This window comes from Anthonomus grandis, chromosome 5 (assembly GCF_022605725.1).
Source record: "Anthonomus grandis grandis chromosome 5, icAntGran1.3, whole genome shotgun sequence".
Classification (NCBI taxonomy): domain Eukaryota; kingdom Metazoa; phylum Arthropoda; class Insecta; order Coleoptera; family Curculionidae; genus Anthonomus; species Anthonomus grandis.
The window spans coordinates 17,874,505-18,018,683 of NC_065550.1; the positions used below are offsets into that span (position 1 = coordinate 17,874,505).

The following is a 144,179-nucleotide window of genomic DNA, read 5'->3' on the forward strand; positions in this document are numbered from 1 at the left end:
ATATTAAGTGAAACTTCGGTCCATATGTGCCTGATTCAATCTTGTCGATAATCACTCATTTACTTGTCAAAAATCTCATCATATAACAAAAGCCAATAATCTAGAATGATTTCGACATCAAATTAATGTATAAAAAAGGGAAAGTAAAACAAGATCAATGGCAGGACCACTTCAAGAACTCGCGTACTGTAACAATCCGTTATACGTGCCTTATAAGCGCTTTTCAAAGCTTCGGCCAAATATATGATAAGCAGTGTACGTTAAACTTTTACTTAAAACCAGGTTTTTTAAATGCCCAGAGCCGTAAATGCAGCATCGCGCGCAGGTTCCCATAAAGTATCACTGGTGAACGTAAATGTGACTACGGTAGAATTTGGGGTTTAGTATATTCAAACACGCGCTGTCATTTAGAATAACCGTATTGTGGATTAGATGAAACTCCTTGAAATGTAAATGCAATTGTTTTTGAAAAGAGCATATAGTGTTAGTTAAATAAAAAAATAGAGAAGATGGATCAAACTCACGACTTGGATACCCTTATGGGTTATATGGGTAAGTATCTTGAATCAATATAAATTAAAGTAAATTAAAATAAAAAAAAGAAATTAATTTATTATTAATTATTTTTTATGAGCATTAAAATGTAACACAAAGATTCATTATTCACATATGGTAAAAATATTTTGCCAATTATATATTATTAGTGATAGAACATACGAGCGTTTTTTTAGCTGGCCATCAATATTAACCCATAGTAGATTAGAAAAGTACCGTTATTTTGCAGGTTAGAAAAGTGCAGTGTGATTACTTTAAATAAAAAAAAAGAACCTAACAGTCAAGAGTTTTTGGAGCAAATTGTTAGACATAGGTTATAAATTATTTTTTGTTAAATTTTATTGTACGGAATCTCACCTAATTTATTAATCAAAATATTGTAAAAAAGAAAACGCGTGCTGAAATGTTCATATTTTTAAGAGACCTCATATGCTGGGAAAAATTGTTTAAAAAAGGGTTTGTCTGAAGATATAAAAAACTAAAAACTCTTGGTATGATTGTTTAAAATATCCTTGTCATAATTTACGCTATGAGCTTATTACCTGATATGCTGATTTTACGAGTTACTTATATATACAGGGTAGGGGTTCTCACTGGAATAAATTTGCCAGCGTTCTTGAAATAAATGTAGTAATATACTATATTATTACTAATACTTTTTGCGGCCTTAAATGTATTATCATAAAAAAAATTTCAATTCTTTCGAAAGGGTGAAACTTTGATAAAACCTTGGAAATGCTTTTCTTTTTAAAATAAATAAGCCCTTGACTTTAAATTTAAAAAATATTATTTTATTATTATCCACATATTTTTTTAAGGGTAATGATACCTCTTGTGCTACCTTGTACGAATGCTAGTTTAAAATGGAGGTTCTTATAACACATTTTGTTTGTTAAATTTAAACATTTCTGGTACTGTTACTGATTAGGTTTTAAAAGATGATGAAATATAATAATTAAAAAAGAAAATACTTAAGCAACTATTCAAAATGAAAACTATTTACTTCTTGACAAAGCCCTAAGCGGTGATAAAATTCGGTTTATCAACTACTTAATGTTCGACATAGTTTATTGAATTTCGTTTCTGATTCTATGTTTAGTTGTTAAATATTTCTGGGCTTGAAGCGGACCTTCATCTTTAAAGTAAACCCAGAGTTAAAAATCTCATGGAGTAAGGTCAGGTGTGTTTGCTGGATATTCGATTGTCCCTCTCCGTCCATATATTGCCTATTGCAAAAAAAAAGATTAGGAAATTGTCGTACATAAGCAGCATAATGGAGGAGGTTCACCATCTTTCTGAAAGTAGACTCTTTCGTCAAAATTTCCATTTTCACTAGAAAATAGTCGTGTTAATTCTGGTATTGATGGATCTTGTAAAATTCAATATGAATTGTTATCAAAAAATTTTGGGCCAATAATTCGATCTTCAATGATTCCAGCCCACATATTAGTTTTTGCTTGATATTGTGTATGCCACTCAACCACCCACTTCGAAATTGTTTCGACATAGTAACAACAATTTTTCCGGTATACTTAAAAAGAAAAGTTTACTTAAACTTTAAAATGGCACCAGCAATTACCTACGTACATACCTGTCAAATATAAATGGCAAATTCATCATGGTTTCTTAAAATTTTAATCTATGATCAGGTCATCCTAGCAGCTCCTAGACTGGTTTCAATTTAAAGACTCTTTTTCCTGTTGACTTTAGAATGTTTAAAATGGTTTTATGGTATATATCGTAATCCCGAGCTACTTTCTTCATAACTCAGTAAAATATCTAGGTTTGTATCTAGTATTGTAGGGATACTTCATACATGTCCATGAATTCTGAATTACTCGTCAATTTTACTTATAGTATCTACGTTGACTCAGTGGAGGTAAATCAGGATGAATTTCTCGAAATTGCGCCACAACCTTATTTTGAGTTCACATCCGGTTTTTATATCCAAGCGTCATTAGGATTTCGATTTTTAAATTTTCTGTAGGGTCGGCATTTTGGGGTAAATAAGTACTCACGACTAAAAAAATCTTAGAAGGCTTGTTTTTGCGATTGTCTTATATATTTTTTTTTAAGAGCGCTAGCTAATTTATTAGTCCCCACCCTGTATAGTATAGTTCAAGAACTTCATGGAAGTGAGAAACAAGAGCAAAAATTGAATTTTTACAATTACCCAGATAAGTTCTACTTGAAATATTTAAGAATTAAATTTTATTTTAAATCTTTAAAATAGTGTTAAGAAAGAAAAAGCTTTAGAAAAAAGAGATGTAAGTTTGATTTTATTGGGAAAAATAAAATAAATATATTCGTAAATATAAGAATTCATCCAAAACGCAATACACTTTTAAAATTGGTCTGAGGACTAAAAAATTGAATAGATAAGACATTTGACATTTTATTTGGAATGAAGGAAGTGTTAACTATTATTTATAATTAATACAAATAATATATAAATTATGTAAATAGTTAATATGTAAATTAACACAAAATATCTAAGAAACACCTTCAGGGTTGTAGTATACATATGTTAACTGGATATATGACGGACGGGAGTTCGTTGTGACGCGAAATAAAAAATATCTGTTAGAACATAGAACAATGTGTTCGCTCCCAATGTAGTCAACTGATATATTCAACTAGAATATATCAGTTGTTAGTTGAATATATCAGTTGTTATATATTATATTAGAATATATCTATAAAATCAAATATATAATTTTTTAATCATAATAATATTACGATTTACAAAATGTTTTTTTTTATTTTTTCAGTAAAAGTTAAAAAAATTATAGTTCACGTTTGTGAAAAATATAATTGATTTCAAAAATAAAGGATTTAAAAGTTGCCGTATGTTTTTAGGGAATTCTTTATGAAATATTGAAGGCATTTACATTTTTTCGCACCCTGTGAAAAATTTAATTAACATTTTTTAAATGTAAATATTCTTATAATACTTATAAGTACATTGGCAAAAACTCAATCCTACACTTCTATTTTCATAGAGAGCTATAGCTTTTCCTACATCTCTCTTTTTTTAAAATCGGATTTAATTTTTAAGTATTGCGAGCAGAACTTGTCTGGGCGACTGTAAAAATTACTATATTTTTAGAGCGTGAAGTGAATGATTTCTTTTGATTATAATAATTATTTAACATAATTATTTATTTGGTAGTATCATACTATGGATAATAAAATCATTTTGAATTGTGTCTTAAACCATATTGGTCCGCTGAATATCCACTAATTAATTAGTCAAAATACTTTACGAGAAAATGCGTGCTGTATGATGCAAAATTCGTATAGAAAATTACAATTCATTAAAATAATAAAGCCCAAAAATCGAATCTCTATTGAAAAAAAAATATATATTTTTTTATTTATTAATTCATACTTTAAGAATAACACTTTCTTAATACCTTCCAAAACAAAAATTAAAGGAACGAACAACAATTTAGACATTAGTAAAATTTCTTCTATTTTGATGATTTCCTGTAAAAGTCTTCGCAAATTTGTTCTTGGAATAAAATAAATAGACAAAAAAGTTCAGTTATGTCTAAATAAAATAATTTATTATTAAAAATGTAAAAGAGATTTAATATTTCCTATACATTTTCGTCCACTGCATAGAAAATTATATGAAAGTTTTATAATCTTAATATAATATATATTTTGGTTTTATTTTAAATATATCAATCAATTAATCAATCATATGCTTTATTTAAAAAAAAAATTAAATTTTAAAAAAAACTAATATATTCTCTATTTTAAGATATAAAAAGAGCCAGTGTGTGTGTGATACCCAAAAAGGTTATCCTAGAAAAAAATCCTTCACTGCGCACAAGGCTTTTTCCAGAAAGTACGCCTTCAAAGCATTGTGAAATTGAGGAAAAGAAGTAATTGATTTAATTTCCAAGGGCAAATGATTATGCATCTTTTTGGCTCTGTATAGAATAGAGCTTTTTACTAACTCGGACCGAGGGGTTTGCAGATAAAGATCATGCACTGCGTTGCGAAGTGAATAATTGTAAGACGGCCTACTTGGCATTTCTGACTTATGTTTGCGTACTAAGCAAATAGATTCCAATATGAATAAAGAGGGAAGAGTAAATATCTTATATTTTTTAAAGATTTCTTGACAGTGAGCTCTGCTATTAAGTCCAAGCAGATACCGAACTGCTCTCTTTTGGAGTTTAAAGATGCGCTCAAATTGAGTCACACCGCATGTGCCCCAGAATGGAAGGGCGTAACGTAGATGTGACTCAAAAAGGGCATAATAAACTGTTCTTGATGTTTGAAAACTTAATTCCCTGGAAACTGATCTTAAGGCAAAACATGCTGAACTTAATTTTTTATATAAGGCATCAATATGCAAGTCCCATTTTAGGGAGTAGTCAACATTAAGTCCCAAGAACTTCACAGATTCAACGACGTCAAAACTGGTTGTTAAGTACAAAGCGTTGAATAGTAGTTTTATATAATAAGACTTTAGTTTTTGAGACATTTAGGCACAGAAGATTAGAATCGCACCACGATTTAATGGTAATTAAGTCATTAGAAATAGTAGCATGTAGTGCCCTAGCATCCAGATTGCTCCATGTAAAGCTAGTATCGTCAGCAAAAAGACAGATTTTGCCACTGATGTTAAGATTGGCCATGTCATTTATAAAGATCAGAAACAATATAGGGCCCAGGACTGAACCTGACCACATTCTATTGGTTTGCAAGAAGACTTCGTCGTATCAACCTTTACAAGCTGATTTCTGTAACTGAGATATGATTTAAACCACTCAAGGGGCGTTCCTCTGAACCCATAGTGGTTCAATTTGTCAATTAAGATGTTATGGTTTACACAATCAAAAGCCTTGGAGAAATCACAAAAAATTGTTGCTGTTAAATGATTATTATTTATACTGGTGTAAACACTATTAAAGAGAGAAAACATAGCATCAATTGTGCACTTGTTACTCAAGAATCCAAATTGGTGAGGAGTAAGAATTTTATATTTAAACAGAAACGATATGAGCCTTTTTTTATCCAATCATTCAATGATCTTTATAGTTTGATAGTTTGATAGTTTGAAGCTTGTTGTTTGTCTCCTCCCTTATACAAAGGAATAATTAAAAAATTGCAGTCTTAAGGCAGGTAGGAAAGACTCCATTTTGGAATGACTTGTTAATTAAGTTTGTTAGATGGATTAAGGTGCAATTTGGCAGATTGGAAAACATTTTGAGAGTGACCCCATCTGTACCAGATGATGATTTATTTTTTATTTCATTTATTGTAGTTTGAAGCTCTGTTGATACAATGGGGGTAAAAAAGAAGCTGTGTAAATTTTCATTTGGGAGATATGAACGAGGATCGTGAGAAGGTGTTACGGTAGCCATTAGATTTTTAGCTACATTAACAAAGTAGTGATTAAGGTCCTCAGGTAAAGTAGGGATAGTGCTAGATGAAGAAGTCTTATTTCTTAATTCATTTACAATAGACCATGTTTCTTTAGCAACATTACTTGATTCGATCATCCTTTTATTATAATAAATATTTTTTGCAACTTTTATAGCCTTATGGTACATTTTTCTATAAAGCTTGACATTTATGAAAACACACAAGTTATGAAAAAATACGCTGTCAGTAAATTTTTCAGGTGTGATAATGAGCGCATGTTTTTTGCAGAAACACGTAAGCCTTTAGTGGTCCATGGCTTATGATGTTTAATTTTGATAGGTCTAAGAGGAAACGACTTATCTGCAATACTTGATAAAGACTTTATAAAACTAGAAAATTCACTATCTATATCGTCAGAAAGAAAATCGCAATCAGCCGTTTGGCATAAGTTCTTGAATTGTAAGAAATTATTTTTGCCAAAAACACGGCCTAATTTACGTAACAAGTTTTTGCCTTTAGAATTTATGGAAAATTTAGTTAATGCAGCTTCATGATCAGAAAATCCGGAATTAAAAGCCGTACAATCTACGAATTCAGGAGCAAAAGATGACACGACATAGTCGATGGTACTAGAACTATTTCTAGTTATTCTGGTAGGAAAGTTAATATGCATTACTATACCCATTGAGACGAAAATAGAGTGAAGAGATTCTTGAGCAGCACACACACTGGAAAAATCAATATTAAAGTCGCCACACAAAATTAATTTACCTTTTAAGGGCAAGGATTCTAGCAAGCTTAGTAGTTTTTGAAGGAAAGTCTGTAAGTCAGCATCAGGTCTTCTATATAAACAAATAATATAGAGGTCGTACGTATTATGGTAAACTATGGAAAATTCACATACTTTTTCTGATAAAAAGTTATCAAACTTATTTACCGGTGAAAAATCGTTGTTTATAGACATAATCATAGTGCCCCCATGAGATAAATTAGTTAGAATTATTTTAAAATTGCTGTGATAAAAAAAATCTAGACTTTTCCCTATTTTATTTTTTTTAGTATAAAAAATAAAATAAACACCTCCAAATTCCCATTGTTTTTTCTTTTGCTTGTTAGTTCAAATATTTTTTAAAACTTTGCTGGCTAAAATTTAAAAAATTAAATGCACATTTATTTTTACATAAAATGTATAAAGTTTGTATTCTATTGTACATAGGAAATATATTGATTCCAAAAATGTAGGTTTAACATCTGATAAGGCTAACAGGACAGGATGCTTTTCTAGATTTTTCCTCAGAATTTTTACAATAACATTAGAATCATACATATTTTTTCTTCAATCGGTGAAATGAATTACCTTGATCTTGTGATAAACTTAATCAATCTTTTATTTAAAAGGCAATTTAATATGTATAATTATTAAAATTTTACTTATGTCACTTGTTACATAAGTAAATTTGTGTTGGTAACCTTGATATTTCCAGCTTTAAGGTTTCCAAGGTTTCAATTAAATTTTCAGTGTTTATATGGAAATTAATTTTTTATTCTACGGTAATTTCCCTATTTTCTGCTGACCTCTGACTTCTATGATCGTACGATGGTCATTTATTTTCCCAAGTACCTGGAATAGATCCCAATGGATAACTAACTAGTTATAGATCCCAATGGAGAACTAACTAGTTAACTAACTAACTAGATAGTTATCCTATCTTAATATAAAAATTTATTTAATTCGAATTCGGCAATACAAAATTCACAATGAGTCTTTTTTAATGTCTGTAGATTTTTTTATTCGATAAATGATTGGTCCGTTAATAAATGTTTGTTTATTTGTTTATTTTAAGATGCTTCTTCTCGTTTCTCCTTCTTTCGATAGATTTTTTCTATATTTGTCTCTATTTAAATTAATAATGTCAAAGAAAAAAGTTTGCCATATTCCTGGTAAATAAGGTTTCACAGAGTCATGAAACACAATTTTTTAGAATTATTAAGCAAAAATAGTTTCAGGAATGGCCAATAAAATTCAATGAAGAAATATTTAGTAATTTGAATTTAAAACCAATAATAATGAATACGATTCAGTGATATGTTTAAAATCGGATCAAATGAATTGTTAAAGTTTTAAAATAAAAAAGGTTAATAATATTAAATATTTTAAGAGTTTAGAGCTCCATGGAATTATCTGAAGTAAGATGAGCACATACTTAAATAATAAAATCAGATTAACATTTTACAGACCTTCTAAATTCAATGATATTCTTAATAAAAAATAAGTATTTTTTTTTTCGTAATGACTGTACTACTTATAATTTTTGAATAAATTGAATTGAAAGGTGATAAGATCAGAATCCTTGAAATAACTAGGTCACTTACACCGATATATAGTAACCACGTGTAAATGAAACTATACTAGTTTGAAATTATTTTTTATAGAAAAATCAAGGAAGGGGAAAGATAATTTATCTTTTAAAACGATTAACAACACTTTTTCATATGTAAAACAATAATACCGATGAGTCCAATAATAAGCTTATTAACATCCGCATCTCTTTTTGTGATAAGCATGTAAGTAGAAAATATTCAATTAATATACAAAGAAGATTATATGTAAGAAGCAACATTATTTTTTAGCCGCTTTATTCTATTTAACGTCGGCAATATTTGTTCAAGACAGATTCGTATAATCACATAACTCTTATCAATTATGGTGGCGTGCTGTTTAGATTAAAATTATCACTTGGGACTTTACGGATGACGGATTTATAAACAAAGTAAACAACAGTGGTATTGGATTTAATATTGATAATATTTTATCTGGCAAAGTATATAATCTATTACAGTCCGCTTTTTTGTGATATATAAATGTAAATTTGAATCCAATATATCGTGTGTCCAAGTCTCGGAACTTGCCCTTTTATTAAAAAGTGTCCCAAATGATAATTACAGATCTGTTTCAGATCTACATAAGGAAGATCACTTTGCATATACAAGCAGCATAACAAGAGTAGTAGAGATTTTTCCGTTTCTACGCAAAATTTAACCCTAACTTTATGTAACATATGCTATACCTAACTTCAACAGATTAAAAGATATAATAGTTTAAAAAATTATTATGTAAGATTTATTATAAATAAGACATGCAAATACTAACTTCTGTGACATTATCACTCATTTTCAGGATACTAAAACTCTTAATAGTCGAGCATTATCCGTCCTCGCTTAAAATTTTAAAGCAATAATGTTTGATAAAAACAGCAATATACATGAATATACAATTCACATGAACAGCCGGTATTGAATAAGGTATTGTATGATGCGTATTGACTAAATGATTTTTTATTATTTAAAAAAGTTTATATCAAATTCGCAAAAAGAGCTCTTAATAATTCATTTCGCATTTTTAGCAGCATTCTTTTGTATCTGATTTTAAGCATACACAGAATCCTGTTTTGCAATTAAAATATTCTTTCAGTACGAGTCCATATCCACAGGGGAAAGACAATCGGTTAGATTTTGATATGCTGCTGAGAATTTCATTTCTTGCTTATTTTTTAATAAAGTATCTCACTGTACCTCTCTTACAAGAATCGTAGTACCAGCAAAAGTATTACGTTAGAACTGAGATTTATACTTTATGAAATTGTTTTCTAAAAAAACTAATATAAAATTGGGAACTAACGAGATAAAGGATACACGTATAGTTCAGTTCAGAGATCTATTAGAATCTTTGATGTGCCGCGAATAGTACGTGTGCCGGTGTTGCTTGAATTGTCACATGACATGCATGTTTAAATCGCAAACCTTTATGTAGGAAGAGTCATAAAGTAATATTCTAAGCGATATTTAATCATTCCATAAAATAAATAAATGTTTTAAGAATTTTTTAAAGAATTTATACATTTAATTCCTAAAATTTGACTACATGCGCCCACGTACTATTTTGTTAGACGTCTGACCTCAATCACAGTCACTCAAGCGTGAAAAGTTGCACAGGTCCGGCCTTAAAATTTATTTGTATTTAAAACTTTATTATTGGGGATTTTTCGGTTTAGTTTTATTAAGTTAGAAATTCAGGATAGTTGATAGCAAGATAATATTTTATTTAAATATAAGATTTGAGCACGTAAAATGAGTCTAACCAAAAATTTTAATTTAATAAGTTTAGTTTTTAGCGCCATCAGTGGGATGTTTATAACAAGTGATGAGAGAATAGGTGGTACGAATTACTTAGACCCATTTATTCTGTGGATTAAGGCATTAAAGATTTAATTTTTAACACAAAAGGGTAAAATGTTTTAGTTTATCTTCAAATTTTATAATTTCCTTTTTTTGGGTATTGAGGAAAAAAATATGTTAACTGGTTTAATTAGTAAAAAAGGGGTTTTCTTACTATGGCAAAAAAGGGACTTTTTCCCAGAGAATGCAGGAAGAAGCATTTTTTATTGTATTGCTAAAGGATAAACAGAGGCAGTAAACTGTAAAAAAAAAATTGTAACTTGTTAATTTAATAAAAAAAGGTCTTCTTACTATGGCAGAAAAAGGGCCTTTTTTCCAGAGAATTCAAGAAGAAGCAGTCTTTATTGTATCGCTGAAGGACAAACAGAGGCAGTAAACTGTAAAAAAAAATGTTAACTGGTTTAATTAGTAAAAAAAGGGTTTTCTTAGTATGGCCAAAAAGGGACTTTTTCCCAGAGAATGCAGGAAGAAGCAGTCTTTATTGTATCGCTGAAGGACAAACAGAGGCAGTAAACTGTAAAAAAAAAATGTTAACTGGTTTAATTAGTAAAAAAAGGGTTTTCTTAGTATGGCCGAAAATGGACTTTTTCCCAGAGAATGCAGGAAGAAGCAGTCTTTATTGTATCGCTGAAGGACAAACAGAGGCAGAAAGCTGTAAAAAAAATGTTAACTTGTTTAATTAATAAAGAAAGGGTTTTCTTACCATATGCAACAATAACTAGTTTAGCCACAGATCTTCAATTTCTGCATCAGATTCATCATTATCCCAATTTATAATGAAACGGTCGCCTCCATTCAAAATAATCTGATGCAAATTACGATATTCCTCTTCATATCTTATAATTTTTTCCTCAGACTTTCTCCACTCTTCCTCTCCTAAATTCATAACTTCCTCCTTAATCAAATTTATAACTTTTTTATCAAATTTTGGATACTTATTTTTCCTGCGAATTCTCCTTTTTAGTTGTCCCCAAATCAACTCGATAGGATTAAATACACAATAATATGGAGGAAGTCTGAGGACAGTATGACCATACTTTTTAGCTATGTTATCTACTACATACTGCTTTTCCATCATTTGGTATTTACAACTTCCAATAATTGTTTCTTTGTATAAGATCCATGAAAATAGAGATCATGTTTTAATAAAAATGTCTCAATTTCCAATTTATGTGAAGATGTGTTTTCTCAGAAAGCCTTGAATGGTATGATGCATTATCCATAACAATGACACTGTTTTCCTTTAAATTTGGAATTAATGTTTTCTGAAACCAGGTTTCAAATATATCTGCATGCATGTTTCTATGATAGTCCACATTGCACTCTTCTATTTTTTTGCCACACAATTCCAGTCCATCTTTCACCCAACCTTCTTTTGAACCACAATGAATAATGATCATTCGAGATCCTCTGTTCGGTGGAACATCTTTTAGTACACATTTGTTAGAACTATCAGTCCAACCCTTTTTTGCCATATCATGTGTATCATACCAGGTTTCATCTAAATAATATATGGATCTTTCTTCCTCCCGAAATGTTTTAATATTTTCCAAAAATTCTATACGCCACCTGACAATTCGAGTACTTTCCATTACAGCAGCCCTTTTGTTAACCATTTTAAATTTAAATCCAAGTTTTATTAGGTATCTCCGCAAGGTTGAGACTGTAAAATGTTTGTCCCTTGCCGATAAGGTGTCCTTAACCATCTCTATAGTTGGAACCTCGTTTTTGTATTTAGCATACACAACTTCCCTTATCAATTTGGCAATGTCCATGCCAAGTCCCTTTGATTGTCCTGCATCTTTCCTTTTTTTCTGTCTTTAATCCCTTTTTTTACAAAATAGCATATTTTACTATATGGAACCCCTGTTAAAAACGCTGTTTTTTGCAAAGCACTACAATCATTTGTGATCTGAGGATCATTCCTTAGATTGTTATAGACATTTAAACAAATTTGTTTGGCGTCTGTACTTAAACAATTACGTTTTAAAACCCCGTGATTTTCCCCAATAGCTTTTACTTCCCTGGCTTCTTCCTCTGCTTCCTCAACATAACAAAATGAACCATCAGAACTATATGAGTCTAAATCACTGTCCAGATGACTCTTATTGTTTTCACCACAATTATTATTGTCTTTTTTGTGCATCCACGGTCTCCATAAGCCGGCACAAACACTGTTCTCTCCATTTGCCAAATTTTCCTGCCTATTTTCCCAGGGTCGAAACATTTTAAGATCTTTAAGTATAATATTAAAACAAATCCACAAACACAAATAAAAAAAACACGCTTCCTCACATTAAAAACTGCAAAAAATTTAGAGGAATACAGGCCAAATTCTAAGTTCTCCACTTTAATAAACGTGTAAAAAAGCATAATAACCTCACATGACTCTCCCCCCCCCCCCCCCCAACTATTAAAGGCGATAGACCCATCCTTAAAGATCTCTTTAAAAACACGACGAAAATAATACAAAAACAGTCCAAAAATTTATCTGCGTACGGCCCCGTAATCCTCAAAATCAGTGGGATAGAGAGAGATACACAATCACTTGCACAACTTAAAGTAGGAATCGCCAGATCGCAGGTGTTTTATCTTTGTTTAATAGACTAGCTAAAAAAAGGTGACAGTCTGGGAGTGCTGCAAGTGTTTAAAATGATTTGTAAAATGCTTGGATTTTAGTCCGCGGTCAATTTTTTGATATTATTTTCTTGTGATATTATTTTCTTTTTAAAAATGGACATTTTCGAAAGACAAATAAAAAATAGCGTACAACATGGGGTTTTATGTATATTTAAAATGATTTCATAGATAAATTATATAAAATTTTGCCATTTAAACATGTATATCATGCGACAATAAATACGACTTAAATGCACGGACTAGTTAGTGCGGCATCTGCGACACATCAAAGATTCTAATAGATCTCTGAACTGGACTTTATCTCGATATTTCGTAAAATACACTAAATGCCTTAGTGAAGTCACCAAAAAATAATCACAATCTCTCTATTTAGCGTCTCATTAAGGCGTCTCTTGCAACCTACAGTGCTTTCATTTTAAAACAAATCACGCTTAACACCTCCTCACCTCACTTTGATACGTCAAATGCGAACCCCCATCGTGGGACACATTATTGTAAGCAGCATTAAAATGTCTATTCAATAGTGCTAAAAACACAAATTAAATAGGTTGACGTCTTAGAACATTGAAAGGCTAGAATTAGTAAACGATAACTTTGTTTGCGTTCAACAGGTGCACAGGGGCAAGAGGGGAGGGGTGTTTTGTTTACAAACATATTCATCGATTCTCTGTTGTCAAGTTTACATTCATTTTTAAAAGAGAAAATTTTCAGCTATATATCAACACATATAATAATGTAAATTTAACTTATTAATGTTAGATTTTGGATTCAAAATAAAAAGTAGAAATAGATATATGTTATTCTAAGCGCAAAAATAACATCTTCAAAGCAAAAAAAAAATTATTAACATTCTTATTCCTAAAACCGCTTCCAAAAAATTTGAAATGGCAACACCGTAGGCAAAATCATCTTGTGAAAGGTCATCTTGACAAACGGCTTTGTGAAGTTCTGTGTTTTTCTTTAGTTTTTGGTTGAAAAAGAAATAGGTTGAGTCGCTTCAGTGTTTTTGTGAACTGTTACGATAGTAAAAACTTGTGCCGTGTGTGCTGCACTATGGGAAAAAGGCGATTTCAGCAGACTTTTTCACAAGTAAATGCCGATCCTATATCATAACATCATATCAAGGGACAACCGTCGTCATAAACGTAGAATAATAAAAACTTATTAAGAAATCTATATTAATGATACAATATTTAATTTGCATAAAAATGTTTTTTATTAGATAAGTACCTTTACTCAAATGAAGTACGTTAAAAAAACGCATAAAGAGTTCATGAACGGTAATATTGTTTATAATTTAAAGCATAATCTATTAATAATAAATATTTATCATGTAAATATTGTTTGACGACGTCACTGGTAAAGATTGCTTGTGTCGGTGGGATCAACAATACCATCGAGCGGCGTTGCGATGTTGTTGCCTTTTTCTCTAATATAGGGATGTTATCTACATTCATTTAACTTTGAATGTTGATTGCTTTATAGAGTATCTTATCATATTTTATGAAAAAAAATTCTATATATTTTAATAAAGAGGAATAGTATTGTTTTGAGCCTGTCAAAATAAGTGACAATTTTTTCTGATATTTTAAAGTGTGTTTTTTTGCCATTTCTACATAAGCATGTGGCATAATTGCATCAGAGATGTTACAAGCACACAAACTACCCATAATTCCATGTCAATGCTAATTATAGCCCTTTCAATGTTCTAAGGTTGACGTACCCGCGAATAGTGACCAAAAATGTATGTGTTAAAATTGTCATTCTGACGCTCAGTTGAAAATTCAGAAGGGCGAATAATTTAAAATGATATGTACTAGCCGAAAGAATATAAATTATTTTTCTTTATGCCGCTGAAGATCGGTGCGCTCATAGCACTGCCAGGGCATTTAATGACAGACATCAAGACAAGAGCGTAAGCCATAATTATGTACTAGAATTGGTAAGCAAGTTTGAGGAAACGGGATCTGTTTGCTGTACAAAGTGTACTGAGAAAAGGGGTATTACTGAAGCATGTCAAATTGAGGTAGTGGAACAATTCGCAATGGATCCAACATTATCTATCTCCAAAGTCGTAAGGTTAACCAATATTTCAATAGATTCTGTACATAAAATTTTGAAAAAAAAATTAGTTTTCGCTACAAAATTCAAACCACCATTCATTAACTAGGAGAAGACGATTTTGATAGAAGAATTAAATTTTACAAACTGATATGCCAGCGAATTGACGAGGACCTCCATTTAGTAAAGAACATCGTGACGAGTCAACTTTTTTCTAAGTGAACTGATAGACTGTAGATACTGGGATGATGGAAATCCACACCTTTTTCGAGAGGATCATACTCAGTATCCTAAAAAAATTAATGTATGGGCAGGAATTGGTAACGAAATCATCGGGCCAATTTTTTTTGGAAGAAAATTTAACTGGATAAAATTATTTAGACCTCCTCGAAAATCTAATATATCCTTCAATCGACCAATCTGGATGAAATGGTGTCGGAATATTAAGCGAAAATTATTTGTATTTCCAATAAGATTAAGCTTCCCCGCACTACGCTTTGACAGTTCAAGAGTGGCTTGATGAATAGTTTCCAGGAATGTGGATTGGTAGGCGTGAAAAAGTAAAGTTTATAACACCCCACCTGAAAATATTCCTCTTCTTTCTTGTTTGGGTTATTGTCTTCTGTTTCCAATCGGTGCAATTAGCCAGCTCGTTCGGCTGATTCGGGAAAAGCCGTCGGGTATGTAGCCTGTTCCCCAAATCGAAAATTTCACAATAATTAATTAAAACTTTCACAATGGTAAATTTATCACTTGTGCACGTTGTCGCCTCCCCCACGATGCATCCGGCCTGGCTACCGGCGTGGATAGATTTAGCCAGCAACGCCAGGGATACGAGGAATTGGAAAGGACAAAGTACTACCACGTGTTGACTGGGTGAAGAATGACGCGGAAGTAGCCTGAAATCATTAATAATTTAAAGAATCGAATTACTCGCGAATGAACACATATCAGCGGAAAAACACTTGACAATGTTCGTAAGGAATTTCAAAACAGACTTTATTATTGTGCCGTAAGTAAGGGAGCACATTTTGAGCACTCAATATAATAAATTCTGTGAACTGATTAGTTTAATTTTTAAACACCTTTTTTGACCATTACTATTTATAGGTCCATAAACTTACATTTTTTATGAAAGGTTGGGTGGTAGATTTTATGCCCTTAAAAATGATGTATCACACTATAGGATAGCCATTTGACCAAAGTATGATGTCGATAAAATATTCATTAGGTATTACCAGACATTTTAGCTCACTGTGGTGCTTCAATCAATAGCCCAGCGCTAGTAGTTAGGCCCATCACTACTCCTCTAATGACAGCATTGACTTAAACGTTTACTGTTACACTATTGTTAGCCTAAGGACACCCACTCTCTGTTAGGCGTCTATAGGTTTGTTCTCACTGCAAATTTCTTACAAGTTTGAAACTGTTTCCAAACCATTCTTGATGCGCATGCGTAAAATATTACAACTTCTGATCGATTTGAAACCGTCTGTGCGAACATCAAATACGGGTTGAGTGGAGAAGAAAAATAACCTCACTTTTTTATCCCAGTGGGAAATAGGAAAATAAATAAAACACAAACAAAACAAAAATTATACTACAACCTTGAAATAGCTGTATATTATTAATAGAGTTTAAGATTGTGTGATTATTTGCTACTTCAAGACTTACTCTAAAATGCTCAAGAAATTCTATTCTATTAAATTGGGAGACAGTTTCATGAAAATAGTTTTGACTTTTGGGCTTTATCCGTTCTTCAATTAAATCTTCTTTAAAAGTTTGTGTCGGAATCAACATAATTCTGATCAGATTCTTCCGACGATTCAAAAGCACTTGTTTCCTTAATGTTTATGTTTACACTAATCTAAAAATATAAAATACAATTTTCAAAACGAATATCAAGGACTATACAAAACGACAAAATAGAAACAACAATTTAGAGGTTATGTTCATATTCCGAAGATCGGCGTTGACTGGCTACACGAATTCTCTGACACTTTGCTTGAAATAAATCCGAAAACAAGTCTGACTATCAGATGACGATCAGAAATTTGTGTAAGAACATCAAACTTTTGATTTGAAACCGATCAGAAGTTCCCGTGCGAACGCATTTTACTCTATTGCGCATGTGTATTTGTCGAAAACTTGTTTCTTACTGCTGTGAGAACAAACCTTATATTTGTGTTCTGTGCTGTTAGGTTTGACTTCTCCATGACTAAGGAAAAATATATTTTCATTTATTGCCGTTCTAAGGCTTGAATAACTCAATTATAATTATTTAAACCTGAATAAACTATTAAGTTTTATCTGAAATTTAGTGCGATACTTTCATTTCCCTCCCAAACACCTGGGCGATCTCTCACGCAACCCCGCCACTTCACGATTCACTGGTAGATACGTCAAGCGATTTAATTTTTTTTGGCACTGTTGAATAGAGATTTTAATGCTGCTTACAATGTATGCCACATGATGGGGGTTTCCATTTGACATATCAAAGTGAGGTTAGCTGAAGGTGAGGAGGTGATTAACAGAACTTTGTCAAATATGGACCTCCCCCTGAATATGTTTTTTTTTAGAACGTATTAAGGGTGGTGACTTTTGAAATGTAGAATGCTGGTTTGTTTTTTCAATTATTTGTTCAATTTTTATTTGAAAAGATTATTTGAGAAGAAAATATCGTTTTAGCGAAAAGAAGTCTTCATTTTTATGTCCATTAGTAAATTCCAGGCTTTTAAAGGATGATTCTCACTACATATTCCGCTTCCGTTCCATTCGGAACGGAGCAGATATGGCTCCGTTTGCATAAAATAATATTTCGTGTTAATGAATATCTCATTTACATCTGGTTTCCAAACAGTTTCGTTCCAATTGTTTAAGTATTTTGGACGTATAGGCTGGCACTTGGTGAGTGAGCACATCGTTGTTTTCACACAAAAGATACAAAATTCTGATTGGTTTGATTTTTTAATTAATATTAAATATGAATGATGAAAAATTCATTGAGCTGGTGGGGCAAAATACCTCAGTAAAAGATTCAACAGATATATTTTTTTGAAAATGTTGCTGCAAAAGACAAAAGTTTTATGCAGTACTATAATAACCAAGATGAAATATTAACTTAGAACAACTAGAACTGAAACAATTTTTACCAACAAATCTGCCAACCAGTACTTAGGATTCATACCATCGCCGACGCATTCTCCTGCTTCAACTTCAAATTCGACGGCTGTTTCATACATCGCATCATTTTATGATGAATCAAATGGTAAAATTATCAACGGGAATATGTATTACTTGAGTGCTTAAATAAATTCTTATAAATAGTTTGTAATAACTGGTTTAATCAAGGAAAATAATTCGTGAAAAATATTTTAAAAGTTTTTTCATTAGAAAGTATATATATATATATATATAAATCAGTACTAAATAATGTTACATACTATTCCTCAATCTTTCTTTTCTTTAACAAATTGTGCAGCGAAAGTCGTCGTTTCATGGTAGCGTCCTCATCTAATAAAATTACAGCTTTATACTCTTAGAACATTGAAAGGTCTTTCAATGTTCTAAGTATATACTATTAAATTTTCGCCATAATATAGTGTGTAGATGTACCTCACCTTAATGAACGGAAAAATAGAACGGAGACAAAATTTATAGTGATAATCAACTTTAACTCTGCTTTTTTTACTAATGGACGACTTTTTTTGAGCCACTGTGCTTTGTATGTTTTAGGTACTCAGGGTCTTGTGAAAGTACCTTTCAATTACTTTCTCGAACGTTAAATCCAGCGTATTCATCTCATTAAATGATCTTTAACAAGATTTCACAAAAATAATCAGCTTCACTTTGATACCATAAAAAAATAAATTCTATAAGTTAAACACTAATATTTTTAAAAATTCGCTTTAAAAATAACGCTCATGTACGAGTTTAATATTTGCTTATCGAAATAGATTGATCAATGATCTCACATTATTTTTGGAAAGTTTGTGAATTCATAATCATTTTACAGTTCTATTGTTGTGTGCTTTTGCATACGTTACATGTTAATTCATATTTTTAATTCAATAGGTGTATAAATCATGTCATATCAACATCGTAAATGTCAGCTAACAACTTATATAGACTGATAAATGCACCTATACAAAATCGCTATAAATAATGAAAAATTAATCCTAAAATATTATTGTGGAAAGATTTTAAAAAAGGTGGTAATTTAAATGTTTCAGTAATTTGACAGATTCATTCATAGAGTTACCGGATTAGAGTTATAAGAAAAAAAGTATCATTTAATGTTATGCCAAGATTTTTTCCACTTGTCAAAATTTGAACCCAACTCCGATATTGTTTATATAGTTGAGTCATTTATCATAACACCTTGTAGAACTCGTCAAAATACCAACAATCACCTACTTATATAAAAGCTGCATAATAAGAGAGCTACTTCACATTATATTGAAATTTTTTTTAAGTTACCGTTTTTACAAAAATTATTCAAAATTGTCCCAATTTGATCGATTAATACGACTATTTACAAGCTTTTTTTACAGCAAAATACTTCCTGGTGTCTACAAATTAAATCACAAGAATTTTCAATGCGGTTTTAAAGTTCTTTCGGAGTTAATTTCATTTGATACACCAAATTCATTATGATACACCAACTCTTTCAAATAGCTCTCAAGTTATTTAATTAGTTAGTTTAATTAAATCTGGGGAGCGAGGATGCCAAGAAATCAGTTCATTGCGCCCTATTCATCTATTAGAAATACTCATTATTTAGATGTTCATGACCTTCTCGTCGAAAATGTGGTGAAGCCCCATAATGTAGGAACCATATTTTGTCTCACATTTAGGGGAATAAAGAAAATCTAAATAATTTTTATCGGTCAGTTGAGGTGGAAAAAAATAGGGACCACCCCAGCCCAATTTAATGTAAATCTATGTTGAAATCTTTTTAGAGCATGCGGATTTTCTATTACCCGAACATGATTATTTGCCCACGTTTTGCACTCCATCTCTTGTAAACTTGACCTCGTCTGAACTATTTTAAAAGCCATTGGCAAAATACAAATCTTCTAGGATGATCTGTATTATAAAGCTCGTACCCGTTGATAAGGATAAACTATTAGTCTTTCACACTTTCCTATGAGAAACTTTAACTTGAGCTACTATGGTCTTGCACTATTTATACCTCAATTTGTAACCTTTCATGTTGAACAACTCTTCCAGCGTGCCCTCCTTGTTGTTCTTTTAAATACCCTGTGTCACGAAATCTAATAAGTAAATTTACAAATATATATACATATATTTGTATATAGGTTTTCGTAAGCATGGGCCACTTTTCTGCATAAAATAATCAGAAAAATGAAATCCGTATAAAAAGACTAATTCGTAGTGAAAACCATACAACACAAATTTTGATATACGGTAAGAGCAGTAAATAAAACAATGATAAGAATTTACACGGCATTCGCCGAGAATACCAAAAAATTTATTTATTAACATTGTCATTTTTTTAAATTTTTAATGTTTACTATTTAGTATATTAGGTAACTTTTAAGTGTAGTTTTTGGCATATTAACTCCTTTTGACGAGTCCTACAAGCAGTTAAAATAGATGAATCAACATTAAAAATACCCTGTATATAACAAAAACAGGTAATAGGTCTAAACACAGTGAGTAACCTATGAAATACCACATTATATTATTTAGAAAGCAGTTATAATGTATAATTTCTTTCAACTTAAAAAGTCTAATTCGTATTACATGTTCTTCTAGTTCTTCCAATAACGCTATGAAAGTTATCGAAGGCTTTCGACAAATCCATGAAAATAGTAAATGTTTTCTGTGTGTTTTAATGATTTATATTTATGAGATTTTCTAAATGAAAGGTTAAATCTTTTCCGTTTTTCTTTTACTTCGAACTTTATACTTTTTCTTATCTTATTCCCATCTAAATATAACTTTATAACTTTTCATTGATGAGACAGATAAGTTAATTTCCGTGTGATACCTTAAATTTAACACTTCGACTTATAATCATTTTGGTATTTTTTGTGTTGTTCGTTTCAAATTGATCGTTTCTAAGATGCCACGTTATAAACATGCACAATTATCAAATTGACTTACTGAATATACGAGTACGAATCCATGATATAATAATTAATATATTAGATATAAGATGATAAGGTGTGTTTTTTAAATAATAAATTAACTAATTTAGATAATAAACATGCAATTAAGATAACTATTTTGCAATAAGGGAAAAATTTACCATGGCTAACTGAGAATATAAAACATTTGCAGAAATTAAAATATAAAGCACTTAAACAGTTCAAAGCTTCCACACAAATATCCAAATCGGATTACCTCACACAACTACCTGCATCAATTAAAGCAGAAAAAAGGAATTTTACAAAAATAACTTTGAAGACTGTACATAAAAAAGAGCGTGGATTAAAAACATGTTTTATTGAGATCAGTAATATTTCTAGCAAATAGTCCTATGGTGGGAACCTTTGGTGTGATACTCAAATCACAAAATACTATACGTCTTACCACTAACCAAAACTCTTTTTTTTATTCTCCTGTAAAGAGTCTTGGTTAGTGGTAAAACGGTTTTGTGATTTCTATAATCGCTAAGTAAATTCTGAAGAAATAATGAGTTTTTATCACTAATAACCTTTTACCAATATTAAATAAATTTTCCTTTAATGCTAAATAATTGTAAAGTATTACTAATATTAGATCAGAAGAAATAATCTTAATACAACTTTCAGTCTTTAAGTTTCTCTCTGCTGTCCGTTATAATATACTTAAGGTGGATAATCCTACTAGTTTTGGTGAACTTAGATCTATTAACAGCTTGTCAACCTTTTCAACCAGGCTTTTGATTTTGTAAGTCATCAAATGTTAATGTCGATTTTCCAGTTTGTCGAGTTTTCTCTTAATTCGACTTAATTAGCGCCTGTCTAAATAATTGAAAATCGCGTTTTAAAATGGATGCTGGTATTTATTGTCCTTGAGCGATCCAAAGTGGATTTTTCATTCATTATACACATCAAAATTTTATCTGAAGTTAAAACATTGCTTGTATCATTTACAAGCAGGTGACACCCAAATATGTTTCAGAAATAAAATTACGCCTCATGATTAAAAAAAATATATATATAAATACTAAAATAGCGGACAGGATAATATTCCTTGTGGAGAGTTTGGGTCTTTCGATTTATTTTTAGCTTCAGGTTCCAGGAGTCTGCTATGCTTAAAATATATATAAAAAGGTTTTTTTTCTAAATATCTACACTACTCATAGTTGGTGTTTGAATTACACACCTTTGATATTCATAGACGAAATCACGTTACATATAAGCCTGCGGAACTTGAATGAATTAATATGCAAAATCGGCGAATTCTCTATTAACGAACTTTTTATCATAATATTTACGAAAGAATATCTTTCCTGACATACATTTTGTTTTTTGAGATAAAATTATATTTATATACGTAGACACAAAACTGAAATATTTTAGCGTCTTTTTCATACCATATTGCGGTTCTCAAATTATTTCAATAAATTCAAATCTTCCAGTGATCCTTTTCATTAAAAAAATATTTTTATACAATTCTTTTTTCGGTAGTACATCCACAGTCTAACAATTGAAATCTATAAATAACAGTTGAAATCTATATACTTTGGTACATCTTTTCTATTTCTAGTAGTATACCGGTTGTCCGAAAATAACGTTCGAATAATTTACAGGGTGATTCTTCATAAAAAAAAATTATTACATTTTTTATATGAACATGAGCCTGGTAATGCGTTGTTATCAAAATACAGGATGTCAATTAAAAAAAAAAGGGTTTTTAATAAACACTCCTTAATCGATTTTGCTGAAATGAATTAAATAAATTAAAATTATGAAGTGCAGTGGTGTTTCAGGAGACACCCTAATCAATATTTTTAATTTAAAAAAAATGTGCGACTTTCTTAACAATTTTATTATTATTTTTTAAATAAGGAAAAAATTCAACTTTTTTGATTCTTGCATTGTTTTGTTTTCGAAAAAAAAACGAATTATTGCATGTCCCTAATTGGCAAAATATTTTACGTTTTATGAATAGAATTTTTATTGAGACTACAATTTAATGTTCACCTCATAGGTAATAAGTTACATCATTAAATATGCACACCCTCAGGTAAGATCGGTGCAGTTTGGATTAAGAATAAATTAATAAAAATGATCAGAGTTAAGAATAAATTTTTAGAAGTGCTTTTATTTAAACTCCTTGTATATTTTGTATCTCATGCCAACAACATATAACTCGTTGTTCTAATTGCTGCATGTCAACAGAAACCAATTGCTTTAAATAACCCTAAAGGAAATAGTCCGACAGGTTTAAATCAGGCGAACGAGGTGGCCACGAAATGGGTTCACCCCGCTAAATCTCTTGGTTAAAAGCTGTATTTAAAGAATTACGAACTATTACACTAAAATAAAGTGGTATACCATCATGCATAAAAAAATAAGGCCCGTTTAAACGGTGACGCACACGGTCTTATTAGTCTCAATATCTGCCCAAACGTTAATGAAAAACTTATTTTGAAAACGGTTTTGAGAAATTCCATGGGGATTTTCGTTGGCCACATGACTAATATGTAAATTAGTAACACCTTCGCCTGTAAATCCTGCTTCATTTGTAAACAACACTAGCAAAAAACATCGGTCCTGATGATATTTTGTGGTAACTATGTTTAGGTTGTAAGTCTTGATCATTTAATGAACTCTTTGTAGATAATATGCATAAAAAAGTTAACCACTTGAAGAATCCTTTCTTCCACTTCCACTGTCTGTGAGGTTAAGACTTAAGTTGATTAAGGCTTCTTCCTTAATCAATTTTGTTTGGTGAGAAAGTTCAACTTTTTCTGAACCTTGGTATTGTACTAAAAAAATGTTCACAAGGAGTCAACATTTGGAAAGGCTTCGTGATATAATCAACGTGATCCTAGAGCACAACAATTGGCTCTACCATATACTCCACTGTATGTACAGGTATACGTGTATGTATATGTATAGTGTATGTCGGCTATTTCTTCAAATAAATATTGAGGCATCTTTAAAATTCAGGTGCATTAAACGCACACTGAGTAGAATAATATTATCTGACACGATTTTTGGTTGTTATGTTAACAATATAAACCTCTTGTAATGTTTATATTTAAATATCTACATACCGATATAAATACTGATTAGAATCTATTGCCGCGATAAGGGAATAAATTGATTTTTTTCCGAAAACGAAGCTGAATAAAAAAAAAGTTGCATAGTTATTTTATTTAAGATAAAGCTGCTTAATTCAAAAAAAATAAAGTTGGTAAAAAATTTAGTGGGACACATTTATTATATTTATTAAAATTCATATTAAAAAATATGCCTGTAGATCCCTTAAATCATTTAAACGTTATTTCAGAACACCCTCTATATTATGTATCATACTTATAGGAACTTAGGTTCAGCGAATAGATAATTATTTTTATTAAAATTTATTAAAAAAAAATTTAATAGTTCCGATATATCCATTTTATCAGTAAGAAATAATTCTTCCATAGTTTTCAAAAGATAATATCATGTTTTTTTTTATTGGATAGTGGTCAGTGAATAGTTGCTATGGTCTATTTATAAAATTTTTCTTGTAGTAATTTCCATAATAAGATATCTGAACTTTGTATTATTTCACCGATTTTATTACTTGTTTATAAAATTTCTTTATATGTTAAGCTTATTTAAGTTCTCCAGTGAGTTGTTACGCATTTTTTTCATTAATTGATGCAAGAATTTCTTGAGTATTACATTTGATAACCTAATATTTAATAATTCATATTTACTTCTTTTATTGTTATTGGCACTCATAACATACGCATTGTTCAAAACGCATATGAGATTTATTTACAAACTAAACAGATTAGATGTATATAAAAAATTTATGATATGTATATAACATATTCAATATAAACTCTAAAACGCAATAACGTTCAAGTTAAACGATATAATTTTCCAGCATTTGTAATAAAGTAGGATAAATAAATATAGAATATTAAATAAGGTTGATTATACGTAAAGGTCAAATTTAAATGAACGATGCATGTTGTATTACTGGATATTCGTTTATAATGTCTATATTTACAAAATAAATATTTGTATTTTCGTACATATTTACATGAAAAAATTTTTTATAGGTATATAATAAAATATTATATCAGAACGGTAAAAATGTTATAAAGAGGCTATTTCTGGCATAGTGTAAAAAGAAGGAACGTAAAATTAAGGATATAAAATGAAAAAATGTATTTTTAGTTATTTGACAAATAAATATAGGACACCGTTTAATAATTTGACAAACCACATAAAAGCATGAAAATTATTATATTGAATAACAAAAAAGCCTTTATAAGTTACTAACTAGTTAGTTAATAAATAAGTAACCTTTAAATATATTTTTATAATAGTTTTATTAGGTATTATCACCGAATCCGTGAAATTATTAAAAAAAATCCCTATTTTACTCTATGGCTTATACAGAGTTTTAAATTTATATTTAATAATAAGTTAAAAACGTATTAATCTTCTTAAAATATTCGCTTCTGCGTAGAATTAAAAAAAAATTAGGTAAATGACATCAACCCTCTAGGTATTCTAAAAGCATCCCCGAGAGGGGGTTAGGTTGGATTGGTTTTACTATTTATTTTTTCTAAAAATAGACTTAATTTCATTAAACCATGTTTTATTAAACATTATAAGAAATGTGTTGCGAAACTTTTATATAAACACTATGTTTGAAAATTATTTAATAATCATAATTAATGCAGTACATAATATAATTACACTCTTTTGAAACCGAACTAAACTTTTTTGGATATTTTTCTTAAACCTACTGAAAAGAAGATAAATTTATCGTATTGGTAAAAAGGTAATTGGATAACCTTTAAAACAAGGTATCACTCAACCATCTTCTCATTTAGGATTTTCAACATCCCTAAAAGGTTAAGATAATTTAACCGAAAACAACTGCACAAAATATCTCCCTTACAAATAACTTTTACGTGTTTTAGCATTTTTTAAAGACTTTTTCGAAGGAGCTAACGGGTATGTGAGTGAGCTAACACGCTGTACATAAATACTAATCGTCATATCTTAAAAAAAAGAGTATATGCATATGCAATACTAAAAGAGTAATATGCGACTCGTTGGTTTTAAGCCAAATTTAACCACTACGAGACTATCTTGGCTTAAAATCTTGCGCAATAGAAAACATTGAAGAAAACTACGCATAGATACACATAATATTTACTTCAACATTATAAAAATAAAAACGCCAAAATACCGTTTGGGAAAACAAAAATACAAAGAGTTTCAAATGAATGTTCGAAATTGAGATTCATTTTGTTTCATTATTTAGTGATTATCAGATAGAGTGCTGTGCTCAGAACTCTGTGTACAGGGTGTCCCAATTCGAGGGTGACCGTTGGAATCTCGGAAACCGTAAGAGTTACAGGGTCTGTTAAATGAAGGCAAAGTTGCGCAATTTGGAGCCTAATAAAATGACGTTTAAAAAACTTTTAAAATTCTGGATACTTTCAGAGTTATCCAAAAAAATTCGAAAATTGTCAAAATCGTGTTTACCTTCTACTGACTTTATTTAAAGAGACATCGGAAAACTGAAGCTATAAAATTTCATATAGTTTTTTTTAAGCCAATTCAATGAAAATGTATACTTTCCTAACCTTATATTTTGATTTTTTTAAATTTATATAGTAGTCCATGACAAAATGACATTAGCCGGTTAAACTTAATAAAATAAAAGGATAAATTTTCATTAAATTGGAATGGAATATCAAATACAGAGTATTTTATAGCTTCAGTTTATATAAAATCTAATTATTTGTATCCTATTGATATATCTTTCTCTTTTGCACTTATGGAGTTCTTATGGGAACTACTAGAAGGAGTAATCGGACATGAAAGTGCGATACCTCATCATAAAGGCAATTAAAAATACTTTTTAAAAATGAGAAAATCCAATATGACGCCTGTAAGAAAAAATAAAGTTGATAATGATCGAAAAAAAACGAAACGTCGGATTATTTTTTTGCGTCATCTTGTAGAGCATAAAAAGTGGCAATGAAAAACTGTTTTTGGTTTTCCGATATCTCTTTAAATAAAGTCGGTAAGGTAAAAACGATTTTGACAAATTTCGGTTTTATTTGGATATCTCCGGAATTTTTAAATTTTTTAAACGCCATTTTATTAAGCTCCAAATTGCGCAACTTTGCTTCCATTTAACCGACCCCGTAACTCTTACGGTTTCCGAGATCCCAATAGTCACCCTCGAATTTGGGACACCCTGTAAGTACACGTGTTTTCAAAAATAGTTTTGTTTACATATAGAAATACGATTCGTAAAATGTTTTGTTCATGCGCTTTAAATTCGATATAGTTTATAGATTGGTATTAAAATAATTGTCAGGTTTTTTATAAAAGCCAGGAAAGCCAGGAGTATTCCTTTCAGCTGCTCCAATGCTCTGAATTATACTCCTAATCTATTGAGTTTGATAAATTGAACAATTACTATACTTGAAATTGTTAGATACGTAACTCAAATCAGCATCTTTTTTAAAGATACAAAGAATCATGAAAAAAAAATAATAGGAGTTAATATACCGGGTGACACAGGAAAAAGGGAACACTTAACAACTATTTTACTATTCAAGAAAAACAAATGAAATTTGGTATATCGATAGAATTATCATAAGAGCATCTTTTGACATATTCAGTTGTTATGCGTCACTTCCAGTTTAACCGGAAGTGACACTAACTTTCTTATTTTAAATGGGACACTTGGTATATTATGACTTATTTCGATAGAAAATAATATTCTGGGAATAATGATACTGCATTTGTTACTTTTTGTTTTATACTAATAGAAAAAATCATTTTTTAAAATCTTAAAATAGGGTTCCATGAATGCGTTAAAAGTCAATTTTTCATCATGTAATCACGGAAAAAATTGACACACTGCATAATGACATTAACATTTGTTGTAATTGATTGGTTGTCATTTTGCATTCAAATTGTTAATATCTTTTTAACTATGGAAGACTTTTCGACCCGTGAAAAAGTAGATATTCATTTTATGTATGGGTTTTGCAATGGAAACGCACATGCCGCTGCACGAGAGTATCGGCGGAGGTTTCCTGCAAAAAGGCTTTCACATTGGAAAGTTTTTGTTAGAATTCATAGAAATTTACTTAAATATGGATCCTTCGAACGTGCTCGAGGGCAAGGAAGACCAATTGCAAATGATGGTTATGGGGAAGTACTGAATTTAATTGAAGAAAACCCTCAAATATCATTGAGAACTTTAGAAGTGATTACCAATATCCCAAAGTCAAATGTAAGTAAAATCAAATATGATAAATAATTAATTAAGTACCTAATTTGTTATCCAAAAAATTACATTTAAAGTACTTATAACTGAAAATTGAGATTGGTATAAATAGTGTTGTTATTAATTATTATCGTCGGATCGTATTAAATTCATTTCAAAATACTCTAATTACTATTATTATTATTATTTACTTTATTTACTTGGATAAGTCTTATCACAAACATCAAACACCCCAAAACAAATCCTTTTGACGACGAACTGGAATGTTTAGTGGCTTACTAAGGTTTAGGCTTATTTCCTATGCAATTTAAAATATTTAAAAATAATTTCAGATTGGAAGAATGAGTAAGATGTTAGGATACCATCCTTTCCATTATAAAAGGTTCAGGAGTTAGAAGAAGAAGATTTTCCAGCTCGAGTAGACTTTTGTCATTGGATTTTAAATCACCCAAATCTTCGTCAAAAAATTTTGTGGTCAGATGAGGCAACTTTTTCTAGAAGTAAGGGCTTTAACAGCCGTAATACTCATTTTTGGAGCATCGAGAATCCGAGAGTAGTTCGACGAACTAACTTTCAGCATAGATTTTCCTTTAACGTATGGCCTTTAACGTACGGGCTTCCTTTTAACGGGTTTGATAGGAGATAAATTGATAGGCCCAATTATTTTGCCACACAGGTTAACTGGTCGTCATTATTTAAATTTTCTTCAAAACAATCTCAGAGATTTACTGGACGATGTTCCCATAGAAACTCGGCTGGAAATGATTTTTCAGCACGATGGGGCACCAGCTCACTACAGCCGACAGGTGAGAAACTGGCTGGATAATAATTTTACAGGCAGATGGATAGGCCGAGGTGGTCCAATAAAATGGCCTGCACGATTGCCCGACCTTAATCCTCTGGATTATTATCTTTGGGGTAATATGTGCAATATTATTTATGCCACCGAAATTGATACTCAGAAGAGCTTCAGAGGCGAATTCTCGCAGCTGCAGGCCAAATAAGAGAAAACCGATTTGAAATTCTTAGATCGACCCAAAACATTCAAAAAAGATCCAGGTTATGCATTCAGGAAAACGGAAACTTGTTTGAACATTTGCCTCAAATAAATTAGTATTTTTATCTGTTTGCAATTTTATTTGTCAATTTATTTTGAAGCGTGCTATTGAGTTTTAATAAAAATTGTTATTAATAATACTATGCAGCGTTATTTTTAAATGCGTTTTCTCGAAAATGGTAATTCCTAGCGTTATTGACCAAGAGGTACTTTTTTACGTAAAAAGCTTTAAATTTTTAAAACTTAAAGAAAAAAAACAAAAACTTTGCAAACAATTTTTTTTAAGTATTTTTTTAGGCTCACCCCCTAAATGATACGCACCTGACTAAATAATGAAAATTATGAAATGACAACTAAATTCAGCATATCAAAATTGGGAGAATACCAAAATTTAAAATTTTTATATTTACCCGTTTCGAAAATAAGTGGAAAAATCCATCTTCAGGTGCCCCCTTTAAAAGGGGCGTAGCTCCCTTGGGGGGGCGTTTGCCGATATATGTTTAAAGGAAAAAGTGAGGTTATTTTTGACCAAAGAATATAGGGTTCGCGTTTCGTCCACTAATTTTGGGACACCCTGTATATTTTGATACAAACGCCCAACGTTTGTGTTTGCTTAAATCCTCTTTTTAAGCTTTATTTTTATTTATAATTGACTAAAAGTTACAGCTGAAAGAAAATTCTAATGTTTGGTATGCTAAGCTAATTTGGGTTACTAAACATGACAAAACAATATTGGGAAAATTGCTAAAGGGGTTTGGGAAACTCCAACATTGGATGGGTCTGTCCAAGAATAACTAATCTAATAGACAGAAATGGTTCATATGTATGTTCTAAACAATGTTCTAAAGTTCTCTAGATCTCAAAAAACGTGTTTGCGTTGTGCTTTTTTACAACCAAAGACTTTTTTTGAAGTTTTTGCATTGGTCTTATCCTGACTAACATTTTTTTTTACGAATTACTTTAAATAGTTTTTAATGTATTTTATTTATTTTAAAATACAATGTTAATAATGCTACATTTTTTAATTTACAGTATTCTCTAAGGTTACTAAATTCCATACCTTCTATAATTTTCTTATATAGATTTATAAACCTGCTAAAGTTACCTTCTACTTCACCCGGCAATGCATTTGACTCTCCCGTAAGATTATATAGTTGCCATGACGCAGGGACGGTACACAGTTTTAAAATTGCATTTCTAGGTGTAACATGTATATGGGGCGTGCGGCCTGGTAAAAAAATTATCTGTGACGCATGCGTCACGCAATCATGACTGCGTGCATCATGTGAGTTAACCTTGTATCTTCTACATAAAATGTAAAATCTATTCTTGTTATACATTAATTAAAGTGATTCCCAGTATATTAACAAACTTCAAGTTTTAAATATGCGAAAAGTTACGCTATTAATTTTATTGTTTGCTAACAATCCTTACAATTCAGATTTAATACATTTCTATGGAAACACTTTGCATATAAGCACAATAAATGAAATGAAGAATTAAAACCAGTATTTCACTTTCAACTTGAAAAATACGCGTCGCACCTCTGTACCTAACACGTCGTAGAAACCATAAAAAAACCGCAAAAAGGAATTATGTTTTGCATTTAAAATGTTTTTACGTGATTTGAAATAAGAAACAATTTGCAATAATAAGCCTTACATACATAACAGTTTTTTTTATGTAATTGGTCGAAAAAGTGTACTTCCTTATTTAATTTATAATAATGTTTGCCCAATAATATAATCACAAAACAATTTCAACTCATACTAACCAAACTCAAGAAGTTTAATCCCCTGTCGAAGATGGGGATTAAACTAATTGCTACACCGTTAGCAAAACCTGTAGAGATTGAAATAAAGAGTTTTGGTTAGTGGTAACTATTTTATGATTTCAGTGTCACATCAAAAGTTCCAAGCATAGGACCAATATAATATAATATAATATAATAAAATTTATAAAACTATGAGAATTCTAGGGATAGGGCCTATTGATGAAGATAGGAGCACGGTTAACTGCAAAAAATGGTGTCTTTTGAGGCTTATTTACAACCTTGGCAAATGCATGAGATTACTGAGGTTTTTTGAAAACTTTCAAATTCGGGATAACCGTTATTTAAAATAATTAAGATAAACGGAGATATTCACTCCGTTAATAATTAATCCGACTGAGGCTAGATACCAACTCTTTATTTAATCCTTTTATAAATTTAAATTTAATTATTCAACTAAATTTATAAAAAATCTAAGCATAAGCTAACAAGTCAAAATAGAAAAGTAGAACACGAGTTTTTTCAAGTCTGTTCTACTATTAAAAATATATATATATATATATATATATAATGAACATGTACATCCAATTAAAAGAAATTTTGTGTACAATTAAACCTAGAAACAAATTTAAGATTCCGCATATTATTATTAAAAAATAGTTGTTGTTATATCTTCCTCATATCAATCTTAGGTTTAAGTTGAGCTGATGAATTTTTTAAGTTTTTTTGTTATAAAATTCAATTGCCAATATATTAACTTTGTCTGACTCTTCTTTAGCCTCCAGTAAAGAACACATTTATGTCTGTCGTCATGATTATGATGATAAAGAATGTCTTGGTGGGCTTAGAAAATACAAAAAAGAGACATTAAAAACTCCAAAAATCCTGCCCTTCCTCCATTATCCCTATCTCCAAGTTCTACCATCAAAACAACTCTTAGAGCCTTCCGTTGTAAACCGAAGACATCTGCTGAATTTTCAATTGCCGCAGACCAAAATGATACTGTAAGTGAAAAATTGCGTAGCAGGCCGTTTGCAATATCTCATGTGAAACACACTTCCTAAGTAAAAAAAAATATATATAAAATATGTTTTAGGGGTCTATGAAATTTAATAGCAGCCACACTAGCATTGGCCGCCTAAGTCTCCCTAAAAAAAAAACACAACAAGTCACTCGCTTTTCTGAAACCAAACTGGTACGTTGAGAAATAAGTCCATTATTTAAAAAAAAAAACTAGTTAGTTGCAGAGCCTTCGACTTTTCTACTATTTTAGAACTTAAGTAATGTGGAATATACAACTAAAAATAACTAAAAACATTCAGCTTTTGCCCTTTAACAAGTCAAAGGAATTTGTTTTCTGAATATCTCTATATCAATTTGTCTTGCAGGTGACTTTGGCAAATATCAAGCATGGCAGTTCTTCCTCCACATCCTCTCAGCAGCTACTGCTGGTCTGAACATGCTTTCTCTTGTCACCGTTGCAGCCGTACCAGACCATCGGTAGGTTATCTCTTAGATTTTATCTAAATAGATATACTGTTAATTTACTTATAGGCCAAGCAATGAAAGCAAAACTGCCTCCACATGGACAATTGACTGTGCAGGTCAGTAATTTTGCTGCTAAATCACTTGCTCCCCACTTAAAAAAAAACTATATATAGACTTAACGTAGGTTCTATATAATGAATTCTGTTAAAGCATTTATTTTTTTCTGCTCAGCACTTGAAAGCAGCATTTATTTTATTTAACTTCTTAAATTAACGGTTCTGTATTTTTTAAATAGATGCCAAATCCCGGATGAAGATGATACAGTCTTCAACAATACCTTACTATCAGACTATATGCAGTATCTACCCAATGGAGCTCTTGATAGATGTCAGTACTTAAATGTCACTACCAATGAAACAGTGAGGTGCAACAGTTGGGTGTACGATGATACTTATTATAAATCTTCTAGGGCTATTGAATGGAATTTTGTGTGTGATCAAAGGTAAGGGAATTTCATTCAAAAATTCGTCAAGCATTTAAGACTAATTATATTTCTTTTCAACTCGTTAAATTTTTTAGATGGATGGGAGCAGTAGCTCAATCAATGTATATGTTCGGTGTGTTCACAGGAGCCGTAACTTTAGGAAACATGGCGGATAAATATGGCAGAAAACCAGTTTTTTGTTGGTCAGCAGTCTTGCAAGTTGTAATCGGAGTAGGAGTTGCGTTTTCTCCTAACTATTATTCTTTCATCATAACCAAATTTTTACATGGAATATTTGGATCAGCTGGCAGCTATATTCCAGGTTTTGTTCTGACTATGGAACTGGTGGGATCAAGCAAGCGCTCTATGTGTGGCATAGCTTTTCAAGCAGTATTTGCATTTGGAATAATGTTGGTAAGTTAACTCGCATGTCAAACTGTATATGTATAGAAAATTAAGTAATAAATAGGCACACTATACAGGCTGTTACAAGTTCACTATTGGGATCTCTGTTAATATAGGAGATACAAAAAAGTTAAAATTAGGGCATGTTCCAAAGCTACAAAATACCATTTTTAAAAAACCGATTTTATTTTTTCTGTATTCTAATTTTCTTATTCTGAATCCAGTTTTAAAATAAAATTTCAAATCTATTTTTCCACTCTTTCCTAGTTATCTGATAACTAGTTTTTTTTGTATGACAGCTTTATTTAATTATTTGTTGGTCGATATTTGTTGCCGATAAAAGCTTAAATGAAAATTTCAAGATGTATCCTACTTACATTTTCTGTGTGTCTTTAGTAGTTTTCACATAAATATTCTTTAAAACAATTTTTTTTGGCTTTAGTCTGTTTGTAGAAATCTAAAAATCATTATGAAATATCTAAGAAATTGATATCAAGTTCAATTAACTTTTTATAATAGTTATATATAATATCAAATTTAGTGTAGTAGGTTGGGAAAAGCAGAAAATATTCAATTATTTCACGTGTTAAGTAATTAAGAGTATCCACGACTATTGTATAATTTGCTCATCATATATCAGTTTACCAAATCATACTCCAATATTATCCAACATTACATGTTTGTTGAACAATATACTAATTGACAACATTAAGTAATTAGGTGAGTGGTATTATTCGGCTGTATTATATCTGCAATAGAAATTCGGAAATAGCAAATAACTGAGTCTATTAAAATAACTAGGAACACTACAATTGCCGTGTGACTCAGAGAGTAATAGGATAGAGAGATATCTAGCTTATAGCCGTTGGATTTTTATAGGGTACATTAAAAAACAAAATTTACAAACAAAAAATAAATACGCCGGAAGAACTTCTTCGTCGAAGTTCTATTTTTTCCAGTCCAAATTTATTATTGAATCAAGTTATAAATTCCATAAAACTCCGTCTAAAAAAAAACAAAATTACACACACACACAATCGAAGTTAGTGTCCTTTATGGTACGTACATGGTTTTTTGATATTTTTTCTATGGTACTTGTTCGGTGCAGCGAACTGACGAAGCCCGATTGTGTGATGTATGTGTATATTTGGGTTTTATTGAATTACACAATTATTATTACTCTAGCCCTGAAGTTTTTTTAATCTACACCATCCAAAAAAGCAAAGTGTTTTATTTATCTTCCAATGTCTTTTTTTTAGGTAGCAGCTTGGGGTGCCCTAATTAAGGACCGAGTTCTGCTTCAAGTAATCTACGGATGCCATGCTATAATCCTCTTAGGACACTTCTGGTTAATGGACGAGTCACCGAGATGGCTTTGGGCGAACGGTAGAAAAAAAGAAGCAGTAAACATCATAACCAAAGCATTGAAAATGAACAATAGTTCCGTCAGCGTAGACCCTACGTCCTTCTTGGACAAAAATCCTGAAGTCCAAAAGCAAGAACAGCCAGAAGAAGCAGGAATGTTAGACTTATTTAGGCAACCCAGATTAAGAAAGATGGCTTTAAACGTTTGCTTAGCGTGGTTTGCTAACTCACTAGTATATTACGGCTTATCATTAAATACTGGGAGCCTGCAAGGCAATCCTTACTTAATTTTATTTGTTATGGGAATGGTGGAGCTTCCAAGTTATGTTTTAACAGTTTACATCATGGATCGCCTCGGGCGTAGATCAATCACTTCCTTCAATATGATTGTGGGAAGTATTTGTTGTATATTAGCAGCAAACTTGGCAGCTGGCAGCTCACTTTCTAACTGGTTCGTTTTTATAGGAAAATTTTTAATAGCTAGTTCTTTCGCTGTTGTATATAACTATTCTGCGGAACTTTTTCCCACAGTTATACGAAACTCGGCCATGGGGTTGGGATCGATGTGCGCTAGGCTTTCTGGCGCCTTAACTCCGTTGATTATGCTTTTTGACTCATTCGATCCCAAATTACCATCGAATATTTTTGCTGTGATAGCATTAGTTTCGGGCTTTCTAACTTTGTTCTTGCCAGAAACCCTTGACAAGGCAATGCCTCAAACTATAGAGGATGGGGAGAATTTTGGTGTGGGAGATACATGTTTTACTACTTGTTTAGGCAAGAAACAGAAACAGGAATTAGAAGGGGTAACGCCGAATGAACTTGAACCACTCAAAGCTTGAAGGGTTACGCCAATTGTTAGCTATAATCTTGGTAATTTGATAAATATTTATTGCCCTTTTTTACTAGTAATTAAAGCAAATTCGAATAATTTGTAATGCAGAAAGAACAATTTATTATTTACAGTGCATATTAATAAAGTAAATTAATTTTGGTAACAAAGCAGAATTCTAAGATTTGAATTCATGATAAATTATAGACTAAATAATATAATGGATTACTAATAGTAAACAGATTACAAACTGATATAAGAGGCATTTACTAAGAAATTATTTTCAGTCATTCCCCGTTGTTTCCTCAAAACTACCCTCCTTTGCAGATGCCTCTCAAAAACTTTTATTGTATTTTAATAAATCTCTTAGGCTCAATCAAATTTCTCAATCTCTTACGATGCTCCGCTCTGTCCTGGTTAAGACCTCTTTATCTTCTGTGGGCATTTCCTGGTCAAGGCTGTAAAATCTTCTCTTAACCAAAAGAGACTTCATAACTCGCTGCTAAGTCGCTTGTTCAAGGCCAAGTCCTTTATTTGGAATGTTATAAAAAACTCTAGGGGTTTCTTTACAAAATTTGGGAAAAACATTTTATACAAGGAAACAACTTTTGCAAAGCAGAAAATAAGGTTAAACAACGCGAAACGCTAGTGGCCCGTATTTCGATACGTATATGACGTATATTTTTTTATTGTAAAATATTTTTTTTTATTAATATATTTGAAATTCGTATATATGTATATCACTCCACGAACCCCAAATTTATTAGTTAGTAAATGAAAATTGGGAGTTTCAAGAATTCTTTGATGCGCACTATGACATATACGTAGGTTCCTAAATTCATATTTATTTAACAGCAGTTTTGTTAAATTATATTAATTTTGTATCTAATATAAATTATGTGAAAATAGATTTGAAGTTATCAAATAATATAATATTGTAAGTAACATATTATATTATTAACAGATTTATAGATTCAAGATTATACAATTTTTTATGTGAGTGTAAAGTGTAATAAGTAAATTTTACTTACGTTTGTATTTTAATTAAAGCAAATAATTTAAATTAAAAATTATTTACAAATATATTTTTCAATAAAAAATAAAGTTTATTTAATAGTATATTTGATTTATTTACTTCCATTTTAATAGGGTATATGAATGCACAGAGTGTCTCAGAGAGAAGACAATTCACCCTTCCTTTATTATAATGAAATACAATTGAAATGATATAGCCCAGATCATTTAGAGAACATACCACCAAACTTCTGCCAATGTTTAAAATACGTTAAAAATGTTCATGGAAAAGTCAATATTGCTATTATAAGATATTATACATATTCAGAAAACATAAATCAGACAAACGAAAAAAGAGAAAACATTACCCTTATGGCATTAGGTACTTCTTTGTTATTCCTCTTTTGCTTTGCAGATATTAAAGTGACCCATGATTAAAAAGTAACGATCACATTCTTAATTAATCAAATTTATTTCTTAGTTTCATAATTTTTGAAAATCTTGAGCAAAGAAAGAGCGATTCTTACCCAATAATTTCAAATAAGAATATTTCTTTTGCCTCAATGTTACTGTCCTTTCTGAGCTAAAGGCATAATAAAATATTGAGGTAATTTTTGTGAATTTTTTTGGTAATTTTGTGTTATATGCAACATCAAAATGTTTATATACTAGATAACATAATTAGATTTAACTTAGGAATCACTTAAAACATTTCCATTTTTTTTACACCAACGTAAAGGAAATCCTGAGGATTGGTACGAATGTAAAAACGTGGTCGCCACGTAAGGATTTACATTACTTAGGTTTGCACGTTGTTATTTTTCTGCAAATCTTAACTTGCACGGATAAATAAATTTATGTTTTGTATATAAATTCACAAATCCTTTAACAGATAGTAGAATATGCGACAATTGTCAATCACTAATTATTCCTATAAAATGTTCCAGATATATTCAAATTAATGCTGATACAAATGATTCCCTAAACAAAAAAAAATAAATTTCAAAAGTTCACAAAAATTACAAAACATTCAAAGAATATTTGATAAGATCTACTTGAATATTCTTGGAAAAAAGAACTGTGGCAAATAAAGTAATATAAATCGGAGTTCTGAATATAATTTGAATGAAAGTAATACCTAATAGGGGTTTTCATATAAATATTTAAAACGATAAAAAATTGAAACTATAAAAAAACTGCAGTAAAGCAGTTAAATAAAGGGTACTTTAAGAATTTAAAATAAAAGTTTCATATTAAAAACTTGTTTTTTGAATAAACAACTAAATTTATGTATTTCAACTTAACTATATTAACATATTGAGAAAATCTTAGACTATGAACATAATGACTCCCACTCAACACAGGAAGAATATTATATCACATCTAAAACGTCTCTAAATCGAACAAAAACAAACGTTATATTTCAAAATGATTGTATGCATATTTGGACTAGATTCTTTTTCAAATTTTCTTGGAAGATTAAGAAGACTAATATTTATATGATGTAAATTATGTTTCATTCTATATATTATGTGTTCATTGTGTATATTAACTAGAAAGTTAGGTCTCAGTTTCATAAGGCAATTACAGTTTTTTACAGATTACCTAATAAACACAATATTTCTATTTTAAGAATATTTCCTAAAAGTTAATATGATAATTTGTTTATATGAATGCAGCACATAATCTCTTCATCTTTCCAGATATTTTCTTAATTGATATAATATTGGGTTGAATGTTTAAATCAGAGTGAATTAAAAGCTTTTATTTGTAAAAGTTACCTGATATAGCTGCAACTTCGTAATCCAACTAAACCTAACCTAAGACAATAACACGAAACTGCATTGTAAATTTCTATGCAAAGTTTAATTAATTTATTTTCATTCTTGTACATGTATGTTAGTATTTCACATGTATTCTATTGGTTTCAACCCCTCAAAGCATAATTTTAATAATATAGTGTCCTAAGCACATTTATAAAAGCGCCTATGTCTATTTTGAAAATGTCGGCAAATACGTATGATGGCAAAAAAGTACTTTGAATGTCTTTAATTAAATATAAACTGAACAAGCTCATAAAAAACGTCGAGAAATAAATTAAACGGTGCAGCAAAAAAAAACTTTATTTTTTTATTAAATAAACAAAACGGCTACATGCCATTTTATGCATGTATTTCGTATTTAAGGTACATAACATTTATCCATTTATTTACAGTTAACATACACTCATTTCTTTAAATACGATTTGGAAACGCAGTGTGAACAATTTTCGGTTTCGTTCCTGTGTTGTTTACCCCTAAAATAATAAAGTTGGTTTAAAAAATCTTTGAAACGAATTATACTAAGTTACCTAGGGCAGTGTGAACTACAATACTGGGTTGTCCAGGAGATGGGGGATGTAATTCATGAGATCCTCCAGGTGACAAACTAGCAAGAGCTGCTAGTAAATCATTGTTTATTATTGGCTCACCCTCTGGGTGGGGTACCCAATCCAGTGGTGGTGATGCAGGAGGTGAAATAAGGAACTAAATTTAAATAAAATTAGATATTTTCCATCATACAGCAAAAAAATTATAAACAAACTTAAAAAATCCCCAAGGATGTTCAATTTTGGGCTACTCCATTCAATTTTCATACATGCCTCGACCATTTCAGTTATTTGACCAAAAAACTATCTGACTATCAAGATTAAAAATAAATTATATTTATTACACAAATTAGTAAACAGCTTATTATGACTATATATATTATTTACCTGTTTATATGGGGCTGGTGGTTGCAAACTAGAATTTTTCACTGGTGTGACAGGCTGAGCAAAATAACAAGTAATAATCTGGTTTTTGTAGTTGTACTGATGCAACTCAATCCTGGCGGTGGCTGCAGCCAGTGGAGTTGTGAAGTTCACCCTCAATCTTTTAAAACTCTTAAGCCATTGAAATGTTACATTGGGGTCATATATTTTAAATAATTCTTCTAATTCTTGTTTTTTTTCTAAAAATTATTTTTATAAAAACTGAGAGATTTGAGGTTTGGTGTTACAGTTGCCAACTTTCTGAACCAGGATTTTAAGGAAAAAGGCCTCATCAAGACAGGAAGTGCATTGAAATTTCGGCATGATACACAATATTTAATACGATTTTGTTCATGCAATTATAAATCTTATACACGCCATAGTTACAATAAAATATTTAAAATATACTTAATACAGGGTGGGCGGCAATGAATGCGCCAAAAAGCAAATCTATGTTAAACTCGTGAAAATACGGAGGTTGAGCCCAATATACGTTAGTGCAATATCCTAATATAATATTTTTCTCTATAGTTCAAGTTTTCTTTTTGAGTAGTATTGCAGTAGTCGTACGGAACGGTCGTGTTTACGTTCTCCGCGTTTGACGATAATTCGCTCAATTGTTTTGTTTTCTTTGATTTATTTTGGTTTCGTCTGTTTTAGTGTTCCGAGGTTCACTGCACTCGTGTGCTGAATGAAAAGTAAGTATAGTGAAAATTAAGTTTTTGGGGCATTTTGTGATAACTGCTGTAAAACTATCTGTAAGAGATGCTCCAAGTTGACAACAACTGAAGCGCACGCAGTGATTGTCAGGCTCATAAAGTCCCTGTCATATAGTCATACTTAAAGTGGAGACGGTTAAAAAAGACACAAGTATTGAGGTTTTAAATTAGCAACTTAACGACCTTAGAGCGGAGTTACAGGACAGAATACGAAAATTAGAGACGGCTAATCATGAAAAAGATATTTTTATAAAAAGACTACAAAGACGTACACAAAATTTTGAGGATGCAGCTATCAACACTGAACGGAACTGCAAAAAAATAAAAAAAATCTAAATTAGGCCGAATAAGAAAGATACTCTCTCTTATACAACAAAACAAAAAACTACAAGATGAAACGCAGTCCATTCATGAACATTTTTCAAAATTAAATGAAGAACTGACTGATAGATTATTTTTACTGATTTCACTTATTATATCATAATAAGTGAAATGAAAATTACTATTGAAACTTTGACAAAAGAAAACAAAACTTATGTAAATGATTTGAAAAAACGTTATTTTGACCTGTTCAATATGCATGTTTCTCTCAACCACTCAGTCCAATGCAGATCTTCTTCAACAAGTGTACAACCAGTCTCAAATAAAAAGAGAATCATTATTCTTACTGATGATTTAGAAAGAAACATTTACTCTTGCTTATCGAGAGAACTCGGAAACTTTAAAATACAAGTAATAAGTAAACCGTTCTTTAAAGATGTCTTACATAACTTTGTTAGCTAATAAGTGTTTCAACAAAAATCAAATTGTTTGCAATCTTCCTATTCATTCAAAGAATTCCGACGGTCTTGATTCCCACTAAAATAAAATATAAAAAAAATATAATCATTATTATTAACAAATTGTCCTTTGTTGTTAACAGCTCAAAGAGATTCTCAGATAATAATGATTTTTTGGATCTACTAAATATTTTTTTTAATAAAAACTTTTTAAATCAAACCATTTACCTTAATAAAAGAGGATTGGGTAAGTTGGAAAGAATAGTTAAGTATATTGTTGAAAATTTCAGCCCTGTTAAAAATACTAACCTTATATATTTCCAACCTGACACAAATGTTTACTCAAATAATCCAAATCTCTTTACCTCAATTCATGACTCGATTATTAGTCTTACATCAGAAACCAATATAAATGAACATTTTTTATAAATAACGCCAGAGTTCCCAATAGTTAAAAAAATAGTTACTACATGTCATTTTTACTTTTAAATATTAAGTCACTAAGAAATAAATCAAATTAATTTGAAATCTTTATAACTTTGAGTTCGCCGGATATACTACTTTTAACTGAACACTGGCTAAGGCCCGATGAGCCCTGTTTTACAACAAACTATATGGTAGTTGGTTCTTACTGCAGAAAAGAGTTGGGTCATTGTGGTACTATGATAGTAAATAACAATATTTTGACGACATTCAATATAACTACTTTTAAAAGGTTTGATGAATATATTACTAAGGGTAAATTTGAATTTTCTGTAGTTTATGTAGAACTTTTATATAATATGTATTTATCGTCCTCCCAGATGTAATACTGGGGAGTTTCTTACACTCTTTGAAATGTTTTTGACACTATTTCCATTGGGAGCAAAGTTAATCGTCTGTGGCGATCTTATTATTATTGATCATCTATCAAACTCGCATGAATCTGATAATCTAAAAAATCTGCTGGCTTCTTTTAATCTACAAATAGTTATTGAACAACCAACAAGGATCACGTCATGCTCCCAAACATTAACTGATTATATCTGTTTAAATTTGGTCTCTGAGCTAAATTGGGTTATCCAGGTTATTCCTTCTGGGGACTTTTCTATGGGCTTATTTATCAACCGATTTAAAAAATAATTATATCAAATTATTGAAAAAAAAACCTTATTTCAAAAGTGGTTGTTTCCAATCATGTGCTATTTAAAAAAACAAAGTAAATGCCATTTGCCAAAATTAATGGTTTGGACATTTTAAATAGACGTGTAAAAGATTTAAACCATAAAATGTAACAAACACATTTTTCTGTGATTACTTGATCAAAATTGAAACTTTTAACGCATTCATGGCACCCTATTTTAAAATTAAAAAAAATGATTTTTTATATGAGTATAAAACAAAAAGTAGCAAATGCTGTATCATCATTCTCAGAATATTATTTTCTATCGAAACTCGTAATAATATACGAAGTGTCCCATTTAAAATAAGAAAGTTAGTGTCACTTCTGGTTAAGCTGGAAGTGACGGAAAACAAACAAAACAAGTAAATATGTCAAAAGATGCTGTTATAATAATTCTATCTATGTACCAAATTGCATTTGTTTATCTTGAATAGTAAAATAGTTATTAGGTGTTCCCTTTTTACTGTGCCATCCGGTATATAGTTTTTCAGTGTGTAAGTTAGTATTTAATTATAAAGATTAAATATTAGTAATAAAAAAAAATATTAGTATAAGCAGTATTTTTGGCATTTACTTTATTTTTTTAAATAGCATCTTATTATGAACCACTTTTGAAATAATGTAAATGTTTTAGATTTTAGTAAACACTAAAGTTTCACTTAACAAGATGTCATGTATTATGTCAATTGAAGAATGCGTTATAACGCAGCCTTCTATTCAAGAAATCAAAGCTTTTTATGCTATTTTTATTACTAAAATGCGTTTATTATTGTGATTTTGTTTTTTTCTTCTTATGAGATTATTTATCAACCAATGTAAAAAATAATCATATCAAATTATACAAAAAAAAAATCTGCATTTTAAAAGTGGTTGTTTCCAATAACGTGGTATTTAAAAAAATAAAGTAAATGCCAAAATTACTGGTTTGGACATTTTAAATAAGCGTGTAAAAGATTAAGTCATAAAATGCAATGAAACAGATTTTTCCATGATTACTTGATTAAAAATTAAAACTTTCAACACACTCATGGCACCCTATTTTAAAATTTAAAAAACTGAGTATTTTTATGTGTATAAAACAAAAAGTAGCAAATGTAACATTGTTCTCAGAATATAATTTTCTATCAAAATATGTAATAATATACCAAGTGTCTCATTTAAAAAAAGAAAGTGAGCGTCACTTTGTGAACTTCACTTTTTAAGATAAACAAATTTCATTTGTTTATCTTAAAAAGTAAAATAAGAAGTTATTAAGTGTTAACACCCTGTATCTTATTTATGAGTGACATTTTACCAAGGCATATTTGGTTAAACATTAATATTTTCACGAGTTTAACCTATAATTCCTTTTTGACGCATTCATTATAATTTTTTTTTTTTATAAAAAAAATTATCTGCTTTTGTTTTCAGGTGTCAGGTAACTCTTTTATGTGATCAGAACGCAATTTTTAAGTTTATAGCCCAGTACCCAGACCCTGATGTATGACTTCTCCCCAGTCCCCAAAAAGCAAAAACAATGCTATTCCTGCAGCCTTAGCCAACATTAAAGGCTTCGAAATATTTTGTATTTTGAGAAAATATTGAGACAATTTCAATGATAAATTCCTTAATATGTGTTTTTTTACCACATTTGCACTGAAGAACACTAAACTATTACATTTTAAATTCTTACAGTTTTAGAAGGCAATAAGTTGCTTAGTTGAAATTGAACACCCTGTATTTTATGTCACCAATAAATGTAAGAATGAATTCTTTTTGAAATTCAATAAGGTCTTTCTATACTTAAACTTTCACATTTCTATAAAAGTTACATTTTCTATAATACATGTTGATTTTTTGTTATTTATTCAACACTCACTAAGTAGGTAATGACAGGTTGGCAAGTCATGTTGTTTATAATTTAATTGTTAGTTACTTAAGTGCTTTTTTATAGTTCTCGTTTAATAATTAAAACTTTTAACAGTTCTTTTTGCTTAAATTACTTTATTGAAAATAAAAGCTTACCCTAGAGGAGAACGAATTAACATTTTTTCAAAGATCCTCATATAGGACAAAACCGAATTCGAGAAAATCATTAACATTAGTCAAGCGTTTCCAGGGTACTAAATCTTGGATTTGACGCCGGATTTTTTCTTATGGCGACATGTGAAAGATTTTGTTTTTAAGTTACTTCTGACCACATCAGAAAATATGAAAGAGCAGATCAGAAAATCTTTTCAAAGTATTACTCCACAAATGCTGTCAAAAGTTGATGTAAATTTTGAAGAGAGAGTGTTTGGGTAATTGGTGTGAAGGTCAATATTTGCAATTAGATAGCTATTATTTTTAGCATATTTTGTAATTGTAATTTTTTATTTTTTTTAAGTATAATATATTAATAGTCAGTTGAAAGTAGATACATTGTTAATACAGTCTTAAATTTTACCTATTGCTAATCTATTGTGTTGCATGCTGTAGTCAATTATAATTAGGTTTTTAATTTAAACTTAACATGTCATTGTAGCTCAAAAGCTATAACTATTTAAACTTAAACTTGATTACTCGCCATACATTAGTTACTTTTACCTATAAAAAATTAATAAAAGAATAAAAAAATTACAAGAAAATAATAGAGATATCAATTTATTATTGCCTACCAACTTAATTTAATAACAGCTATGCTGAACTTCGCCGAGTTAAAAATAAAGGCCTATTATTATTATTATTATTATTACTATAAATTACGAGGTTTTCCATTTAAATTAGGCAACATATTGCTTTGTAAAAACTGTAATAATTTAAAACTACTTTTTGAAAGTCCTGTATAAAATAGTGACTTTTTTACAAATAAAATGTAAAATTTAATAATTTAGGGCTTCTCAATGCAAAAGAGAAAACACATATTAAGGAATTTCTTATTGAAATTGTCTCAGTATTTTCACAAAACACAAAATATTTTCATTATGTTTAGGCTGGGTAAACCTTAATAAAATCTACCTACCTTTATTTGTGATGTAGAATCCAAAAATCAAATAATATACAGGGTGTTCCATTTAAAAAAACATAACTATGTCATGAAAATAATTTTAAAAGAATCTTCTAGAATGCTTTTGATAATACCAATTTTTCTCCAAAGTTCTATGAATGCATGATAGATGTCGTCATCCCTATAACAAAGACCAGCTAAGACTAGCATTACTTAGCAACGCAAATATCCTATCTGTACTACTTGCATGCCCCCATGCTAAAATAAAGTATGACAAATGCCAGTAAAATACTGGATAGTCATTCTAAGCACTCTCTGGGAAACACAGATGGGGTCTGTGTGCATTTTTAAAGTAGAAATAGATTTTCACTTAATTTGTTAGACAATATTTGTGTGATCACCTCAGAGCAACCTTAAATCCACCTGAACCTGTAAAAACCACCATACAAATTACCCACAATTGTTATTGAAAATATTACCTAATTTGTTTAGTGAATGAGTGCCTGCTACAGATCAATTGCTACTGCAGAGGCAAAACTACATGACTATTAAGAAATGTTTATAATATTAAGAAATTTTATTAAGAAAAGTCTTATAATAAGATATTGACATTAGAGAAGGGACAAGATAGATAATATTAGCAAGAATGTGAAATTCTAATCTAGTTAATCTTCTCAAAATTATAACACTTGTCCTATTTATTGGCTCCAGCATTCCTCAAAATATTTTTTTATCTTTCACATTTTTTGTTATTCCATATTATAATTATTGAATTCATCAACATTCGAGAACAGAAGAACTTATTTTTAAATTTCCACCTTTCACAAAATAAATAAAGAAACCAAATAACAAAATGTGCATGTTATCAGTGCTAATTGCTAAATTTTGAAATATATAATTAGTTGTCAAGATCATTAATTGTCTTTGTTTAATTTCAGTGATTTAATATACAATTTTAATTTATCTAATTCACTAAGTTTGCTATTGAAACATGAATGTCCTTATAACTCCAGGAAGAATTTATAAAGTGTAATAGATAGATAAAGCTTTATTTGTGTAAAACAAAAATAAATATTTGTCAAGGATAAAGTAATAAGACTTTTAACTACACTATATTATAATATTATATTATAAACAAAATACTTATTAAACTTATCACTTATATTTTTATCACCCAGAACCCAGAACTATAATGTCCCAGAATTTTATAGAATAAATCTTTTTTTTATTGCTTAAAAGTGTCTTCAATGTTCTCCATCTAAGGTTTATTATCATATGATTATCGTTTTGAGAAATTGTAAATTTCAAATGAGATTAAAGAATAATTGTATATTGATTGTGATAAGATCAAAAAAATCTGCTTGTGCTACTTAGATGAAAACTAAGAAAAAAAAGGATATTTAAGAATTGCTTAAGGTTATTGATATAGAGATTATTAGAAGTAAAGTTAAGTTTGTTACAGAGAGATACATGTTCAAAAATTCTTCCTGGTAATTTACATTAAGGCATTTTTGTTGTTATTGATTTGTATTTGATCAAATTGTACACAGGGATATATGTATAAATATAGATCCAAGCTTGTCAGTTGTCCTGACAGAGCAGAAAACATTCACAGACATTATGTAGGAAATCCTTTAAAATCAAGAAAGTTGGCAACCTTACTTGCTGTTAATTACCTACCTGAGCTACTGAATACCGCATCATGTATGTTTGTGACTATCAAGGATGAAGGAAGTCCCTCAAAGTCATCTTCTTCACATTCATTTGGGGAATCTCCAATTTCTTGTTCGGGAAGTAGGTTTGGATGGACATTAGGCAAGCCATCTTGAGCATTGATTATGATATCTTCATCGGCGATATCGTCGGTGGTTTCGGCCATTATTCTGAAAACAGATCTTTGTATATGCCTAAAACAATTGTATGATATAAAAGCAAAAATATATATTTAAATTAATAAGAAATACGCTGGTAGTATACGGCAGATTCAAACTGATAATGAATTAAACATACGTGATAAATGGGAACAAAAATTAAGATGTAAAGGTTTGGGATAATTTAAATATTCATCTGAACTTAATGGAACATTTTGGCAAGCTGGCAAATACAATGAAATATTTTTGGAACCTTATATAACTGAAACCGGCACAAAAACTTACCTTTTTCTGTTCAAAACTGGCTATTTATTTTGTTTCTGGGTTATATTGTTTTTTCAACCTATGTAAGTAAATCTCTTTACGACTTTGTTTGTTTATATTTTTATTATCAAATTCAAATGTCAAATGTGAACACCAACCGGAATTTCAGCGATCTACATCAGCTGATTTATTTGAAGGACAAGAAGGGCATATTGTATTTGTGGGGCTGCTATATGATTTCAATTGTTACACCAGCCCAATTTAGAGGTATAAATCTTTGGATGATGAGTAATAAGTTTATACAAATAAATTTTGGACTAAGGCCCAGTTCATATGCATGCGTTTTGCGATACGCTAATACGATTCCGATACGAAACTTCGCTCGCCTTTGTTGGTACCACGGTTTTATGTTTCGTTACCGACTTAAACAAAAATTAAATTTCAAATTTCAAGATTTATTGGCAGCCATAGAGTGTCAATTTAAAAATTTCACACTTTTACTTATTTAATAATAAGTAAATATGCAGGTGCATGGGAAAAAAGGATTGGAAATATTATTTTAATTAACTAATGTACCAACAAAAGCATTTAAGGTAAGTAAAACTATTTAAGTCGTCCTCCAATATTTAATAAATTTAGAAAAATTTATAAATATTCTCTATATATGTTTCGAGAGTGTAAACTCTCATCATTCAGTTTCTATTTTTGGAACCAATAAAACTGGAGAATTCCATTCACTTTGTGCCCTTTCAACTATACCATCTTGGCACATTTTAGTTACTTTTTTATGTATTTCATCTTTTTGTGAAAAAGGTAATCTATATGGTTTAACATAAGAAGGTGTGGCATTATTGCGAAAATGTCAGTGCAAGGGTAGGGTTCTATCATTTTGCGTTTGTGCTTATATTAGTTTAAGACCATTTTTTTTGTAGTTATTCTCCTGAAGATGAGAGTTTACACTCTCGAAACATGTAGAGAATATATATAATTTTTCTAAATTTATTAAATATTGGAAGACGACTTAAAGAGTTTTACTTACCTTAACTTTAAACTCCAATTCAAGCAATGGACTAATTCTTCAACTTAAAAGCATTTAATTTTAAAACAAAGAACATATTCAAATTATTTTAAGAGGAATAAAATATTACTCATCCCTTAATTCATCTGAACTTGCATCAGAATATGAATCAGCATTTTTGTCTTTGGTGGTGGTCAAATTTTTATAAAAATCCGCAAAGGTGTCGCTAATGTATGGCAGCAGATCTATAAGATTACTTTTCTTTTCACTAGATATAGGAACTGGAACAGGTGTTAAATATTTTGCGGTGAAATAAGCCATATGTTTGACTTAAATCCCTTTTCACGCGTGATTGCAAAAAAATAAAATGCATTTGTAGTATGTCTGACATAGAGCATTTTACACGATAAAAGTGTAACTTATCTCGTTAGACACATTAAAAATAATGGACTTACGCGTGTATAATGACTTAGTTCGTTATTCCCATAAGTAAAGGAGGGTTTTTAAATTCGGCTTTTGACATAAACCAGTTTTGACAAAAAAACGACATAACACCTTTTTCACATGCACCCGCGTTATGATAAATGGGATAATAATTAATATAGCCTATCCAAGCGAGGGGTGGTTGAAACCAAAAGTAAATACCGCTTCATACAAGCGACATTAATTTAATACAAACACTACCATAATATTATACTGCCCTGCTTAACGTAAAGGGCGTATCTGACATTTTATCGAAAATTGGGTTAAAGGCTTGTTGGATAGCCCATAATATATATCACCTTATTTATAATGCTAAAAGGCGTATCTGCTGTCCATCTAACTTAAAAATCCTAATAAAATATTAGCTATCTGTAATACATACACATACTACTATGCCAAATGGTCGTATCCAACAATTTTTAGGCTAAAAGAGCATATCTACATGCATTTTGTCACATTCGCCCTTTTAGCGTAGCTTTTAGCAACCCTTTTGTAGTTACGAAAATGCAAATACTTTAGATGTGGCATAAATGCTCCGCCTCTGATACTATAAAGTATTAAATGTGTTAATATTAACGGCTGTCAGTAAGGCTCTTGTATACGTCTGTCACAGTCAAATCATTTTGGTGGCGTTAATTGAGTTGGTTCTTCCAAGATATGAATCCTTGAAGGAAGTAATATTTACGGGGAGAATCATAGCATTCAATGAATCTTTTGTACCAGTGGGGACTAAACAACAGAACAGGAAGCCCATAGCAGTTATTTGGCATGAAGGTGTGGCCGGACGCTCAAAAAGTGATATCATTAGCACATTTTATTCATTTTTTGTACGACATAGGGATGACAAACATAATAATTCTGTAGCTTGATAATTGCTCAGCACAAAATAAAAATTGGGCACTTTTATCATTTTTTGTCAGCATAGTAAATTCAGATGAAATTAACCTTGAAAAACTGGAAATTAAATATTTTGAGCCCGACCACACTTTCATGTCGGCGGATTCATTCCACCACCAGGTTGAGATATCCCTTAAAAAAAAAAGGAAAAGTTTATGATTTTCCTGATTTTGAAGACTGTGTACAAAATGCAAACAGTGGTAAAGTTTTGGTAATAAATATGCAACATAATAATTTCTACAATTGGTTAGACCACAGCTCTCAATATAAAATTAAAAATATTAAACCAAGTCGACCATACCTAAATAAAATGGTGCACATCCAGTTTTCACGAAGGGAGTTTACTTTGACTTACAAATATAGCTTTTGTGACGATTTTGTCGAGTTAAATTTTCTAAACGCCAAAGTGCAAAAAAAAAGGATTTCCAGAGAAATAGGCTTTCGTTTTGGGAAAAATTACCGGTTCTTTCTGAAGAACCTGAAATGGTAGAAGAAGACGAAGAAGACATATGAGTTTTTTTGTTGAATCATTTGGAATCTTGTAAGATTTTTTGAATTTGAGGCAATAAAACTGTATTTTAACGAATGTTTTTTTATTACTTAATCACTTTTTATAAGTTGATAAAAATATTCAAACATTATTCTATATGTATTAAATTTCATAGTTCAGACATCTTTTAATTTAATCAGCAAACGGTAAAACGATACTAAGGAAAATAGGCGTATCTGCCATAACTCAAAATCTAAAAAGAAGTTGCAATTTTTATTAATGCCACTGATTTTTTAAGAAAAAATTACTAGAAACTCCATATCTTTCATTTTAGTGAAGTTTATCGTAATAGGTGGCACGTTAAAAAATACAAAACCTTCATTACCTCAAAACACTGTTTTTGCAGATACGCCCATTAGCTTATGGAGGGCAGTATATATCTATTTTTCAAAATATACAAGGTTTCTTTTTAGGTATATTTTTTAAGAACTGTAAAACCACAAGTGGGTTTTGTTCAAACTCCATCCAAAAGAATAATGAAGTTTTAAGAATAACGTCGATGTATACCGGGTGGTGCGTCGCCGAGCGGAACATAGGAAAACCCATGTAAATTTTAAGGGAGTCAATTATTGGGTTCCCTGTACATTTTATAGAAAAAATGTAACATAACTTTTTGAAGAGACCAATCTGGCAAACCCTTGTGCAAAGTTTCAAAAAAATTTAATAAGCGAATCTTGAATTATTCAATTAAATGTAATTGCAAAATTAGCAAATTTTCGGTTCAGGTAAAACCAAACGGGCACCAGTAAAATGAATATTGTCACTGACGTGGAAAAGTGTCAATAAAGCAGTGACAATCGATATTTGAAAACAAGTATGAATTATTCAATCGACCAAAAAATAGATATAAATATTTAATATAACTTCATCGTTTTTCTTCTTCATCTTTTCGTATTAAATAAAAGTTTAGATAAAAAAGTAATGTTAACGTGTCTTACTTTGAATGTATGGTTGTGAGATTAATAAAACGAAAAAAAAATTTCTTGTATTTGGCTGTACGTCAGATTTGACAAAGCCTTATAACAAATTGTTTGCTGGTGGCTGGTGTCTGGTTTTACCTGAACCGAAAATTTGGTAATTTTGCAATTACATTTAATTGAATAATTCAAGATTCGCTTATTAAAATTTTTTAAAACTTTGCACGAGGGTTTGCCAGATTGGTAACTTCAAGAAGTTATCTTGATTTTTTCTATAAAATGCACAGGGAAGCCAATAATTGACCCCCTTAACATTTACATGGGATTTCCTATGTTCCGCTCAACGACGCACCACCCGGTACAATAGAGCGCCACAGAATATATATGTAAACAAAATATAACCGATGGACCGCAATATTAAAACATCCCATATATCCGATAGCCTCAACCGTGATGTCATTTGAAATTTTTGACAGTAACCATTCGTTCTTACCAGACTAACGCTTGGACAGGCTATATCTCTCTTATGATAAATGGGAATAGGATCTCAAAAGAATTTTATTAACCTACGGAAGGGTTTCCGTAGGTTAATATTTTGTGAATGGGATTCGAGTCACATCCTTTTAAAGCGCGTTCAATTCGCTTTTCAGTGGTATTCTAGTTTGTAGCCTTTTGTCCAGATGTTTCCGAATAATCGCGTTTTGAAGTTGCAGAAACAAGTAAACTTGCCTGCATTTCGATTTTAGCTTTCACACAAGATTTTTTATTTATTGATTATTTTACATCGGGCAGTATAACTTTTTAATTGCGAAAGAGAAATTTTAAAATAAAACACCTCGAAAACGTATCCCTACCATTTGAGAAGACCCCATGGATAATTGACTGGCATTCTACTGCAACTCGTCTTTTAAGATCAGAAATACCAGCAGTTTTGTTTTATAAACAATGGATTTATGTTTATAAAACATGTTCCCAATAGATCCGCCTCTGTCAATCCATTTATCCGGAATTTCTCATTCAACCACTGTCGTACCGTATGAAAATAATGGGGTGAAACACCCTCCTTTTGAAATGTTGACAAATCCTCCTGTGAAACTAAATTACCCTCAAAGGACCAGTAATTATATTTCCAAGAATACCAGCTCAAACGTTAACTTTTTGGGAATATTTTGAATCTCCTCAAAACATTTTCGTTACTCCAATATCGATAATTTTGTTTGTTACCATTTGCATTTAGAAAAAATACACATTCTGCCGAATATCTGTTTTAGGATTGCATGTTTTAGCAGTATAGATCAAAACCAATCGGTTTTAGCTCAGAAAGTCACAGTATCTGTTGACTTTCAGGCTAGCGACTTTTAGGGTGATGCAGCAGTACAACCTCCCCCACAGATCTGATTTTATACTGCAAAGAAAAAAACGTGCAGTTTATCCTGGGATGTGAAGCAAACTCTCATCATACAGCCTGTGGAAGCACAAACATTAATCACAGAGGTAAGTCTCTCTTTAACTAGATTTGAGTATTAGTTCAAACTATATCGGCAGCAAGATCAGAAACTGGGTGGTGTTATCGGAACCGTCATGCTCAGATGACAGACATATACGGTTTGACATTTCTATCGGTAATGGACGAATAGTTGAGTACAGGAACGTGAAAACTGACTGGGCCGGATATAAATTGACCCTACGGAGGTACTTACTATCCTGTGACAATACTATAAAGAATCATGATCAGCTAAACTATATGACTGATAAAGTGTCTGAAGCTATTGTAACAGCATATCATGAAAACTGTCCACTGAAGTTGAAGCGGAAAAATCGCGGCACACCTTGGTGGAACAACAAACTGTGAACTGGGAGCCATATCGTAGAGCGTTAACCAACTACAATAAGGCTATACGTAAAGCTAAGATGGATTCATGGAGAAGGTTCTGCGAGGACGTCAATAAAACGCCTCGCAGTGCAAGGATATTCAAAGTGCTCTCAAGGGAACGTAAAGAGGAGCTGGAGTCGATAAAACGCTTCGATGACACTTTCACATAAACCAGACGAGGGACGCTTGAAGTCCTAGCACAAACACACTTCTCCGGATCCGAATTGCTTCATTACTTTGGAGAATATGCTGGGTCAGACCCCAGCGACCATCCAAAGAAAACTGGCTTTTTACCAGAAACTTAATTTCGCCCAGTGCGCTTAAAGGTGCTATTAAATCATTTCAGCCCTTTAAATTACCAGGTGGAGACATCCAGCACTTCTTCTTGGGCTGACTTAATTTTACCCCACCTGTTAGCATGGGGATACATTCCAACGTGCTGGAAAACCAATAACGTAACATACATATCGAAAGCCGGGCGACCAATTACCAAGGCATCTTCGTTCAGGCCAATAAGCCAGACATCCTTTACTAAGTGACAGAAGAATAACGACCACCTTACAGGGCGAACGTGTGTACTTCAGGGCCGCGCGAGGTTGCCCGCAGGAAGGCATACTATTTCCCCTTATTTCCTGTGGTCTCTGCACATATACCTGCAGGGGAAAGACATAAGAACTACTTACAGGCTGCACCATGTCATAAATGGCATCTCGGCAAACAAACTCTGGATGACATCAACTGCACTGGTTGAGAAGGTATACAATCACAGCACATAGGCATCGGTATGCCTAATATAAGACCTAATGTCAAGAAAAACCCTAAACTCGAGTTCATACTCGGTTAACATACAAGACCGAGCACTGGGATCAGAAACGTATGGTACTAGAGAAAGCGGACGTTGAGTATATTCAGACGGCTCCAATTTTGAAGTAGGAGCTGGAATATACTGCACTAACTCAAGGACAGAAAGATCAATCTGCTTTGAGAAACATCATCAATTTTTCAGGTACATGTACATCATCAAGTACATGCCGTTGAAATATGTACAAGAATGATTAACCAAATGCAACTTGAAAATGGAACCATCAAAATCTACAGTGACAGTCAGGCGGCTCTAAAAGTGATAGAATTCCCTACCTGTACATCTAGAGCAATATAAAGCTGCAAAAACGAGCTTATACTGCTTGAGGAAGGGAACAAAAGTAGAACAGAAAGGAACTCTTAAAGAGGGTGGACTTGAAGTAGTGTAAACTCCTAGGAGTGAGCCACAATAGACGTAGGGTCGCAGTGAAGGGATACAAGGGTACTTAGGGTACTAAGAGGTATATACGAGGGTGCCCCACTCACAACAAACCTAAACCTGCTTCACGATTTCTTTTATTAAAACGAACGCCGTCCTTTATCTATGTTTTCCAACCTCTCCATAAATGAAAATGATTTCAGTGCTTTCTTGAAAAAAAAAAACAAATTATTTTTCAACCCAATGCGATAGTTTTAGTGTAAACACAAACCTGAAAACCAAAATCTCAATGCGGTTAATTTTAAATGTTTTTGCAATAAAGTAGGTGTGAGAAGAGTATTGAACGCCCTTTAAAACGATGAACTTGACCCTCATACCTCTTTAGGCTTTTCAGGGTAACATCGATCCCTCCTAGCGGTTTACAACTAACTAAAAAGTGGGTTGATGGGTTGAAGCCTGAAAATTTTTTATTTACAGTATCTGCCTAAAACAAAATAAAAAGGGTCCAGGAGCAAAAATGATTAAAAGAAATGTAGCAAATGAGCAAGCAAATAGAAATGAAATTTTTTACAAAATATTCTTTCAGATGAATCTTCTTTTCCATTACACGGGAAAATACAACCTTTCTATTGTTTGATATTGATTTTGGAAAAATTAGCACAAAAGTTTTTAATTGCGTACTCAGAATCCTCAAAAATTAAATGTTTGGAATGGTATTTTGGGCAATCGTATTGTTGGTGCTCTAAACAGCCAAAAATACTTTGAGTTGCTACAAAATCAAGTTCTTCCTGCCTGAGATCGGTTTTTTTTCAACAAGACGGTTGTCCTGATCATAATGCGGGAATAGTAAAAAAAAATTAACAAATACTTTTGCTAACCATCTTATTAGTGGGACTGATCTACCAGATCTTCAGATCTGTGCCCAACTTTTATTTTTGGAACAAAAAAATATTTTCAGTCAAAGAAGGAGGTCTTTTTTATCTGTTTGAGCCTTTTATTTAAAGAATTTATTTATGTTAAGTTTATTTTTGTGAGTTGTAATTTTATTTTTGTATAGTGCTTGCCTGTGTCTACTATTATCACAGTTTATATTTTATTTTTTTTAGAATTACACTTTAACTTTCATTATGCATTCTCAAAATAATAATCATTTTGATATGACTATTCCATCGGTACGCTGATGTATGTATATGCAGAAATACCTGAACTCTTGTGTAATATTTTAGCAAATATGATTGCAAGTCACCATCATAGTGAGACCCTTAGCGTCCTACGGAAAAACAATGACGTAAAGGTGAGTATTAGAGCGCTCGAAATGCATGCGTACGAGTTGCCATATTTCGCCTTTAAGCACTTCTCTATGCGTAACGACCCAACTTGTATACAGAAAGTCCTTTGGTGATTTTTTAAAAAGTGGGCCTTAAAAAATTTAAGAGTTTGTAATTATTTTGACATTTCTGGCACTGGTTATACTGGAAGTCGATATTAAGTTAATTTAAAAAGTATTATTATTGTATGTTTATTATTATTGTATTCAGATCCACGTAATATGGACAGTGTCGTAGAATTTTACTTACTTTAAAACTTACTTTTCTTAAACCAAAATATTCTGCAAGTGAAAATTATTTTAATATGTGGCAATAGTTACTCTGCTTAAACAGTTGTCATTAATCTTTTTTGTAAAATAATGGACAAGGTAAAGATAGTGGCAGTAAAGAAAAATATTTTTTCACAAGAGGAGGGTGCCTGTTTTTTTTTCTGTTTTTCCCAGCAGCTATCCTTTACCAAATCAGCTTCAATCTGCGTTATCAATCGTAATAAATGCACTATACTCGCATTTTATATATTTTCCTTAAATAGCAACTTTTGCAAGTAAAAAATATACTGACAAGCGTTAATAATTAAATTGTTACATACTGTAGCGTTTTTACTGTTCGTTTAAGTTTAAATTAAAACACTCGATACACAAAAATTGTCAACTGATAATACAGTTATTGCACACGTTCACATATGTCCCAAGATATGATGAGGTACGTTCGCCGCTCGCTTCATCCTTCTCGCACCTTCGGGTCTTGACGACGGACGACATGATTCCTGAATGCTTAAATGATAAATCGTAAATAAACACATATCAAACTTGGTAAGCACAGACCAGTATTTCATGGATTACTAACCAAAATTTGATTCTTGGCAAACAAGAAAAGAAGACATAAAGTAGCATTCATTTTTAATTCAAATTTTTACACAATCAAATAGACTGTGGTGATTTGTTAAACGAAATAAGCTATATTGTTCCTAGATCTAACACTAGATCTTTGTAAACTATTTATTGCAATCGCCCCAGATCTAATATGCTTACTAAAGCCCCGTCATATTTTTGTTGTAATACCTTTAATGTTTATGTAAACCATTGTGATATTTTTAGGGATTCTTTAAAAGATAAAAATAATAACATTACACCTATGATATTTGTATTGGACTCTGTGTATTGGACCTAACTTGTTAGTTACTATACTTAAAAATGTATTTCTTTTTTGAAATGTTTTTTTCTACATTATTTTATGATTTGGATAGATATTGATTGAGATTGATAGATTTTGGTTGATGTTTTTTTTATAGAAAATTATATTTGTTATTTGCTTTGTTATTTCTTAATTTTTTGTATTTCGTGTAATTGGGTGACTTATCGGTTGGAAATGTATCACTATGTATTTATTTTTGTTTAAGTTTAAATCTATATGTTCGCTTGACCGTGTTGAAAATGTATACGGTGGGCAACTAAATTACGTGCATCGAACTATACCTAGAACTAACCGTTTTTGACATCATATTTCCTTATTAAAAAAATACGTTTGACGTTCGATATATAACAATCAATCTCTTAAGAAAATCGTCTAGCTAATAATGTATTTTAATGACTAATGCCATTCCACATCTTGATATGCCGGGCAAACGTTTACGTTTATAAGGTTTAACGCTTTTAAGGTATTCAAAACTAAATTGGAATGAATTAGGAATATTGTGCCATTCGAGAAAATGCAATATTCTGTTTTTTGGAAGCTCCTCAACTGTTTTAGTAAAAGATGGCAAACAGGGTTTAGCATGTAGTCAGATGGAATTTCTCGAATAGAACATTGAAAGGCTAGAATTACCATGCCCGATAACTATAATATATGAAATTCATAAACGGAAATAATATAATATTTCCGTTTTTGAAGCCTTTATGCGTTTTTTAACGTACTTCATTAGACTAAAGATACCTACCTAACAAAAAGCACTTTTAAGTAAATTATATATTTTATAATTAATATAGATTCCTTAGTAATTCATGTTTTAAAATACACATTTTGCACAATTTTATTGTATTAAACAAAAATCAGTTTTACACCATTTATTTTATGTCACATCATTTTGAATTTACGAGGTGTCGACTTCTTCAAAGAAACTAATTACCGAAATAGAATATGAATATTCTAGTTTTTCACACACACTTTACATATAAGTTTTTATTTAGGTTTATTTCTAAGATCGCATATACTACGTTTATGATCAGAGTTTTGTCTTGATATGATGTTCTAAAGGAGTCCGTATTTACTTCTGAAAAGATCGACTTGAATCGCTTTTTTTCCAAGGTACCGCACAAGTTTTTACCATCGAGCAGTTCACAAAAATATTCACATGAGCTCAGATTCACCTTTTTCCTTTTTCAACCAAAAACGAAAGAAAAAACGTAGAACTCAAAGCTTATAATGCAACGGATTATAAGCAATTAATTTAAAATCCAAGTCAGTTAAATTAAAAATATTATATGTGTTGAAAATAGCTGAAAATTTCCTCTTTTGGAAATGTGTGTAAGCTTAACAACAGAGAATCGGTAAATATGTTTATAAACAAAACAACCCCTTTGTTTGAGTTTAACAAGCCCCTGAGCACATGTACTAATTCTCGTATTTTAGTGTTCTAAGAACCATCCTTGAAAAGTGGAATAACTGATGCCTGTCTTAGTAATCTTAGAAAACTTCCGTCTTCAATGAAATTAGTCTTTAAGAGAAAGTAGCAAAATTTATGGTAGTTTTTCAAATCCCTTAGTATTAAGAACAGATGCTAGTAATACAACTATAGAGAGATAAAATTAATACTAATATTGTATTATATTTTTATTTGGCAATTTTAGGATTCAAATTAGACATATTTGTATTACAAAGTTACAGTGGCTGATAAAATTCACATTATTTCTTTATAAGTTACATTTGATAACTAACGATATAAGTAAAGAATCAAGTTAATTCTTAAATTCCAATATACGCCTATTTTGTAAGGCTTCTTTCAAACTAGTACATTTTAATGACATTTTGACAGCTCAGTTAATGGTTGCCGCATATTTTATTACAACCGGTTTTTATTTGTGTAATATCTAACCACCTGCAAACCTTTTTTTAAACTAAAATTTGGAAATCTACACAATTCAGATAGCCAAAAATTTACCTGTTTAAGTCCTTTTTATGGATAGTCTACATTTATTTTAACTGTTAAGAATATGCTGATACTTTATCTTACTTTGAGGGGTACAACTCGTTCTATAGAGGGCAGTTTTAGAGCCTTACAGGCTTAAAACTTATTCTTACATGTTCATTTTGATCGTGATATACTTACAAGCCAGTGTGTTATCAAATATGCTTGTTTGAATTTAAATTTGCATCGTGCTTCTAAGGGCAATTGCTTAGAACGTTGAAAGGCTAGAATTAGTAAACAACAACTTTGTTTGAGGTCAACATGTGCACAGGGGAAAGGAGGGTGTTTTTTTTAAACATATGAATCGATTCACTGTTATCAAGTTTACACGTATTTTCAAAAGAGAAAATTTTCAGCTATATATCAACACATATAATAATGTTAATTTCATTTATTGGTGTTAGATTTTGAATTAAATAAAAAGTAGAAATAGATATGTGTTATTCTAAGCGTAAAAATAATATCTTCAAAGCAAAAAAAAATTAACATTCTTATTCCTAAAACTGTTTCTAAAAAATTTAAAATGGCAACATCGCAGGCAAAAGCTTGCGAAATGTAATCTTGACAAACGGCTTTGTGTTTATATTCGGCATTGTGAAGTTCTGTGTTTTTTCCTTTAGTTTTTGGATGAAAAAGGAAAAAGGTTGGGTCATTTCAGTGTTTTTGTGATCTGTTACCATAGTAAAAACTTGTATGTTTTTTGCCACACCATGGGAAAAAGGCGATTTAAGCCGATCTTTTTACAAGTAAATACCGATATTGTCATAACATCATATCAAGGGACAACCGTCGTCATAAACGTAGAATAATAAAAACTTATTAAGAAATCGATAATAATTATAAAATATTTAATTTTTATTAGATAAGTACCTTTATTCTAATGAAGTTCGTTAAAAGAACGCATAAAGAGTTCATAAACGCTAATATTGTTAATGATGTAAAGTATAATCTATTAATAATAAATATTTATCATGTAAGTATTTTTTGACGACGTCACTGGTAAAGACTACTTGTGTCGGTTGAATCAAGAATGCGATCGAGCAGTGTTGCGATTATTTTGTTATTACGTTTATACGTGGCCCTAAGTTCTTAAAATCAGAAAAATTCTATGAAGTTAGACATTATTTAATAGAATAGCAAATGACAGGTTATATAGTAGTTTTAACCTCACTTGAAGAAGCAAAAACTTAAAGACCTATAAAAACCATAAAGGATTCTGCCGCCGCGCCGTCAGAGGCGTGCGGTTATTTACAAAAATCTTTTGGACTCTTGGTGAATAATAAAATAAAATAAAAATTTTTAAGTTATAGTTACAGTTTTACTGACTATTATTTCGTTGATCTAGTGATTTTTGAGATGAGAACTTATTTTTATGTTGCCTACTTAGGTACATTTTTATAACGCAGTAAAATCGACCAGGATTATTCACTCAAACACTTATTTCTATTATTGCAAAGTACTCACCAATGCTTAACTAACCTTCTGAAGGACTATCCTCAGAAGTAGAATCATCAAGGCCAGGTTGAATTATTATTTGGGGTATGGGTGGCAAAACGGTATACTCTCTTTCAGTTTTAATTACGTGCTCAACACAATTTTTCCATCTATTAGTTTTGAATTCTGACACAATTTTGCGGATATTTTCAATAACTACCGCACTTAATGTTGGTAAACTGTTGCACTTTCAGAGTTGTTTTTTTTAATGTGCTCCATACTAGTTCAATGGGGTTAAAAATACAATAATATGGACGCAACCTTAAAACGGTGTGTCCATTATTCTTAGCAATGTTATCAATAACATACTCATTTTTAAAGTAATAACCTTTAATGGTATTAAGCAACTGCTTTTTTAAGGGGATTTTGTTAGGGACTTGTTCTTAATTTTCATAAAAGTTATGATATCTTCTTTTTTAGAGCTGTTGTTTGGTATTTTATTTAATATCCTGGAATAGTCCATAACGATTACTGAGTTTGGAGGAATGTTTGGTAGGAGCTGCTCAGAGAACCACTTTTCAAATAATGCCGCAGTCATGTCTTCGTGGTAATCAGCCGACGATTCAGAAATATTTTTAGCAGATAAAAGTAAAGCATTTTTAACAAATCCTTCTGTACTGCCAGCATGAAGTATAATAATTCGCTTTCCTCTTGAACATGGCGTATTCAAAATACAATTTGTTGAACTATCAACCCAACCGTATTTATCTACGTCATGCATATCAAACCAAGTTTCATCTATATAAATAATATGTCTATTTAGGTTCCGATACAACTTAATGCTACGTAAATATTCTTGCCGAAGTTCAACAATGCGCCGCGATTCCATAATAACCATTCTATTATTTAGTTTTTGGTGTTTAAACCCGCACTCTCTTAAGATACACCTAGAGTGTTGCTAAGCACTTATAGTCATAATCAGGGTACTCGACAAATTTTTCTCTAATCATTTCCAATGTTGGAACCAAGTTAGCCTTATAAAAGTTGTATACTATACGCCGGATAACGTCTTTGGTAGCTTCATCAACTCTTCTATGTTTTTGGCTGACTCTTTTTCTTTTCACAGAATGGTCTGTAACATCTTCCACTTTTAAAATGCGATAAATTGTCGACGACAGAATTAAAGTTAATTTATGAATAGGTTTAATTATGGCATTTTCTGACATATCCGGACTTTCTTGTCTAAGGCAATTAAAAATATTTAAGATTACTCTTTGACACTGAACATGTAAGTCTTTATGTCCAAACTCACTGGATTCCTCACTAGCTAGTCGATAGTCGATACTGTATCGGCTACCTCAAAAGGTCTCCAGAAAGCCATATTAATAAACAAAAAAAACAATAACAACACTAAAACAACTATAGGAATTAACAAGGAAATAAAAATTATTTTATTATATCAAAAAAGAAATAAACAACAATGTAACTCCACAAACTTTAACAAATCGCAAATTAAAAAACAAAGAAATATTATAATATTCATACAACACTCTCACATCAGAGCAAGACTTAAAGAGCCGCCTGCCTCGATTCGTCCTGCCACCTGCCACTGTCCTAAAACTTTAAAATAGCCGGCTTGTCAAAGGCGACTTTTTCTTTTAAGGCGTCAGGGGGCTTGGGCGTGGCATCCGCTTTTGATAACCGATTTCTATGAATCGCTGCACGAAGCGGTATGCTTTAACATCGACACCTGCATTAGTACGCTACCCACAGAACACAAATATAGAGAAATGTGTGTTGCCTAATGAACAGACAGAAATTCTGTTGACAGCTTTATTGACGTTGTTGACAAAGACGGGGGCATCCATCTTGGGTGGCATGTGGCGGGAAATTTAAGCTTGATCTATTGCCTGATATTTAAATTTCAAGTAATTTGCAGTTGCATTACAAAGTTGATGCGTTAACTCACGAGTGATGAGATATATTTAAATTGAATTTTATTTTATTTAAAAAAAAAAACAATATGCTTATCATTTTAGAAATACCCACATTTAATTAAAATCGTTAATTTTAAATGTTGAGAAAAAATAAAAATATTGCATCTCAGACATCCCTCATCACTTTAATCAAGAATTAACACATCAACTAAAATATTATTTAATTTAAATTTGGTTCTTAAGACAATGCTTATTTAAGATGTTTAGCTGTAGATACTTACCAAGAATTATAAATTGGCCCGATAGATATGGGACTAAATTTTAAATAAAAAAAAAACAAAGCCAAATTTTTTTTTAAATGTTTTATTTTAAGATGAATTAAAATAAATTTAACAAAGGATTTTAAAATGCATAAAAAAGTTACAATATATTCTAAATGAAATACTGCAAACTGTAAGTATGGTATTAATAACACCTTTTATGTAAAAAATAGAATTGTTGCAGGTATAAAACATATTTTAACTGAAAATCCTAATTTCTGGAGTTTCAGAAAAAAATTACCTGCTATTTTTTGTTTCCATAAGTGTATAAAACATGATAAGAAATATGTAACAAACATACCTAAATAAAAAATTAAACATATATTTTTTAACCATCTATACAATTGCAATAAAATAATATATATCCACAAATTATGGAAAACAAAATATAAGCTCTTATAAAGACAGAAACTGAACCTTCAAATCTCTTGAAATAAATATGGCTTTTCATTGTAAATAAGTTAATTAATAATGACTAGATATAACACAAATACATATGTATGAGTTAATATGCATGTTTGTTCCATTTTATTTTTTTAGTATAAGCAAATAAAAACAAAATATGACTTTTGATTAGTCACAATCACAAGGTAAAGATGTCACAAGTCAGTGGGGTTGTCTCCAGTAAGTATGTAACATGAAACATAAGAAAACAGATTAAGACAGTGTATTGTGTATACAATATTATATATTCTATCGGATTAAAATTAAATCTCCTAAAAGTATTTCATCCTAATGATCCAAAATACATAAGTTTTCATTATTAGTAATTATTGATTATCACATTAGTTATGATTACAATTAAGGTTCTAAATAATACCGTAAAGGATTTGATATTAGTCCATAATTTTACTTTAAGCTAATAATATGCATTTAATTATGGGTCAGTAAAAATAAAATTGGACTGTAAAAAGCATAGCATTTACTATCAAAATGTCTCAGGTAATTTAGGTATTTTAAAAAATAAGATATTACATACTAAAATCTTAGCTAAAAAGTTAAAAAACAAAATTATTCTGATTGTGTAGGTGTAGAATCATGAGTTTTAAATGAGGATATTCAAGATTTTTGTTTTTTTAAAGGCATTTTAGATTGTCAAATAGTGATGGTATAAAAGACCTGCACCTGCTCTTTTGAACCTAGTTCGCCATTTTGCTATTTGCTTTCATAAATTCATACATATACCTACCTAACAGGATGATTAATTATAATTGAACATAGAATGTAAAATTTTTATTAATAATAATAATAATACCTAACTCATGTGAATATTATTTAAAAATCTTTTATTTTTATTAATTTTAACTATAACACTAAAAGGTGGGAACAGTAAATAGGAGAGGGTCATAAAAATAAAAAGCATAGTTCGAATCTTGGTTCAGCCCGGTGCACCTGATTAACGGAGCTAGGTTCACAGCCGGAACTGGAGCAGGTGCACCTGATCCCATAAAGGAAAAAATCTGATCTTACCACCCCTATTGTCAAATATTTTTCTGTTTTTTAGAATGACCAATACTTAAAGATTGTTGTTGTGGTTTTGAAGTTGGCTTTTGATTTTATACTTTAAATATTTATAAACCAACCAAAACTTTTTCTCTAAATTGACTAAATGACCATGGCTATCCATCCATAAATGTGTATAACTTAAGGTGGATTAAGTCGATTAGGGAAATCAGTTTTTGAGAAGTATATCTCAATCTGTTTTCGTTAAATTGAATAAATAGGTATTGTGTTTATACTCCATGTGAATATCATTTCTACTTAAGAACCAGAAAAGTGTTTGGAGCAAACATTTTTAGTCGGACTTACAGACAAGATTTTTGTAAGGATGGATTCAATGGCAATTAAAAAAATTTATGATTTCTGTGACTGTCTGGGCAATTCCTCATATATAAACTAGTGAATAAAGGATATTTGCATGAATATCTTAATCTAGATGAAGACAAGGAAAAGGAAATACTTCATATTTTCCCAGTGAAGGTTCAAGAATTAAAACTGAATTGTAAAAAAAAAGTTAAATTGAGAACAGTGACATAGATATTCCCAAAATAGGATTAAATCTATAATTATATCCTGGAAAATGATAATACATCCAAGATACACCTAAACATTATTAGAAAACACTTAGGTATGTCATAATTGAAATTTACCATTTCTCCTGCTCTATGTAGTTGCACAATGATTCGATGTTGGCACGTTTGTAAAATAATGTATCAACCCAGAACTCAAAAAAACTACAAAAAGCTATAAAATTACTTAAAAACTTTAAATTGGAAGAAAATCATGAGGCTTGGCTTGTTTTCCACCCAAAAAAAACTTAAAAAAGACAATCGTCAAATACGACAGTTAAAATGTCACTATTGTCATATTTGATGTACGTCAAAAATTAGACAATCAGATTCAATCGGCCATCTTGGGTGGCAGACTATTCCGCCCCGCCACATTCAACCTTCATACCGGTGGACGCTACCGCTGTTCCATAATCCACGCGGATTTGGCGATATTTTAATGCAAAGCAATGTGTAAAACAGGCCCTGGTCTATAAGTCTTCCCGCCGGAACGCTTTTAATAGTTTTTATGGTCATTCAAGTGACTTTAAAACCACTATACACAAATGTGTATAAATGAAACGATCTATTCCCATGCGGAGGATTCAATATTCAATCCAGGAGTTTTTTGATACGTTTTGCCAATTCACCAAATATGAAAACTGAGCCTTATAATCGCAACGTGACATGTGAAGTGGCCTGTAGGACTCTGTGAACAGGTTCTGTCAAGAATGCTAAGAACAGATGTGTTTGACATTGGCTTGTTATTGAATTTTATGATTTAAACTTTTGAACGGAAAAAATCGTTAGGATTTAAGAGTTTTTTAATATTTATATTATTAGAATTCATATTACGAATTTTATTTTAAATAGTATATTGTCGGTATCTCTATATTTAATTGCCTAGGATAATTCGTCGATCTTTGGATCTTATTAAAAAAAAACTGTTAGTAAACCTAAAAAGTTATTAGCTTACAAAAACCACAGAAGGGAATCCAATTAGTTTAACTATTTATGCGTAAGTAAACATTTATTGTATTATAGAGGCCTATAAAATTAAATATTTGTGTAGTTAATTTTCTGGGAAGTCAAAGAAAAATAGATAATATTGAGAATAATAAATTCCAGCTACTACAAATTAACAATATTTAATTCTGTTCAGTGGGGAGAGTTCTTACAGGAATTTGATTACATATTTAAAAAAAAAAATATATAATTATTTGTTTTTTTTTTCTTTAAATTAGTATTGTGACAATTTCAATTCTCAATTTTTTTTTCATTTGATGCAGTTTTCCATGGTTTTACATTTAAAAGAGACAGTAATTGATGCAAGAACAACATGAACAACACATTTTTCTTAATATCCACCACAACTTAATTAATTATTTATCACATTATTTAATAATTTGTCATCATAAAGGTGTTATGTTTGGTGTTATGTTTTTGCTGCAATTCTCTAAAAGATGCACAGTACATGGAAGTTGAAATGGCCATAAAATGAGAAACTTTCTCAAAAGATGTTGAATCTCTGGGAATAGATAGACTATTTCCAGCCTATGTTACAATACTACTTGACCTGATCAAGTTTTTATAGGCAAAACCTCAAAGACTGTCTATTTAGATATTCAGAATGTAACAACAAATACTATAAAGGGCACTGGGCATGTGGAAATTAATATATGCATAATAAAATGATATTGTAGAATAACTGACTATATTTTTTAAGTTGAAAATGGCATAGTTTGCAAAAGAGTTTTTTTTTTGTAAATATATTGTCCTTCCCCACTGCAGTTAATGTTTTTTATGAACAATACAACTTTGAGATTAATCACCCTATTAGATTTAAGATGTTCCTCTGGTAATCTCTAGTAAAAGCACATAGAAAGAACATTTCATACTATACATGTAACAACTATATAACTCAATCTGGCCAAAAATAAAAAGTGCTTTGAAATTGTTTCACACACAATCTTATTAAATATAATTAAAAGATATGCCTTGGGAAGTAATGTATTACATCTTCTACATAAATATTTATTGAATTCATTACAATGCTTTAAAATAAACAAGAAAATTAGCAAGCCTGGTGATGTCAAAATTGGAGTGCTACAGCGCATTGAAGTAAATAATTTTAAACTTGGTTAAAAACTTGGTTAAAACAGGGTCTATCTTTAGTGAAAAAAATTACCTTAACAAAGCTTTAAACTTTCTTTAAATGTAAAAAATTAACAACTTTTTCTTAAATTCAAACAAAGCCTTTAATTTGATCTGTCATGTTAAGTTATTGCAAATTATTTCTATCCAGACATCTTTATAATACTTAATCTTGTTTATCATCTGAATTTTTATAAAATGTGAAAAATATTGGTATTATATTCATATTGTACTAGAAGAAAATATGCATGATTTTGTTAAATTTGCATATTTAAATTCCATGTTTATATTGATTTTTTTAAATTTAAACTATTTTATTTTAAATTTTAGTTTCCACTTGTTCACCATGTCTGCAGAAGTCCTGACACAATCTTTGTACCCACCCTCATATTTAGAACCCTTTGAAAAGAGTAGAATTAAACTGATTTACAAGGTAAGTACTAAAAAAAGTAAAAAAAAAAATCAGGTAAGCTCTATCCTAAAAAACTATAAAATAAATATGTAATTTAACTGTAGTATAAAATAACATATGTATACAGCAAATTGTCAATTTGAAGCCTATTTAAAGTTATCCAGTTAAAAAAAATGAAAATGTATTTTAAGGCACTCACCCCTTTTTTTATGTTGATAATCGAATAATATTTTTAGACAAAACTTGTAAAGAAGAAGTCTCTAATGTCTTTAAGAGGCCTGTGGAATATTTAGAATTAATTCAAATTCTAATAAAATTAAAATTAATTTAATATCCTCAATACCCAATTTTTATTATTAAGGATAGTTTACTGATACCTGAGTTGGGTATTACTAAATTATCAGTAAATTAGTTGTGGATATATAACCACTCTAACCACTCCCTAGACTGCAATGTCATGAGTGACCGAAAGAAAGTAAACTCAGTTAGGTTCACAGAAAGTAAAACTGTGTAATAAGATACTTAGATTTTTTAAACAGAAAGTAAAACTGTGTAATAAGATACTTAGATTTTTTAAAACTAAGTTTTCTGTGTTTGTTTCCTCTCTTAAGTGACAGTCTATTATAAGTTTCAAGTAGTTATTGCTATCTGCTTGGACTATATTTATATTACTAAACTTAAGTGTGGTAAAACTTATTTTCTTAAAACTGCCTATCAGTAATAAATTGAACTTAACTTTTTTTTAAGCAACTTCGAATTCTGTTCTGTATAAAAAAATCAGAGTTTGCCCTGAGTGGTTATAGTTTATTTATAATATATTAAATAAAATGGGCTTCTGGATTATTCCTTGTGGTATATACAATTTGCATTTGTCGGGTTAGTACATTTTCATTAGTATTTTATGGCACACTGTTTCAAATGTATTCTTTCTTTTGACAAAGACACTTAAAGAAGTATCCTTTTTATACATTGTATTAACAATATTTCATATGAAAGATAAATGTATAAAGATATTAATAAAATTGACCTATAATTTTGTTTGACCCTGTTTTGGTGCTTTATTGGATTTAAGAGATTTTATGGTTTTAATAACTTTAAAAGTAGTGTATCTCTATGTGCTGACTAAAAGTGGTTTTCTCGAAATTGTCTTGGTTTTTATACATTTTTAGCATAAATTTTGCCCATTATTACAGAAAAACCATTAACTTGCTTCTGCCATTTCAGTTATAGTGTGTAATAGTTTAGTTTTTGTATGAATTTTTCAAAACTTTTTTTTACGCGTTTTTAGCATTTTTAGCATAAATTTTGCCCATTATTACAGAAAAACCATTAACTTGCTTCTGCCATTTCAGTTATAGTGTGTAATAGTTTAGTTTTTGTATGAATTTTTCAAAACTTTTTTTTACGCGTTTTTTTTACGTTTGTTACATATCATATTTATACACTTCCATAAGGCAATTGAATTATTTTGGTTTTCAGAAATTAGTTTTTGCGGTTTTATTTTCTTAAAATTTTTTGCCAATTTGCTTCGGTATTGCGTACATTAGACCTCACTCGGTTATTGGATTCTTGCAGTATTAATTGTTGAGTTCATTTTTTTCTGGGCCAGTTTTAAATTTTTATATAGTAGATACTAAATCAAATAATTATATTATTTTTCAATGTTGGAGACCTCCTAACAGTAAATTGTTTGAACATATTTGAAGTTGTAACATTATAGCTGCCTAATACAAAACAAATATTTTTTCAAAAACTTCAGTCTCAGACCCACACATATATTTAAAAAAAAAACTTATAATAGTTAAAAAAAAATACAGGTTTTGCATTTTTAGAACTTTATTTACTTCAGAAAGCAAGTAACCGTAAAAAAAGTTTTTTTTTTACTTAATATTAAACATAAATTTAGTTATATCTATGTTATGAAACAAAAATAAACACATAAAAACTATTCGTTATATAAATATATATAAAGAAATACAAACTTATTATTAGGTAGCGGTCTGTGACAGCCGTAAGAGTACAAATAATTTTTTACTTCTTGAAATAGTATGGTCGATAACCACCACAATTATTTTATTATACATATATAGTATTTATATTTATCAGATTAAAAAAATGACTAAAAACCATTATGTATATAATGGTTTTTTATGTATATGTATGAACTTCACTTCATTACACATTGGTATATGACATTTTAAACACACCATCTTAGTTTTTCGGTTTTTAAATCTTGGACAAAACCCACACAGGAACTTATTAACTGGTTCTTCAACATCCATAATACCTCTGATTAAATCTTTATCCTTTTTATAATGTAGGAACCTCTAACCTTGAAACTTAATGTGATTCAATCAAATCATAGGCAAGTGTTTGAAGAAACTTGCTTCTTACAAGTTTTCGATTTGTAAGAGTAAAGTTATAAAGCACCATTGCATTTATTCCTGCCTGGTCCAGCATTCCATAAAAAACCAGCATTGGCCACATTTTTTCGCAGAGTATATAATACCAAAATTTTATTGTGATCAAATGCAAACTTGGAGCCATGTACCTTATTTCGGTTTAAAAAATGTGATGGAATTTCCTTTTTATTTTTACGTAGGGCTCCGATCATTTTAAGTTTTTTTTCTGTTAACATTTTTCAAATAGATCAACGGATGAGAACCAATTAGCCACGGTGACGTTCCTTCCTGTTCCATGAATAGGTTCCAACAATGTCCTTACGTAATCAGATGGTATTGGTTCATTATTCTCGACTGTTACTTTTCCAACATAGGCTATTGCATTTATCATGTTCTTGCATTCATCATCATAAATTTGATTCTGTACTTGTCTGGTTTTGAAGCCAAATATATCTTGAATGGACACCTTCCACGATATCCCATTAATTGCTCATCAAAGGTGCAGAACTGGAGTGGATATTTTCGCTGCAATGAGTCACAAATATTTCCCAAATTTCCTTGATTGGGGCAAACTTATTATTTATTTTTCGGTCAGTCCGAGTAGTCTTATCGTTAAACCGTAGACACGAAGCAAAAAATTAAACCTATTCAAAGGCATTGTAGCCCTATAAAGAGAATTTGCCTATTTAGAATACCTGAATAGCTGCTCTAAATTTACACGTGCAGATTTTTCAACTCCACAAAAATATAAAAGTCCTATAAGGGCTTTTATGTCTACATTAATTGTACAAGAATTATGATACGTTTGCTTAATATTTAACTTTTGAATATTAACTTTTCTTTCAATTTCTTCATTTGTATGAACTACTATTTTATTTATAATATTTGAGAAAGATATTATGGTCCTTGCGAACCATGCGTCTAACGAAGTTTTTAATGTTTTTCCTGCACTTTTTGGACTAGGTAAGTGGCTAACAATATTTTTAATTGCTGGCCGACCCCGCTTCACTGGAATAGCACTGTTTATTACTGAAATTTTTGCGCTTTTTTCTCTGATGGACCGGGCTCGTTGTCTTCCGAATAATTCAATTGTTCAAAATTTTCATCATCACTTTGCTGCTGTTCCGCGTCCGACAACTCTTGCTCGGTGTCAAATGTATCTTGCACCTCGACATTGCCTGGCTCATCCTCTGAGTCTGAAGTTAGTTAATTTCCATTGACTTGGGATTCGTCATTTAGCTCCAATAACAACACATTCATTTTATTTTGCATTACTTCTTCATTCAAAGGCCTTTTTCGCTTCTAGTTAGGCATTTTTGACAATTCCACACAAAAGTACACATTATTTATACAATTTACAAGATAAATAATTTTTACCTTAGCTTCAATTTCAAAAAAATCCAACAAATTAAAAAATTAGGATCACCCAAAAATGTAACACGCAACACACATGGGTATACAGGAGTGAAGCCTCGGGACGCACTTTACGAGGCTGTTACTTCCTAACTAAGCAACACAGTATTTTATCACTAGCAGGTTAAGTGGTAGGAAAGTTGATCTTATTTATGTTAAGTTCCAAATGTGTTTAAATTGGCCACACTTTAAAAAAACTCTTGGGGCTTTCTAGGCCCCAGTAGGTGTTACGAAGGTTAAAATACTGCTATACCTAAATAACAAAGTGTTGGCATACCAGAGCAGAAGTTCATAGATAGGTACCAAAAACCACTTCATATATATGATTATATAAGAATGTTATACCGGGTTTAGGGAATTATAAAGCTTATTTTATTTAGAAACTGTATCAAGAAAGTGATATTATTATCAAGACAAAAGCACCCTGTATACAACAAGACAGCAATGATTCTGTAAACGGCAATGACCTTACTGGAGATCCTCTTAAAATTGACTTAGGTGGTGATGAAAGTATTGAAGTCATGCCCGTAGAGGAGGTGATGTGCAGTACATGGACATTAGGAGAAAATTCACATTATCCATTGTCTGTTACTGAAGCTAGGTAAAAAGAAAAATTTATTTCTTAAAATTTTATTTCTAGATGTAAATATTGTTTTTAGAAGTGAAATAAATAAAAGGCTTAAAGTAAGCAAACAGGAAGATTCACTACCAATTTATAGTATATGTAGTGCAGATGACAGCAAGAAAACTATAATTTTCGGTGCAAATCCCAAGGATTTTATGTCTTGTTCTATTCATATGGCCGGAATTCTTCCACATAGTGAGGTTGAGAAAAAAATACCAGAAATGGTTGAGGATCATTTAGGCAATTGTTTTAATAAAAATAAAGAGGTAACCGATTAGACCGCTTAATAGAAAAAAATAAGCTGTAGCAAAAAATTCTAGATTGACTACAGAGTCCAAATTGTGTACGATGTATTCAGTGAAAACTCAAGCAAACGTCAAGTAAAAGCAGAAGTAGTGACTTTAGTAAATGTCTTTGATATTGCGAAAGCAGTTGAAGCAGAAATGAATTTGGTAAATAAATTGTTATATTTAATTATTTTTTTTAAGCTTGACAATAATATTCATTGATTTTCAGAACTTGGAAATCACTGTAGGAAACGAGTTTTCAAGTTTAGCAAGTTTATGGAGTGAAATGGCCATGTTACAATCTTTAGTAGATATTTTATGTGACAGGTATTATTGCATCGTTTATTCCATTTTATTGCCAATTAATATTTCTTTTATATCTTAGTGATTTAAGAACTCATGAAGAAACTTTGATATGTAAAGTTCCAATGAGCGCAGAGGCAATTTTAAACTATTTGATGGAGCTGTTTTCTTCCAAATTTATAAAGGAAGAACAGATAAAGGAAGAGAAGAAAGAAATTGATTTGAATACATTAAGACCTGCAGATTTTTTGGATGAATTATGGAAGATTTTGAGTTGTGAGTATTTTTTATATTTACATAAGTAGTCTTTATATCAATTATCCTATTTTTAGGTTGTGAAAATCTTGGAATCTTAAGATGTAGCTTAAATTTCCTATTCGAAGAGTTAACTGAGAGAAGAATCCGGATTTTGCCGGTAATACTTATTTTTGATTTTTTGAACAGTAAATTAATAAATATTTAAATTATTTTTTACTTTGATATTGAACGAATTTTAGATAAAAGAGGATTTTTCAAACGTCACCAAAATAATAAAAGGCATTCTACAAGGAAAATTAGGGCCACCAACGGTATCTCTTTCTGAAGCTGCTGAGTTTTTATTTGAACTAGGAGCGCAAAAGTTACAATATGATTTTCAAACTATTTTGTCTTACTATCTTCCCCAAATGAAACATTCCATTAATGAGGTTTGGAGGTAATTCATGGCATAACAAATTATTAAGGTACTTACATAAAAATGTTAATAATTTTAGTGCGTTTTGCCAAACTACTCAAAAGGATATAAGAAAGACCAGAATGACCCGAGCAGTCAGACCAACTGACTGCATTGATTCGGAAAGTATCAATGTAAAGTTGCGTCAGATGGCCTTTCTGTCGCAGTTAAACGTTGCTGCTGAGTTTATATTTCTTGTAAAAAGAGTAAGTCATATCAGGAGTTGAAATATTTCACCTTATTACGAGTATTTTTAGGTAAACTTGATTAATGAAGATTTTCGAAAGTTCTGTCGGCACCTTGAGAAAGAATTCGTTTACAGCAGTAATAACTTAAGAGCCTTTTGTGATATTTATGAGAATCCGGTGCACAAAATGTCATTTACCGTGGGGACAAAAAATCTTTCTGTAGTAGCAAAGTAAGTATTTTATAATACTCTCTGTATGTATTCTATACTCTGTATGTATATATTCTAGGGTGATCATATTTTTTAAGAATTTTTATGAAAATTGTAAAAAACTAATTTTTAATTTATATAAAATAAATGAATTTTTTATGAATGTTAAATAACATAAATCTTATGTAAAAAAGTAAACGCAAGACAAAAGAACGGCGATAACAAAAATATACACTTAGACAGGGCATCTCAGGAATATCCTATTAAGTCTGAAATATCTGAAGAAAAACTTCCTTTATGAAAATCGCGACTCCTTATATTTCTTATCGACATGTTCGAACTTGTAATAGAAATGTAAAAAAAATGTTTTTTTTTTTTACGATTTTATATATTTGTCTCATAAAGACGATAAATACAATGACAGCATCATTAATAATAATAATAACTGCAACAACAACTTATTTCTATGTCAAATTGAAAGAGAAAACAAAACAAAAACGAATAAATTAGTAACATGTAATAATTTGATTCTAAAAGTCATTATATTATTTATAAGTTCCTAATTCAACAAAGAACCTGCGAGTACTCGTTGGTTTTCATCTTAAAATGTTGGTTTTTATTGTAAAATATAGGGTGTCCGAGAAGTAGGCGAGGATAAATAAACTGCATATTGTAGAAAACATCAAAAAAGAATAAATAAATATTTTTTACATGAAATTTTGTTATTAGTTGAAAATAAATACATAGTTAGTTAGTTACTTTACCGTAAGCGTGTTCGCTATAAATATCAACGTCTTTTGCTTAAATTTAGTTGAAAATCCATTTACCAGAAAAATTACTATATATTACATATTTTATTGTAAAAATATTTGCTTAAATTGTATATTGTGTCGTTTTTCATAATATTCAGTTTATTTATCTTTTACTCCTACCTAGAACCTAAGATAAAAACCAGCAAGTACTTCAAATCCAAAGTACAATCTTATACTTAAAGTATTTTTTATCATCATGAGTTACTGTCGATTATCGATTTCTGGGATACCTCTAATGAAAATTATGTTTATAATTTAAAAGTAATGCACAATGTCAGGACAACCTATGCGTCAAAATAGTATGTTGACACTTAACTTTGGATTTAAAAAACAGCAAAAGAATTGGCGCTTATTATAGGATTTTTAATAATATTTTTTAATTCTTAATAATAATAAGATTGAGTTATGTGTGACATGCAATTGTAATTTTGTTCATTAGAATTATTTTCTTATACACTTGTATACCTCCTAATTTTTATGTTTCATTACCTCATTCATGAATCTGAAATATTTTCTTTAAGGGGATTATTCACCCATAAATTTCTGTTTCCTGGATAACTTTTTTATTTTACCATAATTTTTCATGCGGTTTTCACTAATGAAATGTACATATTTTTTTCAAGAGTTGATAGGTGCTAGTTTTTTTAATTTCTAAAATTTTGATTTTTTATTTAAAAACCAAAAAGATAAATAAAAAATCTTTCCATACGTCTCTAGATACATCGATTTTAGAAGCATTATATTGAAAAACCATTTCAACAAAATTAATAATAAACATTTGAGAATGGGAATACAAAATTCAGGCATTTTTCTTACAATTTCTTGAACCGCCGATAAGTTTAGTATCATATGGCAACAACACACGGCCGGGCTGGCATGAATCTAGGCTCGATCTGTGCAAACGACGGTATCGGCTACTGGTCAGCAGCAATTCAAATTCAATATTATGTAAAATTTAAATGTTGATTGGGAGTTCACTTAGAAGTATTTTATTGCGAAGGTGTTCCAATTTTGTGCACGTTGTTCTTTACACTATAAAGTTTTTTATGTTTATTTTTAAAAAATGGGAAAAAGAAAAGAAAGAAAGTCAAAAGTTTGTTATTCTAAACGAAAAAGTAGGATGCCAAAACAGGATCACTTTAGGCCTAGAATGGCTGCAAATATGGAGTAAGAATGCCACATTGCTTTTACTATTTATATATAAATGAAAATACATGATTCATTTTGAAAAGAAAAATTTTAATTCAAAAATTTTAAATAGAATAGTGGGTTGAGTTATACCTTGTTTGAAAGGTCTTTCGATTTTCTTTACGGCTACACCTAATTTAATTTACTTCAGCGGTTCTTAAACTATTGACTATTTTAACATTTAATATAGTTTTTTGGAAAAACTGTATTAAATCACAATTCTTTATCAAACTATGAATTTATAACAATTATACATAAACGTTTAGTCCAACAAATACTGAAAATGGCCATCGTTATAAACTTCATGCAATAATGCAGATTTACATTAACGTTTAGGAGGAAAAAAATAAGAATACCAAAATACAAATAAACAATAAATAATACTGTTAGTTAGAGGTCAATTCGACTTAATCAGAGTGAAATCGGATCATTGATTTTTAGTTTATCGTGTTAAACAAAGTAATAGTTAAAATGGTTTATATATTTATTTTTATTTATTTATTTTAAATTTTCAATTCATATATTTCCTGATGTATTTCCTGAAAATTTTATTAAACAAACCTAAAATTATAACAATTGTTCAAAATGTCTTCCCTCTTGTTCAATACATTTGATGCATCTTCTTCTGACACTATCAACAACCCGTTCACGTTCAACGCGTTTTTGTCGCATTTCATCAGTGCAACACACACTAATTCGATTCATTAGTTCGTCTCGAGTATTAATGTTAATACTATAAACATTAGATTTTAATAAAAATAATAAAAAATAAAATAAAATAATCTTTATTGTATGCAATAAATAAATTACATCTATTATATACATACAAAGGTGGAAAGTACCGCTAGGCGTGTTTTAATAACCACCACAATAAATAATAAAAGGACATTTTTCAACACACAATTTTTTTAAAAATAAAAATTTGAACAAAAATGATTCAGAGAACCAACCATAACAAAATTAAAGAATAAATAAAGAATAAAAGAAAAAAAAGAAGTAAATTATTACATCCGTATTAAAATATCAGCAGTCTCCAAAAACTTTTTAAAGTCAGTCTTATGCTGGGGGATTGCCAGTGTGCTTTTATAGCGAATATTTACATTATGTGTATCTCCCCTTTGAATAAGGAATTCTGACAGATATTCTGGTTCATGAAAATTAAGTAATTTATGTACAGTGCAGCTTATACCCAAACATCTTCTTTTGGCAATGTGCCCCAGACATAAAAGTCAAGGGGCGTAAGGTCAGGGCTTCTGGGCGGCCATCTTACCGGACCGTATCTTCCGATTCATTTCCCCCCAAAGCATTTATTCAAGGAATTTTGCACAATTCTGCCATTATGGGCTGGGCATCCGTCCATTTGAAACCAATGTTCCTGTCTAGCGGCTAAGGGGATTTCTTTCAGAAAGTCAAAAAGGTCATTATTTAATAAATTCGAAAACTCATTGAAATTGAGCCGATTAGGAAGTATTACAGGCCCGAAAAGGCGACCTCTCATTAATCCTATCCATATGTTGACCCTTATCTTATGCTGAAAATGTGAAACAACAGTCGCATGAGGGTTTTCTGTATGCCATATATGGTTATTTTTTAAATTCATTATTCCGGCTCTTGTAAATGTTGCTTCATCTGTCCAAAATATTTGATCTGTTCCCCACTCTTGCAACTTATTTAAGTACCACCTACAGAATTGAAGCCTCACCTCACCATCCACTGGCAATAAATCCTGGACTTTTTTCAAATGAAACGGATGCAAATTATTTTTTTAAAGAACTCTATGTACAGTGGAATGGTGAATCCTTAATGCAGCACCAATGCGGCGAGTACTTCTAGATCTATCTTCTGTAACAGCTCTCATAATCGCAGGTTCTTGTCTCCAGCCTTGACCATTTTGACCACCTTCTCTAATCCGCAAACCTTGAAAGAAACCACTTTCCCCACAGTGTCTGGACACTTCTGCAAATGTACTTCTATGGGGTTGCCGTCTATTAGGAAAACGAAGCGCATACTCCCTTGCTGTCTCCCGCGAGTTTCCATTTGGGACACCGTAAATAAATAAGATGTCCCGATATTCAATGTTTGTGAAACTAGGCATTATTTTTTTAAGCACGTTTAAATCAAATTACCTATTTAACTACTCGAAGTGAAAACTTAATGACTTAATGAGTTCTTGTCAAATTTTAAATATCTGTGCTTTTGTTTTAAAATCAAGTAATACATGGTTTGTGAATTTCCTTCTTTTGCGGATTCCTTTTACAAAAGAAGGAAAACCTGCCTTTTTTCTTAAAGAATGAATATCGCGATATGTTATTTGTTTACGGCTTCTCTAATGGAAATTTGTGGAGTTGTTGTGTTAAGGAAGATAGATCTACAAGTACTCACCGCATTCGTTCTCAAAAGATCAAGAAATATAGCTAATATACTTACTTTTGTGATACTATTTGTTATAGCTATCACGTATATTATTGGAAAGCATATTAAATGCAGTAGTTTTTGCTGAAAAAAAAACATGTCCATATCTACCAAATTTTAGAAAAACGACAACGAAGAAGATACCACTAATTTTGCACATTTCCCAAATGTTACATTTAACTTCTGATAACACCCGGTATAAAAAAAAAATCAAAAACTTAAATATACCCATCTTATAGCAAATTTAATTCTCTTTCAGATGATATATCTAAATTTTATGTGGTGAGAATAACGGAGATATTCTTGTTTATATGAAAAAAAAAACAAAGAAATTTGATAAAATCAAAAAATGTTAAATACCAGAAGAACTAACAACTTTTCGAAAAAATGTTATTCGACTTTTTTGTTGCAAATGACTTGTTTAATCACCTCTTAAAGTTTGGCGGTTTTTATAGTAGACACCCTGTATAAAAGCATTTTTTATAAATAAATTAAATCCGTCAATTTAAATAGTGAATAAACTGTATTACCAGAAGAACATGAGGATATTTCGATTAAACTAATACAAAAATCCACGAATCGGTTCCTCCCGATGAATCTCTGGTGACATTGACCCGTCTGCTACGAGACGAACAGCGTTCTGCTTTGCTTTAGCGATGCGTTGTTGCCAAATGCTCACCTTCCCGATAAAGCGCGTTAAATCCATTTTGGGCAAAGTCACGTGCTGATGATTGCTCTTAATTACTTGGCTTTAATAGTTTATTTGTCTCAAAATATTTTTTCATATATTTATATAGTTTGCTCCCCTCTCGCTGGACCCTTTATATGAAATCTGGAAAATATTCAACGATTTATGATCTTTCCAACTCGGCACCATTTCCTCCTTCAATTTTCGACTATGGTGAGTATTATATTTATAATCATGTTTAATTTTAAATTGACGCATAAAAGCCCTGTTTAATTATTTTTAGATGCCTTAGATACTGCTAACATACAGGAGTCAATTTACTATGTAACTAAAATGTATAGGTCTGTTGGATTATTCTGAAACAAATTACGATAAAATATTTAAGCTAGTTTAGTTATGTTAAATGCATTGATTTTTCATCAATAAATAAAAAGCATACGAAATATAAATAGTCACTTTATTTATGCAGTATTAGTATTATTACAACTATATTTACACCGACAATTTTTTTACAATACTTATATAACAAACTATACCTACAGTCTAGGTCATATAATACTACATATTTATTATAATGTAACGAGTTTTTAAATATGTGACGTTCAATATTTATTTATAGTTTGTAATTTTAATTAGAGCAAATCAAATCTTTTTTCTTATTGAATTTTTCTTATTGGTAAGCAGTCACCAGCATATCTAAAAACTTGATACACCTATATTGAGTTCGTATACATCAAATAAAAGCACATTTTTTACTTTTTATCAACAATCACCATAGTGATCATAACCATTTAACACCTTCTAATTTACCATTTTCACGAGTAGATCGATTATGTTTTGACTTTGCACATTCCACATTTATTTTCTCATATTATAAAAGTTATCATGAAATTATCAAGTGATTTTCATAATATTATATTACGCCGAAACGACTTGTGTTACCCCATTTTTTAATGCCACATATAAAAATTATTGTGAATTAATTCCCTAAAATAAGAATAACCCTATTAATATCTTGTTTTTCTAATATTTATGTGAGTATTCAGTCAGATCACAAATATCACTATTATAATTAGACAAGTTATTAGATCGCCTAATATTTTGACATTAACCTGCTTAATTTTTATGTTTCCTCTTACACATACAAAACCTTTTTGTGTTATACATTTTACCGACGTTTCGATGACGATTCTATGAGATCATAAAAATAAGGAACTGGCATGAAATTTAATGCTGCATATTTGTATAGTCATCGGACACTTCTTAGGACAACTACTATATTTGCTTCTTATTGATTTTTTTTGTTGAACATAATTTTGTCGGAATTTATATTTTTAAATGGTAAGGCATGTTCAAGTAGGAAGAAAGGACGATTACCAAATTTATTGTTACAGACAGAAGAATCCACATTATCAGGAGTTTCTGTACTTATTTCCAACCACAGAATGTATTCCCGAAGAGCCTACGTATTTTTAAATTGTTAAGTATGATAATAGGTGTCAATAGTGGATCCTCCATTTTAGCAATATTTAAAATACATTTTGCATTCTTGACAAATTTCTCAATATATACAATTGAAAAACTGGTTTCCCTAATCAATCTCTCTAATGTAGTTTACTATTAAAAATGAAAGCAGCCTATCGACTGTACTTTATTTGGTTTCAACGCACCTGCAAGGGGTGGCAAGTCAATAGGTATGATATCGTCGGTTTACTACCAAAACAAGATGAAAGTAACTTTTTGCGTTTAGTGCATTTTCGTAACCATAACCATAAGTGTTAACAATAAAAAGGTAGTGAATGATGTAGGCTTGTTTTGGCAATTTTTTTCATTTTGCTCAAAACTGTACAGCTAAAATAGGGTAAGTGCGCAAAACTAACAAAATGTTACTCATCTGCTTTTGGCAGTAAGCTGACGATATATCGTCCGAAAATTCTATGAAATTTTTTGCTCGTATTAATTTTATAACGTATTAAGTTTATTGGAATTTTTGTTTGTGCTTGCTGATCAAACAAGTAGAGCGAAGGTATCAGGTATATCGGTGCAAGGTACTGAATATATATACCATACCAAAAAGTGAACATATTTATCTATTGTTAAGATTTTATGTAAGAAGAAACTAGTTTGAAATTTTCGATTAGAAAATTTTTCTTATATTTATGATCGGCATTCCAAAAAAAGGTTTCGTGACGTTTAATGCTCCAAGCATTTTACAAAAAAAATATTTACTTATTATCTACAATACCATACTTCTTATATATTATTTTTATTAACAATTTTGTTGGGTCAATTTATATTTCATGTTTTACGCGTGATCAGTTCTGATGGGTTTAGGTAATATTCTTTGAGATAATCTTAAAATTTTTTTTCTTCCATTAATAAAAGTAACAGAAATAATCAAGTTTGTAATATTAGAAAAAGTATTTATTTGGATGTCTCTGGTATTTCCATATTATATATGTTTTTTTTTTAGTTTATCTTATATATTGGATGTTTCATAAGGTGACAAATTTCCTTATCCTAAGCAATAAATAATCTAGGAGCATTGTGGATAAAACTGGTTAATAACAGTAGCAAAAGAAAAAAATTGCTGGAAATATTATAATTTTTAACTTATATGCCTCTAAGGAGCATAATTGTCATGGCCTTAACAAACATCTCCGTAATTTACAAAAGAAATATGTAATGTATGTCGATAAATTCCTTATAATTCTGCATCTTTTGCATTTAAGTCTTAAATTTGCTATAAAATATTAAAATAAGGACGGGAGGGGAAGAAGAAGTCTATTCATTTGGTTTAGCTTAACAAAAATTTAATAAACCTGTTCTCATTTAAGAAAAGAAAATTTGGCGATAAAAAGAAAAAATGGCTACGTCACATTGGTTTTCGCAGTCCCGCTAGAGGCCGTTACTTGAAAAATCTATCTTTTTTTATTTAATCTTTGCGAATCTAAATGGTCATTACATCACAGGAAATAAATAAAACAAATTTACACTAAAAAATACTAAAGATTTTAATTAAATATCTTTCTTTCGGACTGACAGCGAAAAGAGCAAGTATTTACTATTGAAAAAAAAACAATTGTTTTGAAAGAACCCCGCGATCAAAAAAGTCAGAAGTGGAAAATTAAAAAGTTTTAATTTCAGTCATTATTAATTTTTATTTGTTGTTTCTTTCTTTTTCTCTTTATTTTATTTCTAAGAGCTGGAAAAGACCATTTTAATTTTTAAAACATTATTGCCAAAAAAACCTTTAGATCACGTCATTTCTAGTATTTTAAGCTCGCAGTACCCAATTCGGTGTTGCTAGAGGTTCCGATGATTGTGAAACACAGTAAGCAACGCACCTACTCAGTATCAGTGACAACTTAAAAACTGAATGAGACTATAAAATATGGAATATCTTTCTATCTAGAAAAAGTTAAGATTGCAGATATTACATTATGGTGAATATAGAAGCCTTGAAAATATCGTCAGGATCAAAAATAAGTTTTATATTCTTTTTTCTCTACAATAAGACGTAATATTTTTCACAAATTAGATGGCCTCAATTTACCCTTCCTGTTTAGTGTATATGGAAGCAAACTTTTCCTCATCTAGAAACTCTAAAAAATCAAAATTAAAACATCCTGATATTTAAATTCACTTCTTATGGATTGCTTTTTAATATTTTTTAAAAATATAAAGTTCCAACTAAAATGCCCAATAAAGCCGTTATGAACATATTCTTAGGCAAACGTGAAAAGGACGTTAGAATTATGACGTCCGTATGAACTTTTTTTGCACGTCGGTAGTCCAATAATTTTACTGCCTGGAATAATTTGTATAGTGGAAAGGAGGGTAAGATGACACGTTGGTTAAGATGAATAATTGCTTATTTGCCGAGACTTTTACAAGATGGCGCCATATAGTTAAGGAACATTGTGTATCACAATTACTTCCTACTTTCCAATCTATAATCTCTGCAATCTGTCATGTGTATGTAGTGTGATGTTGATATTAGTATTTTGTGAATGTGTTGTAAGACTCGAGATTAGCAAAATAAAGTTTAGGGGAATGTAAGGCGTAAAGGCGTAACGACACAGCAGGCAAATCGACATATCAGCGTGCTTTCGGTTAAATTCGTCGTCAAAATCGGGTTTAGCCAGCGGGTAATCATTCTTTGCGGTATGAATAGTATGCCAGTGCTGTTGGAACTTTCAGGCAGTGATCTTGTTGTTGAGAATTAACTTTTTGGTCACACGTGTCTCAAAAAATTGAGGGTAAGTCCTGTTTTAATTATTTTAATTGAGAAAATTTGCAATTGCTTTTTGATTTTCTGTATCATTTAAACTTTTATCGTGATACTTAAATTTTGCACTTAAAACAGTATTACAATTTCAAAAATACGTTTCAAATTCCAATGAACTGGCAGGCAAAACAACATAGCAAGTATGTCATTTTGCCTGTAATGTATATTTTGTACTTATATCTTACAAGATGTTTTATTTTCAGATGGTGTCCGACTATAAAAGGATAAGTAGTCACCAGTCGTGGGCAGCAGCTGACATGGAAAAGGCGATTGAGGCCGTTGGGCATAAAAAATGGGATGGCTTAAGGCAGCAAAGATGTTTAATGTACCTTAAGCAACATATATGTTGTTAAGGTACATTATGTACATGTTGATAATATGTTGTCGTTGTCTGAGTAAACAGCACACAATGTACGCTCCGTATTTTTAAGCTTTTTAACCGGTATTTTTATTTAAATAATTATTGCAGTAAAGTTAATATTGTGCTTCGTTTGGTCAGGCAAATACAGAGTAAGTCCTATTTTAATTGATTGAGTTCCGAAATAAATATAATTAAAAACTTAATTAATTCCAATGAGTTCATCACAAGTGCATTTAAAAATAAAGACTACTGGCACGATGGGTGCAGGTACGACAACTCGTAGTAATAGCGCTAATGTAAATCGCATAGAAGATAATTGAGAAGCTTATTAATAAAGTTTGTCACAATCTTTTAAAAAAAATTGAAGAAAGAATGGACACTAAGATGGACTCTAAGATGGATGGACCTATGCGACGCCATGAAGAAAGAAGAATCCCTAACGAACAACAGAAACGATGTCGAAGTTTTAAGTCTCGGTTGGACAACTTGGAGCAAGCCGCTAAAAGTAATTCCCTGCAGATTTGTGGCTACAAAGAAAAGGTTAACAAAAATCTGGCGACAGAGTTGACCAATTTCCTTCAAGAGCATATAGGAGTCTTATGTGCTGCTAATGACATCAATTACTTATTTCGTCTTCCAAAGAACAATAATGAAAATCCACCACCAACTATAGTAGATTTCACGAGCAACCTGAAGAGAAATGAACTTTTAATGGAAAAAAAGAAGCTGAAAAATCAACAAGTATCTATATTTGAAGATTTAACTCCCCAAAGATACAAGGCATTTCTTGAAGCGAAGAAAAAGTATGGCCCTAGTAATGTCTGGACAACTTCTGGTAAGATTTTCCGTTGGAACCCAGCAACGTCACAAAATATATGTATAAGTGATTTTTCAATTTAACAATAACGTTACAGCTGCGACAAACCTCTAATAGATCCAAATAACGATTTCGCATTTGTATGCATTGCTCGGTACATTTTTTCGGTTATTTTTTTTTATATTATATATATTAAATAAATATATATATTTGTTAAATTTAAAAATGTGTATTGTGTTGTGTTCACTATTGAATCGCTTCTTAGGCTGAAATATATACTTAAGATTTTTTTTCTTTTTGCGTAGATGCTTACAAGGTCTATTGGCTATGACTTATTCGATTTTTAGTTTTTTCTCAATTGGCGGACAGCGTTTTGTGTGTGTATACCGTTCATATTAGCTTATGGCTGCTGCAAGTAATAAAAATAATTTTTGTTTTTCTCATTTTAATGTCCGATCACTTTTTTCACAATTTGGCAACTTTAGTGAATTTTTAAGGGCTGAAAAGTACGATGTAATTGGGCTCATCAGAAACCTGGTTAAGTAACTTAGTACAAAATAACAGCATAGATATTTTCAATTATAATATTATACGTAAAGATAGAGATGGTCGTGGGGGCGGAGTCGTTTTTTATATTAACAATTCATTAACATTTCAAATTCTAAAAACGACCACCCCAGAGTAGCGTATTGGAACAGCTATGGTTTTGTACTAAATTAATAATAAATCAATGGTAGGATCATATGTTTTGGATCACTGTACCGCCCACCTAACATAAACCTTCGTAATTCGTGTATTGATGATTTGGAGAAAGCTATTGTTAGATTTTTGCCTGAGGTTGATCTTTTGGTATTTGGCGGGGCGTTCAATGTGGATATTTTGCAAGTCAACAGCCCTGGATATACTGCTCTCAGTAAACTTTTCAATAAATATAATTTGGCACAACTTGTTCGAACTCCTACGTCGGTCCTGTCGGCTGATGTCCAAGTAATCAACATGGACGACATTTCTGATCACTGGTTTAAACCGAATTAAAGTTGCAAAAAACACGCCCTCCTGTATCCTTTCATACGTATCGAGATTATTCCAATTTCGTTTTTGTGGACTTTCTTAATGACATTTTTAGTATTAATTGGCAAGATATATTTAATCTCTCTGATGTGAATGAAATGGTTTCCATTTTTTCAGCAGAATCTGACTGGTGTGTTTAATATTCATGCACCCTTTAAAACTTCGAGATTCACCAAGGCCAGAGCCTCTTGTATGACTGGTAATATACTTTTTATGATAAAATTGCGACAAAAAGCCCTTACAAAGTACAAAAAATTAAAAACTTAAAACTCTTTTAATGAATATAAGAAAATTAGAAATATGGTAACAAGCGCAGTTGCAAATGAAAAAAAATCTTTTCTAAATTTTAAATTTAAAGAGGATCCGGCCTCATTTTGAAAAACTTTAAGTGTCTTAAAATAACACCTAAGAATTCAAAGTTACCAGCGCACTCCAATACTGTTATCGATGCTGAACAATTTAATTCTTTTTTTATTAATAGTATTCCGAAAACTAATTCATTACCTGTTACTCTTAATAATGAAATAAATACCAAATGTATTAATAAAGTACACCCTAATGTTGAGAACAAGTTTAAGTTTAGGGAGATGAGTGAGAGTGATATTGAGAATATAAAGTCTGTCTCCTTTGGATCTGATGCTATTGGCATCAAGATGATTTATTTTTCTTAGTCCCTTTTCGTTATCCAAATTTCGCAGCGAATGGAAAAAGGCGGATTTATTACCCATTCCCAAAGTAAATAGCCTTATTATAATAAATAATTTACTGGAAAAAGCCATGAACCAGCAATTAAAAACGTTTTTTATAAATAATAAAATTATTCCTGTACCCAGTCTGGGTTCAGATCTCGGCATGGTACGGAAACAGCACTATTGCATGTATGCGATGATATTCTTCGTGCTATAGATAATAAAAAAGCTACTGCAATGGTGCTGTTAGACTATTACTACCAGTAAAGCATTTGATACTCTTGATCATTCTATTTTGCTTGCCAAATTAAAATATTTTTGCCTACACGACTCAGCTTTGTATCTTCTTTGTGATTATTTGGCTAATAGAGTGCAAAGAGTACGTCTCGGTTCAGCATTTTCGCAATATGTAGTTATTGGCCAGGGAGTTCCGCAGGGTAGTATTTTGGGACCACTTTTGTTTTCAGTTTACACGTCTGATTTTCTTGAGTTTCTTAAAACATGCAAGTCGCATCAATACGCGGATGATGTTCAACTCTATCACTCATTTTCAATTAATCAAATTAATACCGCCATAGGGAATATAAATTCTGATCTTGATGCTATTGTGCAGGTGTCTAGTTTCCATAAGCTGGCTCTTAATGCTGCTAAGTCAAAACTATTGGTTTTTGGGATTCCTGATTTGGGGGTGAATGTCTCCATCCAGGGAGTTAATCTGCAGCCGACTAGCTGCGAAAAAAACTTAGGAATATTTATCGATAATAAACTTAATTTTGAATATCATGTTTCTAATATTTTACAAAAAGCTTACTATAAACTTAACGTCTTGTACATGTATATCCATTCATATATTTTATCAACTATATGTATGGAAGCATTTTATTCTGGCCAGCCCTTGCTCAAAGAGATAAATAAAGCTTGCAAAAATTACAAAATGCTTGCCTAAAATTTAGTTATTGTAAGCAAAAATATGACCATGTAACACCATTATTTATCGAATCTCAATGGCTAAGGCTGGAAGAACGATTCAAAGTTTATATGGCTAGTTTCATTTATGAAACTGTCCCCAAGTACTTGTATGAGAAGCTGGTAAGCTGCAGTAGCATTCATGGTCGTGATATGCGTCATTCCAAAAATTTTTATGTTCTTAAGCATAGAACTACCAAATTTCAAGCCTCATTTAGCTATACCGGTGTTAAAATCTATAATGCGTTGCTTCATGATCTGAAGTGTAAGCACTCACTCGCTTCTTTCAAAAAATCTGCCAAACTCTATTTTAATAGTAGTTTATAGTTTAGTATTTTACGAAAATCATGTTTTTTCTTTTTTTCACTTTTTAGTTAACTATATTACTTGATTAATTGTATGATATGATTATGTCTGTGTAGGATTGTTTTGTTTTGTAAGCCTAATTATAGTTACTAATTTAATAAATTAGTAACTATAAATTAATAACTATAAATTTAATAAATAACTATAAATTTAATAAATTTATAGTTCGAATTTATATATATATATATATTATTTTCAAGTACCATTTTTAAGTGTGTGGTTAGATAGAGTAGCCATAGGCTAGATCTCGCCGCATTAATAATTGTTATTGTAATTTTCGATTTCCGTAATATAAAGGCATATTTATTTATTTATTTACATTACGTAGACGTGCCCAAGAGAAAAATATACATGCTCGTGGTGTGAAAAAGCGCTTAGGGCGATTTTAAAAGTCGCTTACTGAAGATATGGAAAAATGTCAAAAAAAATGGTTAATCATATCTTAGATTTGAAGTCTCGGCTTTTTGGGGTAACTCGCATCCAAGAGAATTTTAGAAAGAAGAGAGATTTCTGGCGTACAAACTTGCTAAGCGCATTAAGACCATCATTTCAATAGAGAGAAAAAAATGGCCAGCAGGGAGTGGATTCATAAGTTTTTGTCCCGCAATCAATCCATATCTCTAAGAATCCCAGAAGCTACGTCAGCAGCCAGAGTTCAAGCTTTTAACATACCACAAATTGAAAAATATTTCAAGAAATTGCAAGAAATAATAGAAAAGAGAACATTCAACGAACGATGATTTACAATATGGATGAAACTGGGCTTACTACGGTTCAAAACACACAAAAAATATTGCCAAAAAGGGTAAAAAGCAAGTCGGTGCTATAACTAGCTAGCGCTGAGAGAGGAATTACTACTACACAGCAGTAGTAAGCGTCAATAGTGCAGAAAATTTTGACCCTGACATTTTTTTCTTGGAAAAATTAAACCAGACTTTGTATGATGACGCTTCACCTGGCACTCTCCCCTTATATAACGAATCTGCCTATATGACCGGAGAACTGTTTCTTAAGTGATGGTCACGCAAGCCACAAACAGCTGGAGTCCTTAGTATTTGCGAAAGAAAATCACTCATCGACTTTAACCGCTTGATGTCGCATTTTTTGGTCCGCTGACAAATTACTATGACCAAGAAGTAACAACATGGTTGAAGGCTCATCCAGGACGGACAGTTTCTATATATAAAATTGCTTCATTATTTGGACAGGCCTACAGCAAAGCTGCTACTGTTGAAATAGCTCTCAGCGGATTTAAGGCTACCGGTATTAATCCTTTGAATCCAAACATCTTGCCAGACAACCTATTTTTACCTAGCTCAGTTACAGACATCCTAAACCAAAACCAATATGAAAAAGTTTTAAGTAATAAAGTGGTTACTAATTTAGATATGAACTAGTCGGAATCAGATCTACTTTCTACAAGTTTTTCTCACCAATCTGATTTTTTAGCAATCCAGCTTTCTACGACTTCTGATAACCAGCCTTCAACGAGTTCTGCTATGCAGCATTCTTCGATTTCAATTAACATCATTCCAGACATGAAAAAATGTTGACAGAATTATCGCCAATGCCGATAGCTAGTAAAGCGTCAGTGCGCCGAAGGGCAAAAAATAGTTATGACAGCATTTGTCAATGAATTGAAAGAAAAAGTAGTTGAAAAGGAGGAAAAAGAAATAAGAAAGAGTACTAGAGCTCGAGTAACTAAACGATTGGTGCAACCAGAGGATGAACTTGATTCATTTGTAAACGACGATGAAGACGACTCAGATGTGCCATGTATCTACTTTAACGTCCTATTCAGTCGCTCTAGGTCTCGAAAGAAGTGGATTCGGTGCTAGCAATGCAAACAATGGGCTCATGCAGAATGTGCTGGGGTGTCAATGAAAATTTACTTTTTTTTTATTTGCGAAGCTTGCAAAGATTAAGTAAAATTTATAAAAAAAAAAAATAAGAATTTTGTATTTTTTCAATATATTATGTAAGAATGTGATTTAATATTTATATTATTCGTATACCTATTATCGTATTATTATTTGTTTTCATGGTTTCTCTTTCATGTCTATGTCATCTTGCGTTTATGTGATAAAATCATATGTCATTTTGCCTGACGCGCTAGCAAAAAGATATTTTTGTGTTTTTTATTGAAATCAGTTTATGTTCAAAACCCATTCATGAAAATGATTTTATATGGATACTTGGAATCCGCTTTTGCAACGAATTAAAAGACATAATAGAATTTGGATTTTTTACGATGAAATTATTAAACAAAAGATTGTATGTCATTTTGCTCTACCTTAAACTTTTTAATTTTTCCTTGCAGTAACTATTTTTATTTAGGTTTATATTATTATGCTTGAATGACCTATGAAGTTTTATTAAAGCGCATAGAACAAAAAATGTATAGAAAAGTGGTTGTGTTGTATTTTATTTTAATATCTAATTTGCAGTGAATAATTGTGGTAAAAACCTTAGAACATTGAAAGGCTAACATTGACATTGCCGTAGAACTATGGGCAGTTTATTATCTTGCAACATCTCTGATGTAATGATGCCAAATGCTTATGAAGAAATGGCAAAAAAAACTGTATAATATTATAAAAATTTGTCGCTTATTTTGACAGGCACAACACAATCCTCCTGTTTTTCTTTAATAAAATATGAAGCATTTTTTAAATTAAATATGATAAGAAACTAAGATATAAAAAAGTCATTATTATGAATGCAGGTAACGTACATTAGAGAAAAAGGCAACAACATCGCAATGCCGCTCGATCGCATTGTTGATTCCACCGACTCAAGGAACCGAACTCGTTACCAGTGACGTCGTCAAAAAATATTTACATGACAAGTATTTATTAATAATAGATTATGCTTTAAATTATAAACAATATTACCGTTTATAAACTCTTTATGCGTTTTTTTAAAGTTTCTCATTAAAGTAATTATCTAATAAAAAGTCTTTTTATGGAAATTGAATATTTTATAATTATTATAGATTTCTTAAGAAGTTATTATTTGGGTTTATATCTATGATCCCATTTTATTCTAGGTTTATGATGACGGTTTTCCCTTGATATGTTTTGACAGTCTTGGTTTACATCAATAAGTTAAATTAACATTATTATATGTGTTGATATATAGCTGAAAATGTCCTCTTTTAAAAATGTGTATAAACTTGACAACAGAGAATCGAGAATATGTTTGTTAACAAAACACCTCTCTTGCCTTTTTATGTTCTTGTAAGATAAAAACGTATTAACGAATGACACACCGGCAGAGTTGACTATAGGAAACAATGCTCGCTATTGTAGATACCTCAGACACAGACCTCATAAAGAAATCTGTGAACAGAACGGAAAAAAATACAATTTTCAGCTGTTATATTGCTGGGCCATGCTGAAAAATATTCTGTAATTTATAGTAACTAAATATTTATGCTATAATGCTGGCAACGTTAAAATTTATTATAGTAAAGTGTGTAATATAGTAAGAGCCAAGTTTGTTTTTTCAGACCTTGTCGATTAGTGCGGGATGATTCAGGAGCACTTTTACTGAGCAAATGGAAAACCTAAACAAATTTGTAGAGGATGTAAATAAATAAGCATTTGGTTTAACTTGAGAACAGTTTGCAAGAGTTAAAAAGAAAAGTAACCATCACTGCATATAACTAGCACTCCTCTTAGGGACTCCTTAGAAACTAAAGAAGTCAAGAAAAAAATTACTAAGAAAAAAGAAGGAAAATTAGAAAAAAAGAGGACAATGTCAAAAAAAGCCGAAAAACAAAAAAAAGTGTGAATCCAAAAGGATCAAAAAGTCAATCATGTCAGAAAAACGAAATTTGACGGCCACAGTGATTCTTCAAATTCCTCAACCTCAATAAATTACATGGACGATTTACAAGATTATAATAAAGATTACCTTGGATAAATAGAAGAAATCTGTTTAATTCACAATAAGTCAGGTAAAGATGAAGTTTGATATGTCAGGTAGTACACTTTTCCTCATGTCGGGATGGGTTCATGCAAAGTGTAAATTGTGTGAATGCTGGAGAAGTAAAGCATATGTTTGTCACTTTTGCAAGAAATTGTTTAACGGTAATTTTGAGATCTAAGAAACAAGATGCTCCGTTAAAATCATGTATAGAACAAACTAATAAGCTTATTATCGTCATTTTCCCCTACAGTTGATCTAATGTGAACTGACTGAATACTTCACAAAGCTGTTCAAAAATTTAGGTTTCACGTTTAGATATACTTATAGTTAAAGAAAAAATAATGTTTCAGTTCTTTTTTGCTTTATGAATTCTATAGGTACCACATGATTCAGCTAAAACTGAACAAAGGGACAAATACTACAACATGTACACAAAAACCTGTTCCATTCCTTCCGTATTAGCGTTCTTCCAGGTAGGCATTACATTCCGTCTCAGCAAATACCTAAAATACATCAGTCGTATTATTAATATACGGATGCATTGTTGTGTGTGTCGTAATTGATTTGTAAGTAAGAAGGGATCGCGGCGTTCAGCTCAGACGCCCGGCGTCGCAGCGCAGCGATGCTATGGCCACGCCACACGTCCTCATCTGGGTCCCCTCCTCCGCCTCCACCGCCGTTTGGGGAGGCTCCCGACGTTACGGGCGGCGTGACGGCCGCCGCATTCGAACACGGGATCTGTGGAGGCGGAGAACCGCCGCCTCCTGCTCCGTTGCCACCTCCCGGAGTCCCCCCGCCGCCGCCACCATTGTTACAATACGTCATCATGCTATCACCTGCAACGAAATAAATCAATTCTGAATGTACGTGAATGTTTTTATCTGTTTCGAAAATGGATTTTTTGTACGGGGATGAACGGTTTATTATTGGAACGGCGGGTGTTGGATTAAAGAATTTAGAATGTGGGTAGCAATCTGAAACATATGCTTATGCTATGTGCTTAAGCGTGAGTATTGCTTTGTAGGGGCCTGTGTATCATAATGAGGATGGATTATATGGTTTGTCTTTTAATAAGGTCGAGATCAGATCAGTAACTCAACACAATCTTTGAAACATTTTATAATAATATTAACAAAAATATCAATTGAAGACAAGAAATACAGCTTTCCTGATAAAACTTGATTGAATCAATAAAAAAATGTATAGGGTCAACATTAGGGCTTATATAAACTACAACTCAACCATATCCAAGTGTCCGATGAAATTTGGATGCGCAGTGACAAAACCCTTTGATGAAGACCGTAGCTTATAGCCCCATGAAACTTGATTCACCAAAGCGGAATTTCGGACGGGGATCATCTTTGGGTGACTTGACGTTAAGAAAATTTAATAGTAGTGATGTTAGTGACACTCTTAACAGTTTTGACGTCGGATCAAGAAAAGTTTGTTGATATTAATCCCTTTCTATTTACCATGATTTCGAGTTTCAAGTCTTATTTCTTCCGGAATTAGGCCCAAAAGGCATAGTATTTGAAATCGGGTATGTTTTCTAGACACAGGATTTCTGGGTGGAGACAATATGGGCTGAATGAATGGAGAAAACATGGGCTGGTAAGAATATTTAGCTACTTAAAAATTATTATTTATTTGAAAGTTAACCGGTCTTTGTTTTCAAATTGTATTAATTTAATTTTGTTTCTTTTTATTACTTTCTTGCCTCTTGACTGCAATAAAATTAATTCATATAGTGCATCTGTAAAGTAGCGGATAAATTCAATAAAAATGGAATGGACCGTTTCTGGAAAAATGCCCGAACCCATCGATTGTATGATGATATTGTAGGATGGTAAGCAGAGTTGAACCAAAGTTTTGTGAATTCGGGCATGTTAGCGATACTCAAATGGCTGGTCGGGGTTCAATAACTGAAGAAGATGACCTTAACGTTCTGTTAGCGGTCCAAGATAATCCCAAAGCGGCACGGCTTCTAATGTTAATTTATTGCGATCTACTGTGCATAAAGTATTGAAAAAAGCAAAGTTCCACCCTTATAAAATATTCTTACTTCAAGAGCTATCGTAAGATGATTTTGATCGCCGAAATGAATTTTGTGAGTAAATGCAGCAATTATGTAATGATAATAAGTTTGTAAAACGGATAATATTTTCTGTATAAACGAATCTATTGAACGATTTCATGCAACCCTTTCCGAAATGATTCGTGCTAACTACGCCGATAACCCCGATGTACATCCTTTTCAAGTACTACCCTACGCGGTAATCTGTTACAATTATACTCGCAATAAAACGCATGGATTTACTCCATACGAACTCATTTTCGGACATACTTCAAGTCGGTCCCCTGAAAATTTATACAATCAAAAAGAACTAATATCTAAATATGTTAGAGATCTTAATAATCGAATGGACTTTTACTATAAACAAGCACGCCAAAGAACTGAAACACAAAAGGAAAAAGCAAAGGCAAGACACGATGAACATGTATCAAAACAAAACTATGATTTCAAAATCGGTGACAAGGTTTATGTGAAAGAATCTCAAATTAAGTCTAAAGCTGAAAACCTTTTTAATGGTCCTTTCGAAACAATTGAAATTTTCCAAAACTCCGCAAAACTATTAAACCTCGAGACAAATCAATTTTCAAAAATTAATTTCGACAGATTAAAACCCTACTCTGAATAAATTTTCTTCTTTTCTATTCGCAATGTCCTTATCCCAAACATTCCTTACCCCTATAAACAACACCATAGGAATCTTTCTACATGAAGAGGGAAACATAAAAATTTCAAATAACAAATGGACACTTTTAGTCTATAAAGACTTACTTCCAATAAAAGAAGCAATATCAAAGAACGAAATTATTTTAAACTTTTCCATCTATTAGATAATTTTTACAATGTACAGACCCCTAAAATGACTATTTTTAAAACAGAAGTCCAAACCCACATAAGTCTTCTTAGCCAAATTTCCGACTCAGTAAATTTAAAATTTAAAGAAATCATTGCCGACACCAAAAATTATTCCTTCAGAGAAAAACGTGGTTTTATAAACGGAATTGGTACCATCTTGAAATCTATTACTGGTAACCTAGATGCCTCTGATGGTAAATACTTCAATAGTTGCATCGAAAAAATTGCCCGTGACGAAACGCAAATTGAATCCCTGATGAAAAATGAAATATCGGTTACTACTTCTGTAATTAAGAACTTCAATTCAACAACACAGAAGTTGCAGATCGACGAAGAAACGTATAACAAAAAATTCTAAAACCATCAAAGATTCTACCGCGAATCTTACTGCGAGTTATTACTACGTTATTAATACTACGAGTTATTATGCTGTGAAAATAGGAGTTCTTGACACCTGTGAATCTCTTATGGAGAGCTATGCCTTTATTTAAAGACTCCTTAAATGATATTCAAAATGCCATCACCTTTGCACGACTAAAAATTCTACATAGTTCCATTATCACACCAATTGATTTGATCAGCTCTCTTAAACACATCTCTCAAGCAATAAATAAGAACAATCTACCCTTACCAGTCTATTCATCTAATATTGCTCAATATTTCACCAAAATTGAATTAGAAGCATATCAATCTGACTCGAAAATAGTTTTCGTTTTTAAAATTCCTCTTGTAGAACCAGAAGCTTATACCTTATATCATGTTTACCCTATACCTATATCAGATAATAGAACTGGATTTCATCACATCATTTCAACTTTATCTTTGCAAAATTTGGAACACTGTAAAATCTTAGGACGAAGCCAGAAAATCTGCCTGGACATGCTGAAGATGCAATTTGTGAAGCACAACTCTTGAAGCAGAACGCCCAACTACTACCACAAACCTGCCAAGTTCACGTTCTTCTAGCCAAAGGTTATAAAGTCCAAAATATAGACCAAATCTAAATAGTATCCTGCAACTTTAACCCTCTTGTACAGCCTTCATTGGTAGCACCAGAGTTCAAGCAAAATATATTGTTGAAACCTATCAAAATATCAGCTATAAAAATCAGCCCGTACTTATTCCCTACAAATGTTGTGAACATTTACCAACTAAAGAATATATCCCAGATCTTCAACCTTTAAAATTAAATAAGATCGATACAGACGATCTCAATATTGCTCAAGACAAACTGTACCAATACTCTGAAAATTTGGAACAAATGGCAACAATACCATTTTCGTCGATTAGCAAACCGCTAAAGTTCCTAACTAAACTAAGTTATCAGTTTATACATTACGGAATTTGGAAGAATATTTATATTTTATTTAATATTTTAACAAGATGCGTAACTGTTAATTTTTATTGTATAACTTGTGAATTTTTTATATTTTGTTCCTGCTGATATAATCAATACATATATCTGAGCTCTCTTCTCTGGAGACTAGAAACTTTTGCGCGGATTCAACCGATACTCAAAAATGAAAGAAAGACTGTGTTTATCAATAACTGTTTGATTGCTTTAGTCCTGGCAATCGCCACTGTAATGGAGAAAATTGTCAACCAGCAAATTTTAAATTACCTGGAGTATACAAACATCATTAGCGACTGTCAGTATGGGTTTCGAAGACACAGGTCCACTGGCGGTCTGTGGGCCTATCTCACGCATGTTTGGGCTAAGACTATCGAGAAATATTGTGAATCCCGTGCAATAGCTTGTAATATTTCAAAGGCATTTGATACGGTCTGGAATGAAAACCTCTACATAAACTGTATTCTTATGGTTTACCACCAACTCTCATTGCTTGGCTTGGAAGCTTCCTATCCATCCAGGTTGTCTTAGATGGTAACACGTCGTAGAGGTTTCAATTTAACACTGGTGTCCGTCAGGGATGCATCTTGTCCCCTACCATCTTCCTGTTATATATCAAGGACCTTCTCGACAAGACTTCTTATTCAATCTACAGCTTTTCTGATGACTGACACCAATGTATGTACTTCCTTTAAGTCGCCTAATCAGAGGACTTCAGCCGATACTCAGTGCCATAGGCATCGCGAAGTAACAGCTATTAATGCCGAACTGAACATCCTCTTGGGAGTCGGGTGAGTGCAATCTGATTAAGTTTAATGCGACTCAGGCTGCTGTATTTACAAAGACATTATTAATCGACGTTAAAATATATTTATTTTTTAAATAGTTTTGTTATTAATTCCTAATTATTAAAAATACAAATTTAAAAAAAATACTTCGCAACTATAAACCATTTAATTTCATAAGGTATTTTAAAAACCCGTATACCTAGGTTCTCCAAAACAAAATAAACGGAAGTTAATTCTAACCACATTTATAGAATAATGACTTTTACACGTTAAGTAAGTGCTAAAAACGATTTCTAATTGTTCATATTCCTAGAACATGCTGAGAAAAGACTTCACCCTTATATATGATAAAGCATACTATTTAGTTTACCCTTACAACACGATATAGACTTTCTGATAATATTTAAATAGAATAAAATAAGCAGAGACCAAAATAAGCAAGAGACCAATAATCAAGCCTTTTTAAACTTTCTCAGCCACAAATGGTCTTGCAATATTCATAAATATTTTTTAATAAAATTAGGAATAGTAGTTAATTATAGCACTTACATTGTCATAAGTGAAAAAAAGGGTTCAAAAATAATATGGTTGAGCAGGGAAATATCTATATGGAATAAAAATTATGCTTTCGGTATGTGGACGATACATTTGCAAAAAGGGTAAAATGGTGTGAACGAATTCTTGAATCGCATCAATATTTTACTCGTAATAGACATTATAGAGAGATTTAAGCCTGTACTTTCTAAATGTTCTTGGGGGGCAGAACCACATACACAGATTGGGCAATATTTACAAAATAGTGACAATAATAATAAGATTTTCGGTAGAATGGTTTTCCGTAAAAGTTCAATACAACTACGATCCAGAAGACAAAACTTAGACAAATGACTCGATCATGAATGGCAACAATTGTTGCCAACACCGTACGAATTTAGAGGATTTATCACAATCGTATAAATAAGAAAAACGTTAAAGAAGAGAAGGCGGATTATCTGGGTTCATAGGTGCATAACTAGAGTATATAAGCCTGTAGAACGTAGTTCAGTTCATTCATCTACAACTGAAGCGAAGTGTCACACTTGTTTTTAAAACCTAGAACAATGTCCGACAATTATATAAGATGTATAATATGAGATATTAGGAGTGATCTGTTTAGTATCTTCCAGGAATAAAATAAGCAATAATTCATAGTAACCTAATTTACAACTCAATTTTATAGTAAATATTAACACGTGATATATAAAGAATATAATTAGAACAAAACTTCTTTGTGATCAGTAGAACTTTTTTGGGCCTTCCATGTTATATTTTTAAAACGAGAATATTCTATTTTCCAGCAACTGAGCTAATAAAGCCTTAAAATAAAGTAATAAAATTTCAGCAAAAAAATTGATTTAATTGACGTAATAAAATGTTCATAAGTAGCAATGTTATTTATCATAATAAAATATAAAACAATAATAATATATGTTTATCAAAACAACCAATACAATGAGTTTATAAACTATCAAAATAGCAAAAATTCAGATTTACAAAATAGACATAAATAAATTAAAGTACATAACTAGAAATATATAATTGTAAATAATGTATCTTTTATTAATTTCATAAAGTTAATGTATGGTTAGTTTTATTAATACATTTGTTTTTAATTACCAATAGTAGTAAGGACAAGACAAGACTATTAAAACTCCTAAAATTTTCTTGATATATTCGAATTAGAGAAATTCACGCGCAAATATCCTTCGAATGCTTATTAGAGCCCCATGTAACAGCTGACTTTAATCATAAACTTTGTTTCATGTTTTATCTATATTTATTCTGCAAACATTACAGCTATATTTCTTGTCAAAAAAAAGAAATGTTTCTTTTATGTTAATTTATTAAAAGATAAAATAAAAATTATGACATGATTTAATTTCTGTCAAATAAATTAAATGAAAAAACTTTTTGTTTCTGCTTTAATTTATTGCTTTTAGCACTTGAATATATCGTAATAAGAAGTGGAATGTCGAAATGGATGGACGGTAATTTTTTTAAAATGTCCATTACATAGATATTTCTTATGGAATATATACTTTTTTCTTGCCTTGGAGTGTCTTCCGAGATATAATAATAATATAGAACAATTTAAGAAAAAACGGATTTTTAGACAACTTATCCGTTATTTTAGGGTACTGAGAAGTTGGCGTTTTCAGAATGTACTAATAGCTTATTATTTTTAAATATATTTTTAATTGACGCTTAAACTATCAACCGAAATAGACTTTTAAAAGATTATACTGGTTTAAATTATTTAAAGTTTCTCTTTTCAGATAAATGTTCTTAAATATTTATCCAAATCCCCTGTGAATGTGGAGAGTCATACATAGGCGAGACAAAGGTACCATTGAAAGTCAGGACAGAAGTCCATAACATCGAAAGTGGATCTAAAGAAGAAAATCCAGATTACTGATTAGGAGTAACAAACAGAAGACGCTTGGTCCAATGGCCACAACATACATTGGATAAAAGCAAAGATTTTGTGCAAGGAACAACACTGGAAGAAAGGAAGATTCTTGGAAGCAACCTGCATCACGCAAAACTAAGGAATCTTCAGCCAGGCCACCGTCGATATTCACAACATATCGGCTGTCCCATTGCAAAACACAGTAACTGACATTTTAGCCAAAATCGCCTTTTTCAGTGATTTGAAGTTGCTGTGTTTTGCTGTATCTTTTGGTATTTTTAAAACTAAAATCGGATAATAAATAAGGAAGATCTAACATGCCCAAAACACAGTAACTGACAGTCGGTGAAATTTTTTCTCATAACAAAACACAGTAACTAACAAAACTCATTTCAAAACCATGTAACTACCAAGTAGTTACTGTGTTTTGTTATGGTTTTTTCAGTTACTGTATTTTGATTTGAAAATTGGTTATAATTTTCTCAGAACATGTTACCCCCACCACAAACTTTACCAGGTAACTGTAAGAGTGTCGCGTTTAATACTCAGTTCGACTCTAGTAAGTAGCCAAAGTAGGATGTTGCCTCATATAATGTTGCCTGTAAGTGCGCGTACAAAGAATATTGTTTCTTCAGCTCGCTCGGAAAAGAAGGCTAAAGGGAAAAGAAAAAATCCAAAGGTGTAAAGAAAAGCATCCAATAAGACCAGCGTGTAAAGGCAAGTGTGGTAGGATGTGCAAACAACAACTAGCAGAAGATCACCGAAAAAAAATATGGATGGAATACGGAACCTAGATTACACCAGTAGGCGAAAATGGCTATACAAACATATAAAACTAGTTTCTGTTAAGCGGAGGATACAATCAGCAATACGTAAGAGGTGCGAATCAAGGCGTTATTCTTTATCACTTTACCACAAAATTCCAAAGATTTAGACGTATGCAGGTGCACATTTTTAAATACTCTGGGATATACGAATGATTCAGTTATAACCGAGTTAGTTCTGGCCATTAAACAAGGTTTTTGTGGTAATCAAATTAAAGAACGTAGAGGAGGCTGCCGAAAGCATCTGAATAAAGATTTAATCAAAGACCACGTTGAGTCGTATAAACCCTCCATTAGCCACAATCGCAGAAAAAAACGCTCCTAATATTAGATACTTACCAAGAGAGTTAACTTATAAAAGAATGTATGATGATTTTAACTCAAAACATCCGTCAGTCTGTAAAATTGAGGTTTACAGACAAGTTTTAAAGCAGATGAATGTTTCGCTTTGCCAGCCTAAATCAGACATTTGTGAGGACTGCAAAATATTAAAGAATGTGCTAGAAAATAAAGAAGATCATAGCATTCAGGAACAGCTGGATACTCACCGTGCTAAAGCTGAAAAGGCAAATCTTCTTTATAAAAAAAGACTCCGAAGAAAAAGTAAGTTTGACGAAACGTATTTACTCCATGGACTTACAAAAGGTTATAATTTTGCCCATTATGCCGCAAAGTAAAAGTGCAATTTTCACCAGCCGCCTTGTGGTCTTTAACTTGACTTTTGCCACTTTAAATAAAAATTCTAAAAACAAAAGTTACTGTGTGCTTTGGCACGAAGCCTTAGGGGGACGCAAGGCTGAGGCAATTGTTGACGCTTTATTTCAGATAACAAAAAAAGAAAGAGATGTCTCCCATTTTATTTTCTGGGCTGATAACTGTACATCCTAGAACAAAAATTGGGTTCTTTATACGTCCCTGGTTACTGAGGTTAATCGTGCTTCCGGACCACAGGAGATCATTATACGATATCTTACAAAGGGACATACCCACATGGTTGCCGATGGCGTACGGTAATGGAAATATAGAACAAAAGATTCTAAGAAACAGAAATATAGAAAGTACTTGAATTAAATCAATTTCACTTATGGCAAAATAAGAAACGTACCACAAAAAAAACGGATGATCCTTTAAAGGGGTTTTTGTTAGGAAATTTAGTAGAAGTTTGCTTTACACGGGGAAGTAATTGCATGAAATATAAAACCGATTTCAATGACGAATACAAGGAATTGGATTTTTTACAAAAAAACATTTTCCTGGTACATTTACGCCCAATGCTTTAAATATACGAGGAATTTCACGTGAAAAAAAACTGTTATTTTAAAAGACTTAGTGCCATTAATGCGCGAAAATAGAAAAGTGTTTTGGCAAACCCTACCAGAGTCAGAAACATCTTTGGACTTGGTAAATCATGAACAATTGGAAGCCATAGATGGCGATTCTTAGTCTGGTTTTTTAGGTTACCTGTTTCGTATAATTTTTGTACCGTTTTGACTTACCAACAAACTTTTAATGGACGTTTGTTAGCTTATTAGTACGAATATGTATTGTTTTTGTTTTTGTGTTAAAAAATTTACTTATTTGTTTTCCCCTTTATTCTACGGAATAATAAAAATGTAGTTTTGCATTGTATTTTCTATTTCTTAAAATATCCATTTTTACCTACTAATATTTTTAAAAAATTTTGTCAAAACACAGTAAGAGTCCTTACTATGCTATAGTAAAAAAAAATTAAATACATCTTATTTTATAACAAAACACAGCAAGGGCATTTACTCTGTTTTGATGTAAAACAATTTGTTTAATTTTTTTATTAAAATCTATGCAAAGTTAGTTATTGGACTGCCGATCTACTATCATGACTGATTAATTGAATAAAAAATAGTTCAAAAATTGTAAATGCAGGTTGTCTAACATTCCATAAGATTTTTTTGATAATTATATTAATAATGACTTGCGGCTTGTAAATTTTAGAAAAATCGATTTTTCTCAACTTGTGTATTAATGCAGTTACTGTCTTTTGCAATGGGACAGCCGATATACTGTCAGGACACTGTCAGATCTACACACTTACATCAGATACACTTACATCTACATACACTTCTAGTATATATGCCTGTAGAATAGGTATTATTGTTAGTTAACACTTGATAATTGTTGGAGATACTTCCCAACCGAAATGTCGTGCTAATTTTAAAATAAAGACAATGTTCGTAATATCGAAAACCCTGTAAATAAAAAAACTATGCACTTTTCGACAGTACTATATATGAAGTTTTTGTCTTATTTTAGCTCTAGATGGGGCTGATGAAATATTCCAATGTAGTTTCAGGTCACCCTGTATAAGAGTTCTAGATAGTATGTTCATTTTTGTTAGATGTGAGTTCTCAGCAAAAAATCTTAAACATATCTAAATCTGATCGTTAATTGAATATTTACTCAAATATTCAATTAACGACTGTGAAGTTTCCGGCACTTTTGATGAGTTTTAAAAAATTTTTTTTTTGATTCACTTTTCTTCGCAGAAATTTTTTCACCAATCTCTGTTAGTGTGTTATTTTTTTAAAGTTATCGTACTGATAAGTCTTAAAAGAAAGATTTTCATGGCCGGCTTTGTGTTTATATTTTTGTATTTATACTTGTGGGTAACATGTTTTTGTCGCCTTCTAATATTGATTCTCATTTTTGATAGTAATCCGTATAGTATATTTTTTTAATAAATACAATATATTATTTTATCCTAACGATCGACAAGGAAACCGGTAAAAAAATTGATAAGAGTATATTTAAGTATTATAAGGTACAAACAATAAAAGCTCCATATTATTACTATTATAGATATAAACTCACCGTTATAGAATAAAAGGGTCTGTCGGGTAGATTCGCTAAGTCAGGCAGGAAAATTTAGGGCTGATCGTTGACACGTGTTTAATCACCCTTGATCTTTTCTGCTTGACTTAGCAAAACCGTATTAACAACTGTATATAGATTTCTATATAAGTTCTAATCTTATAATCATTTTATGTATGTATTATTTAAGTGATGCAAAAAGTAATTAAAACTAAAAGTAATTATTACTGATTTTTTGCGTAGTGCTTTATGTATATACAGATTTATAGATTATGTATATTTATAGATATTTATAGATTATTAGATTTATGTATACACAGATGTAAATAGCTCCGCACTAAGTATGTAAATAGTTAGTTTAGTTAGCTCCGCACGAGCTATTTACATCTGTGGTCTGTCGGGTAGATTCACTAAGTCAGGCAGGAAAATTTAGGGGTGATTGCTCGTTGACACGTGTTTAATCACCCTTGGTCTTTTCTGCTTGACTTAGCAAAACCGTATTAACAACTGTATATAGATTTGTATATAAGTTCCGTTCTAATTTTATAGTCATTTTATGTATGTATTATTTAAGTGATGCAAAAAGTAATTAAAACTAGTCTTAAAACATTTTTATTACTGATTTTTTGCGTAGTGCTTTATGTATATACAGAGCGGCGCACCGAAAATTTTTCACTCCGAATTTCTCCGAAAATCAAAAAAATGATTTTGATTTGAGGGGGACAAGATAATCTCGTATTTATAAACCTTTACTATCAACCCCCTACACTGGGGTGACAGCTATCTTGAAATTTTAAAAAAAATTGGGGTCGAGTGATACCTCATTTTAAAGGTCATTTGATCCTAATTATAATACCCAAGTGTCAAGTTGCTACTATTATCCTCTTTAATATGACAAAATATACCCAAAATAACACCAAATATTATTACAATAGTACTTTGGAATATTACCATTCTGTACAAAATATTGCTAGTTATTAGTCTATCTTTGGTATCTTGGTTTGGTTAAATTGACTGTATGAGAATTTTAAGTTTTACCATATTTGCTTCAAGAGAGTGTTGAAAATTAGTTTAATTTTCTTCAGAAATAACGATTGTGCTAGAGCAACTGCATTCCCCTACAATGAATTACATCCAGATGCAAACTTACACCATAAGTACGTCATAAACTTGGTGGCAAAATTTGCTGAAACAGGATCATTTGCAAACAAACCTATAAATGTTATAAATCAACACCTAAATGAAGCTGTAAAAGTTGCAGTTTTGGGCTATATGGCAATCGATCACACACTCAGTAAAAAAAAATTGAGTGAAATATTTCACGCAGAAGTGTCCAGAGGATTTCAAAAAAACATAGGTTTCATCCCTACAAAACTAAACTAGTGCAGGAACTTAACGAGGATGATAATGATGTAAGGATGATGTTTGTTTTTCTGATGAATGCAGCTTTTTTCTTAAAGGTATTCCAAACGGACATAATTTCAGATATTGCTCGAATTTCAACCCGGAATTTACAGCTTCAGAGACGTCGCGGATGCTCTCACCACCCTGTATCATACCAACAGCTCGTGTTTCACGATCAACCTGTTGCCTTTGCATATACTGGCGATCTTGCACATACAGTATTAACACAAATTCTCACTAACTGGCAGAAAAAAATTGTAGTGAATATATTTTTCAGTTTACCAAATATGCCTTGGAGAATTTAAGCTATTTAGTTAATATCAACAAGAATAACTTAATATGATGATTGTAATAAGTTATGTTCAAAGAAATCTCCAACAAATAATTTTTCTTGCTTCAAACAAATTTTTTCGTCTAAAAATAAAACGGTTTTTTTCCTTGTCCCCTAGACCATTTGTGTACTGACATATTGGTAGGACTAAAACTTACTACATAATGAAAGTATAAAAAAATATCTTAAATTTTTTGATATTTCAAGCCATAAAGTAAAATAAATGACGTTTTTTCATGGCCACTTGAAAAAACGTTGTCTGTGTTTCTGTCGTCTTTTAGCCTCCATCAGTCCACCACATTTTTTTCTTGTGTGCATGTAGGCGCCATCTAGATACTACTTCCATTAATTATTACTTTATATTTTCCTTATCGCTCTCTTTCTCATGGGGATCTTATAGAGAGAGTAGCTGAAATCATGGTTTATTACAGGCTTATAGGCTCTCAAAAATCTTAATATTTTATTTAGTTATCAAAGTTAATAAATTAGTTTTTAATTGAATTAAAAAAAAATGATCTTGTCAAAAGCTTAATATTTTGAAAAATCATCCAAAAGCTGATAAGTTTCTTTACTAAAAAATTATCTAAATGATCGTGTTAATTAAAAAATTAACACCTTCCTATACTCGTGTTTTATGTTTAAGCGGTAATTTCTTTATCAAAAAATCTTCTGATTAGATTCAATAAAACATGTCTGTATTCTAGAAATTGGATAATGCTAAGGATAGTTTCAGTTCTCGAAAAGATTTAGTTTTAGTGCTATAAAAGCAAATATTGAAATAATGAAAAAAATTGCCGTTTTTTGTGCGTCCTACAGTATTAAAACCAAATTCAGATAAAAACTAATTACAATTCTGCAGATCATTAATAAATTTGAAGCCAACTCGTGCATATAAATAGATTATTCTTTTTATTTTGCAAGAGCGAAAGGAACAAAAGGTATAATAATAATTTGTCTGAACATATTGATGCGCTTGCGTCTGGAAGCTACCAACCTGTAACCAAACTGTAACCAATCATCCAAACTACTTATATAGACTTTAGTATTGTAATCAGTATAACAAGCATCAATATCCTTGTGACTCTGAAAGGCACCCAACAGAAAATCTTGATAGATTATAAGATTTGTTACTATTAATCTATCGTTTAAGAAACCGTAATCAGTTATAGTTTGCCTATATCTGCTAACTGAGTCAAACGGTGAGCTGCCAGAGGCAGTTGTGCATAAAAGTCCCCTGATGGACCCGTCATGCGTGCTAACTGAGTATTTACAATAAAAATGAACACGAAGTTTTGGTTTCAAGAAAACCGATAATAAAAACTAAGATTTAAAGTAGATGGCTTATATGTTTTTCTTTAAATAAAGCATCTTAAGATTGTTTACCACTACCACAGCAACAAGATACATACTCAGATTTTTTATCTTGCCAATTGAGGAATGAAGAGTTTTAACACTTTCAGAATAGATAAGTCTATAAAAAATTTCTCTGTACTTAGGTAATTTCTTTCACCAGATTTAAACATGGGAGCAATAAGAGAATTTTTTCAAAATATTGGAAATTTACGACCGAAATATAATTAAAATAAATCAACAGGGCTCCTAAATGGAAACTATACATTAAGAAAACTATATGACAATGAGTCTGCCTCTTGTATCATCTTTGAGTTCCGAAAAAAACAACCCTCGGACACGTGGATTTTTATTTTTTATCGAGTTGATCTAAGTATCTAATTGTCTGTCTTCTGGAAGCGTGGGACAGTCCAGGTCATACTTGTCTCTAACATGACCAAAATCTCTAATCTTTTTTTCAATTTTGCTTACTACCGAACGTGTAATAAGCCTCTCCGGGTACTTATTGTTAAACAGATTGCAAACTTCGGCCTGTGTTCGAGTCTTGTCGCCATATCCTACCATCATCAAAATTTCAATTCTTTGTTTTTCAGTTAAACGCACTATACTTTTAAACTTTGCAACTGCACTTATACTGCACAGACATGGTATACAAAATATACTTAAAATTTTATACAGAATTAAAACATAAAATAAAAAATGGGTGTTTCTATTTAAAAAATTGAAGTTGATGGTCGTTGCTTCATTTCAAAAGAAAAAAGTTGATTCATCATCAAAAAAATCGCGACAAAAAATAATTAACGTGTCCAAGCGTTTTTTTTTCGAACACATCCCTGAATTTTAAATGAATTTGTTCCTTGCAACTTGCGCGTTCTCACTACTGTATGAGGCTTAATAAACTCAAACAAGTTAATGAAGACAAGAAAAAATAGTAACTTCCTTCTTCGAAGCTGCGGTGTCTTTAGACTAACAAGGCTTTAGACATTTTTAACCCATCCATCTACTCTCTTATGGTCAGTAACATATACGAAATATGAAACTAAAATGCTTTAGAAACCAAAATACAGAATATTATTTTTACATTTAAATAAAGATTGAAGATACTAAAGTCTCATACAAAAATCAATGACGCAAATGAATAAAATACAAAATACACAATAAGCATAGACGCTGTGGAAATAGTTCAGAGTACATACACTCATTAAAATAAGATCATGGTAAATAGGGGAATGGTAAATCAGTTTGCGGAACCAATTAGAACCCATGCATGAGTAGTAGTTCAGTAGCGAAGCCTCGGGCTACATTACAACTGCTAATTGCTTTTCTTAATGTATATTGTAAAACCACCTTAGAGCTGTGAAATCATATACTTACATGAACTGGTTATTTTTGACCTGAAGTGTCAATAATAAAATGGTCGCGAACACAATACAAAACCGGTCTGATGTGTTCTTGCACTTTGTTTGACGAATGGTTTTTTTATTATTTAGTATTTGTAGACATACCGTATGCCTGGACACAGTATGGTATTTTCCAAAGAATTCAATAGATTTTGCTATAAGAATCTGACATTTTATTTACATTTCTTAGATTTAGTTGAATATGCGGCGAAATAAAACCCTAAGCCTTTTAAATTTTTCTTCATGCCTACGGTTTGGCCTGTATTACGTATTTTTCAGAGCTCTACCACAATTATAAATTATAAAAATCAAATATCTTTATTAATTCCCCTATTGTTACTTCACAATTAAAAACTAACAGTTAAAATTGATTAGTTGAAATGTCTAAAATGGTCAATTTAAAATGGTAAATATGCATTTTTAAATATTAAAAAAAAAACAATTTTTAATAAACATCGCATATTTATGAGAGCTAGGTAAAACAAAAATTAAAATAATTAAATGTTTTTGATAAATTATAAAAAGTAATAATACAATAATTATAAGGAAGAAATATTTAAATGGAGTTGCACAGAAATAGTTCTAAAATTGCTTAGGTGTCCATTAACGTAAACAAAAAATAAGATCCTTTTTTTTAATTGCCATGCATAAGATAAATAATATTTTAATATGGTAATATAATTTGTATATAATGGTAATGTTATACAGGGTAGATTTAAAGAGTGTTACAGTTTAGTTTTAGAGTTTTATTAAACCGACTAGATTTGAATATAATATTGAAAATAGTCGTCCATTTTTTTTTGAATATGATGTTTCTAAGATATCCGTGTCTTGCTTTTTGGAAACGTTGTTTTTATGTTTTTTTATGTTTAACATTTCGAAAACTAATCTTATTGTTTTTTTAAATAGACATTAACTTACCTAGTGAATTAAGTCCATAATGAGCTTGATATACGGTACTTGCTGTAGAACTACTTATAGGTAATGATGAATTTAGACTAGAAGTTTGATTTAGTTGGCCTAAGGTTTGGCCAAAACCGCCCATTGCAACCGTGCCCTGACCAAGTTGAGACAGTCCTGCAAAAAATGTAGATGTTGTACAGGGCGACCTTTAGAAAACTTATAAAAGTTATATCTGAGGAATTAGACAAGAGAACAAAATAATGTAATAGCTAACTTTCTTTTCACTTATCCTAAAGAACTGAAACTTATGTACAAGCTCTTACAAAATGTTTTTATTTTTTTCTATTTTCACTTTAGAAGTAAAACATTTCAAATTCTATTTTTTTAAGAGTTAAAACGATATTGTTATTCTAATTTTTACATTTCATTTTTATTTCGATACGATTTGCACGAGAAATGGCAGTTATCTGCAACAATGTTATATTGATTGTGTGGAAATTATTTTTATTTATGGTAAAGAAGATGAGTATTTGTTAAGAACATATTAAGTATTTAACCAGAGGCAGCCATAAACAACTTTAATCCACATGTATGTACATTCGCCAACTAGCGAAAAATTTTTAGGAGACTGGTACTTTTACCAATTTTTTAAAATTGAAATCGCAAATAAACTGAAGTACTTTTGTTTTGTACTTGACAGTTTGAAATACATTCTTTTTATCTATATGCAAATTCTTTTCAAAAGAAATTGGATTTGATGCCCCCACAAAAGAAGTAAATTTTGCGAAATTCTGGCAGACTAAAATTAATGCAGAATCTCGGTTCATCAGAAATATTTGAATTATTGATGAGCGCACTTTCTATTTAACTGGGCACGTAAATAAACAAAACTATCGTTACTGGAATGACAAGAAACTACAAGTAGAGAACGAGAAGGACATAGATAATACGTCCACGTAATGCTCGAGCTGGTATATTAGGAGACATTATTGGTTCTTTATTTATAAATAGAAATTTAAATGGCATAATGTATGCTGACAATGCTGACATGGTAGAAAGATCTGACGAACATCTGAAAGTTCATGAATTAGTCAACTAGGAAGACTTATGGATGAAATAAGAAGTTCTGTTGAATGGCCTCGGACCTAACGTCTCTTGATTTCTTCCTCTGGAGTCACCTACATTTTTTTTTAAGACACAACCTGATTCTACAGAGTAACTGATGGAATAAATGGTTTAAGAATGCTGAGAAGCTATTTCCATAGATCCCTGTTCAGGAATTTAAAAACAGACTCGATTATTGTCTTGAAAACAATGGAAATGTTGTTCAAAATTTCTCAAATTAATAATAAAAACTGGAATTTAAATAAGTAATAATTTATCTAATAAATAAAATTGAAGTTAGCTTTGTAAGGCACCATTGAAAAGAATTTTTTAGGAGCCTTCAGATAAGGTATCACAAGCAGGGGGTTGATATTTAAAATTATAAAGTTGATTTGACTTGGGTAAAGGGGTAAGTTAACGCAAATTATCTATTGCTTTATTTTATTTTCCCCTTCCTATTATAGAAAGAGTTTTTAGCGATTTTTGTTTTTTTTTTAAATTTAAATATAGCCATTGTAAGGTTTTAAATTGTCACACTGTATGTATTTCTTATCATGATAATTTTTTATAGCAAAAAAAGGAAAAATATTTTAAGTAAACCTATCTTGTAGTATTTAAAAAGGATTAGAATTTGATTGGAGAGATAAATATTTCATAAGTTTCAGTATAAGGTGCTAATCCTTAAAAAAGTATATAAATCTAAATCTAAAACCTGTCCTGAACTTCCCAACTTCTGAGCTTCAGCGCAGCATGTTAATTTCAAGAAAAAAAATTTTATTTAATAAATCTTTAATAACTTCTTGAATACTTACTGTATACTATAATGCAAATGACTACACTTAATTAAGTATCAATATCAGTTTTTTGATATACCTACAAGACTTTTTAAAGTTTTACCCAGTTGCGTTTGTCCAGGATGTTTATTAGATATTTTTTAGCAAATATTATGTACACCATTTTAATAGTAAATTAAAAGAACAACAAAACAAATGTTGAAAATTTACAATATCTTTACCTTATATTATTACATACAAACCATTTCATTAAAATTTCCATTACATGTCTGGCCCAACTAGGGCATCATCAGACCTGAACTACAAACATCTCTTTTCATTTCTTGAAAAATACCCGAAAAAATTAACAGTTATTAACAAGTTAAAAAAAAATAATATTTTAATTATTAAAATTCTTATTTAATATCCTAGATCAAACCTTTTATTTTAATTCAATAATCCTTTTTTTAGCGGGTTGGGAGGGCGGGAAGACTTTTCTCCACAAATGAAAATGCCAATTTTTTATCAAGAGTTATGCATTTTGATGAGTTCACTCATCATCATCAGACTCTAACTAGCTCTAATAGCTGTGATGTTTTCATTTGTGGAGAAAATTCTTCCCGCCCTTCACAACCCGCTTTATTATAGCCACTCCACTTCAAAAATGGACTTCTACTTACAAATCCTTTTTTTACAAAAGGAGGATTTATCAACTGACTTATTGTTTATAACCATTCCTTAGCGACATTTTTATTAACAACTTGGAAACTAAAATAATGAATAGAAATTTTGATCTATCATAATGTCAACTATTCTACAGAAGGTACCATCGTGCCGAAAAAAAACTGGGACATTAAAATTTAGGTAGGGAATTGTCTCTTGGCCTATTATAGCATATTTCCGCATTATGAATTTTTGGAGTCTTAATAATTACATATTTAAATAATAATATTGATACAAAACATTTTTATTTTTCGATATTTATTTTTATTTGGAACACATTTTATAAATAAACCAAAACTAACTAATATTATTTTTTTTGCCGATATGGAATAAAAAAATATTAATACTTAGTAAGCGCACCGTTGTTATCAATTACAGCTTGCAAACGTCGTGGCATACTTAAAATAAAGTTTCTGGTATATTCTTCGGTTATTTGGTCCCATGCGTAATCAATCTTCAGGCGAAATTCATTCTGATTTCTAGATTAAATCTTGCCCATAGACTACACCAACCATTGGCATCATAACATTGTTCTGGATATTGCAATATCCTAAGGCATTAAGAGTTCCCTGCATTATTTGGTCATATAAACGCCTGGTCCTCTAAAACTAATCCAGGCCCAAACGTTTATACTACAACGTCCACTTTGATTGGTCTTATGTGTATATCTTTCATCATTTCTGGTATTAGAAGGCCTGTAAACGCGGATTTTACCATTGTTGCAAGATTTAAAGGTTTTTTCATCCGAAAATATTAGATAATATTTCCCATATGTTGTTTTGGTGTGCATATTGATGGACAAATTCTAATCGTCTCTGTTTGTTTGCTTCAGTCAAAAATATTTTATATGTTGCACAGCAACTTTTAATTTCCGAATTTCTTATCCTACTACGAGCTGTCTTCTTTCGCCTTTATTGCTGTTTCAAACGGATTGTTTCTTAGAAATCCAGCTAACTCTCTATCTTGAATGTCGTTTTAAATTTTTGGTCGACCAGAACCTGGATTTCTTACAATAGCTCCATATTCTGCAATTTTTGCCTTAGCTAAGGAAACGGTATTTTTACTAATGCCCAATTCTTTCGCGATTCTTCTTATAGGAATTCCATCCATCAGAGTGTATATTACCGTAAAGGAAAAATAAATACCACTCTTTCTTTTAGTTTGTTGTTAAAGGGAGACAATAATGGGATAACATTTCAAATTTTTCGAAAAGAGTCAGCAACAAAAAGAGCAATAAATTACAATTCTACCTTTATTAATATTTACCTTTTATAAAAATTTTTATTATTCCTCTCTTAAAAAAATTTATGTAGCTAGACAAAATGCCATAAAGAATCTGTTTCTTTACAATTACAATTATTAAAAAAAAATATTTTAGAATAATTGAAACCTTATTCATGATGAAATCTAATTTTTATCCAAAAACTAATTAGGTTTTACTTACTTTAGACCGATTTGATTACAACTGTCTTAATTTTTTCTCTTTTTAGCATTTTTCCAGCATTTAAAACTAATATTAGATGTGACCAATGTCAAGCAGTGTATGTTGCTCAGACCCGTAGGAAGATATCTACTAGGATTAAAGAGCATTTAGTCTAGTTTAATAAATATAAAAACATATGTAACTATTACTAAGTCCTCTTTTGCTGCCTATCTTCTCGAGTATGCTTGTAATTTCTTCAAGATACAAGCATACAATTTTTACATTAATGCAATAAGAGTAAAACACTTACTCATTTGATACTGGGTTCTTTATAAGTAGATGTCAAGTACTTAAGAACAATATTAATTTATAAAGTGAAGGTAAAAAAATACCTTATTTCTCCAGAAAACTTTCCTATTTTTATTTTGTGACGACCGGTTGTTGAAAGTATTTAAAATATTATTCCGCATTTATTCCACCAAGTAACTGATAGATACGTTCGACCTTACGCCTCTGTCGGTTATGAGTCTATGGGTGTTTATAACCTAGCTTTTAAGTTCGACTTTGGTTATGTTCACTTTACTTTAAAAGTAATACTTTTACTTCTTTAGTTACTATAATAGAAGTTTATTCTCTGCTCTTAAATAAACTTTATTAACACAGTTCTTTGGTGTTTCTGTTGCCTGGTCCTTCTCTTTTTCCTGCCAATATCGGTTTCGCGATTACAAAACTTATCGCATCATCAGGTCGAGGACTAAAAATAAAAAAATGTTTCTTTAAAAAATACACCAGACAATAAAGCTAAAACAAAATGAAAACAATCCAAAAATCATAATAACTGACATTTCCCTTCGAAAGGAACAAGTGGAGGCACCTAGTTAAAACTTATACAACTATTAAAATTATACAAAGAAATCTTATATCTAAACTCACAGTTACATTCTTATTGCATACTAAAAATGCCAGGTAGTAGGTTTTTTTTAGTTCTTTTATAATAATAAGTGAGCGTGCCTATTGGGACCTAATGCATTATTCCCCCCTCCTTCTTTTTTGATTTTTAGTTCTCGAACTGATGATGCGATAAGTTTTGTAATCGCGAAACTGGTCGTTACAATTGTTACAAAATAATAAGAATTTTCTGGAGAAATAAGTCCTTTTTAACCCTCACTTTATAAACAAAACCCAGAATATGGACATCATTCTACAAAATATAACAATATTTTTGTTTGTGTTGTGTCTGTCGTTTTTGGTGTAAGTTTGATGATGACCTAGTCCGGCGAAACATGTGACCGTAACCTTAATTAAATGGTTATTAACATTGTTGCGCTTAGGAATCATAAAATAAAAGTCCAATCTTGCTTAAATTGGCCGACATTTCGCAGAATATATTTGCATTCTCAAGGCGCGTAAAATTCCTCGATTTTCTGCATAAATCATATTATATTTCAGCTACCTATTTCCTTGGTCAATTATTGTATACTCAAATTTGATGATTTAAAGACAAAATAAAAGTCCAATCTTGTTTAAATTGGCCGACTTTTAGCAATATTACTAACCATAAAACCTTATTTGGATCGTTATTATAAAAAATACTCAAATCCGGGTATACCATTGACCAAGGAAATGGTAGCTGATATACAATGGAATTTATGCAGGACATATGGAGGAATTTTATGCACAATGAAACATATTTCCCAAAAATATCTCCTACACAACGCCACTTGCTAAAATTCTGAAACATCTTCTACATCAAAAAATTGCTTTTGATGCTTAAATTGCGTGGGCTAAATTCCATAAAAATACCTAGGAATGCTTGTACGAAATGATTGATCATTGCTTGAACTTGATGATTGATTGAATTTATATCCATTGGAACAGATGGTCCTTGCGCGAGCAACAGAGCTGTATGGAGTTTGATCAACGTTATGATCAATCAAGTATGGCTTATTGTCTTTTAAAGATTAGAAAAATAATTGACATAAAGTTGTAGAATCTCTGCGTAAAGACTTCGTTTATAAGAGGTATGGAGTCAGAGATGTAATATTAATAGTTACCTACATTAAAGAAATGAAATTGTTAAAATAAATACTGCTTCCACTAATCCACAAAGCGCAGTGCCTAGTTTACTATTATTCATAAGCTACGTAACCTCTTTTTTGAATCCGGACATAAATGGAATATTAATTTCGTTTGCAGATAATACTGTGCAATTCATTCATTCTAATCTAATTTATGACTTAGTTTTTTTATTTATTCTTACCGGTTGTCATCCCCGCGACGCTCCACCGCGTATCTGACCCTGCAAACATCCCGGAACTACATAGACTATCCCCCATGGCTCCAAAGGGTGGTAAACCATGAGATGGTAAAAGTGCACCTGGCGTCCTGAAGACATTGGTAGTCTTCTTTCTTTTTTTCCATTTAGCTCTTCTGTTTTGAAACCAAACCTGCAATAGAGATTAAAATAAAAGTACTTAATACTTAATGATAAATCTCCTTACCATCCCCCCTGGTTCATAAACGGTTATTACAATTCTAGAAACATTTTTTTACCCTCATATATTAGGGCTAGGGCTCGTATTAAACTAATATATGAAATTATAAAATGTGGCCGATGATGCCCGTTTCACCAGTGTTAGTCGGAACTTTAAATCTCTGCCATGATTTTCTGGAGGATTAGGGCTTACGATTTTCGATTACCTTTATGGTCCTTTTATATCTCCCCTTTGAGCTTTTATATCGTAAAATATTACAGTTTTCGTTCCGAAATACCTAATAAAGATTCTTTTTTGTAGAATTGCTTGGTATATATGGTATATATTACTTGGTGTATATATGTATGTGATCATGGTATTCACGTGAAGTAGGCATTTAGATTTGGCAATTTAGTAGTCTATATATATAACATAGTATTTATATATAATACAATAATAATAATAATAATAATAATATAAAGAGGATACATAAGTAATAATTTACAGAAACTATACAGCGAGGCCTATTCCAATCAATTAATGGGAATATTATATATGGCAAGCCACATCAGAGCGATACAATAACTTAGACTTAACTAGACAATCATGCAATGTAGTCAAACTTGATATATTCTTAAATTGTAAAGGATATCTAACCAGAAACTGTAAGAAACTGAAAGAGTTTAAAGCGGAGGCAGTGATCTAAGTTATATACTGTTTATCTACTTCAATGCCAAATTTTTAAATGAACTACAGTCAAGAAGCCGCGAGTTGTTGAGGGTATGAGGAATTAGGAACTCTTGATTAAGGATGAAAATATTTGTTTTGCACTTAGAGCAGTTTAGCAGTAATTTGTTTTTATTCAGACTACTCAAATACTTTATTCATTTCTCCTCGCAGTTTCCTCACAGAATCCTCCAGGCAATTTGTGATACAAAAATGCTTCAAGTCATCCGGCAATCACATTTAATAACATCTACAATATCATTGATGAATAATTGGAATTGTAGCTTATTTAGGTGATTCCAAACATCCTCAAGGTAGGTCATAGCTATAGCTAATATTTTAGGTCAGAAAACTGCGTTACTAAATCTTTCATGCTTTTGGCAGCTATCGTGCTTTAATGATAATAATTGATGAAAGAGATTGAGATAAGAGATAAGAAATTAATAAGGCATATTAGCATTATCAATTAAATTGTCAATAAAAGTTTTTAAAATTGGAATACGACTTGATTCCTTTCTTCCCTAAGTTATTTTAATTCGATTTCTAAAATTGCTGGCTTTAAAATTATTTGCTAATAATACCAATATAATTTATTTTAAATATAATATTTACTGGTCTTCAAAATACCATGCAGCATGACCTGATATTTGGTATTGGATGCAATCTTTCAAATTAATTAATCGCATGTGTTCTACAGTGCTTTCGTTTCAAAACGAATCACCCTTGATAACTTCTTAAAAAAACACGTCAATTAGATATACAAGGACATTTGACACAATAGTACTGTCAATCACCTCCTCACCTCCAGCTAACCTTACTTTGATATGTCAAATGGAAATCCCCATCATCGTGTGACCCATCATTGTAATAAATAAATTAAATCGGTTGACGTACCAGCAAATAGTGACCAAAAATTTCTGGGAATAATAGGTATTGTATCGACCTCGAACTTTTGAATTTCAAATGGCTTTTCTAAGTGTAAAACATCATTTGAAAGGGCATACAGTCTCCTATCTAACCAAACAGAAAAAACAAAATCGGTTAACATATAAGCGAATAGTAAGCAAAAATGTGTGGTAAAAAAAGTCATTTTATCCACTTAAACTTTGGTAGCTGAAGTGGTTGCCTTATAGTGTCACACATTATTTTAAACAGCAACCAAATTTCCAACTTCCTCAAAAAAATTGATGCAAGTTGAAGCGATTTAAAAGTAAAAATGTATGGCAATACATAGTTCATTTAGTAAAGAACATCTGCTTCAGTGACAAGTCAACTTTTTTTCTAAATGGAAAATACAATATATCCTTTAATCGTCCAATCTTTGAAAAACCAATGGATGAGAATAATGTTGGGATACTAAACGAAAATAATTTATATTTCCAACAAGATGGAGCTTATCCGAACTACGCTTTGACATTTCGAGAGTGGCTTAATAAACAGTTTCCAGAAATGTTGATTGGTAGGCGTGGTGCAGTTGAATGGCCCGCACGGTCGCCAGACTTAGACACCGCTAGATTTTTTCTTCACCCTTACTGTTTATAAGTCTATAAACTTACATTTTTTATATACCGTTGGGTGGTAGATTGTATGCCCTTTAAAATAATTTATTACACTATAAGATGGCCATTTGACATACCAAAGTATCACGTCGATAAAATATTCATTATTACTAGATATTTTAGCTCACTATTCGCTGGGACGTGAAGAGATTTAATTTTTTTGGCACTCTTGATTAGACATTTAAATGCTGCTTATAATGATGTATCACACGATGGGGGTTCCCATTTGATATATCAAGTGAAGTGAGCTGAAAGTGAGGAGGTGATTAACAGAAATTTGTCAAATATACAATTAAACGTCCGCCTGTATACCTATATTGACTTTTTTTTTCTAAGAAGTTTTTAAGGGTGGTTTGTTTTGAAATGAATCATATGTTGTATAAGGATATTTAGGCAAATATTATGTAAAACTCATAATGTTTTTAAAATCTATAATATACTTACTAAATAGATAACATTGAACCTCGCCCGAATTGATCATGTATATATTCTCTTAATTTAGTTTTGATTATTGTATTAAACCTTTATCAAGATTATTAATTAATTCTATTATAAATTGTTTTGAAAATATATTTGTTTATTTATTGTTCGAATGATAAGCATACTTCTGAAAATATGCAATTATGTAATGTGATGATGCATAATAACGAATATTGCATAGAGCATATTAAAATGTATTTATATTTTCATTAATTTATTTTACATTTTAAGGTTTAATATCATTTTGAGGCTTAGCTAACTATAAAATATCATTCGGTTTTATTGGCGTTAAAGTTATTTCTTAAAAGTGTTAAAATTCTTCATTATGATGAAACTTAATTACGATATGAAGCCAAAATATTATTGCAAACACCATCCATTTTGAATCTCCATTCCATCCATTTTGGTTCCTTATTTAGACAAACCTTATTTGGACTCAAAGAATTGCAACATTTTTAATAAATTTATTTATAGAAATTTTAAATTTAAATATTTATTGAAATAAATCATATTTAGAGTCTGTTATAAAAATACTTTTATTGACTAGTTGAATTTGATTTTTTAATTTTTATTTTTTATTTTTTATTTTTTAATTTCTTAAGCGCCTTCCCTTCCCAACTCTCAAATTTAAATGGTACCACACCATTTGTTATTAGTTTACTAGTATTCATCTGTCAAAGAAGTGTTCCCACATAATACAGATCTAATAAAGTACAAACCTTTAATTTAAGGGTTTATAAAGGAGGTAGTACCATTTAAATGTTGTTAAAGTCGATGGCGTGTGATGCCATGGTGAATCTCGTAAGGGTTATTAACAACTTGATCATTCAAAAAACGATAGAGATAGGGAATTAAAGAAATCCAGAAATGTTAGTTCCTCTGTAATTAAATTGACGAACGTAGGGCTTGTGAAGGCTATTTTTCAAATTATTCTCATACAACCTCTATGTTATATATGGTTTTTTCAAAGTTGAGTCATTTATTCTAACTGCTTGTAGGACTTCTCAAAAAGACCTGATATACCAAAAATCACGTCATGTATAAAAGTTTTATAATAAAAGAGATAGTATAACATTAAAAATTTGAAAAAATATGAATGTTAATAAGTAATTAGCACAATTCTAAGAGTAAATGTGAGAGAGAATATGTAGTTCCTACATATTCTGTCTCATGGGGACTCCACCACTTTTAGACGAGAAGTTCATAAACATCTAAATAATAAGACCTTCAAGGGCGCATTGGAAATTCTCCTGATTTAATTCGTGGATACCAGGATTTTATTTTCGAAGCTTGTACAGAGCCGCCGAGGTAAGAGATTTAAACAAATGGGAACAATGTTGAACATTTTTTATAAAAACGGTAACTATTTAACTTAATAAAAATTTTTTTTTAATAATTTTCAATATTGTGAAGTAACTTTCTTACTATGCAATTTTTATATAGGTGATTTTTGGTATATTAACTTCTTGATGAGTTCTACAAGGTGTTAAACTAAATGACACAACTTTGAAAACACTCTGTATAGTAAATAACCGTATTAGATTGCGCCGCCAGGCATAATTTATTTGAAACACGTGTCAAAACTTTTTACTTGTCACAAGTATGTTGGCCACGTGCTATTTACAATGTTTGTCAGGTTTTTTGATAGGTTTAAATAGGTTCTTTAACAGATGACCAATATGAATTATGTCTGCGACTATATCTGTCTATTAAGACTAAAATCAGCTTTAGTAAAATCCATATTTAAGAAGGGTCATTGTCGTTGTCAGACTTTTGATTTAGTGGACTGTATTAGGTTTTGAGATATATTAAGATTTAACATGGTTCTTCGTTTTTTCAATAAATGTTCGACCGCACATTAGTGATGCATAATGGCTTTCCTAATCTTCGTTGAATTCAGGCTTGGTAGCGCTACCAGTTCATCGTTCCTTCCATATCAAGCACTCACACTTTAGGTAAAGTTTAATTTAAGTCTATTAGAATTAATTCATTAAATAATTACTGCAGGAAAATCACCGGCGGTCGATATGTATGAAGCTGTTAGCACTTAGCTGTTTTACAAAACCTACTTGCAAGTGTGTGTAGGTACTACTGTGCGGACTTACTTCCAATTTTTGGCAATGCATTTGGCCTGCATTGCGCAAGGTCAGTAATGTTACAAGCCCGCAAAACAATGTGCGTATTTTCGCGGAAAATATATTTTAAATAAAATTGTTAATTATTAAAAAACCATCTTATAATTTCTTAATTTAAACATTCCGAAAAATAATTAAACAAAAAAAATGTAATATTAATGAATCTTGGATTGATATCCAACATGTCAACACGTCCTGAAAATTACAGACCAATTAGTCCATTGTGCTAGTTTTTAGAAATCTATGGAAGAGGTATATGCGGTTATCTTCCTTAAAATCTTAATTTTTGGTTGGCCATTAATAAACATAAATTCGCATTGGAATGGACTCTCTCTTCAATTTTTTCAAGAGCATTTAACCCCGTCTGGATATTTGCTATGAAATAAAAGGTCTTCCTGTGAGCTGTTGGTGTCATAATGAAAACTTCTACAGCATACTATACTCTTGGAAACCTATGCTATGGAACAGGTGACTGATCTGAAAACCTTAAAAGTTCTCTCTGTGGAAATTTTGTAGAAATATTTTAAATGTTGTATAAAAATCCGTTTTTATTTTCTAAAACTTAAGGCCAGATTAGGCTTTACTTAAGTTTTACATTTTATATAACTACCTTGTTAACCTAACATTAATTACCATGTTTTATGACGCCATTTATTTAAATACGCACTTTGATGTATTTTAAAAATATTAAATGATTCACATAAAAAAATCCATTAAGAAATATTTTGACAAATTTGTTTTTTTATGTTCTGATCTACTTTTTGCAACATATACCAAAAATCTTATGTTTTCAATAGATGAGTTTCTGGCGTTTTTCACGGGTATTTAAAAAGGTATAATCTCTCCAAGCAGTCTAACGATTTTCCTTATGAGAACTCAAACAGTCAATTTATATGCATTATCTCTATCATTCTGCAGATTATTTAGTATCTTACTAATTTGCAGATAAAGTATGTCTGGTTTGTCTTTTTGATTTATGGAAAAATCAGGTAGAAAAAATCTACTATAAATATACTATATAGATTTTCTTACTTTTATAACTACCATATAACGAACGAGCGTGATATAAATGCCACGACGCTAAGTAACACCATTATAAATGCACTGAAAGTAGTAAAAACAAAATGGCAAAACAGAAATACTTCAAAACCAGACAAAGGAACCAGGCAAACGCAAGACAGTTAAACAGAACGATCCCAAAGCAATTCGTAGGAATATCAGGACTTAGGATGAATGAAATAAATAAGGTCATAGAGGATAATAAACGAATGAAGTCCCTTTAAAAATTCTTCTTAGAAGACAAAAAAAATATAAATAAACTAGAAGACAAGACCGGCCATATAATAACAAATAAAAAGGAAATCCCAGATATCATTAAGTCCTTTTATGCTAAATTATAGAGAGAACCAAAAGAACTAACACCAGATACTAACATTCCGTTCAAAACCAAGGGTCCGCAGAACAGCCAGAAATGATACTTTCATCAATTATACATCATTTAGTCGAACTAAATGATGAAACGAAAAAGAACAAAACCGCAGCTGAAGATAAAATCGAAATTAGAGCTATAAAGCATGGAGGTAAAACTCTATCAAATAATTTATAAACTTTTCAACGCTTGCTTATTAAATGGTACAACTCTATCCCATTAGCAGCAAAATTACAAATTAGTAAGTCTCCTCTCGCATTTACAGGGTGTTCCTTAAACACATGCTAATATTTAAAGGGGTGATTCCTGGACCCATTTTAAGAAAAAAAATTCCTATGAACATATGTCCTAAACGTCTTAACTTTTGAGATTTAGGGTGTTAAAGTTTACAAAATAATTAGTTTTTTAATAATAACTTAAACAATATTGTAAAAATTTTTATGAAATTTGGTACATGTATTCTGTACATTTTGATATGCAAAAAAAAATCTGTGCCAGTGGCGTCCCCACAGGTCTTCTACTGAATATTTTTTGTGAAAAAAATACTACTTCACTGCTTTTTCTTCAAATAAGAATTATCTTTAAAATCCTCAATCACTTTTAGCAAATTTGATCTCTTGTTTTTTTTTCGTCTGACACTTGATTTTTGCCTAAAAAAATTAAAACAATGTTACTTCCCTAATCTGATGTGGTGTGAAAATGTTTGTTCGTCGATTGCAAGCAAATTAAAGGATCAGATTTATTACAAGAAGTATGAAAAGTTAAAAAAATTAAATAATTTAAGAAATACTCAGGTTTGTGTCAAATTTTTCTTTACCTAGTCATGACTAAATGACGTTTTTATACATAAACATCGATGATGGCAATAGCTGTTGTCTTAAAACGTAAGTTGTTGGTGTTAAATACGATTAAATGTTGTTTTTCTTTTTTTGAGCTATTGAGTATGATTAATATCAATTGGCAATTAATTCAGAAAGACCTACCTAATTTTACTTTGAAAACAACAGGGTTTTAAGTGCAAAAAAAAGTTTTATTTAATTTTATGAAACTAATCTTAAATGAACGGTTCAAATGTATTTTAACTTAATTACACTGATTACAAAAATTGGCCACCTTCACTAAGTAGGCATGCTTCCGCTCGTCTACGCATGGAATTACGTACACGTTCAAATATTCCCGGCGTATTTCGTATAGTTTCACAAGAGGCAACTTTCGGTTTCTTAAAAAGTACTTACGGGAGTTTCTAAGTGTCTTCTTTTCTAAACACTAGTTTCTAAGTGTTTTAAGGTGCCCCCATAAAAAGACATTTATTGAAAAGCTATTAAGATCGGGGGATCTTGCTGGCCATTGTTGTGGTCCTTCGCGATCGATCCATCGATTCTGATAAACGGTATTTAAATGGTTTCGGAAAATGAAACTAAAATGAACAGGAGCACCATCATGCATGTACCATATTCGATTTCTTAACAGAAGTGGCACATCTTCAAGAAGCCCAGGCTGTTCTTTTTCAAGAAACTATGACCGACCATCAAGGTGCCCTGTTAGAAAAAATGAGCCTATTAGGTAATGGATTTCCGTTATGGCATCGGAGTTTTCTTCTGCCCACAAATGATTGTTGTGAAAATTTTGAATAGCGTTTCGAGAAAAATTTGCTTCATCTGTGAACAAAATCTGTGACTCAAACTGCAGATTTAGTATAATATTCTGGAGATACCCCTGACAGAAGTTCACTCGCCGCGGAAAATCTCCGGGAAGTAATGCCTGTACTCTTAAAATATGCTATGGGTAAAATAAAAAATCAACCAAAATGCGCCAAACAATTTGATGACAGACATGCAGAGTTCTAGCGATCTTCCTCGTACTCTTATTAACTTTTCATACTTCTTGTAATAAAACTGATTCCTTAATTTGCTTGAACTCGACGAACAAACATTTTTACAGCGCATAAGATTCTTAGGGAAGTAAAATTGTTTTTATTTTTTTAAGTGAAAACCATGCGTCGGACAAAAAAAACCGAGAAATCAAATTTGCTGAGAAGTGATTAAGGATTTTAAAAATAGTTTTTATTTTTAAGAAAAAGCAGTGGCAAAGTTTTTTTTCTTCTATTGACTAAAAATATTCAATAGAAGATCTGTAGGGACGCCAGTGGCAGAGAAAATATTTTTTTTGCACATCAAAAAATACGTTTTGATGCATAGAATACCCATACCAAATTTCATAAAAATGTCGATAATAATGTTAAAGTTATTATTAAAAAACTGATTATTTTTAAAAACTGAAAACTTTAACACCCTGTATCTCAAAAGTTAAGACGTTTAGGACATATGTTCATATAAACATTTTTACTTAAAGTCGGTCTAGGAATCACCCCCTTAAATATTACCACGTCTTTAAGGAACACCTTGTATATAAACTATTTATGAGAATAATCACTAAAAGAATTTTAAACTGTAAACAAGCGCGCTTCCGAGCAAGTTATGGTTCAAATGACCATCTGCAGACTTTTAAAAAGTGTTATCGAACGGTGTCTGTAATGCAGCAAACCACTCTTCTTGGTATTTGTCGACTACGAAAAGGCATTTGATACTATAATGTCAGAAGAAAATGATACAAGCCCTACACGCTGCCGATTAACCACAGATATACAACTATAACTCAGAACATATGTATATGAAAAGGCAACAGCACGTGTAAAAATACACGAAGACACACAACTTTTGCATTGAGTGCGTTAGGGAGATGTCCTATCGCAAAAGATATTTACTGTACTCGGAGTACTTGGAGTATATGTTTAAAAGAATTAGTTTCGGAGATAAACATATAAACATGGGCATAAACATAAACGAAAAATTAAACTATTTTGCGACTTGCCGATGAAATTTTTTTAATCACAGATCGTATCGATGAAGTTAGGAAGATGCTACGGAGGCTCCAGTATGCGTCGAGAACAGTGGGGCTTAACATAAACACTAACAACACAGAATTTATAACCAATCTCGTGATAACTAAAAGCATACCGCTGAATGGTATTTGTCTTAAAGACAAACCAGCTCATACAAATATCTAGCCACGAAATTGTGAGATAAAACGCAGAATTGGGCTAACTTGGGGTGCTCTTGGCAAAGTAAGATATATCTTTACATCAAATATTCCTATATTACGTACATACGGATGAGAAACACTTACTCTTATAACACAGTGTGTAAATAAAATATTGCCCAAAGATGATTACAAAAATCGAAGTTGGGTCTATCTCTCAAAGAAACAATCTCTAATAACCAACTAAGGCAAATGACAGGTGTTACTGATGCGATGGTGAGGAAAATAAATTTAAAATGGAATTGGGCGAGCTACGCACCTAGGTTTACGGATGGACGATGGACAAAAAAGATTTTGGAATGGAGGCCTCGCCAGAATGCACATCGCAGTAGGGTACGCCCACCAATGGGATTGTCCGATGATATCAAGAGAATATAGATAAACTGGATGAAAGCCGCATGGGACCAGCAAGGATGGATTTAATTATGAGAAGCCTATGTCCAGCACTAAATGAGCCAATGCTGACTAATGATACTGATATACCCAAAGCACTCAAAAAATTCTCCAATCACCGGCTAAATACTTGATTTTAGTGATTTGAGACAAATAAAAATATTTGAAATTGTCCGAAGAAGAGATTTTAATGTTCAATTTGCTAATGGAAAGCAAAATTTTTTAGGTTTATGTATTGAACGTAAAATAAATTCCAATAGCTAGCAAATTTTTGGATTTTAAATTAGAGAATTGGTGCATTTTTGGGATTGAATAATAATATTTAATCTGCTTATAAATATTATTAATATTGCACTATCCCACGCTCTCTTAAACGAAGGGAGTTTATTAACAAATCAGATCATATTCTATTATCAAATGACAGAAAACTTAATCTCTCTGCTAATGATTTATTGATCTTAACAGTTTAAAAATATTCTTAACCATAGCGATGTGATCTTGGATCTGGTATCTTGGAATTATCCAATCATGTCAATTTATCTGTATCATTGTGTGACTATTCCCTCGAAACGTTTCATATATTTCTAGTGCCATTGAAGCCGAAATCAACAAAAATATACGTTTTCTCAAACTTTTAAGTTGATAAAAGAGATAAATAAACTATTTAACCAAATCAGTAATAATGCGAATATTTCTAAACCAAGGCAAAATTATGGGGACATAAGATCTTCAGCCAGGAAAAGCATTCAGAAGTATCTTCAGAAAGTACTTTAAACCTAAGAAGTGCGTACAAATATATACAAATTAGACGTTTTTCATTACTAAAACTTCATCACACCCAAAGAAAATAGTCTATCGGCGTGTTTTCTGATAAACAAACTGCATATATTCCCTGAAACCTGTTATTAAATGAAAATGATAAGGCTCTGTTTAATAAGTTGGTTGATTTTGATATTAGTGAAAGCCCTAGCTTTGATCTATAATCGAAAAAGCTCCAAGGCAAAGTAAATGTTTGCATCCTTTTGTGGTTGACGAAATATCTACCTATACCTGGAATGTACTACCTATGATAATGAACTACCAATTTCGTAGATGTAATAATATTTTGATTTCCGAAAAACATTTGGTGCAGTAGATCACTCAATGCTACTCACAAAACAACAATCGATTTCAACAAATAAAATTGAAAAAAAACATACAATGAGGTTAATTCTAAGGTTTCAAGGCTCGTATTTGGACCCAATATTGATTTTAATTTGGTTAAACGATATATGATTTGTGTTTCATCAGTGTTTGTTCCTATTTTTTGTAGCAGATGTTACCACTTTTTAGAAAAATATTGAAAATCGAATGTTTATTACAATGAGACTGAATGTATTAAAGAGCAAATCAATAACATTTTCAAGGAAAATACAAGCTATGTGCAATGTGTGCAATATGGTAAGCACTGCACTCCTCCGTGTTAACTCAGTCAAATTTTAACTCAATGACAAGTTTTATCGGGTTATTACGTTAGTCAGGGAGCAGAAAAAACAAGTATGGTAATTGTTGGACACGTATTTCATCTTATTGGCTTCAGGGCATAAATGATTTTTTTTATTCATATTAAACATCTGAAAAAGGTAAACCTCATAAAACTTTTTTTTAAATAAGGCATTAACAAAAAAAAACTTATTTACTTTGATCGACTGGATCGATGGAATAAAGCCATTGGAGGAACAGCGAATTAAGTTAAATATATCTTTTGGTTATACAAAACTTAATTATCATCGAATTATATTTCATTGCCTATATAAATCACAACTTGATCAATTTTCGTTGCCTTCATTTAGAACTGACGTTTGTAGAATCAATAAACGAACCATTGGATAAATTGAATTATGACTCCGTTTAATCGATAGTTACCACAAGATTTCGAAATTGGTTACTACTATTTCAATATTTTAAAATTAGGGTATGTAAAATTATTGATGTTTAATATCAGTGTATGATATTTGTATTATTTTATGGACCTAAGCCTAATTAATGGTGATTTTATGATATTATCTGGAATTAAAATATGTAATGTCTTTTCATCATTCTTACATGACTACATTATCGCCAATACGAGTATACAGTGACCGCCTAAAGTTCCGCATAAATTCGATAAAAATTAGAGACATGGTTTCTTGAGAAAACGCTCGGACCCGTCGATTTTTATTTTAAGTTTCGTATAACACACCTTATCTCAAAACTCAACTGTTTCCGAAATATTTACATCTAAATAACAAGAAAACAAATAAGTACGTCTATTTAGAAATTAAGGTAAAATCGAGAATAAAAATAATGTTATAAACACTGCCAATTATTTCTATTTCCATGGTTGCACTTGTAAAGAATCTCCATTTTCACTGTCAGTTCGAAATTAATAGTTTTTATCAGAATAAATTATGGCTAGTTTAACGGAAACCCAACGAATTGAAATTTTGATGATGCTATGGTATGGGGATCTAGTGCGCACGCAAAAAGAAGTAAGTGAACTGTTTAATGCCAAATACCCAAACCATCCTATTTCTCAGTCAACAGTTAGTATATATAATAGAGCAGAAATTCATAACTTCAGGTCATGTTAGGGATTTGCCAAGATCAGGTCGTCCAAAAATTTCTGAAGAAACAAAATTAAACGTTCTGCTCTCCGTCGAAGAAAATCCAAACAATGCAACTTCACAAATTTCAGTTGATAACAATATAGCCGGAAGGTCAGTAAGATGCATCTTAAAAGCAAATGAATACCACTTTTATAAAATTAGACTATAATACACGAATATAATTATATTATTGAATTATAATACACGAATTAAATGAGTACGATCCTGATCAAAGAAACCAATTTTGCCAGCAAATGATGAACATTTGCAATAATAACCGTCAGTTTGTGTTACGAGTTTTGTTTTCGTATGAAGCAACTTTTTGTTTAAACGGTGTCGTAAATCGGCAAAATTGTCGGTACTGGTCAGTGTCAAATCCACACTGGGCAACTGAGGCTCATACACAGTACCGTAAATCTATTAATGTTTGGGCTGGTATCGTGGAAAATAAAGTAATAGGGCCATACTTTTTCGAAGAAAACTTAACAGGACAACGCTATTTGAATTTTCTTCAAGAAGATCTTATCTCTGCTTTGGCTGCCCTATACCCAGACGAACAAGACCCTGCTGTCCCGACAGATAATTTGTGGTTTTAGCAAGACGGCGCACCGCCACATTTCTTTTGAGATGTCCGTAATTACTTGGATACAGGGTTCCCAGGAAGATGGATAGGACGAAGAGGGCAAATCCATGAAAGAGGAATAATAGAGTGGCCGGCTAGGCCACCAGACCTAAATCCCTGCGACTATTTTCTATGGGGGTACCTGAGAGGTAAAGTTTATATTGATAAGCCAAACAACGTAACAAGATTTGAAAAATAGAATTAGATATGAAATGAGACTATATCAGACGAAAAAATTGATAGTGTTTTATACGAGTTTGTAAACCGTCTTGCTTTCTGCCAAGAAGTAAATGGGGATCTGTTTGAACACTTGATACATTAATAAGAGTTTTCACAGTTCATAACATTTTATCCTTCATTTTATCTTAATTTGTAAATAGACGTAGTTACTTGCTTGGAATTTCACCTATATAACATAAATGCAATAAAAAATATAGCATTCCATTTAAAAAAAAATGACCGATGACATTATATCTTTTTTTTGTTCCACCCTGTATACAAAAATTTATGTGAAATAATGCGCAACTTAAAATAAAAATCGACGGGTCCGAGGGTTTTCTCAAAAAATCATGTCTCTAATTTTTATCGAATTTATGCGGAACTTTAGGCGGTCACTGTATATCACTTTTCTATTTCATGTGATTGTTTGTTTGTGATGTTTGTTAACTCACTACCTGGAAAAGTAATTTTTTAGCAATAACGCCAGCAATTAAAGAGAGAACCTGGGAAGGGAATTGAGGAACCTTGTTGTTGTATGTTAAATTTTTTCCTTTTTTTTATAAAAATTTAATATGATAAATAAATATGTTTTGATATTAAAATCAAAGTTATATTAATAGCCCACTAATTTCTTACATGGATATTTATTAAATTCATAAAAGACTTTTTAATTTTTTTTCCTAAATTCTTCAAGGATCGCCTTATGGCTTATCCTTAAACTCTCCAAGAGTCAACTTCTGGACATAGATTGATATAGTGACGGAAGACACAGAAAGTGTTTTTCTGGAATGACGCACCATTATTTATGAATTAGGGGCTAAATCTCAGCGGACTCAGTCGAATAAAGTAAGCAGGCAGCAGCGGTGGCAGATGCCGAGTGTTGCTGCGATACATGGGGTGCTAATGTTGGATTATTTAAAAGCCATATATCCTCAAGACAAATGGATCGTGGGGTCATGGGCCCATAGGTGAATTAAAGATCTCCCTTATCACCCATATAAGATACGGTTGGTTATAGCCTTTTGTTTTGCTCTTTTTGACTTGTTTGGGACAACGCGGTTTATTATTATGTTAATTTAAATGAGCACATTAAAAATGTGTTAAATGGATTTTTCTTGGGTGGTCTGGTTGTAAATAATTTGTTTCAACAGGTTTATAGAATAATTAGTAGGTTACATTTTTATAAAAGAGCTTAGAGATTTGCGAATTATTTCATGCATGATTTTTAATTATACATGCTAATAATAATAATATAACTATTATTTTTGGTGGAAAATGTAAACATTTTAGAATCTTCGTTTTGTTGCAAGGTTTTATTAAAGTTGAAAGAGTGACATAGACAACACATACTACTCATTATGTTATACATTATAAACAAAACAGACACTTGTGGAAGAATTCTGAAAAAATCAAAGGAAATGTTATCAAAATGAAAATAGGTTGTCCAAGGTAAAGTATGAGTCAGTGCGTCCAGAGCTTTTAAAAAAACCTAGATATTTCCATAACAGAAATATTTTATTTGTTATATTTGGTCAAATTTCTCATATAATGCCTAAGACAACAATGCTTTAAATTATTAAAGCAAGCGAGTATCTAATTTTCTTATTCACTTGTAAAACGTTACGGCTTGTTGGAACTTAGTGGAGTAGGAATGAAATACTATTAGTTTATTGCGACATTTCGCTGGTTTAATTTCAACTTCTTCAGGCACTGCAATAAAGACATGAACTTACATAACGAAATAGGAATAAGTGCCTTTCTTTAAAAATATATAAAAATTACAGTCTCTGTTTAAATATATAGATTTTAAAAAAAGACAACACAGTTAAATGGATTAGAAAGCTAATAAGGAAAAATACCGAGTTCCACCACGTAAAAACCAGTGGTAATCCAACCATACATGGAAACAACACAAGAGATACGTCACTCATTTTCTTACTTAAATAGACAATTACTTCACATAAATAGACAATAAACATGAAAATCGATCACCATAGAATAATTTAAGAAGATGAAACTTATTACAATTTCTTTTTATTTTCTGATTCAATCATAACTATGATAATTAGTAATTTTGATTACACTATAATTCATAATTTCTCAAGCATAATATTTTTTTCATAATTTAAACAAGCTGGATTTATATGTATGGTACTTATATTTTCTGGATTTAGGATGTTATTTTTAATACACTTATTTTCTTTGCCCATTTCAGTATAATTTTTTTTTATTTTTCACTTTACTTAGGACTTTTGCTTTTAAGGTAGGTACTTTTACTTTATGCTTCATTTCTTAATTTTTATGTTTTAAATGATAGTTGGTGACGCAACTTTTTTGAAGAATTTCAGGTAATTTGACTTGTCCAGGGACGGTCTTGCAGCACATGTAAAAACAGGTACGCCACTATTTTTTGAGAAAAAAAAATTGTCTGAATATTTTGTTTATTTTTCACAAAACACGACCCTTGCATTTTTGTGCTTCGACGCATCGTTTTAGTGCAAAAGAATAAAATCCCTACCAGGCTTCTTAATTTTATTAGTTTTTTTTCCGAAAATTTTAGCCAGTTTTTCTTGGTAATCTCCTAATAATATAATACCCAATTGCAAATAATGTCAAGGCGATAACATGGACAAGAGAAAAATAAGTGACAGTAATAAGAAAAGTCATTTTTATTATTATTACTAATTTAGTAAACAAATTAATTAATGAATTGTCTTTGCTTGGGTACGGGCATCTTGGGTCAACATGTGCAGAAAATATGTGAAAATGCACGAATGATACTTTGAGCATTTGGTTTGAATTGTTTATTGTTTAGTTAAATTATTTATTTTTTATTGTAATGATATCAAACTTTTTCTTGTGATAAAAGTTTTAAAGGATCCTTGAATGGATTTAATTTTTTTGACGAAAACGGTGCGTCGGAGTGCAAAAATGCAAAGGATGTGTTTTATTAAAAATAAACAAAATATTTAAAAAAAAAAAATTTCAACAAAACAGTGACTTACTTTTTTTAGAAAAAAGTTAACATATATGTGCTGCAACTCCGTCCCTGGACAGGTCAAATCACTTGCTTAAAAAGTTGCCGCACCACCTATCATTTACAACTTAAAAATGTCATTTCAATAGCTACAAGCATTTTAAATAAAGATAAAAAAAAAAAAAATATTTTTTTGAAAAATTTCAACATTCTGTATTTTGGAAACGGTGCACTTCCGATAATCGGTGTCCTATCCCAAACTGCTTTTTTATGGCTCCTGTATATACTCTAGCATTTTTGACTATTTGAGAGGGGACACCCTGTATGTGAATGTATACTGTTAACTATTTTAAATATGTACTATTTCATGTTCTATTTGTATTTCTTGCTTTTATAACTTAAACTCTTTTTGTCTGGCATTACTTTGGTCATTAAATTTATTTTAATTGAGATCCTTATGAGAAAAATGTAGTTCATAGTTATATCATGTTAATTAACATTTTCCATCACTTGTATTTTCTGAATATGATATTTTTTTTTATAATTTAATTTATTTTGCTAAAACAGACTAAACAAATTTTTTCATGAAATATTATTTCGCTTTTTCTCTTCTACATGATAAATCCACATTTATTCAATGTATAGAAAATGTATAAATTTATTGGAGCATAATGAAGTGTAAATGTCAGAATGAAAGTTAGAGGTATCAGCTCTAATATCCCCCATTTTTTTTAGCCATTGAATCATACTTTTTCTCCGTTTCATTTTTTTTCAAGAAATCCCATTTTTTTGATGTGCATTTTTTAAATTTATATAATTTTTCCATACTTTTCTTAAAAGTATTTTTAATTACTTTAGTTAAAGTTACTTTAGTTATTAAAGTTATCGTGAATGGTTTTGCTGGTTTTGCTTTAGTAAAATCTATTTTAATATTTATTATTTTATTTACCAATTTTAGTATCATTATTTTTAATTTCTTTCGGTTCATTTATTACTAACTTTTTTTCCATGTCCACTGATATATCTTGATGATACAAATCTTAACTGATATCTTTCATCACGGTATCATCTGCAATTACAGTAGTGACAATATTGTTTTTTTTTTTATTATTCATAACGAATTATTACACAAAAAATTTATTTTTTTTGATTATCTATCTTCCAAATAAAAATTAGTAATCTCAACTTTTTCTGTACATTTAATAATAAGGATATTTTACTGAAACTGAATTAGCAGGTCTCAAGGTCCTTATAGATTTTTCTAAATTCCGCTCACTTTCTCCAGTTAGAGATTACAAATTTCAACTGCCTGACATCTTTGAACATATTTTAAAACCTTCACTTTTTCTACATTAAAAGGATGAAATTCAGTCTTAACAAGTCTTAATTTTATTTTAATTCAAAAGTTTTCTGCAAACTTTTTTTTCTAAGTTACTAATTTACTAATAAGAAAATTAAAGATATATGTGATTTATGGCTATATAGGACAGATAAACTAATATATTTTATAAACAGATATTTTGGAAATGAGCAAGAAAGTATACCTCTTAGTTTCATTAATTTTTTTGTTCCTAATTTTGTTATTCAAATTTTAGTTATTTAATTTCTTCTTGCTTTTTTTATTTTCTGATTTTATTTGAATGCTAAGCATGAACGGTTGGATATCTGGATATAGGATTCCATTTCTTAACTATTCCAAGCAGGCAGTTATTCGTAGATTCTTTTTCCAGATCGTATCGAAAATGCCCATGCATTTTTTTGAAGGCCCATTGTATATACAATAATTTTTCAATTCCAGAACCTTCACCATCCACCCTTTTATACCTTTCATTTATAGGTCCATAGTAAAATATGTTTGTAGAATAAATTTGTTCATCTCTTCATCAAACTTACTTTTAGAAGATCCAAACTGTATTATTATGGTTTAAGTAGGATGCAATAATTGCTTGACAGATTTATTATTTAAAATTGTTTAGTAACTGATGTAAATGGACCTAATGTGTAATTTTTATGGTATTAAATATTATCGACTCATTTAAGAGCTAAATCAAATATTTCATACAAGAGAATTAAAAATCAGTGTGACTTAATTAATTGTCTATAATAATAGCTTTCATCAGCTTTCATAATAAAATGTAGGAAAGACGGTATGTTGGATTCATTTCAAACTGATCTCTTCAGGAATATTGATGCGTTCTTTATAAGCCTTTGGATAAAGCATTCTAATATCGATAAGTTTTTGGTTTATTGCTTTTAGATTCGAGCCAAAGGATGTACTATATACTTTATTTGTTAAATATTATTCTTTAGCTAAAATGTTTATTGTTTTTTTTCAAAATTATTAAAAAACATCAGCCTACGACATCTATATTGCTAAAACACTCAGTTCACACTCATTAAGTCATAATGTAAAAAAATATGAAACATAGGTAAACACCGGTAAAAGGCCAACTAGTCTAAATCCGTTACATGCCATTACTTTATTACACAAATCCTTTTCTTGGATTTTCACATGTGTCCGTTAAAAGTAGCAAGTGACTTAGCCCTCGCTCTGACGGCCAAGATTAAAAACCCTTTGGGTAAATATTCAGGTTGCTTTGTGAGATTTTTACGATCGTCAAACACATAAACACATATAGGTAGAATTTTTGTTGTTTGGCCTTACTTTGCGGAGATTTAAAAAAAAAGTGGCTTAGGCAAGTTGGTGGACTGAAATGTCTCCTACGTACGTGTCTTCGCGGGAAAAATTGAAATAACCTTATTTTATTCGGTGATCTACAACTAAATGCTTTCAAAAGGAAATGGTGCGAACAGTTGATTATTGACTGTTAATTTTACGAAATTGGGCTTTTTACCCAAAAATTAAATAATATTTAATAATAAATTCGATAATTAATTCGATTTCTAATAATAAATAAGTTAAATAATAATTTTAAGGAAATTTTCAAAGAAACAGGCGAAATCAAATGTCGCAGGTTCAATCAGGTACTGGATTACTAGTTTTAGAAAAAAAAGTCTGAAATAAAAATTGCTTTAATTTCTATTGCAACTACATTCTGTTCTTTATACGTTATTATAAACTTTCCTTAGGTGGTTCTTGGGATTGTTTAATCCAATCTTCTACAATGCTCCAAATAGTGATGAAAATTATTATCTTTCTTAATTATGTTGGACATACCAAACATAATTGGGCAAAGAAGAAGATTTAGGAGTAAAAATCACACATCGATCATCTTTTATTACCTATTTTACTACCTATTTTACACCTTGTTCAGAACGTCGTCTGCGACTGCGACGACGAGTAGCACTCTAGCCCCAGATGACTTTCATGAAAAATCAAAAGTTATTTCAATTAATATTTATATAATTAACACTTTATTAATTAACACTAATAATTAATTATATAAATTAACACTTGTAATTGTGCTACATTTTTTTCAACTGCCAAGGTTAATTTCTTTATACTGAAAATACAAAAATTAAAAATTGAAATTCAATGATTTTATTAAAAGGGCTTGAATTTTCTATTTTTAAATCTTCATTAATTTTAGAGATTGAACATTTGCAATTTGATTAATTTAAAAATTAAAAAAAATATTTGTTCAATTTCAACAATAAGAAGATTATTATATACTAATAAAAATATATATATATATTATATAACAATGGTATAATAAAACACATTGCTACAAATAACCGTTTAACAATTTAATTAAAAGAATACGTGTTCTAGTTTCCAAATCTTTTTGGTTTGGTTTGAAGAATATGAGCATTTAGTAGTGTTTTATTTAATAATACTTCATACAATAAGTATTCCGAACAGCCCACAATAAATGGAGGAGTTAGAAACTTAAAATGCTTTCAAACACTACTTCCTTGACTTTCTATCGTTTGACTGACTTTAGATTTTAAGCCACTTGCTTACAATAAAATAATACTGTTTCTGCGAGCTTGGCAGAATCTTGAATAATTTAATTTATAAAAGTAAAAAAAAAAAGAATCTTATAATCAAAATTAAAAAAGGTAACAAATTTGCTTTCAAAATATGTCATTATGCAACGAATTTTTGTTTAAAAAGAAATTAGCAAGAGATATTGCTAGGAAAACATGAAGTTTTGTAAACTTTAGAGGAAGTTTTTCCTCTCTCTGGGGGAACTGTCACCTTGTCGTCGGTGAGAGGGCTCAGTAACCGAATACTACTTACTATTATAGCCAGGAAGCAATGCCGGTGATAGCATAGCTACCGGTAGGGCCACCCATGCCGGTAAGGTCTCGAAGTGCTGAAGGTGAAGCTAAGAAAGTTCCCACGCAGCGTCTAATCCAGAGTGGACGGCTGCAAACAGCGTCTGTTCTCCATGTCAGGAGCGGCTGATATTCACATCTTCCAACCCGCGGAACAGCGATAATGATTCATAAGAGTATAAAGCGGCTAGTTACTAGGATGAAATCCATATCGAGTAGAGTCATTTACATAGTATTGAAGATATCGAAAATATATAGCGTCCAAATAATTCAAGTATATGAGAGATATTCCACGATGACATTTCACAAGCGCTAACAATAGAAACAGCACACTACAAATACATTATTGGCGATTTCAATGCTAAACTAGGAGTACCAGCGGGAAACGAAAATCAATATGTGGGTAATTCGGACTGGGTTGTACCAACGAATGAGGAGAAAGACTGATCAATTATCTCCAAAAAGAAAGTATGTACTGTATGAACTCCTTCTTAAAAAAATCAGAAAAGAGACGTTGGACATGGAGAAGCCTGAACTCAAATACGAAAAACGAGATCGACTACGTACTAACCAATAAAAAGCTTACTATAAAAGACGTTTCGGCCCTAAATCGCTTTGATACTGGTAGCGATCACAGGTTGGTAAGAGCTAAAATAGAAATAAACGTGAAGAGTGAACGAAATAAGCTAATCAAAATACAACCATTTCCCACATCAAAAACAATCCAGGAAAACCGCCAAAAATTCCAAGCTGAACTCAACAAGAAATTGTCTAATTAAGAAGCACTGAACAGCTTGAATATAAACGACCTAGAAAACAGAATAAGTACTGACATTAGAACGACAGCCAAAAAGATATGTGCCACTACAAAGAAAAATAATTCAAAAATAAAAAAGGAAACTAGAAAACTCATGGCGAAGAGAAGAAACTTGGAGAAAGGGACTCATGAATACAACGAAATTAACAGATTGATAAAAAAGAAAACAAGGGAAGATTTAAAGCAATACAACACAGAAATGATAACAACGACCATCGAAAACAACAAAAACATGAAAGTACTTAAAACACGTAACAATAATGGACGCCTCCAAATACATCAACTAAGGGACGCAAACGGGAACATCAAAGAGGACAGTAAAGATTTAATGGATATCGTGGAAAATTTCTACAGCACACTGTACACAGGAGACAACCCAGAACAAGCAATCAGAGTTGATGAAACGATTCTCAATGTAGGCTCCGAAGATCTTCCTGACATCACCAGAGAAGAAGTAGAACTAGCATTGTCTCAAATGAAAAACGGTTAAGCACTAGGGTAAGATGGAATTACAGCTGAAATGATAAAATTTGGGGGAAGAACTACTGTAGAAGCAATGAAAATTCTTCTTAATAAATGTATGACAGAAGGCGTGATACCACAAGCATGGCAAAAGACCCAGGTGATTTTACTGTACAAAAAAGGAGATAGGTTGAGAATCGACAACTATCGACCTATTAGCTTACTCCCCCACCTGTACAAACTTCTGACAAAGATAGTAACAAATAGGCTTACAGCTAAACTAGATGCCTATCAGCCCCCGGAACAACCTGGCTTCCGGAAAGGTCATAGCACAATAGAACACATACATTCCGTTCGCACTATAATAGAAAAATGCAACGAGTACAATGAACCACTACACCTCGCATTTGTTGACTATAACAAAGCTTTTGACTCCAGAGTTGTGGCCTATTTTTAAGGTCATAAACAATGCAAGAATCGACTCTCGATACAAGCAGCTTCTCAAACACATATACGAAAATGCGACAATCACCATTAAAATTTCGGAAGAGATAGAAACAAACAAAATTCAAATAAAAAGAGGAGTAAGACAAGGGGACACCATCTCCCCAAAGCTGTTTACACTGGCACTGGAAGACGTTTTTAAAACTCTGGACTGGAACGAGAGAGACATTAAAATCGACGGCAAATATCTGAGCGATTTACGCTTTGCGAATGATATAGTACTCTTTAGCCAGAATATAATAGAATTACAGGAGATGTTGGCAGAACTTCAAAGAGAATCGAAAAGAATAGGTTTAACCATGAATTTAAATAAAACAAAAGTCATGTCACCTGACAATATTTAAGTACATATAGAAGACCGAATTATTGACAACGTCGAAGAATATGTATATTTGGGACATTGCAATATCAAATTAGGCAAAGAAAATCAAACTGCCGAAAAAACCGACGTGTTCGTTTGACATGGGCAGCCACGGGTAAGCTATCACACGTCTTGAGAAATGAAACTATTCCAATTCATTTGAAAAGAAAGGTCTTCAATGCCTGCTTACTGCCCGTGATGACTTACGGAATGAAAACCATGACACTCACTGTTAAATCAGCTAACAAGCTTAGGACCACCCAAAGAGCCATAGAGCGGATGATGCTAGGAATAAGCCTAAGAGACCATATCACAATAGAAGTATTAGACAAAGAACTAAAGTTGAAGACGTCATAACACGCATAGCCCACCTGAAATGGAGCTAGGTAGGACAGGACCACTTGAGATGGTCAAGACACATCGTTCAATGGAGACCTCGCATACATAAACGCAGCGTTGGCAGACCACAGTTACGCTGGCTCGATGATGTCAAAGACAAAGTGGGCAACAGATGGCATCAACTGGCACAGAACAAAGAAATATGGAAGAATATAGGGGAGACCTATGTCCAGGAGTGGACTATGAAGGATTGCTGAAAGAAGAAGAAGAAGAAGTTACTTGTCGTACTAGTACGACAGTAAGACAACGTTAGTAAGCGATGACTTTGATGGAGGTAACTGTATTACTTACATTAAAATTTCGCAAAATATTACGCGAAAGTTCATCCATTTCTAAAATATTTTTCTGATTCAGGCTTTACATACATCAGAGTAAAACCCACAATAATAATATAGGATCGTAATCTGAAAATTTTTATTATACTGTGTATTGCATAATGAATGAAAATTAAAGCGTTTTTCTAAGAAAAATTAAATAAAAACTCTGATAAAAGTTAAAAAAAAGATTGTGTTTCCCATATATTGGAAACTTCGAAACCACATTTAGAATTGTTTTTTCGCAAGGAATCGATTAATTTTCAAATGTTATTGAAAACAAATTCCTACATTGTATAAAACCATTTATTAATTTGAATATTATACAGGGTGTCCAAGATAAGAATCCTAAGCATGGGGATCTCGGTACCTGTTGGAGATACAGCCTCGGTTAAATTAGGAAAAAGTTGTGACAGGGTAAAAGGTATTTACCTCAAAGTGTCAAAGCATTTGTTTCCAAAGCCTACTTAATAATAGGTTTAAAAAAAAAGAAAAATTGTATTTTTCCTCTTAACTAACAAAAAAAATGTGACATGTGATACATCATTGAATTTGTAATAAAAAATTGAATCAGATACAGGGTGGACTTTCTTTTCGCGCCATATAAAAAAAAAAAGTTGATGATGGTTTCTCGAAAACGAAACGTCGGATATAAAATTTAAAAGCGCAATCACGTACTACATCAAAAGTGTCAATGAGAAAGTGTCAATAGTTTTTTGATATCTTTTAAAATAAAGCCAGGAAAAAATAAAATCGATATTGGCAAATTTCTGTTTTTTTCAAATATCTCAGCAGGCCATGGAAATGTTTGAAGTTTCTCAACGGCATGTAAATACGCTTCAAAGTGCACAACTTTTTCCTAATTTAACCGAAGCTGTATCTCCAACAGGTGCCGAGATCCCCATGCTTAGGATCTTGGACACCCTCTATACAGCCATAATAAGTAGAGGTAAAACTAATAGCGCTTTAAACTTCATTAAAGCAAAATAAGGCATGTCAATATTATTATCGTTATTCTGTAAAAAATGTGACTGTAGGCGACCGCTCATCGACTTGAGAAAGCGGTGCTGTCATTATGTGGACAAATCTTCAATTCAACACATCTGAATTCTGTAAACATTGCTGAACATTATATAAAAAAAAATAAAAAAATATCGTAGTATACCGAAGTATTAATAATGTATGAAAATTTAAAAACTAAAAATTAAATTTAAAAAAATTATGATATAATAACTCTCCTTATTAATAGAATGTATGATCAACCATGTTGTTCATAAAAACTCGACATCTGTTTAATGTTTCCAATGAGTTTGCTCAATATGTTTTTGGCAAGCCATTGCTCTTGCATACAGTTCAGCAACTCTCCACTTGTCTGGAAGACTATTTCTTGATTGAAAATACGCCTTTTTAACATATTCCAGACGTGTTCGATAAGATTTAAGTCAAAGGATTGCACAGGCCAAAATAAACCAAAACAAGATGAATATTGTGCTGCTCCAAAAAGTTTCTAGTGGTTCTGGCAATATGCGGACATGCATTGTTATGCATATGTACAAAACTTTCACTAAATTCTATAACACTTGGATAAAGAATGAGTTCCAGAATTTCATACAGATATTTGCTTCCTGTTAAAAATCCTTCAACGGGAACCAGATTAGTCCTAAAACCTATCGAAACTATAGTCCAAAGTGTCAACTCTCAAATTCTTAAACGGCTTGCAAGCGAAATGCGATGTAACGCATTTCGCTAATAAGAATGCATGCCCATTTACCCTCTTGCTAATTCTAATGTTCTTCGGACTATCCTAATCTCCCTGCGCAATTTCCAAGGTATAGTATTGGCCCTCTAACGAGATGTTATTGTTTGGTCAGTGACTCTAATGTTATGAACATTTTGAAGCTCACTTCTTAGCTGGTTATTCTGTTGCCCTTTACCAGTATGTTTTTCTCTTACATCACCGGCTTTTTCTATAATTCTCTTTGTTAGAATTCGCAGGTTCTGTTTCTGATGTCGCGGTACTACAAACTAGGTAATTTTTTCGTCTGAAAATAAAGCGGCTTTTTTTCCTTGTCCCATAGTACTAAAATCAATACTAAATAAAAATGTATCTGATTTTTAAGGGAGACTTTAAATTTATTTTATTAATATTTTTCTGCAATACTCCTTCTATACTCAACCAGTAAATGTATTTGTATATACGTTGATTCGCCACCCTGTCGTAAACGTAAAAATTGACCCATCCGTACATGCTACCGCATCGTTATTGCACGTCCCAAATCCTACCGATATTAACAATGTAATAAAAGTTAAGGCCGACGGCTTCTACCGTACATTGTTATTCTAACAAATGGCTAATATGTTAAAATGATTGCCGTGGTAAGCCGCCAGGAAGTTAATTTCGGCGGTGTTGGCATCATTAATCCCCAACGGGGCGCAGTTGATGTATGATTTGAGTTAGCCCTACAAATACCCCGCGACGCCGCCGACGCCGACGACGACGTACCCTCCCCATGCACGGACACTTTATTGCCTTTAGGATTTTGCTGCAGGGAAATCAGAGGTAATAACTTTTCAGATTATTGTTTGGGAGATTGTCTTTTTTAACCTACAGTAGTTGTAGGCGAGTTAATACAATACAATAACGATACAAGAAACGATGTCATATTACGAATTTATTTGACAGCCATTTAATAAATATATGTATTTAGCTTTGATATTTATTATAAACATAAATAAAGAGAGAAAATAATGGATGGCACAAAAATTAGTTTTTGAGAATATGATTGTACATATAAATACAAAACAAGTATAGACATTATTAATACTTAATAATAAAAAGGGTTACTTATAAATAAACTTATGTAACCATAAGTTTTAATAAAAAAATAGGGAAAATCCGTGCATGTATATTTGCTTAATGTTTCTTTTGTTCGCGACTTTTGGCTTTTTGATTGTTTTTTTTTGACACCTAAAAGCTAAGTGTATTGATAAGCCGTACAGTAAAAGAAAATAGTTGTAATAAATGTGAATAAACCGTTTGGTTTAGCTTACTTTTATTTTAAGCATAGCTTTCCGCTTCGAAGTTTTCTAGATAATTTTGTTAAAGTCGCTGGAACCCTTGAATTCGATCTAAACAATTTTTTTTTGATTGATTGATTGATTTTGATGTAAAAAGGATGTATGTTTCATCACCTGATTCTCTAGTGAAACGTTTTAACCCCAATGGACCTGATACTAATGGATAATTTAGGAATCAGGACCTTAATTTTTAGGAAATGTAATTTAGGATCACTTCATGGCATTCGTTAGACTTTTTAAAAACTATTAAATCTGTAAAAGTATTTTCTATTACCTGTTTTTGCTTTTATGATTACAAAGATTACTTGAAAATTACCAGGTTTTTCATTTCATCCCAACTTCTCTGTCTTTTCTTCTTTTCTTTTTTTCATGTGGTATAGACATATAAATTTCTTTTAATACACTTATATAGCAACACTGAATTGACCACGTACAAAACATAAGTTTCATTATTTCATAAGACATTCATTAGACATTCATTATTTCAACCGTTTACACACGGACATGCTCAGTTTCCTTCTGATATAGCAATTCTAAAATGCTTAATAACTCAGCCCATTCAATGTTTTCTAACCTTGCTTGATAAATCAGCAGATATAGTTCTTGCCAAAACCTACTAGATAGAATATTTAACCCAATTTCGACAATTTTGTGACATTCATGGCTTTCTCCCACGACCCTTTAAATGAAGAAGGTCTATACGTTTGCTTTTCTGTAATTATTATACATACAATACTTTATTAATTCTTTCATAGAATAGCTTCCTAACAGAAACGAAACATTTCGATTGAGATATACTTGAGGGAATTTTATAAACCTTCTGCCCACCTCCAACGAACCTCTGTTGATATGCCAAATGCACACAAACACGACAATAACAGAAGTTTCTGTTTTGTTTTACTTTACTGGTACCTAACCATTGAATATTACTGTTAGGATCGTTGTTTTGATTGTGAATTAAAATTATCATTTGTAATTTTGAAATGAGATTTTTTATGAGACGAAATCAAGATACGAACGTGGGGCATATAAGTCTGATGAATCGGTGCGTAAGTTTAAAGAACTAGGTCTTTATGCAACTAGAAAACTACACAGATTAGCGCATGGATCACAACACATAGAAAGTTCCTAACAGGCGAGATTTTGCAACGCCGCCGCCGCGATGGTATCTTGGTGTCGAAGTTCGAGCTAGATTATTTAATTTTTTTTAAATTTTATTAATAATATTAAAAATAGATAGTAATAAAAACAGAAAATAAAACTTTTAAATACTAAACCTAACAAATAATTCTTTAAATAAAAGGCTCAAAAAGACCTCCTTCTTTAGCTAAATAAAAGGTTAGCCTATAGTAAAAGCTGTTTCTTACTTCAAAAAGAGTTTGAGGTAAACTGGAATTGGCAGATTCAACAATTTTATTTCTCAACTCCTCTAAATTCGTTGGCCTACTATTATCCTGTTTATAAATAGTCTCCTTAAGATAACCCCACAAACAAAAGTCATTTGGTGACAAATCGGGAGATCTTGTAGGCCACTTAATATTGCCAGTCCCACTAATAAAGCAGTTAGGAAATGTATTTGTTAAAAATTCTTTTATTTTAACCGCATGATGAGCAGGACAGCGATCATGTTGAAAATAGACTGATCCCAGGTCTATAGCAGGAAGGAGCTAAAGGGCAGTACGAACTTGGTTTTGTAGCAACTAATGATATTTTTCGGCGTTCAAAGTACCATAAATGAAATATGGTCCAATAATATGGTCACCTAAAATACCAGCCCAAACATTCAACTTTTGAGGGTACTGAGTACGGAACTGAAAACTTCTGTGCTCGTTTGCCTGAGACCAGTGACGAACAATAGCAGGATTGTGTTTACTATGCAATGGAAAACAGTATTATATTTATCTGAAAACAAAATATTTTCTAAGAAATTTTCATTTTCATTCGCCTTTCCATCGTGGTTTCACAAAATGCCATTCTTCGCCACTGGTCTTCAGGAAACACCTCCTGAGTTTTAGAATGTTTAAGACTAAAACCCATACAAAAATATTTTAATAACCAACAAAATGTTTATTAATAACAATATATAAGTTATTGGCTCAAGCAGTATAATACATGCAAAATTTGTCGGCGAATTCCGCACGCTTCATGAACCAGTGAGATTATTGGCATTAATTCATCGATGAAATGACAGTGGATTTTGAGTCGTTGTATTATTTAAAGTATTGATCGCTCGATCAACATTAAATATTGAATATGCGGGCAATTTGAAGGGCTATAAAAAAGTTGTCTTAAGTAATTACGATATATATAACCACTTTTTTGAAAATAAAGAAAAGAGTAATGATAATTTTTTTATAACTTTCAAAGGGTATATTGTTTAAATAACACAACATACGATAAAACAACACACGTGGTTTTGTGCGATTTTTGATTCTCTACAAACTTGGTCCAGCGCATTTTTTGAAAAAAGCCCTATTTTTTGAGTTATTCACAATAATATACAGGGTGTCCCGAAATTACATCGCAATATTTTACCAGCCGCATTTTTGTCTAAAAATAAGACAATAACATCATATTCAGGAATCTTGAAAAGTAAATCGTTTTCATGTTACAGGGTATTTTATAATTCCTATTAAAGATGGTTTTTTGTTAATATTTTCAAAACGCCTTGTCGTTATTTTTCGAAATTTTTATCGTATACTACTGTTATTATTACTAGCTAATTTTATAACAATATACGCTAAAATGTATACAGGGTCGTTTGAAATTAGTGGCCAGCAAACATAAAAATGTCATAAATTTTTTTCTGGTTACTTTTTAATTATTTGGATAGTAAAATTAAAAAGAACCAAAATTTTTACATAAAAAGGTACTCTTGTCTTATTTCATTAGAAGCCTTTGAGCTCAAGAAAAATAATTATTAAGTTTTAAGTAAATCATGACTTGGTATTGAAAAGGTAACTATGTATAAAATAAAAAATATTAGTTGGCAGTGCTTGTTGACAATAATTTATTTATTGCTTCTTTGTGTAAATTATTTCTTTAAAACTATGGATAGATTTACGAATCAACAGTTGGGCGATATGTATTTTGTGTATGGTTTGTGTAATGGCAGCTCGTTAGCTGCTGCCCGTGAGTATCGCCAAAGATTTCCCCTCAGAAGAATTCCAGATCGTCAAGTATGTGTTAACATCCACCGTAACTTATGTGAAAATTGAAGTTTTCTAAGAGCTCGTGGACAAGGCAGACCACAAGCAAATCATGACTTGGAAAACGTTTTAAACTATTTCAAAGAAAATCCTGGAACAAGCACCAGAACAGTGTCACGAGGCACACATATCCCACTCTCAATAGTAATTATTTAAAAAAAATACAGCCGACATAATAAAAATTAAGAAATATTTTTAAAATAGGAAGAATGGTAAGAATCCAAGGCTCATTACCAGAGAGTTCAAGAGTTGGTACCAGACGATTTTGCGCTGAGGCTCAAATTTTGTAAATGGATAATTAACAACCCAAACTTAGTCCCTTTTATTTTATGGACTGACGAAGCTATCTTCGCTAGAAATAGTTCGTTTAATATGCATAATATGCATGTTTAAGCAGATGATAATCCAAGAGCGATACGGCATACCAACTTTCAGAGGAGGTTTTCAATAAATTTGTGGGCTGGATTAATCGGGGACCAACTTACTGTTCCGATAGAGTTACCCAACCGTCTTCTCGTCAACCTCGGAAAACTATTTAAATATGCTGGAACATAATCTTGGGCAGCTTTTGAAAGACGTTCCTCTTAACATACAACAGAATTTAATATTTCAGCACGACAGAGCGCCTGCTCATTT

At 31.1% G+C, this 144,179-nt stretch overlaps 4 protein-coding genes across 9 annotated transcripts in view; 2 read left to right on the forward strand and 2 right to left on the reverse strand.

Moving 5' to 3' along the window:
- Window positions 1-296: 296 nt before the first annotated feature.
- On the forward strand, window positions 297-36,847 carry LOC126735983 (organic cation transporter protein). Of its 2 annotated transcripts, XM_050440115.1 has the most exons (6): window positions 516-552; window positions 32,543-32,654; window positions 32,709-32,758; window positions 32,938-33,144; window positions 33,222-33,540; window positions 34,791-36,847. In XM_050440115.1, exons 4-6 carry the CDS (start codon window positions 32,996-32,998, stop codon window positions 35,736-35,738), a joined length of 1,416 nt encoding a protein of 471 aa, XP_050296072.1. In that variant the 5' UTR covers window positions 516-552; window positions 32,543-32,654; window positions 32,709-32,758; window positions 32,938-32,995; the 3' UTR covers window positions 35,739-36,847. The 2 variants fall into 2 exon arrangements, with proteins under 2 accessions (XP_050296071.1, XP_050296072.1); XM_050440114.1 differs by lacking the exon at window positions 32,709-32,758 and having other exon boundaries at window positions 297-552.
- Window positions 36,848-38,847: 2,000 nt separating this feature from the next.
- On the reverse strand, window positions 38,848-47,566 carry LOC126736683 (protein sarah). Of its 3 annotated transcripts, none has more exons than XM_050441177.1 (5): window positions 47,315-47,566; window positions 46,839-47,065; window positions 39,498-39,733; window positions 39,093-39,267; window positions 38,848-39,038 (listed from the first exon to the last, which is right to left on the reverse strand). In XM_050441177.1, the coding sequence occupies exons 2-5, from the start codon at window positions 47,035-47,037 to the stop codon at window positions 38,977-38,979; spliced, it is 672 nt and encodes a 223-aa protein (XP_050297134.1). In that variant the 5' UTR covers window positions 47,038-47,065; window positions 47,315-47,566; the 3' UTR covers window positions 38,848-38,976. The 3 variants fall into 3 exon arrangements, with proteins under 3 accessions (XP_050297134.1, XP_050297133.1, XP_050297135.1); XM_050441176.1 differs by having other exon boundaries at window positions 46,839-47,041; window positions 47,315-47,565; XM_050441178.1 differs by lacking the exon at window positions 47,315-47,566 and adding an exon at window positions 47,169-47,297 and having other exon boundaries at window positions 46,839-47,041.
- Window positions 47,567-52,535: 4,969 nt separating this feature from the next.
- Window positions 52,536-78,776, forward strand: LOC126736006 (protein zwilch-like). 2 transcript variants are annotated; one of them, XM_050440186.1, is made up of 13 exons: window positions 52,536-52,652; window positions 67,007-67,109; window positions 71,284-71,504; window positions 71,563-71,794; window positions 71,849-71,980; window positions 72,045-72,142; window positions 72,201-72,394; window positions 72,451-72,533; window positions 72,616-72,812; window positions 72,871-73,036; window positions 73,088-73,248; window positions 78,437-78,540; window positions 78,611-78,776. In XM_050440186.1, exons 2-13 carry the CDS (start codon window positions 67,023-67,025, stop codon window positions 78,685-78,687), a joined length of 1,752 nt encoding a protein of 583 aa, XP_050296143.1. In that variant the 5' UTR covers window positions 52,536-52,652; window positions 67,007-67,022; the 3' UTR covers window positions 78,688-78,776. The 2 variants fall into 2 exon arrangements, with proteins under 2 accessions (XP_050296143.1, XP_050296142.1); XM_050440185.1 differs by lacking the exon at window positions 52,536-52,652 and adding an exon at window positions 65,258-65,540.
- A 5,153-nt stretch (window positions 78,777-83,929) lies between these two features.
- The window catches only part of LOC126736007 (homeobox protein orthopedia-like), an 85,365-nt gene continuing 25,115 nt past the window's right edge, over window positions 83,930-144,179 (reverse strand). For both annotated transcript variants that reach the window (XM_050440187.1, XM_050440188.1), the window contains exons 3-5: window positions 113,678-113,864; window positions 107,413-107,568; window positions 83,930-91,657 (exon numbers count right to left, since the gene is read on the reverse strand). In XM_050440187.1, coding sequence (XP_050296144.1) covers window positions 91,347-91,657; window positions 107,413-107,568; window positions 113,678-113,864 — 654 coding nt within the window. In that variant the 3' untranslated portion in view covers window positions 83,930-91,346. The remainder of the gene's footprint in view (window positions 91,658-107,412; window positions 107,569-113,677; window positions 113,865-144,179) is intronic.

Bases quoted from the DNA above. Each gene is read 5' to 3' on its own strand.
- LOC126735983 (XM_050440114.1), top strand. From the start codon at position 510: ATGGATCAAACTCACGACTTGGATACCCTTATGGGTTATATGG. The intron at 553-32,542 runs GTAAGTATCTTG...TTTGTCTTGCAG, and splicing joins TACCCTTATGGGTTATATGG to GTGACTTTGGCAAATATCAA. The intron at 33,145-33,221 runs GTAAGGGAATTT...TAAATTTTTTAG, and splicing joins AATTTTGTGTGTGATCAAAG to ATGGATGGGAGCAGTAGCTC.
- LOC126736683 (XM_050441177.1), bottom strand. From the start codon at position 47,037: ATGGCCGAAACCACCGACGATATCGCCGATGAAGATATCATAATCAAT. The intron at 39,268-39,497 runs GTAAATAATATA...ATTTAAATTTAG, and splicing joins CACCAGCCCCATATAAACAG to TTCCTTATTTCACCTCCTGC. The intron at 39,039-39,092 runs GTAACTTAGTAT...TTATTATTTTAG, and splicing joins TGTAGTTCACACTGCCCTAG to GGGTAAACAACACAGGAACG.
- LOC126736006 (XM_050440186.1), top strand. From the start codon at position 67,023: ATGTCTGCAGAAGTCCTGACACAATCTTTGTACCCACCCTCATATTTA. The intron at 72,143-72,200 runs GTATTATTGCAT...TTTATATCTTAG, and splicing joins GTAGATATTTTATGTGACAG to TGATTTAAGAACTCATGAAG. The intron at 72,395-72,450 runs GTGAGTATTTTT...TCCTATTTTTAG, and splicing joins ATTATGGAAGATTTTGAGTT to GTTGTGAAAATCTTGGAATC.